This window comes from Mauremys mutica, chromosome 3, assembly GCF_020497125.1.
Source record: "Mauremys mutica isolate MM-2020 ecotype Southern chromosome 3, ASM2049712v1, whole genome shotgun sequence".
Lineage (NCBI taxonomy): Eukaryota > Metazoa > Chordata > Testudines > Geoemydidae > Mauremys > Mauremys mutica.
In genome coordinates this window covers 161431343-161575521 of record NC_059074.1, presented here as the reverse complement: position 1 = coordinate 161575521, position 144179 = coordinate 161431343, and the positions used below count along the sequence as shown (strand labels likewise).

Here is a 144179-nt window from a genome sequence, read left to right as displayed (position 1 = left end):
ACAGATGAAACATTCTGGGACACAGTAAAGCAGTCCCACCCCCATGCTGACAGTCTCTATGCTATTGAAGAGGATGAAAGTCTCAGGAAAGAAGAACATAAAACTGGAGAGGAGAGAAATGATCCTATAGTTGGGATCCTCCTTCCAAATGATGTCATGGTATCCTCTCATACTGAGGATACCCTCTCCAAGGGATTCAATCATTAGAAATATAGATAGCTGGGTTTGTGATGACCGGGAGAACTGCACAGCGAATTGGGGCAAAGACTGCAGCTCTCTCGAGACATCTGCACAGATCTATGTGCAGTGCTGGGGAGGAGCTGGTGGTCATGGTACACATAGGTACCAATGGCATAAGGAAAGGTAGGAGAGGTCCTGTAGGACACATTTGGGCTGCTAGGTAAGACATTAAAGTCCAGAACCTCCAAGGTAGCATTCTCTGAAATGCTCCACATGCAGGGCCAGTTAGACAGGCAGAACTGCAGGGTCTCATTGTGTGGAGGGAGGCAGGTTTTAGATTTATTAGGAACTGGAGAACCTTTTGGGAAAGGAGGAGCATGTACAGGAAGGATGCGCTCCACCTAAACCAAAATGGAACCAGAGTGCTGGCATGTAAAATTAAAAAGGTCATAGAGGAGTTTTTAAATGAAGGGCTAGAGAATACCAACAGGTATAGAGGAGCATGCTATTTGGACAGAGACATCCCATAGGGAAGTAGCTATTAACAGAGATTCTCTGTGTCCTAGTAAAGAGGAGAGGATAGAAGTAGATAAAGCACAGGTAGAAACTGAAGATAACCAGTCAAATGAAAAAAAAGCATCTCAATTACATCACATGAAGGCAGACAACTAAAAAGTGATTAATTTTATAAATGCTCATATACAAATGCTAGGAGTCTTAATATTAAGATGGGTGAACTTGAGTGCCTGATATTAAGTGAGGATATTGATATAATAGGCATCACAGAAACTCAGTGGAATGATGACAGACCATTGGGACACTACAATACCAGGGTACAAAATATATAGGAATGACAGAATAGGTCGTACTGGTGGGGGAGTGGCACTATATGTGAAAGAAAGCATAGAGCTGATATATTAAAAATCTTAAATTAATCAAATTGTACCATAGAATCTCTATGGCTAGAAATTCCATGCTTGAATAATAAGACTATAACAGTAAGAATATACTACTGACCACCTGACCAAGATTGTGATGGTGAAATGCTCCAGGAGATTAGAGAGACTATAAAAATAGAAAACAATAATAATGGGGGATTTCCCCTTTCCGCATATTGACTGAGTACATGTCATCTCAGGATGAGATGCTGAGATAAAGTTTCTAGATACCATTAATGACTGCTTCTTGGAGCAGCTAGTCCTGGAACCCATAAGGGGAGAGGCAATTCTTAATTTAATCTTAAATGGAGCACAGGATCTGGTCCAAAATGTGACTATAGCTGAATCGCTTGGTAGTAGCAACTATAATATAATTAAATTTAACATCCTTGTGGGAAGGGGAATACCAAAAGAAACCTACCACAGTAGCATTTAACTTCAGAAAGGGGAAGTACACAAAAATGAGGAAGCTAGTTAAATGGAAATCAAAAGGAACAGTCACAAAAGTGAAATGCCTGCAAGCTGCATGAAAACTTTTAAAAACACCATAATTGAGGCTCAAATTAAAAAGAATAGGAAGAAAACCAAAAAAATAAGCCACCATGATTAAACACAGTAAAAGAAGCAGCTAGAGGCACAAAGCCATCCTTTAAAAATTGGAAGGCAATATAAATTGTCAGTTAGGAAATTTAGGCTTGAAATTAGACGAAGGTTTCTAACTATCAGGGGAGTGCAATACTGGAACAGCCTACCGAGGGAAACAGTGGGGGCAAAGGACCTCCATGACTTCAAGACTAAGCTAGATAAGTTTATGGAGGAGATGGTATGATAGGATACCGGGCTTACTCAATAGGTTAATTAAGTGCCACACTGGTAAATAGTACAATGGGTCAATGATATGATATTCTTAACCTTTTTCCAGAGGGTATGGCTGGAGAGTCTTGCCCGCATCCTCGGGGTTCAGCTGACCGCCATATTTGGGGTCGGGAAGGAATTTTCCTCCAGGGTAGATTGGCTGTGGCCCTGGAGGTTTTTCGCCTTCCTCCGAAGCATGGGGCAGGGGTCGCTTGCTAAAGGAGTCGGGGGATCGGCTAATGTGGCCTGCATCTTGCAGGAGGTCAGACTAGATGATCATATTGGTCCCTTCTGATCTTGGATTCTATGATTCTATTGAGGAAAATAGAAAGGAGCATAAACTCTGGCAAGTCAAGTGTAAATGGTGATGTGGCAAACTTTGCAGGCTAATAAAGAATTTGAAGAGCAATTAGCAAAAAACTCAAAAACTAATAGGAAAAAATAAAATTAAAGGACATCAGAAGCAGGAAGCCTGTCAAACAATCTGTGGGGCCACTGGAAGATCAAGGTGCTAAAGGAGCACTCAAGGAGGACAAGACCTTTGTGGAGAAGCTAAATGAATTCTCTGCATCGGTCTTCACTGCAGAGAATGTGAAGTAGATTCCCACACCTGATCCATTCCCTTCAGGTGACAAATCTGAGGAACTGTCCCAGATTGAGCTTGTCAATAGAACAAATTGATAAATTAAGCAGTAATAAGTCACCAGTAGCAGATGGTATTCACCCAAGAGTTCGGAAGGGACTGAAATATGAAGTTGCAGAACTGTGGTATGTAACCTCTCTCTTAAACCAGCTTCAGCTATCCTCTAGTCATCTGGTGCTAACATGACAGCATTTTTTTAAAAAGGCTCCAGAGGTGATCCTGGCAATTACAGGCCAGTAAGCCTAACTTCAGTGCCAGTTGAAACTATAGTAAAGAACAGAATTATCAGCACATATATGAACACGATTTGTTGGGGAAGAGTCAATGCAGCTTTTGTAAAGGGAAATCATGCCTGACTAGTCTATTGGAACTCTTTGAGAGGGTCAAACATGTGGAGAAAGGTGATTGAGTGCATATACTGTACTTAGACTTTCAGAAACCCTTTGACAAGGTTCCCCCAACAAAAGGCTCTTAAGCAAACTAAGCAGTCATGAGATAAGAGGGAAGGTTCTCTCATGGATCAGTAATGGGTTAAAAGCCAGGAAACAAAGGGTAGGAATAAATGGTCAGTTTTCAGAATGGAGAGGGGTAAAACAGTGGTGTCCCCCAGAAATCTGTAATGGACCGGTGCTGTTCAACATATTCATAAATGATCGGGGGAAAGGGGAAACGGTGAGGTGGCAAAGTTTGCAGACAATACAAAACTACTCAAGACAGTTAAGTCCAAAGTGGACCACAAACAGTTACAAAGGAATCTCACAAACCAGGCAACAAAATGTCAGATGAAATTCAGTGTTGATAAATGCAAAGTAATGCATATTGGAAAATGCAATCCCAACTATACGTACAAAATGATGGGATCTAAATTAGCTGTTACCACTCAAGAAAGAGATCTTGGAGTCGTCATGGTAGGTCTTTGAAAAAATCTGTTCAATGTGCAGCAGCAGTCAGAAAAGCTAACAGAAGATTAGAAAACCTTAGGAAAGGGATAGAGAATAAAGACAGTAAATATAATGCCACTATCTAAACCCATGGTGCACCCACACCTTGAATACTGTGTGAAGTTCTGGTCACCTCATCTAAAAAAAAAGATATATTAGATATGGAAAAAGAACAGAGAGGGGCAACACAAATGATTAAGTGTATGGAACAGCTTCCATATGAGGAGAAACTAAAAAGTCGGACTATTCAGCTTGGAAAAGAGACAACTAAGGGGGGATATGAGAGAGAGGTTTATAAAAACATGAATGGTGTGGAAAAAGTGAATAAGGGAGTGTTATTTACCCCTTCACATAACACACAAACCAGGGGTCACCCAATGAAATTACTAGGCAGCAGGTCTAAAACCAACAAAAGGAAGTACTTCATCACACAACACACAGACAACTTATTGAACTCATTGCCAGGGGATGTTGTGAAGGCCAAAACTATAACTGGATTTAAAAAAAAAATTCAATAAGTTCATGGAGGACAGGTCCATCAATGGCTACTAGCTAAGATAGTCAGGGATGCATTCCTATGCTCTTTGTGTCCCTAAGCCTCTGACTGCCAGATGCCGGGACTGGGAGATAAGGGATGAATCACTGGATTGTCCTGTTCTGTTCATTCCCTTTGAAGAACCTGACATTGGCCACTGCCCGAAGATAAGATGCTGGGCTAGATGGCCTGTTGGTCTGACTCACTACGGCCATTCTTCTATTTTTAGCCAAATACTCTGGAGAACAAGTCAAAATGTGCCTTTGTCCTTCAGAGCTTTTAGACCTCTGTTCTCTGCACGGCTGCATCTAAATTGAAGCCTTGAGACATTCACTTTCATTCTTGCCATCACCAGAAAAATCAGCTGGTTAGCCCTGCAGTCTTAGCAAGTCAGGCAGAACCTGTTACACAACTAGAGATGAGTGAACAGCAGAAAGCATTTTCCATTAATATATACTCGGATTCAAAAGATCATTTCAATTCAGCTATGTTTGTGACCTTTCCTACTTACTGTCACATTTGAGCTCTCAATCTAGTGCAAACTTTAACAAAAAGCAAATATTCAGTTTGACTGCATAAATATTCACCAAAAGCAAATTTTAAATTGTATATTTCATTATACTATTCCAATTTTATGCCACATTCGTGTTGCTTAGTTACATGAGTCACTCAATCAAGACTTCACCTAAAGCTTGTTAAAATCAGTGAAAGTCTTTCCATTTGCTTCAGTGTCATTGGATCAGGCCCATAAAGAATATCATGTGATTTATGTAGCTAAGCTACATAGCTTGAACTGTGAATTCAAAACAATCTAGAAACTAGGAAGTATTTGCTAAAAATACCTGACCAATAAGTCAATGCGAGAATTTTGCAATCTGTTTTTGGATAACTTGACCCATTGCAGGATTTGAAGGTGCCGGCTAGACTGGCTTATGAAGGATATCATTTATCACAGCAGCAGCTTCAAAATCTTCCAGACTATTACAAAACAACTTCATGTTATTATGTCATTTCCCTCTCTTCTTGATTTCTACTACAAGAACAGAATGTCTAAATATTCACCAACTGCTTTAGATCAAAATATGACTGATGAATTAGCTTGATTTCTGCATGTACTTTGTTCATAGTCTGCATCAGACTGTGCTACAGGATGAAATTTTACCAGCCAGGTGGGCAGCTGCAGTTTCATACTCCACTATGACATTCATGACTGCAAAATATTCAAAGCATTCACAGTGTAGGAATGCCACTGCGCCACATTCTCACCCTAACCGTCAGGTATAACTGTCACTAGCACAGCGAGGTCCTGTTCCCTCACTGGGGACTCTTGGTACAACTGCAGAACCAAAACCTAACACAAATACAAAGCAAAATAAAAATACATGATCAGGTCAGACACCTGTGAGGGCCGGGCTCCAGCCCAACTCCACATGTCTACACTACAATTGCACAGCCCCTTAGCCTGAGTCAGCTGGCACAAGTCAGCTGTGGGCATCTAATTGCAATGTAGACGTACCCTTAGCGTATGCCTACACAGCAAAAAGAGACCGGGTCAACTGACTCGGGTTCACATTCCAGGGCTAAAAATAGCACTGTAGATATTCAAGCTCAGGCTGGCACCCAGGCTCTGAAACCCAGTGAAGGGGGAGGGTCTCAGAGCTTGGGCCTCCATCAGACCCTACAAACCAGAGTCAGCCAACCCAGGCTCAGAGACTCACTGCTGTGGGTTGTTTTTTCGGTGCTCTGTAGACACATTCTTAGGGTGTTCCTACTGAAGTCAATGGTAAAAGTTCCACAGTGAGGACTTTTGAAAATCTCCCCCTTAATCAGCGCACCCCACCTCAAAAATAGTGGAAAATAATACTGTTTTACTCCCATCCACTTTGTCATAATCTTTGTGACAGAGACTGTCGCTTACTATGTAAGTGTAAGATGCCTGGTACAACAAGGTCTGATCTTAGGTGGGGACTCTGGGCACTACTGTAATATAAGTGAAATAAATATTAGCATGGTGATTTCTTTTCAGTTTATATCAGTATCTTCAGTGGTGCCGCCAGCAGCATTCACCCACAGCCAACAATTCCTCTGACCTCCCAAGATCTATTTAGTTGTATCTCAAATTGGTTTCTTTGGAAGTGGACCGACACTGGCTGTTTTCCTTTATTTCCTTTTATCTGACACAGTCCAGAAAAACGTAGGTTTCATCTGCAAGAACCTCCTGCTGTGGGAAACGTGGGTGTTTCAACAAGAACACACCAGCTGCCGCTCAGCAAAACAATTCTTGTTTAGCAAGTGCGGCCGGGGGGGGTGTCTAATTTTTTGCTTGTTTGTTGTTTGACAGAGGCAGATTTGAAATGGCTGCTGCCATCCCATAATATTAAAGGTAGACAACGTTCATTCTGCACAAAGCCACAGAGGATATCACTCTGATTCTGCAGTCACAGAGTGCACAATTCCAACTGGCTTTGTTGGGAGTAATATGTGCAAAAAGGCTGCAGGGTTGAGCTGCCCGTGTAAAATAAGTATTGAGTCAGGACTGTGCAGAGGCTATGATCTCTCCCTCTCTCTAGACTAGGCAACTGCATTATTCATTCAGAGTTACACATGGAAGTGCCATTTTCTTGAAGAGAGAAATTACATGTTCTTACTTATAAAGCTCTCTAGCTTGGTTTTGGGGTGTCTGTTTTTCCCCCAATCCCCTCACTCTTCTCGCTGCGGTCATTACTCTCTGCCTCTGCGGCACTAGGCTGAACTGGCAATTCTGAGCAGCCATTCTTGACAATAGGCAGAGGAAAGAAAGGAAAGCCAAGACTTGAGGAGAAGGATGTAGCAGAATGAAAGATGATCAGGGAAGGGAAAGGGAGAGTCTGTTCCGTTAATACTATTCTGGCCACCTCTCATGTCTTCCTCTTGAATTTTTTAAGTTCTTCAGCTGCATGTATTTAGCTTTTTGGCTGCTTTTGTTTTTTGGCTACCCGGCCTCTTTATGCATACACACATTTTTTAAAAGAAACTTTCTTAAACTTTTCCAGCCACGTCTCTCTCACATTGTGTGGCCACTTCTTTGAGATTCCTTGCCAGTCACTCAGCAGCTGCTGCTGGTCTTAGGTCTCCCCCTACTGCCAGATGCCAAATATGAAGCATCAAAAAACTCCAACATAATATGGGCATGAAGCATCAACCTTCAAAATAGACATTTAGTTTAAAAGATGGACTGGTTCATATTTGAAAACACACTGAGTGGTAAAAAATGTATCAGCCCAATCCCCTCTTAACCTAACAGATTGTTAAATACTAGATTAATTCCACTGCCTGGCACTTCTACCCCTCATTAGAGCTGGGCAAAAGTTGGAATTTCTGTTTTGTAGGAAATGTAGATATTTGTTAGAACAAAAAAAAATATTTTCAAAATTTTCCAAGAAATGAACATTCTGAAAAAAAAATCATTTCAGGTTTTTTGGTGGGATATTTGGTCAAAAATTAATGCAGTTTCACCAAAAAAAAAGATAAAAAATTTCTAACCACTTCTATGCCTCACACCGTGGAGAAGGGATTAGTGTGCAACCGGGGAATGAGCAACCCATGGCAATATGGCTCCTAAAACACCAAGTGGCAGGGGTAGGAACCTCAAGAGTGCAGTGCAAAGTTTAAGATTTTAAGCTGGGAATGCTCTGCTATTGAATCCTCAGGCTCCAGAGCTTATAGGCTGTGCTCCCCCAAGGAGGGCACAGCTTCTTCAGTCTGAAGGGAGAGTGCAGTGCAATGAACCTTACACGGTTGCCTGTTTGGGGAGGGGTGGGAGTGAAGGACTTTTCCATTATGGGAGTGTGTATATTTACACAAAGTACCTATAGAAAATTATAGAGGTAAATATGTGTACTGGAATACACACACGTCTTAGAAAGAGAGCATGTGGGGATTGCAAAGTAAAGTTTATTAAGTTTCCTGGGGAGCTGCCTCCTAATTCAGAAGGAATGAAATTCACCACTGTAATTAAACAGAACCTTAATCTTAAACGTACTTTGGTGTGAGAGTGGCACTGTTTATTTCACTTGAAACATTCACACTGAAAGGCGAACACCAGTTCTGCTCCAATGAGGGCAGCATAAAAGTGATCCATCCATCAATGGGGAAGAACGAACACAGTTCAGGATAACAAACCAGTTTATGCCTCAGCAACACATATTCAAATACATATCACAAATAGCCCACATACAAAAGGGAAAAAATAGCCCACATACAAAAGGGAAAAAATTGTAATGGCCATTTTTAAAATAGGGTCAGCCTGCTGGTTTGCTTAACCGTTACCGCATATTTACAGAAAAGTTAGAGGCATTAGTTGCTTGTGAAGTCAGTATAGAGCCAATGTACAATAAGATTGCTATGCTTCAAAGAGCTTCATTGCCCACTGTGGCCCAGTTCATAAATCCAAAGAGCTAGCTCAAACATTCAGTATCTGTTGCAGATAGTTAAGCCTTGACAATCTTGTGCATTTATTGATACAAAGTACTGTTTAGGGCACCTGGGGTAAATATGCCACATACAAGAAATTCTAAAGTCCCTACAAGCTGCTTTTTTAAGCAAGTTATGGCAAACAATGAAAAAGCAAAAAACTCTGGCAGGAGTCCATTCCTATATTATTCTGGCATCTCGGTTGCTTTAATACACGGTTCCAAGTGTTGTGTAGCTTTTGATCAGGGTGTTCTTGCTGTAAATTGATACAATACAACTGAAGAACTGTATACTGGAAAAATAAGAAAAAATGTCAAATTGTCAGATTATTTTTTCAGCATCTCAGAACAACAGTATGATTTAGGAGTATTGTTTTGTACTTGGGCTTCATTTTGAGAAATATGTAAAGCTCGGTCCTGCTCCCATTGAAGTCAAAGGGAGTTTGCCATTTACTTTGATGAATGAGCCTTCAATTAATAGTTATTACATTTTTAAAGCACTGTTCATTTTGAAGGGTTTCAAAGAACTTTATGTGCCATGTACTGTAAACAAATGAATCACTTCATATACTATTTAACATGCAGCCAGTTCTGGAAAGGAACTTGGCAGATATTTAACAGCACACAGCAATGCTGTGTACTTTTGGAGAGGAAATGAAGAGGAATAGCAGCTCCAACTGAATTTATAGTACTGCAGGGGGTATCTTCATAGCTGGAATGTAATTACCTATATTGGAATTTTCCCAGGATACCATGGTGAATATCCTACTCTTGAAAGAGGGTCATGGAATTTTGGGGGGATGATCAGGATCTCAGTTTTCCTAAAGAAGCCCAAAATATTGCAAATATTTCATTTTTAGCAGCTCATTGCCCCTTGGTGCCAAGCGTTGTTCTTGTACTGAAGCAAGCAGGAAGAGTGTCACCTACATGATCGAGCAATACAACTTAACTGTACGACTTCTTATGGTTCTTTTCTATCTGACAACTAATCCCAGTTGCCACTAATAGGTGATCTCATACTCATTGTCTAGAATACGGGTTTGAGGCACTGATGTTTCTAGGAGATTTTGTGATGGGATCACAGAACAGAATACCAGTGTAGGAGGTAAAACCTGAGAATCGAGATGGGAGACGATTGCAGAAGAAGTGTTGACTCTCAGATGCAAAGCGATGTGCTGGGAAACAGCTCTGCCGGACCAAAGTAAAGGAGAAAACAGAGGCAACTCTCATTTCATATCCTGCAATAAACAGACCACTAGAATAAAATACAAAAGGATAAAAAATCCTTTATTCACACTCTGTAGGAAACAGGAACATAGGAACTGCCATACTTGATCAAACCTATGGTCCATCTGGTTCAATAACCTGTCTTCAACAGTAGCTTGCACCAGATGGTTCAGAGGAAGATACAAGAAACCCTGTAGAAGGCAGATATGGGATAATCTGCCCACCTGGGGAGTCTCCTCCCTAACTGCTAATACTAAGAGATTGGTATGAGCACGGAACCATAAGGTTTTATATCCCTTCCAAAACTTTTTTTTTTAGTATTTACAGTTATAACTCTGAGTATTCTTGCTATTCTTATAAATGACCAACCCCTCACTGAATCTTACAAAGTATTTCCCTTTATCACATTTGAATTTGTCACCTTACCATTTTATTTCATGCAGGACACATTTAACTAGCTACAAATTTGTTACTTCTGTAACTGTGCAAGAAATACATGTGTGTGAAACATTAAATGCACTAGGTCCCCAATTTTAGCAAATATCGTTTTATTTCTTAGCTATAATGGGAAAGTCAAGTGTGATAAACTTGTAAATATATTAGGAGTGTATAGAGTTAGAGACCTTCTCTGAATACTACAAAGTAAGAGCACACTTTATGTATTGGAAGGGCTCAGATGTATCACATCCTTATCCTTATTTTTATTTACATAGCACCAAAAGCATGCTAGGTGCTTTCCAGAAAAGGTCTGTCCCCAGACAACTTGCAATCTAAATGGACAAGATACAGACAAGGGATGGAACATCTCAAGGAGCAAGTGAAAGGTCAGTAAGTTCAGTATTTCTTATTTAGAAATTTGTTTTATTTCCATTTTCTTTCCTCTTGTTAACATTTCTTTGCGGGGGAGCACTAGGGTTTATTAAGGTTCCAAGAGGTAAGTTTTAAGGGAGGAACTTTAAATTCAAATATATTCTGGATAAGCTGACTAACATTGTCAAATTGTTTAAAATGATAGACTTTGTTCTTCTCAGGGCAATGTGCTCTTATGTAAAACTCCACCATTTCAGCCAGGTTTAAAAATAGAAATATTTGGAAAGGCATAACATTTTCAGTCAGTTATTTTACCCAAGCTTTTTTACCCATTTCCTCTTTATATATTGAAAAGCTGAACATTAAGTAGGGCCTGATCCTGAAAACCCTTACTTACACAGATACTCTCACTGGCAATGAATATAAGGAAGTCAATGGGACTATTCACATGAGTAATCCTCCCTAGCCATGCAAGTTAGGGTTTGCAGAATCAGACCCAAAGACGGCAACAGATTCAAAGAGTAGATGCAGGTTAGAAAGAGAAAAGTACAGGTAAAGCTATCAACCTTTCAAGAGCCAGATGTTCTCAATGGAGAGAGACAAGGTTTAAAACAAAACAAAAATCCAATAACGCAGGCAAATTAATGTGAGGAGAGATTTGTTCCTTGACCATACTGTTTTCAATAAAGCTGCTGTTTGTGCTTTTAATAATTGACAGAGATAAAAGTGAGATGGTTGGACATGTGCAGGAGTGAGGTCGATGACAATAGGATAGAAGGGCTTGTAGCATAAACAGATTTTACTCTCTTGCTGAAAAACCCTTGCGATAGATGAGTAATGATGGAAACAGTCATCTCCTGTTCATTTGGTATGTAAGTACTTAAATGAGACACTGGTACAAAGATTATTCTATTGGATATGTTAAGCTACATTTTTTTTAAAAAGCACAACTACACTTCTAACGTGCATATATACCAAATCAAACACGTCCATTAAATTCTTAGTAAGATATACAGACATTAGCCTTGCTTACCCTCCGTTTACAGAAACCTTTCAGAGGCTTTGTACAATTAAAAAAATACCATCCAAATATCCACCCTCTTTATTCAGATTCCTCCTTGAAACACACACCTTTCATGCCCCTGATTTACCACTAATCAACCAACAAACTGCAGTTAAATAAATAGATACATAAAAATCTATTTATTTAAAACCAGGCTGCTTTGTAATAAACCATCTTCTGGTAACTTGGAGCCCAGTCCAACTCCCACTGAAGTCAGTAGAAAGCCTCTGATTTCCATGGATGTAGATTGGGCTGCTCATGCATTACATGGCTAAATTCTCCCCTGAGACCAGCAAAAAATTAGGAAACCAGAATTCCACTGGTGTAAATGAGATGTGAATCAGGCCCATAGCTGTCAGTGGAAGTACTCCCCAAAGTAAGGACCAGGATCCATATCTGCCTGTTTTGTAAAGCACCAATAAATAATTAAAACGTTAACAAATCATTTCCCCCTCTGTTTTCTATACTATAATGGTATTATTATAGGAGATATCACAGACAGTAAAACCATTACCTAGCAGCTTTTATACTTATATTCTTAGTCAGGGACTTTCATTTGAGGCAAAATTTTCCATCTGAAGTCTGAAATCCTATTCAGCTGTTCAGATGTTTCTCACACTTATTCTTAATGTGATTTCTAATTACCTTAATAATGTGCGTTACATAATTGTTTGCTCTCTCAGCTCATATTTTCTTACCACTTGATGGCACAATGAAGCCCTCGTGCCAGATTTATGTCATTCCATTTAATTCCCACAGGAACAAATTTATATCATTATAAGCAAAGGATACTGCAGACTAAAGGAGGAGGAGCCTGGCTGTGAGAGCGAGAAGGAGCCAAAAGCTTTTGCAGAGAATATAGGGCAAAAACGCTTTGTGGTTGGACAGTACCTTTCCTCCAGTGAAGACAAAGTACTTTACAAAACACTGAATTCCCACAGAACTTCTAGGGGCTAGAGAAGTAACAACATTTTATAGCTGAGGGAAGGAAAGCACAGAGAGGTTACATGATTTGCTCAATGTCATGCAACCAGTCAGTGACAGTGAAGAAAGCTAGGAATGAAACCTGGTCCTGACTTCCTGTCCACTAGCCACTGAAACACATTTGTCTGTCGTCCATCTAGGTATGTGTACGTAGTGTCTAAAGACCGGCATGTTAGTTTTAATGGAGGCATGATACAAAACTAAGTACTAGATCACCTTGATCACACACACAGACAAATTCATAGTTTCCTCCCTTCCCCAGCATAGTAAAGGACAGCAGCAGTGATGTGCCTTAGAATGATCTGTTCTTTAAACAGCAGCCATGCAAACACATGATTCCTGACTGGAAGCAAAATCAGTATTCCCCACCCCCATAACAGCTTCTCGTCATGTTACATGATTAACTTTAAGAGATGGCTGAATGGGACTTCTGGTGGTTATCATGGGATGGCTGCTGGATGATCCAAGTGCAATGTGTGTGGAGGGCGGGGGTTGGGGGGGTCTCATCTCCTGTTCAGTGGGCAACTGTATAAACAGAACAAAATCACCACAGCTGGCAGTAATTAGCTTCTTTGTTGGCAGTCTCAGTAGAGAGGCTAATGAGGATTCAATAGACATGGGGACTGAACTGTTCTGTCCCCTCCAGCAATGTCCCCTGCAGGTTAGGACTGCAGCGTGTCTGCAGGGCAGCGAGGGGGAACAGGCACTGCCACTGACTGCTGGGTGGTAAAGCAGAGTATTTCAGTCTTCAGGACAGTCATTCATGTACCTTTTACCACCATGGAATTCACCCAAACATTTAATTTTTAAAAAAATGTCTAATAAGGCTATTTTAAAAACAAAGTGCCGGTCACATAAAAGAGGTTGTACAGACTCTGTAGAAGAGTCGTGGCCCATTCAAATAGCCAGTCAATGACTTTTCCCACCCCACTGAGCACAGTATCCTTAGATGCACAATATTTCTTGTCCTCTAAAATATCAAACACATTCAGAGAATATTTAGGATTCAGGTGAGTAAGCCCCATCGGGCAGGCATTTGTTTGTGGTCCCCGCCAGTCACTCCCTGCAGAGTTGCCAAAGGAACTTACATAAATAGACTTGCAATAGTGACTCCAGAATAAAACTGCCTTCTGATTAGTGCACTGATTTGGGCTCCAAAATGTAGCCAATGCAGGCTGGGAGCATCACCAGAGACCTTTGAACAGATCAAAAGCTGTGGATCTTTCCCCAAGAGGCAAGGGAGTAAAAAACTGAAGCACTGAGATTTGGGCGAATATGGGAATAAAGACTTATACAGAGTCTTCATCTTATCTGCAAGCTACAGCCCTAGTTTCTGTGTGCACCCTGTGAGCATTTGGGGTGAACACCAGCCCAAAAGAGATCTTTATCAGGAAACAGAAATTGCCTCAAAAGCCCCTGCGTAACTACCTCCAGACAGAAGAATAGCAAGTATGCATAGCTCTAGGTAATTTAGAATACACACCACAACTTCAAACCTACAGAGACTGTTTCAGAAAGATCTCACCTCCTTGCTAATACACCCTTTATCCCATTTCATCAATGGAGTCCCTTACCCATGCCTGAAAAGTGTCAACATTTGTGAACTTAAGACAGAGGGGCTTTGTAGCTGAATTCCTAATAGCCCTAGCTAATCCATACTGTGTATTGGGAGTTAGTCTTTGCATAAGGGGATCCATTCAACAGTGATTTGGTAGCGGGGTGGAAAATTTGGACTGTGAGGTTAGACAGTTAATTTGCAATACAGTTGTCCATCCAGACTTTGGAGTTTCTTGCTCCTTTTTAATTTAAATAAAGCCATCCAGGGCAGACTACCCACCTTGCATGTGTTCACTGTCCAGGTTTGTGCATTTCCTGTGTGGGAGGGGGAAGAGTGGATGTGTTTCCTCAGGTGAAGACATTGCTCAACCTTTCATCTGGTCCTGGATTTATCCTCCTGGAGAGGCCAAAGAGATTCTAATAGACCTGCTTAAGGACTACTGTCCAGAAGTACCTGACTGGAGTACCCACAAGGGAAGTATTACATTAGAGACTTTTCTGGAAAGTGCTGTGAATATGTGACACTAATAATGAACAATAAAACACAGTTGTAAGGAGTACTTGGCTATTACAAATGGTTAATAATACCATAAAGTAGTGAAACTCAGTGGTGTAATCCTGCAGCCATACCCCTTGATATTTATTTGCAGGACTACATGTAACTAACCTGCCATGAAATGCAATTTCAGTCTGTCATAACAGATTCGCATCAGAATAGTTATGGGTGAGGGCAGGAAGGTGAAGATTTAATAGGTATTTGACAAGGATCAGCTTGTCCGATTTTACCCACCAGTTACATAGATGAATTTTTAAAATTCGATTCATACTGTTAATGAATATTCCAGGACTGTGCAGTTCCATGTAGGGCTAACCCCTTGGAGTGACATACTAATGCAGGTACCTGTCCAGAACGGTGCTGAGTACCACTTAGACCAAAGCATTGGTGCCTTAGTTATACAGAATAGAACACAAACCATAGGAAGACAAAGGAAGAGGTAAACAGACAATATGCAAACAATTTTGCTTAAAAGACCGGAAATTCCCTAGAGCTGTGTTTATACAGGTGGAAGAGGGACAACATTAGTTAAACAAAAAAGTGCAGATTTTAATTAAAGGCTCAGTATAGGGCAGTCACAAGAGAAGGAGAAAATTACACTGTGTATAGTTAAGTGAGGATTTAATAGACAAAGAACAAACCGGTCTCTAATAAAGCATTAGGGAAATAAAATCCATCGGAGATAATGAAAAGGTGCCCGTGGGGGCATGATTCTGCACTCAGCGAAGTCAGCAGACATTTCAGTTGGAACAGGAGCAAGCTCCAAAAGTGAAAGGCCCTATAGCAAGAAGGGCTCTCTGTGAACATACGGACATGTCACTTTGATGCTCTCTCTTTCAGTCTTGTGTCTTTAACACCATGGACAAAGGGGCCAATTCTCCATTCCACCCCAGCCTTTTGCACTGGTTTGGTGGCCAAAAGGGAATCGTAAAGTCCCTTACTTGTGCTTGGATATTTGGCCCCCAGCACGGGAACAGAGAATTGGATCCAGAGGCAACTTCTAGAATACCCTGAATTGGGTTCTTTCTCTGTTCAATCTCAGGTGTTTCCTGGGCAATATTTTTTAAAGGGAATGACTTCAAAGGCAGAGTGAAGCGAAATGAGTGGTCTGCATACTGGATTAAAGACACGTAGAATAACTGTCCCAGGGTGCAGTGCCACACAGGGGAGGCTGAACAATTTAAGGGACTCAAGGCCTGCATTGTAGTGCTAATGCCATTTTTCTTCTATGTAGCCAGAATCATAACTGGCTAATTTCACAGGTGAGATAAGTTTGACTAGTCCTTGACACACTAAGGCCTGGTCTACACTAGGACTTTAATTCGAATTTAGCAGCGTTAATTCGAACTAACCGCTCAACCGTCCACACCAGGAAGCCATTTAATTCGAACTAGAGGGCTCTTTAGTTCGAATTTGGTACTCCACCCCGGCAGGTGGAGTAACGCTAAATTCGACATGGCTAGTTCGAATTAGGCTAGGTGTGGATGGAAATCGAACTTAGTAGCTCCGGGAGCTATCCCACACTGCACCACTCTGTTGACGCTCTGGACAGCAGCCCGAGCTTGGATTCTCTGCCCAGCCACACAGGAAATGACCCGCGAAAATTTGAATTCATTTTCCTGTCTGGGCGGTTTGAATCTGACGTTCTGGTTGCACATCGGGGCGAGCTCCGCAGCACCGGCAGCAATGCAGAGCTCTCCAGCAGAGGAGTTCATGTAATCTCTGAATAGAAAGAGGGACCCGGCATAGACAGACCGGGAACTCTTGGATCTGATCGGTGTGTGGGGCGAGGAGTCTGTGCTTTCGGAGCTGCGCTCCAACGAACGGAATGCAAAGACCTACGAGAAGGTCTCCAAAGCCATGATACAGACTGAGGATACAGCCGTCATGCAACGCAGCGCCGCGTGAAAATCAAGGACCCCAGACAAGGCTACCAAAAAATCAAAGCGGCCAACGGACGCTACGGAGCCTGCCACCACTGCCCCACCAGTGACCATGGACTCTGATGATGGGACAGTGTCGACGGACAGTTCCTCGACGATGTTCACGGACGGGGAAGATGAGGAAGGGTTTGTGGAGGACGAGGCAGGCGACAGCGCTTACAACGCTGGTTTCCCCGACAGCCAGGATCTATTCATCACCCTCACGGAGATCCCCTACCAACCCTCCCCGGCCAGGAACCCGGATCCTGAATCAGGGGTAGGAGCAGTCGGTAAGTGCTTTAACCATGTTAACTTTTATTCTTAATATAACAGGAATCTGAAGTGTGTGAAAAGGAGGTCTCTGTATATATGGTGATAGAACAGAAATCCTCCTGGGAGAACGCCACGAAGCTCTCCTGCCGTTAATCGATAAGCATCAGCAGGAGGTTCCTGGGGAGAGCTGCCTTATTGGGTGCTCCGTGATAGCACACTTTTCCGCGCGAGGCTTTCATGCGGTATTCAGGGAGCACTGCCTCCCAGAGCACGGCTGCATAGGTCCGTGGTTCGTGCTAGATTTCACGCAGCATGCGCTCTCTATCTCCTTCAGTGCCTGTCCTCACGGTGATCTCGCTCTTAGACTCCTGCATCTAAGTAGGGGAAGAAATGTTACGTTACGCCTGGTCCAAAGTATTTTTAATAAATAAACGGACAGACGGCATAGCACAGACTCAGCACGCAGCTGCGTGACGAGCGTAACGGAAAGCCAAAGAATCAAATGGACGCTCATGGAGGGAGGGGGGAACGAGGACGCAAGGTATCCCACAGTTCCTGCTGTCTCCGAAAAGCATTTGCATTCTTGGCTGATCTCCAAATGCTTCTAGGGTCAAACACAGTGTCCGCGGTGGGACGGGGCATAGCTCGGCAATTTACGCACCCCCCCGACCCCAGAAGTAAAAGGGAAAACAATCCTCTGTTGACTCTTTTACATGTCACCGTATCTGTACTGAATGCTGCAGATAGACGCGATGGTGCAGCACTCAACACCAACATCCTTGCTCCCCCCACGCTATGGATGGCTGATGGTATAAAACGATGGAAATCCATCCTCATCATCAGCCTATTGGCACATGGGGCAGTGCAAAAGGGCTGGTAACCATGACAACCGTACCAACTTGCTTGGGACCGGTCGGTCAAGGCCGCCTGTTGCTAATTTTTCATGGTAGATGGTGCAGTATGGCTGGTAACCGTCCTCATCATTGCAACAGGGGGCTGAGATCCATCAGCCCCCACCCTTCATTGTAAAGAAAAGATTCAATTGCCCCTGGACTAGCAGAGGGATGAGTGGCTCCCTCCTCCACACCCCTTAATGTCATCTCTGGACTATCATTGCAGCTGGAGGCTTCCTTCCACTCATTTCTCACAAACGACTACCTGTGTCTTATTCATGCATTCTATATTACTTCATCACACAAGTGGGGGGACAATGGTATTGGAACCCAGGAAGGCTGGGGGAAGAACGGAATGAACAGCTGGGGTTGTTTCAGGAGCACACCCTGTGAATAGCGTTCAGCTCAAAATTTATGCAGGATTGGACAGAGAGCAGCTGTGGTCTCTGATTGTATGATACAGTGGTTCTCTAGTACACTTGCACATAATCTAGGCAGGACTGATTCTATTTTTAGATACCCAAAAAGGAGGGATTGACTCGGGGAGTCATTCCCAAATTTTGCTTTTGCGCCCCTGGCTGATCGACCAGGGGCACTTATGACAGCACCAAATGGCGCAGTGCAAAAGGACAGGTAACCATGACCATCTTATTACCGTCTTCTTACCAGTTCATGGTATGGTAGACGGTGCAGTATGCCTGGTAACCATCGCTGCTGTCATGCAAAAGCATAAGCATGCTGCTGTGTAGCGCTGCTGGTCCGCCTCTATCAGCGGCATACAGTACACATACGGTGACATACACAAAAGGCAAAATAGGGTCCATTGTTGCCACGCTATGGCGTGTGCCAGGGCATTTCATGGAAAACGTGATCGAAATGATTGTCTGCCCTTGCTTTCCCGGAGGAAGGAATGACTGGCGACATTTACCCAGAATCCACCGCGCAAATGATTTGTGCAACAGCAGGCACAGGGGTCTCAACAAAAAATTCACAGAGACAGCCTAGATTCAGTTAATTGTTCGCAAAAAAGTATCATTGCAAGGAATTAACTAACTGTTTCCCATCTCACAGCTTCCACTGTCTCCAGACCTTCCACAGCATCCACCTCGCAGAGGCTGGCGAAGATTAGGCGGCGAAAGAAAAAGACAAGGGACACGATTTTCGATGAATGTGTGGGCTGCTACCTAGCCGAGGCGGACTAGCAGAGGCAGTGGAGGGAGAAAGTCTCTCTGTACCAGTGCTCACACAGCGAATGGGAGGAGAGGTGGCGTGAGGAACACAAGCAGGCGACTCAAGCAATGCTTGTACTACTGAGGGAGCAAACGGACATGCTCCGGCGACTTGTGTATGTTCTGCAGGTCCGCTGCAGGACAGAGCCCCCGGCAGTATCTCTGCAACCGCCCTCCCCCGCCACAAAGTCACATACCCCCCTCACCCTAAATAACCAGGAGGATGCCCGCCCTGGGCCGTGAATACTGTCACTGCACCCTCAAGTAACCAAAAGCTCTCATACCCTACGTTTGCATAAGTCCTTCCCTTCCGGACTCAAACAAGTCCCAATCCCAGTCCCATCCCATAACTGTGTACTTAAGTAATAAAAATACTTTGCTGTTAAGTACTGTTTCCGTCATGTTTCCTCACTGAAGACTGTGTTTGAATGGGGTGCGTGGGGAAGTGCGTTGCTAATTGCATAGGACAGGCACCTTTCGCAGGGTACAGACACGGGGGCCGGATCAGCAGCGGGTAACACACACAGTGCAGTCAGCAGGCACCGTGGTCGGTATGGGAGGTGGTTTCCAGGTTCTGTGTGGGCGGTGGGGATGTGACTTTTTAGCGGGGGAGGTCGGGTACAGATCTTATACAGCGGTCCTTGTTGTGGACCGCTGAGTCACGCAGCAGAGGAATCTGTATCCGTCCTCCTCCGCCACAAGGCCACATAGCCGCCCGCACACAGAATCCCAAAAAGGAGGGATGGCAGGCTCCGTTGAAACAAGCAGTCCGGCAATGCGGACCGCTGTACGATCAGGAGCCTGTCATTCCTTAAGTTTAGAGGCGGTCTTTACATCAGCGCACACCCTACCCACCGCAGTCTGCGTTCCAATTTCGACCCTTTAACGAAAAGTCATGAATAAAGAAACCTCTCCTCAGTAACAGTGTGACATGTATTTTATTTTTACACGTGTCTTGGAAGTGGAGGAAACGGGGAGAACGGGGTATTTAACCGAAGAGGAGAGTCAACAGTAACTGGGTAAAGAAACAGGGGCAGGTTCAGCTTCTCTGTAAAGAAACTGAACAGTCACAGGTCACGCTGCTCGCTGCTCGCTGGTATTTGAAGAGTTCCTTGTCGCTGTCCCAGGCGCCTGTATAGGGCTTCATGAGCAAGTGCATTAGCGGGCAGGCTGGGTCACCGAGGATCACTATAGGCAAATGCACATCCACAACAGTTATTTCGTGGTACGGGAAGAAACTACCTTCCAGCAGGCGTCTGAGCAGCCCACAGTTCCTGAGAACACATGCATCAGGAACCTTGCCCGGCCATCCGACGTTCATGTTGGTAAAACGTCCCCTATGGTCCCCCAGTGCTTGCAGAACCATTGAAAAGTAGCCCAATTTCTCAGCAGCTGAATGTGGAAGAGGTGGACGATAAAGTGCGAGGAGGAGAAAACGGCGAGGATCGCAGCGGGCTCCATGCTTGCAGTGCTGTGGCGTCCACGCTGTCACTGACCAGAAAAGTGCACGAACAGATTGCCCGCAGGCGCTTTCAGGGAGGGAGGGAGGGCGTGATTGACGGTTCAATGACGACAGTTACCCAAAACCACCCTCGACACATTTTTTCCCCCAGCATGCATTGGGGGGAAATCCCAGAATTCAAATGGGCAGCGGGGACTGCGGGAACTGTGGGATAGCTTCCCACAGTGCACCGCTTCGAAAGTCGACGCCGGCCCCGTTAATGTGGACTCAGAAGTTCGAATTAGTGTATTTAGTATGGATACACAAATTCGACTTCATAAGGTCGAATCCACAAATTCGAATTAAGTAGATTCGAAATAGTCCTGTAGTGTAGACAAGGCCTGAGTAGGAAAGGACGTTCCATACTTCCTACAATACACAGTGGATGCCCACTTATGTAGGCGTTTGCATAGGGATGAAGGGGTGGGCTTTACGTAGTAATTAAACATTCCGTGACTTCTTGTCACATTCAGTGGCTAAAAGCTTCCCCCTTTTAGGTCACCACTATCTCTGCCCTTTTTTTTCTGCTCTTTCTTAATTTTTGTGGTTTTGTCCTTTCTTGGTTTTGTGAGTCTCCTCCATTCTTTTCTCTGCATTTTCTTACCTACAACAATTCCCAGTTCCCACGCCAGTGAGCTTCATTTCCACCCTCTATTCATATTCCTCCATTATGATGGTCAGAAATTAAATTCATGTTGACATTAAGTGTCATCACTGGACTTCAGAGCAGATACTCCAATCAGATTAATGAGGGACAGGGAGTTCATCCCTCTGAGTCATTGTTTCCGGCTGTCTGCATATTCAGGCAGTCATCACTGAACTGGTCACTCTCAGTTCACATTTGGAAGGTTATTTCTGCAGCCACAAGGGCTAGAAGCATGCTTTCCTTTATGTTTAAATTAAAGCTTACATTCTGAAGAATCTGAATATGTTTCATGGGCCATATTACAACATCATAGGAGCCAGATCCAGCCCACAGACCATATGTTTGACACCCTCGGGGTAACTTTTCCTGCCAGATACTGCATTGTAGTTAAGCACCCCACTATTGACTGTCTCAAATATAGCTCGGCCATCCCTGTATCACAAAGTCTTTCAATGCTAGGCAGGCAGGCTCTGCTCCACAGATGCTTAGGACTGGAGTAGGAGAGCAGGTGGCACTTGCAGGAGCTGGAGGGGCAGCTTGTAGGAGTTGGGAGAATGGGATCCACCCTCCACTGGAACACAGCCCAGCCCTATTGTCCTTGTGCAACTGCTTTTCCAGGTCCTGAGCTAGAATAGGACCCATGACCTCTTGGTACTCACTTTTCAGGGAGTCATAGCCACTGGATCTACATACTCATGGACCACTAAGCTCTCCCTTTTCCCTCTCCTGTGGTGGCCTATGCACAGCAGGCAAAGAACCAATCTCCACTGCTCAAAAGATATACCAAATCCTCTGAGCTCCCACTCTGCGGTTACCCATCCTATGTAGTGGAACTGCAGAGGTTCTGCTGCATCGAGAGGCGTCATGGCACCTCTGATGCTGAGTGAATGTCATTCACAGACCTTCAAGAGCCTCTTAATATGTCTATGCAATGTTATCATCTTCTTGCTCTTTAATTTCATCCATGGCCAAGGCTATCAATTGTTACTGTAAGTTCAAAAAAGTCACCGGATTCAAATTAGAAATAGTTTGCTAAAGGCCTCTGTAGAATTGGTTAGCTAAACCAGAACAGTTTTCCACCATTCCTTCTGAAAGCCACTGTATGTGTGTGTGTGTTACAGGTCCCACTGTGTGCACAATCCACAGAAACATAAGCATGTTACAGCAGCAGCTAGGCAACCTTGGGTCTTCAGCTTAAACTGTAGCAGCTCATTTTAGCTCTAGAGGTCTCCTGTTCCATTCCTGGTGTGTCAGCCAAGATGGCGGCTGTCACACTTTCATGGGACTAGTTTCGTACACTATTTTAAATTTCATTTGTATTTTAGTTTTCATACCAAAAAAATGACCCTGTAGTTTGTTTTATTTGATGTCAAACTTAACACTGCTTTTCCCTTGGATCTAGTGGAAAATGGTCTTCAGAGATAATCCATCGTGATAAACAAAACAAATGAACCTCCTTTACTGCTGATTTCATTATGAAAGGCTGAAATCAGAGCTGAAAACACCTTTTGCTATGACATTTCATCAAGCCCTGGGTATTTTTCATGTTCATATTTACATGATGGAAACAATTAACAATATTTTTAAGACGCAACGCCCAGAATTTCAGCCCAGGCCATAAAATTCTGCTTTAGTTTCCAGATGGTCTCACTTTCAATTTTGTCCCTTTGGCACCCTGCAAGCCTTCCACATCAGACAAGATTCAAATTTCTCCCAAGCTTCAGGAAAAAAAAATCATCACAGGTTTAGCCACTTTGGGGATATGCAGGGAAGGAAGCATGAAAACAGTTAAGCTCACAGGGCTGGCTGGAAGATGGTGATTATTTCCTGTGAAATTTTTCAAAAGAAAAAAATTTGAAACCTTGCACTGGAATTTTCCATTTCAGTAAAAAAGGCTGCTATATCCCTGCTCAGAGATGGCTACATTTCAGTGCTGGGTGGCATGAACTGATCTGTATGTACAGTTTGTAAGCACACCTTGAGGTCTGCAAAAAAGAACTAAGTCAATCAATAAAAAAGCTTTGTCAGACTCTGGAAATTTTATTTGAAAAATACAGAATCATTTTATAAATGATAAATTGGTGCCTGCTTATGAATTTTATCTTATTGGAAGCAAAAGAAACCACACTGTCCACATAGAAATGTAGGGCTCAAAGGAACCTCAAGAAGTCACCAAGTCAAGGACTCTGCACTGAAGCAGAACCAAGTAAACCTAAATCATTGCTAACAGGTGTTTGTCCAACCTGTTCTTAAAACCCTTCAGCAGTAGGGATTCCACAATCTCCCACAGAAGCCGATTCCAGTGCTTAACTAACTTTACAATCAGAAAGGAATTCCTATTATCCAAGCAATACCTCCCTTGCTGAAGATTAAGCACATTTCTTAATATCCTCTCTACACAGGACATGGGAAACAGTTGGTCACAGTCACCTTTAGAACAGCCCTTAATATATTTGAAGACTGTTACCAGGTCCCCCCTCAGTAGCGTGACTGTATTTCCCTATGCTAAATATGGGACACCTGGTAAAATTACTTGTATTCAAGCAAGTTTAACAGCAATGAATCAGAGCTATGCAGTAAAAAGGTTCAAATAAATATCAAGTTGACTGAACCTCCATTAAAAGGAAATACTGTGTAGTTGGATTCTTTTTATTTACCTTCTTATCTTTAAAGCTTTAGGGTTCACATGGGAAGGGGTGACACACACACACCTTTACTCCCCCCATACAAAGGGAGAGCTGATACACACACACACACCCATATAACTCTCCCACACAGGGGGGGTGACCAACCAACCAGCACCTCCTTGCCCAGTGCTCTCTGCCCTCCATGTCAGGCTGGACCTGCCTCTCCTGGTACCTGGGCACTGTCTTCCCAAGACAACACGTGGTGGGGCACACAGGGCACATGCCCCCCCCCAGATTTCTGCCAGGGTTCACTCCAGAATGTGGCCAGCAGCAGCCTGTCTGCACTATGCAGGAGGGAAGAGACGAGAGCTGCTTCCAGTCACAGGGGAGGAAGTGGGGGGGAAGGGATGACCTGGACCATGTCTTTGCAGAGCTCATCTCTTCTCCCGCTTCCCTCCCTCCTTCTCCCCCTTCCCTCCCCCTGAAAGCAGCTTCTTCCTTCTGGCCTGCACACTGTCGAAAGGCAGCTAACACCTCCAAGGCTCCTGCTGGCCACCGACATAACCCAGCTGCCCAGGATATAGCGCGAGCAGGAAGGGGTTAAGCCCTAAGGATGCACTGTGTACCAGAGCCCAGGGAACCTGACTGCAGGGACTTCACCCAGCCAGAAAGATGGCTCATCAGGGGAGGATGGGGACAGAGCAGCTCCGCAGTCCCTGGAGATAGGACCCAGGGTGGGGTGGGGTAGGGACAGGTGAAGGGGATGCTAAGCCCCTGCCTGGGGGGCTGCTGTGGAGCCTGCAGGCTCAGGGCGCAAACAGGCTGGAAATTGCTTCCCCTCCACCACTCCAGAGCTTAGCTGAGGGGCAGAGAGGCTTCCCCGTGCCAGTGCTGTGTGGAGCTTCGGCACCTGCAGGGCTCGGCTCCTCCTGGCCAGTGCCCCTGGCCAGAGGGTCTTGGCTTTCCTTAGGTGCCAGCCCAGCCAGAGGAAGTGGGGGAAGGAAGGAGCCTGCCAGTCAGGATGTTGGTGAGCTGAGCGCTCCCACCAGGGGCTGGTTCTCTGCACAGCGCTGGGAGCAGGACCCCTGGGGAGGGGGGCATGGGGATATGGAGGAGCAGCAGGGCTGGGTGGGGGCAAAGGGACAGAGCAGGGAGAAGACATCAAGAGGGGGAGCATGTAAAGGGCCAATGAGTGAGCATAAGAGAACATAAGAATGGCCACACTGAGTCAGACCAAAGGTCCATCTAGCTCAGTATCCTGTCTACCGACAGTGGCCAATGCCAGGTGCCCCAGAGGGAATGAATGGAACAAGTAATCATCAAGTGATCCATCCAATGTCGCCCATTCCCAGCTTCTGGCGAACAGAGGCTAGGGACACCATCCCTGCCCATCCTGGCTAATAGCCATTGATGGATCTATCCTCCATGAACTTATCTAGTTCTTTTTTGAACCAGGTTATAGTCTTGGCCATCAAAACATCCTCTGGCAAAGAGTTCACACTGTCAACCTGTGGTTGTGTGAAAAAAACACTTCCTTTTGTTTGTTTTAAACCTGCTGACTATTAATTTCATTTGGTGACCCCTAGTTTTTGTGTTATGAGAAGGAGTAAATAACACTTCCTTATTTACTTTCTCCACACCAGTCACAATTTTATAGACCTCTATCATATCCCCCCTTAGTCGTCTCTTTTCCAAGCTGAAAAGTTCCAGTTTTATTAATCTCTCTTCATATGGAAGCTGTTCCATACCCCTAATCATTTTTGTTGCCCTTTTCTGAACCTTTTCCAATTCCAATACATCTTTTTTGAGATGGGGAGACCACATCTGCAGGCAGTATTCAAGATGTGGGCGTACCATGAATTTATATAGAGGTAATATGATATTTTCTGTCTTATTATCTATCCCTTTCTTAATGATTCCCTACATTCTGTTCGCTTTCTTGACTGCCGCTGCACAATGACTCCAAGATCTCTTTCTTGAGTGGTAACAGCCAGTTTAGATGCCATCATTTTATATGAATTTTCATCCCTTGGAAACCTGGACTTCGCAGATGATCTCACTCTCCTATCACATACCCAACACCATATACAAGAAAAAACAACTCAATTCAATGCATTCAGCCAGCAAATTGGAATGAAAATCAACCACAATAAAACAGATATCATGACCTTTAATATTGCCTCACTGTCACCAGTACGGATAGAGGATTATGTTCTCATCAATGTAGAAACATTTACATACTTGGGAAGCACCATCAGCCAGAACGGTGGAACAAGCAAAGACATCCACGACAAAATCAGTAAACACCTTCAGGAGCTTAAATACAGTTTGGAAATCATTAAAATACAACACCAAAATCAAACTCAAGATTTATCAGAGCTGCGTACTTTCAACATTACTTTATAGTGCAGAATGCTGGGGAATGAGAAAGTATGACATGTCCAAACTGTTTTCATTCCATACCACCAGCCTCAGAAAAATCCTCCATATCTTTTGGCCCAGAACAGTCTCAAACCAAGATCTATTCACACCGTACAGCCAAGAAGATATGAGCACCATCATTGCCAGGACATGTTGGAGATGGAATCAGTTTCCATCCAAAGCACATGGCTAATCCATCACCAGAGTAGCAATAAGATGGACACCTGAAGGCAAGCAAAAATGAGGCTGCCTGAAAACAACATGGCAAAGAGCTGTGGAAGCCGAACTGAAAAACCTGGGGCACAGCTGGGGAACCATTGAAAGACTTGCCAGAAACAGACAGGAGCTTCGTTGCTGCCCTAAATGCCAGAGGCATAATGGGAATATGATGATGATGTTTTCCAATGTGCATTACTTTGCATTTATCAGCACTGAATTTCATCTGCCATTTTGTTCCCCAGTCACTCAGTTTTGTGAGATCCTTTTGTAGCTCTTTGCAGTCTGCTTGGGACTTAACTATCTTGAGTAGTTTTGTATCATTTGCAAAGTGCTCATTTCTAATCTATCATTTTAGCTATCAATGCACAACATGCCCAATGAGAACACAGGTAAGAAATTGCCATGAATATATATTGGAAAAGAGTGGCTCAATCTATTATGGAGGAAGAGTATGAAGGGCTCAAGCTATATTCGGTGGATGCACGACCCCTTGATTACTTTGGCTGCTACAGGGCAGGGTTTGAGAATTAGAAAGTTGTAACTTAGCGTATGTCTACACTACAAGAGTAGTTTGATTTAACTTAGGTCAAATTTGTGGATTCGACCTTATGAAGTCGAATTTGTGTATCCACACTAAGGACACTAATTCGACTTTGTGAGTCCACACTAACGGGGCAAGCGTCGACATTGGAAGCGGTGCATTCTGGGCAGCTATCCCACAGTTCCCGCAGTCCCCGCTTCCCATTGGAATGCTGGGTAGAGCCCCCAATGCCTGCTGGGGGAAAAATGTGTCGAGGGTGGTTTTGAGTAACTGTCGTCATTCAACCGTCACTCCCGCCCTCCCTCCCTGAAAGCACCGGCGGGAAATCTGTTTGCGCACTTTTCTGGTCAGTGACAGCGCGGATGCCACAGCACTGCGAGCATGGAGCCCGCTGCGATCATCGCTGCACTTATGGCCGTTGTCAACTCCTCGCACCTTATCGTCCACCTCTTCCACAGTCAGTTGCTGAGAAATCGGGCGAGGAGGCTCCGGCAGCGCGGTGAGGACATGAAGTGTCAGAGTGGCACAGACCTCTCACAAAGCACGGGACCCCGCACCGCAGAGATCATGGTGGCAATGGGTCACGTTCATGCTATGGGACGGCGATTCTGGGCCCGGGAAACAAGCACGGACTGGTGGGACCGCATAGTGCTGCAGGTCTGGGATGAATCACAGTGGCTGCGAAACTTCAGGATGCGTAAGGGCACTTTCCTTGAACTGTGTGACTTGCTGTCCCCTGCCCTGAAGCGCCAGGACACCTGGATGCGAGCAGCCCTGAGTGTGCAGAAGCGAGTGGCCATAGCCCTCTGGAAACTTGCAACGCCAGACAGCTACCGGTCAGTAGCGAACCACTTTGGCGTGGGCAAATCTACCGTGGGGGTTGCTGTGATGCAAGTAGCCCACGCAATCGTTGACCTACTGCTCTCAAAGGTAGTGACCCTGGGAAACGTCCAGGTCGTCATAGATGGCTTCGCCGCGATGGGATTCCCAAACTGCGGTGGGGCTATAGATGGGACTCACATCCCTATCCTGGGACCGGCCCACCAGGCCAGCCAGTATATTAACCGAAAGGGCTACTTCTCAATGGTGCTGCAAGCACTGGTGGACCATAGGGGACGTTTTACCAACATCTACGTCGGGTGGCCAGGCAAGGTTCATGACGCGCGTGTTTTCAGGAACTCTTGTCTGTTTAGACGCCTGCAGGAAGGTAGTTTCTTCCCGGACCACAAAATAACTGTTGGGGATGTGGAGATGCCTACAGTGATCCTCGGGGACCCAGCCTACCCACTAATGCCCTGGCTCATGAAGCCCTATACAGGCGCCCTGGACAGTGACAAAGAACTCTTCAACTACCGGCTGAGCAAGTGCAGAATGGTGGTGGAGTGTGATTTCGGACGTCTCAAGGGGAGATGGAGGAGCTTACTGACTCGCTCAGATCTCAGCGAAACCAATATCCCCATTGTTATTGCAGCTTGCTGTGTGCTCCACAATCTCTGAGAGAGCAAGGGGGAGACCTTTATGGCGGGATGGGAGGTTGAGGCAAATCGCCTGGCTGCTGATTATGCTCAGCCAGACAGCCGTGCGATTAGAAGATCCCAGCGGGAAGCGCTGTGCATCCGGGAGGCTTTGAAAGCTAGGTTCCTCAGAGAGCAGGGTAACCTATGACTGTCCAGTCTCTTTACAGAGAAGCTGAACCTGCCCGTTTCAGTTACTATTGACTTTTTTCAGCGGTTACATACCCCGTTCACCAGGTTTCCCCCCTTCCAACAGACGTTTAAAAATAAAGTTATTGGAACATTTTTAATTAACAAAGTTTTCTGTACTAACGAATTCGCGTTAAAGGGTTCAAACAGGGACGCAGACTGTGGTGGGTACGGTGTGCAGTGATGTACAGACCGCTTCTACACTCGAGGAATGACAGGCTCCTGCTCCTACAGCGGTCTCTGGGGGGAGGACGGTTACAGGAGGGTGTGCAGGAAGGGGTGGGTTTGCAGGAAGGGGTGAGGGGTGTGTGGGAAGGGTGAGTAGGTGTAGGGGGATGATGGCTCTGGCTGGGGCTCAGGGCATCGGAGAGGCTCATGGCTAGGGTGGAAGGGCATGGTAAGGGCAGCCTGCCTTGCCATTTGTGGATGCCAGGCGCTCGGACCCTGGGGCAGCAGACACCTCCCAGAGTGACCCGGGTGCCTAGAGACTGCACTCTGTGTGTGACCTGCTGTTGATCCTGCCCCCATGTTTGTACCCTGGTAATGGTGGCTGTCCTATGCAATTAACAAACCCCTATCTCCCCTTCACACAAAGTCTTCTGCAAAGAAACATGATGGAAACAGTAATTAACAGCAAACTATTTTTAATACTCAACTACACAGTTGGGGGATGAAACTGGGATTTGGGATTGGGTGAGCCAGGAAGGGAAGCAATTCTCATACTTTAGGGAATGAGAGCTGTTTGTTACATGAGCGCTCTGCTGGGGTGGAGTGACAGTTTTCACGGCCCCTAGCACCCCTCCTTCTTGTTATTTTGGGTGAGGGGGGGACAGGACTTTGTGGCGGGGGAGGGCGGTTGCAGATACAGTTCAGGGGGGCTCTCTCCTCCTGCCTGCGGTCCTGCAGAACATCCACAAGGCGCTGGAGAGTGTCCGTTTGCTCCCTCATTAGGCCAAGCAGCGTTTGAGTCGCCTGCTGGTCTTCCTGCCGCCACCTGTCCTCCCGTTTGCTGTGTGAGCGCTGCTGCTGAGAGAGGGTCTCCCTCCACTGGCTCTGCTGGGCCGCCTCGGCTCTGGAGCAGGCCATCAGTTCAGCGAACATCTCGTCCCGAGTCTTTTTCTTTCGCCGCCTAATCTGCGCCAGCCTCTGTGAGGGGGATGCCGGGGCAGGTCAGGAAACAGCCGCAGCTGTGTGATGGGAAAAAGGAAGTGATTTCCTTGCAAAGATACATGTTTGCGAACACTGAACACAGTCTAGTCTGTTTCTGTGAACAAGACCATACACGGCACCTATCTCATGCGCTCTCAGGACAAGTTCGAATTTTCGGCATTCGCTTTCATTGCCTGGGGTCTTGCACTGGAGATCAGACAAGCGGGGCAGGACAGCAGAATCCATGTAGCAGCCAGGCCTGGTAAGCCGTAAACTTTAGGCTGCTTAAAAGTTAATGGATAGCAGTGCCCTCCTGCTGCAGGCAATCTGGAAAGCATAAAGTCTGACCCTGTTCCAGCCCCTCGCGGCTGTCCCCGGGAAAGATCCCTGTATGCTTTCCCTCTGCAGCCTCCACCATGTGGCTGTTAAACGACGCTTATTGTTATGCAAAGGAAAAGTGAAGCATTCCCAATAGTAACATTACACTAATTCCCCTAATTAGATGCAGCAGTCGCCGAGCGAGATCACCCTGAGGCGGGTCACTAAGAGAGACAGAGAGCACATGCTGCGTGAAACCCTGCACAGACCAGGGCCCTATGCTGCCATGCTCGTCGAGGCAATGCTCCCACTGTACCTGAGGATAGCCTGGCACGGAAGAGTGTGCTTCCACAGAGCACCCAATAAGGCACCTCTCCCCAGGAACCTCCTGCGGAGGCTTTTCGAGTACCTCTACGAGAGCTTCGTGGAACTCTCCCAAGAGGATTTCTGTTCTATCCCCATATGCATTGACCTTCTTTTCATATAGTTTTTATTCCTGTTTTTTAAAAAATAAATGTTTACGTGTTTATAGCACTTACCGACTGATCCTTCCCCTGATTCAGAGTCCGGGTTAACGGCCGGGGAGGATTGGTAGGGGATCTCTGTGAGGCTGATGAAGAGATCCTGGCTGTCGGAGAAAGCAGTATTGTAAGCACTGTCGCCTGCCTCATCCTCCACAAACCCTTCCTCATCTTCCCCATCCGCAAACATCTCCGAGAAACTGCCCGTCGACACTATCCCATCCTCAGAGTCCACGGTCACTGGTGGGGCAGTGGTGGCAGACCCACCGAGAATGGCATGCAGTGCCTCGTAGAAGCGGCATGTCTGGGGCTGGGCTCCGGAGCGTCCGTTTGCCGCTTTGATTTTTTGGTAGCCTTGTCTCAGGTCCTTGATTTTCACGCGGCACTGCGATGCATCCCGGCTGTATCCTCTGAGTGCCATGGCTTTGGAGACCTTCTCGTAGGTCTTTGCATTCCGTTTTTTGGAGCGCAGCTCCGAAAGCACAGACTCATCGCCCCACACAGCGATCAGATCCAAGACTTCCCGGTCAGTCCATGCTGGGGCCCTCTTTCTACTCTGAGATTGCATGGACCCCTCTGCTGGAGAGCTCTGCATCGTTGCCGGTGCTGCTGAGCTCGCCCCGATGTCCAACCAGGAATTGAGATTCAAACTGGCCAGACAGGAAAAGGAATTCAAATTTTCCCGGGGCTTTTCCTGTATGGCTGATCAGAACATCTGAGCTCGGACTGCTGTCCAGAGCGTCAACACAGTGGTGCACTGTGGGATAGCTCCCGGAGCTACTAAGGTCGATTTCCATCCACACATAGGCTAACTCGACATAGCCATGTCGAATTTAGCGCTACTCCCCTTGTCGGGGTGGAGTACTGAATTCGAACTAAAGAGCCCTCTAGGTCGAACTAATTAGCTTCCTGGTGTGGACGGTTGCACGGTTAAATCGAATTAACGCTGCTAAATTCGACATAAACTCCTAGTGTAGACCAGGCCTTAGTGTTAGTTCTCAGCTTCTCTCATTTCCCATCCTCTCTTTTGCTTCTCCAGATGGCTGAGTGAGAGAGGGGAACCATCCTTTGCTAGGTGCTCTAAACTAGGGTAGTGCCTATCAAATTCCTACCCTGCTCTTTCCTAAAGTGTAGAGCCCAGAATTGGACTGGAGCTGAGGCCTTACCAGTTCTGAGTAGAGTGGGACAGTTACCTCCCATTGCTTACATCTGACACTCCAGTTAATACACTGCAGAATGATATCAGCCTTTTTCACAGCTGCATCACATTGAATACTCATTCAATTTGTGATGCACTATGACACACACACACACCCAGATCCTTTCCAGCAATATTACCACCTAGCCAGTTAGTCCCCATTTTGTAGCTGTGCATTTGATTTTCCTTCCTTAGTATAGTACTTTTCACTTTTCTTTATGGAACTTAATTCTGCTGAATTCAGACCAATTCTCCAATGTGTTAAGGCCCTTTTGAATTCTAATCCTGTTATCCAAAGTGCTTGCAAACCCCGCCCCAACTTGGTATCATCTACAAATTTTATAAGCATACTCTGTACTCCATTATCAAAATCATTAATGAAGTACTGGACCCAACTGACACCTGTGGGACCCACCTAGATATGCCCTCCATGTTTGAACCATTGATAACTACTCTCAATATGGTCTTTCAACCAGTTGTGCACCCACCTTATAATAATTTAATCTAAACCACATTTCCCTAATTTGCTTATGAAAATGTCATGTGAGACTGTCAAAATCAAGGCACATCAAATGTCTTCCTCCCCTTTCTGCACTCCTCCACAAGGCCAGTAACTGTCAAAGAAGAAAATTAGGTTGGTTTGGCATGATGTGTTCTTGACAAATCTATGGTGGCTATACCTTATAATTCTGTTATTCTCTAGCTGCTTTCAAATTCATTGTGTAATAGTTTGTTCCAGTATCCTTCCAGATATCAAAATTAGTCTGAATGGTCTATAATTCCCCTGGTCTCCTTGTTCCCCTTTTTTGAAGATAGGTACTATGAGCTAAGATGTGAAAAAAATTATCTAAGTTATATTTGGCCTTCTCCAGTCCTCTGAGACCTCACCCATCTTCCATGACTTCTCAAAGATAATTGCTAACAGTTCAGAGATTGCTTCAGCTAGTTTCTTAAGTACCGAAGAGTGAATTTCTTCAGGCCTTGCCAACTCGAATACATCTAACATATATAAATATTCTTTAATCTGCTCTTTCCCTATTTTGGCTTGTGTTCCGTCCCCCTTGTTGCTAATATTAATTGTCTTAAGTTTCTGGTCACTATTAGCTTTTTTAATGAAGACTGAAGCAAAACAGGCATTAAGCACCTCAGCCTGCTTGATGTCACCAGTTATTATTACCTCTCCTTCCCCACTAAGTAGAAGCCCTACACTTTCCTTCATCTTTCTCCTAATGCATTTCAAGAACTTCCTCTTATTCCCTTTTTATGTCTCTTGCTAGGTGTAACTCATTTGTGCTTTAGCCTTTCTGATTGTGTCCCACATGTTTCCGCTATTCTTTTGTATCCTTCTTAGCAACTTGTCCACATTTCCCCTTTTCGGTAGGATTCTTTTCTGATTTTCAGGTCATTAAAGGGGTCCTGATAGGAAGAGGCCAACCTGGCTCTATCTTTCCATCACATTGTGGTTGTGCCTTTAATATCTGTCTCCTTGAGAAACTGCCAGCTGTTCTGAACTCCTTTTTCCCTTCAATTTTCTTCCCATAGGACCTTACTGACCAGTTCTTTGGTAATGTTTAGATAAATACATCAGTTAAAATAAGCAAAAATGTGGTCACTTACTGCCAATTACAGGTTTACAAAATTCAACAAGCCAGGATGATATTATAGCCAAAACAGCCTTCCCAAGAGTCCTCCAGAATCTTATTGATCACTGAAGAAAATTTTGATTTTATACCACAAGAACGACAGCCAATATTGTTAGGTTTTTGGTAGCTTTATTAGCAGCTTTTTTCATATTCGAGATACTTCTCAGAAATCTGCAAGTGTATGTTACATCCTCAAGGAAAATATCAATGAACTGGAAGAAACAGGAATAGTATTTGTGAACAAAAAGGAAAAAAAGGGAGGCTCAAGGTCATTCTAGATGTCAGATATAGCTGTAAAATTTGGTTGAAAGTATTCAAAGCAAATTGCTGGCTTTCTACTCCCTGTGTTCCAGGAAAAGAGCATTCTTTGGCAGACACTTCATTCAGAGGTTTCAATTTATGGGAAAGAGGCTCGCCTCAAAGAGGTTTATTTTTCTTATTTGACCAAAGTTTGGTGTTTTCCATCATTAGACTTTTTTCCTCTCAGAAAAAAAAATTATAAAAGGTTATAAGAGGTTTGTTTCCATCCAGATAACAGAGTTCCGAGGCTTTCCTACAAACGCACTCTTTCCAAAGCAAGGATCATAAAGGTGTCAAAAGATAAAATAAACCCCTAACAGATGTTTGTGTGATCTATTAGATATTATAGAGATATCATCACTGTAGAACCTAAGCTCCTCACATACATTAATGAATGTTTTATCTCAACATCCCTTTGAGGCAGGACAGAATTATTATCCCCATTTGACAGATGAGGAACTGAGGCACAATGAAATTTAGTTGCACACGGTCCAAGGCTGTAGCAGAACCAGAAACTGAATCCAGATCTCCTAAGTCCCAATCCAGTGCTTTTACTTTTGTCAGTGTTAAAGATGGTGAGCCAGATCCTCAGCTGAAGTAAACTGAGGTACATCAGTTTACATTAGCTGGGGATCTGGTTTGGTAAATTAAAAATAGGTTTCATTATATATTTGCACTGAGATTTAGTAGAAATTGATTAGCTGCAAAGTCCATCTCTGAATACAGACTTTGACAAAAGTTGGGTATGTTGGATTCTCCATCTTTGATTATCACCTCTATAAGTATTACATTTTGAAAGAAAATTGTCACTAGAAGAGACAGCATGGATTTTCCAGAGTTAGCGTGCAGTAATGCCATGCATTTAGTGATAGAACATAATTTGCTTTCATGAGTTACACAAGGTAATACCATCTGCATTATATCCCTTCTACTATGAGAAAAACATTAAAATGTAATATAAGGTCAAGATTTCAGGGATTACGATTTCTGCTCCTCTCTGAAGTAAGCCATAAAGCTAGAAACTTTAAATTGGCTTGTAAAGGGGAAGGATCATGTCAGGCAATATTTTCTCCATGTTGCCTATTATTGCCTGGAATAGTATTTAAAAAGGAAGCAAATAACCTCCCTACTGTCCCTTGACATATGTACCACATATTCTCTTTTTCTGCTTGTAGATTCAGAAATCTCTATTAGTAATCTTACTGTATATGTATGTTATATGACAAACACCACCTCTAGAGTCACACAGACTTACACACCCATATTGCCCCATCTACCAAACAGACTTCAGTAAAGGACAGGTCTTTAGAGAGGGTCCTTTCAATGATGGAAGGGAAATAAGCGATGTGCATGTAATAAATTACCTTAGAGACAGATGCTGCAAGGGGCTGAGCATACTCAACTCTCAGGGAGCATTCAGCATTTCACAGGATTGGGCCTTTAATGCGTGGTCCCACATCTCCTTCTAATAGTTGCTGCGGTCAGACAACAGTCTACTGCTTTCACAGTTAAAGGAAATTTCCTTTATCAAGTGATTGAGGCCTATGTCTTTGGTGCTGAAGGCCCTGGGTCTGGCCCTGCTGACAGCTGTGGCATTTGTATGTATGTGGCCATGGTTTGCTATGGATTTAGGATATTCCTCATCTATTTTATTCACTGTGTGCATATGAATTCTGTCCTCCTTGAACAGATTTGGACAAAGCTTCATGGAGGCAATTGCATCATCAGAATTCCAACTGAAATACACCTGTGTTCATCATTTTATCAGCAGGTTCCTTGTCTCCATGTCCTGCTCCTAAGAATCCAACAGTGTCCTTCCTCACCCCTCTACACCATACAGACACTAAAAAAAAATTCTTTGGTATCTCTCCTGATGCTTAAGAATCACTATTCCCCATGACCTTCAGCCATGTTGGGATATCTAATTGGGATATCTAATTTGAGATGGATGACTGGCAAGAAACTACAAGGTCTTCCTGCCTCTCTAGCCTGCCCCTTCTCAGGTGCTTCTCTGTGGGAAAGGATCATGTCAACATACGCAAAACAATGAAATCTCTGTAGTCAATATTTGTGTGACTGTTCATTCATTAAAAGTGTGCTTAAAAATAGTTGCAGGTTCCCTCTGAACAACCAAGAGGATGTGGACAGCACCAAGTACTGTGTTCATTAGGACTGTGTATTTATGAAGTGTTTTTATAAAGTTGGAGACGCTCCCCAGGTGACATGTTGAGAGGCAGGTTTCTAGACTTTCACCTCACTGGTCCATAAACTTTACATTTGGCAAAGAAGCAGAAACATCTGCTGAAATCATGAGATTCTTATTCACTGAGTTCAGGGCAGAGAAGCCTGCAGTTAATCAAATGACACTACTATCACCACCACCCATAGTTGTCAAGGCAGCCAGGAAGAGGCAGGGGTCCCTGAAATCCTGACCTTATGACAACACAGCTGAAAATGAGGAACAGAAGAGATTCAAAATGTTTGTGTTCTGTCAGAGACAGATTGATAAGTAGAGACTGAGCAAGGGGAAATTTCTAACTGTAAGGGCCTGATTCTCCACTGCTTCACCCCTCAGCCACTTACACCTGTGCAAAAGCAGCATAGCACAAGGCCAAGTCTCCAGTCACTTACAAAGGTGGCAATAGTACTTTACATCCTCCTTGTACCGGTGTTAAAATGATTGTGCAAAGTAGTGGACAAACAGGCCCTGACACATATAGATTCAGGAATAAGGACCATAGTTAGATGCTGACAAAACCCATCAGTGGCTTTCGTATTTGTTATTATTCTCAATTAAGTACAAACATCTGTTTGTAATCTCTAAAGCATAAAGAGATGAGGTCAGGTAGCTTAGCCCCCCCTCCCTTTTTTTTTAAATATAAAACCTAATTGATTTTTTTTTTAATTTTCACTGAAATGTCTCTTCACAAATTAAATTGCTCCCTGGTGTACTTGACACCAAATTACGCAACGTTTGGTTCTTGGACACCTGCACAGACGTAAAATGCACAATAAGCCAGTATTGGTGTAAGTGTAAATCATGAGTAACTCTTGCAGCTAATGGTGATACACCATAGTAAACTGGTACGAGATCAAAATCAGGCCTTTTTTTAATAGAAAATATTTAATTTGATCCAGTTTAAGTTTAGAATTTCATCACTCAGTTTCAGGACAGCCTTGTCTTGTAATGCTCTTCCATTGCCAGTAAGAACTGTTTACAGGTACTTAGGATACAAATATTTATTGTCTGAATAATAAAAAAACTGTATAGGAATGTTAATATATTTCTCTTGGATTGCTTTTCATGAGACATGTATTGCTTAGCCTCTCTTTCTGCCCTAGGAGATAGATGGGAAACTTTTTGTTAAACATCATTTGTTATTACTATACATATTTCTAAAGGCCTGTCATATTTAGATTATCCAATCTACTCCCAGACTTCTGGGTCTCATTCTGAACAGCATTAGTCACTAATATGTCATCAAGTGGCAAATCTGGGGGTGGAAGGAGGGGAAGACTAGTGCCATGGAACTAGCTACTATGTAGTGGGGGAGCTCCCTACAACAGGAAGTTCCTGCAGGGTGGGGGGGGGGGTGGAGGGGAACCCTTATGGAGATTTTGTAACCTGTGGGAAACCATGAGCTGCTTGTCCCTTGCCCAGGCCCTCCCTCTGTTCAGAATACTCTGTTTACAAATAAATAGCAACACTAAAATACCTTTTAGCCCTCTTCTAATGATGCATGATTCCATGCCTGGCAACATTCACCCCATGCATATGGAGGGAGTGAAATGTGTACTTTTTTTTTTCCTGTTGTGCTCATTACAACATTGGGATTCTCAGCTGATCGAAAGGCTTGGGTTCAAAAGAAATCCAGGTGGTTCCAACTATTTCTGTAGATGATAATAAGAACATGTAAATAGATGCAGCATTTTCATAACCAACAAACTGGTCTCATTAAAGGTCTTCTACCAGAGTGTGGAGATAGAGAGAGACACACACAAAATAAAGTAGATGTCGCAATATAAAAATGCGGTCACTCAGCTATTGTGTTTCAGTTCACATGGCAATAGCTGGTTAAACACATCCTTTAGTAGCATAATACAAGGAAAGTGCCACATAATTGGGAAGAGTGAATAATGTAACTAGAAAGAATACATGGTGTATATGCAATTCTGAGTTTGTGCACTCTGTTTACCAGGCCATCAGGAAGGCTGTATTTTTGGAAAGCCATTTTCCCATTGCTTCAATATAACTGATTGTGTAGGAAAAGATTACTAAGTTTTCACTGCCACCAGCTGTCTGAAGTACAGCAGACTTCTTAATTAGTATATTTATTCCCAGTCAGGCCTGTGCTAATTACAAGATAGTGATTATAGGAAACTAGTTGGAATACAATGCACTGGGAGTGATTCAATTGCTCTAAAAAGACGAAAGGTTAAAAACAAAAAGCAAATTGAAGGAAGATTATTTAGTTAGCCTCTGTAGCAGAACAATGAAGAAAGATGAGTTAAATCAAAGGCCACTGGGCAAGGAATTTAATCTAGTAAAGCGTCAGTTCATACCTTTAAGACAACACTATATGTCTATGTCTTTGACAAAAAACAGATGCAATGCACCCCAAAGTGGAAATGGACACTCATTTGAATTATGCAGGCATTTGGTCACGGAGCTGAATAAATTGATTGTACCGCAAAGCCCCCATTCCAGCAGCCAGCGCCAACTACTAACACCCCTCCATTCAGTCTAGGACCCCAGCAAGAGGCCTGCCAGCACCCACAATCTTGGCAAAATGTTATTTTCGGTGTGTTTGCAACCAAGTCAACACACCACTGTGCACCACCTCATGGCCAAATGTGGCATTGCAGCTGTCTCACCAGGCTAAGTGCCCCCTGCCCACGGTCACTCCAGCACAGTGGTAGTTTCATGGTCAGTAAGTCAGCCCTCCAGGAAGATCACCGTCTTTAGTCTACCCCTTCAAGGGTCCCAGATGTCCAAACTAAAAGTCTAAAAATGTCTTAATACAAAAACAGAAACTTCTGTCCTCCCTGGGGCTATTCCTCAGCCCCTTCACTGTTCAAGCAGCATCTCTCCCAGGCTTCCCTTCTGTGACTCAGGGCCCTGCAGGCACCTTTTTCCTCCTGACAGTCTCTACAGATATAGGGGTAGTTTCCTGGGCTTCCCCTCTCCCTTCCATTGGTGCTTCCTGCCTTCATAGGAACGTCCCTCCTGCTTTTCTTCCCTGGGTGGGCTTTATCTACGGTGACCAGATGTCCCGATAAAATCAGGACTGTCCCAATTTTGAGGAGTTTGTCCCACGTCCCCACCAGAGTATGGTTGGGACGCCATTTATCTCAATATTTTGTTTCCTGGTCTTCGGCGGCAATTCGGCGGAGAGTCCTTCAGTCATGGACAGTCTTCGGCGGTATTTCGGCAGCGGGTGCTTCTGTCTTTGGCGGCAAGGTTTATTACCCCCCACCGAAATACTGCCAAAGACCATCCGCAACTGAAGGGCTCTCCGCCGAATTGCTGCTGAAGTCCTGGACGGGTGAGTGGGGGAAAAATGCCCCCCCTGCAGTGGTCCCGAAATTTTCCCCTTAACATGTGGTCACCCTAGCTTTATCACTACTTAAGCCTGACGTCTGCTTCCTCTCAGGTGGGGCCCATTCTGTAATCAGGCTGTCTTAGCCCCAGGCTCTCTATACCACAGGACAAGCCATCCTGTTACAGTAACATTGACCCAAATCCCACAATCCTTTGCAAGCACAAGAAATGTGTGTTAAGTTAGATCTTGGAATGATTTTTCTCATAACGTTTCTCAGGCTGTTGACCCAAAAGGCTCAAGAACCACTGCTGCTGAGTGTATTTAACATTTTATAAATATTTTTATAATTTCTTCTATCCAAGGATCTCAGAACACTTTACAAAGACTAACAGGAACATTGGAATTGCCAAAAATGGATCAGACCTGAGGTCCCTCTAGTCCAGTATCCTATCTCTGACAGTGGCCAATAACAAATTCTTCAAAGTTAGGTGCAAGAACCCCACAGTAGGCATGTCTGGGGTAGTCTGCCCCCCACATTGGCTCTCATACTGATCTCAAGAAGTTAGAGATGGGGTTTAAACCCCAATGCATGAGGCTTAATATCTCTTCCAATATTTTTGTTAAGTGTTTTCAATGAGCAAATATTTGTGCCTCACAGTGGTATTGTGAGGTTTGTCTTACCAACTTTTAACAGATGCATAAACTGAAGCACAGAAAGACATGTATTTGCCCAAGGCAACAAAGCAAGCCTGTCGAAGAGCAGCAAAAAGAACCTTGCAATAGTCCTAAGTTGGAGTCCTCTGCTTGAACCGTTCAGTTGCATCCCATTTCGCTCTCTTCATTTTTACTGTCAAAGAAGCTTCACTAATTTACAATAGCGGAGGCACTCACTCAGCATATTTTAGTGTTTTTAAAGAGACAAGCCAACAATACTGGCTTTGAAAAACAAGGCAGATATTTAGCCATTTAGTTTTCTAAGTGGAATTCCCCTAGGTGAAAATTGCTTTGATGTCAGATATTTAATTTGGGGCTATATTTGGCTATAATATTAAGTTTGTAAATCCTCGGCATACAATATGTTCATTGTATAAGAGACCACATATGCAAGTCTGGATATACTGTTAGAGTCCAATTCTGCAGGTACTTCACAAACAACTCCCATTCATTGCAATAGGTGTTTTGCAAGTGGAGTGCAAATGTGCCTCAGATGGCTATTGGCAAAGCACAAATATTTTTAATTGTCATGATGGATTATCCTAATTAAAATAATAAATAAAACCAATCTGAACAGGTATGTTTAATGAACAGAGTCTTATATTTCAGACTAAACTTTTAAAAATACATACAATGTAGCTGAGCTAACTAACTTACACATCTGTATAACCTTTTACATTTTGACTATGCAATGTTAGCATTGCATGGAAGTAGAATAATTTTTTTTTTTACACTTAAACATATTAAAAACCTCATGTCACTCAACTGCAATATTGCAGCTGACACATTATGCCATGTGTCTTCCTCTTCCATCTTTATTCCAAACCTGCTCTGGACACACTCTTTCCATCACCTTTCATGCCTACTAAACGAAAGCAACTGAGAAGCCAGGATGATTACAGTATGCATTTGCTTATTATATCTATATTTTTAAAAGGCAATAAAATAAACAGGAAAAACCCCAGAGAGATCTAGCTCTATTCCCAGGAAATTCCAGACCAGGTTTATGATTGACCTTCTCAGTCCCCATAGGATACAAACAGTCAGGCTGCACCCTTCCTAATCATGTGATGCTGACAGACTCCAAAGAAGCTGGAACTTTATTAGGAAGTCTCTACTATTATCTGACAAAGCCTTAAAGGATCTTCAGACAATAGAAGAATGTCTCCTGGAAATACAGAAGACAAGCTGTACACTGATAGCTGTTTTCAATAGACTTATAATATTTACACTTATGACCTATTGTTTATAGGACTTCATGAACTAGGTATCATACATATATTTATATGACTTTGAATCCTAGGTTTGAAAATCTGGCCCTATTCTGTATTCCTGGAGAACTCAAGACCCTTACTTTGGGATTCATTGAAGACCCTTATTAAATCAATGGGGGTGCTGGATGCACAAGGAATGAAGGCTCTATTTAGATAGGCTCAAAAGTAACATTTGCAAAATAAACATCCTGGCATGCAAAGCAAGCATTCACTTAGTGGTGTTTTGCATGGACAAATTAGTGCTTTGCATGTACATATTTCATGGGTTGTAACTAAGATGATTGGGCTGAAAAGTCTGAGGCCTGATCCTGTCAGGTACCAAGTACCCTCAAGTCCTATTGAATTTAATGAGAATTGAAGATGCTAAGGATCTTGCAGAATTGGATCCTTACTCTGTGTGGCTGAGATTTGCAAAGATACTTAAAGGATTTGAACCCCACCTATTAATTTTAAGGTGGCTGAAAATCGCCTAAATGCTTATTGGAAGCAATTGCATTCCATGAACTATTTACCCTCTCTTAAAGTGATTTAAAAAGCAAGCAAAAAAACCTCATCTTTTATAATGTTTTGTTTGTTTTTTAAAACCTTGGCTCAGAACATTAGGCCAGTTTCCCAGCTCACGTTAACTGGCAACACTCCCCAATTTTTGCCAGCTGGGGTTCTGTCCCATGAACTACAAGGGCCATATCCCAGTTCTGGCTTCACTGCACTGAGCCCAGGACAAGAAGGGTCCGGGGAAGAAGAAAGGGGAAGGCAAAGGTAACTGTTTGCTGTCAATCCTGTGGGCTTCCCTCAGGTTCTTCCTCAGCTATGTCCCCTCTCAACCATGCATGCCTCTTATTCCAGGAGCTGGGAGATGGGGGAGTGATAAAGGAGACACTATTCCACTCTACAGGAAGAATCTTCAGGGAGCCGAACCCACCAGCTTTACTACAGCTTTGTACCACCAGAGAGCCACAAAGCAGTCAGAGCTCGGCCCACGTTCTTGGCCTAAGTATTCAGAGACAAAGTCAAACACATAGCTGCTAAGGTACTAATCCCAGATTTATAGAAGTAAATCTGTGTTAAAAAAAAAGTTTCCACTCTTAAAATTCTGCTTCTACTAACCAAGCTAAATATGACATAAATATCCTGGACAAATGTGTAGCTCTGGAAATACTGAAATTCTGGCCCGGTGACTTAGTTGCTGGGATTCCTGCCATTCTCTAAAAAGTTAAGCCGGGAAACACTTTGTCCAATTATTGAAAACAAAGAAGATATAAAGGAAATATAACCTACAATCAGAGGTGTTGAAAGAAAGAAAACAGACCCATAGAATAAACAAATGTTGTTTTAATTAAAGCAGCAGAGAAAACATTTGGATGTCCCTCGTTCGCGTGTGTGTGTTTGTTTCCTTTGGGAGTGGCTTCCTCCCAAGTCCAAACACAGGTGTGAGAGACATGAGGGACATAAACATTCACTTTTTTCCTCAAAGGCGGCTCCAGAGATGAGAGTGTAATTGAATCTTTAAACATGTTCATGTCCTAGGCCCCTCTGAGTAAAAGTTGTTGATAGTATCTACTATAATGAACTGAGAGATGGGATTTTGTGCTGTGAACTTTTGAACTCTGTAGTGTATGAGCTCAGACACCCACACTTAGTTTGTTTTCTGAAGAGAGTCGTTTATTGAGCTCTCTGGTTGAATGAAACCACAAGCCATTTTAAAGGCCTAATGTCAAGAGCAAAACAGACTAAAAATATTCCTACAAGTAGAGAGAAAGGTTTCAAGATTTAGATAGATATATGTTACCAAGGAACAACAGCATGTTCCCTAATAACCAGAAAATAGTATTACTTTGTTCTCATTAGTTAGAACAAACATACATTCTCTTCCCATAGCGCAATGTACAAATGACCTTAGGAAAATTCCCAGGTGCTCTTTTTCCTGGTGACAAGTGGGAGTAGTAACATACTTCCTACTTATTATGCTACTGAAGGATGCTCCAGAAAAGCTTCGGATAGAGGTTTGCTACATCAATGAACAACCTATCACACACCAGCTATATGTTGGATTCATATGGAGAGAGGGAGATGGGGAACTTTTAACAAAAAAAACCAAAACCCAACCCCTATTATTCATTACACTTTCACCACAATACTCCAGGCACTCTCTAAACAAAAAAGAAGGCACAGCCTCTGTCCCAAGAAGTTCACAATCTAAAGACAGACAAAAAATTGTGAAAAGATGAAGGCATGTTAATATCATATCTGTTGTCGAGGTGTCACTTGGCCATAACTTGATAATAAAAGGTTAACTTAACAGCATTTCCCTCCCCACCACTATCTATCACAATACAATTCATGAATTATCCCCAAAGAATCCTCAAGCAAGTCAAGACAAGACAGTTTGTGAGAAGTGGATCTTCAAGAGGAACATGAACAGAGACAAAGAGCAGTAGCCTCGCAGAAGAGGTCCAGAAGGGAATTCTACACACAGGTAGGGTGGCACAGGAGACCAAGCACATGAAGATGGTGCCATCCATGGAGAGGGTTGGCACAGGTGATGAAGAATGAGACAAGGGCAGATAAGTAGGGAAGGAAGAGGCAAAGTTATGCAGGTATTTGAAGGTGGTAACAAGAAGTTGGAACTTGATGCCACAGAAGAGAAGAAGCCAATGGAAGGATTCAAATAGAGGACAAGGGAAATGATTTTTGTGGCTGTAATTTGTATGGACTAGTGCGAGTGTCTGGGAAGCCAGAAAGGAGCAGTGTGAAGTGGACAAATGAGAAGTGACAAGGGCATGAACAAAAGCTCATTCTTTGGGGTAAAAGGACAGATATTAGATCTGCAGTGAGGAAGAGGAGAAGAGGCTTGGAAATCATGCAAGACAAGGAAGAGGAAGAAGTCCAACAACCTCCAAGTCACAGGTGTGAGTGATGGCAGAGGGGAGGTGCGAATGTGACAGAAGAATGGGGAGAGCTAAGAAGGTTTGTGAAGAAGATAAAGAACTGAGCTTTGGCTAAATTAAGTTTTAGAATAATCAATACTGCCAATCCCAAGCATTCAAAAGTCAAGAGACAAGCCCCCAAAATCATGACCATCCTAAAAAAAGCATAAGATTACAAAAAAAAAAAGCATTGAGTTTTTGCCTTTGGGTTTCTGAGCCTTTCAGGTGCACTTGGGTCCTATTTTGAAGCTTTTCTCTGCAGTCATGAGGGCTAGAAAATTCCTTCTTAAAAAAAATTAACACACGAAAGCTAGAATTCTCACATCATCTCATAATCTAATTCTAGAGAAAAGCACCACATCACAAGACTCATAGGGGAAAGGAGGATGACAAGAGTTGGTAACACTACAATGGAGTGACCTAACTGCAGAGTAGGGGCTGGAATGAGAACAACTCTTAGGTTATTTAAGTCACTAAGATGCCAGAAGTAAAGCCAAATTAATACCCCAGATCCATTCATCCCCATATTTTGGGAGAAGGTTTGACCAAACTCTGAAGCTTAGACTCATCTTTAGGCAACTACTTCAAAATTATGTAGGAAACCACAGTAATAGCCTGTGAGCCCTGAGAAATCTAGAGTCCTAGGTACTTCAAAACTCCTGATGTCCTTTTTCAATGTCTATTTATGGGACTTCAGACCCAGACCTGCATAGCAACTTAAGAGTTGCGTCCCTTAGCATTGCCATTTTTGGGTGCCTAGAAAAAAATCACAGGAACAATGCAGTCCAGAACACCTGAGCTAGATGTCTAGGCTCCCTCTATGACAAACAGGGAGAGAGAGGTAACAAAGAAGGTGATCTGCTAAAGCCAGTACTATATGCTTTTTTAAAAAATATATAAAGATGAGCCTAAGCTAGTCAATGGCAGATGCTAACAAGAGGGGTGCATCCAAAGCCCCACTTCTTTCACACAGAGATTCATCCCTGCATCTGAGCTGCATGGATGCTAGCAATCCACAACCCAGAGAATCCCTCATGGATACAGGTAGCTCAGTCATTCCTTATGAGAATAAGTTAGGTGCCTGCCTCACTCCACATAGAAAAGGTCTAAGGAGGAGCAACAAGTGGCGGTGCCCACCTTCTAACTTTTAGCCCAGTGGCTAGAGAATTCATTTGGGATGTGGGAGCACAGGTTCAATTCCCCCCTCTGTTTGATGGGTAGAAAAGAATTGAACAGGGGTCTCCCTTTTCTCCAGAGAGTGCTCTAACCATTGAGCTATTCTGAAGCAGGGCTCCCTTAGTCTCTCCTGTTGAAGCGATTCCACTGTCTAAATATAATTTAAGAGTCATTAGAGAAGGGGAACTGGGCCCTGGGTGTCCCACCTGGCAGATGGGTACCCTAAACACCAGGTTACAGAGCCATTCTCGCTCCCTCTGGCCCAATGACCTTTTAAGTAGTGATCCAAAGTGGAACAGCTTCAACACAAGAAACTGAGGGAAGGCCCTCATCAGAATATCCCTTAGCTCAATACTCAGGGCACTCTCCTGACGGGTAGGAGAGACATGTTCAAACCCTTTCTCCCCATCAAGCTGAGGGGGAATTGAATGTGGGTCTCCAAAATGGCAAGTGAGTGCTCTAACTACTGGGCTAAAAGTTAGCAGCTAGGCAGCAGCACTTCCTCCTCCAGCCACATTTTGAATGAGACTCAAATCTCATAGGTGGCCTGTGACCTCTCATACCAAACTGGTCCCTAGAGATGAGAGAGGCATTTTCATGCCTATCTTCCCCAATTTGTGGGATGTATGCGGGTGATAGGTGCCCAGATGCCTAGAGTGAGGCAGCAGGATGCATGCCTAGAGACAAACGTAGGTACTGAGGCAACTTTTACAGCAAAAATGTAGGTGCTGAGTGAGTTTAGTCACCTACAGGGTTAGGCAGCAGCCAAGCAGGGGTTTTGTGGATCTCAGTGGAGCCTAAAACTAGGACTTAGGCGCTTAAGTCCTTTTGTGGATCTGGAACTCAATATTTACCAGATTTCACCCTGCAGGAGAAGGTGGAACTGTGAACACCACCGAAAACAGATTGGAAAGATGGGCAAGAATTACAATGAAATTCAATTCTGAATACTACAGGCAAATATATTTGAGGGGAAATCTTTGATCACCCCATCTCAAAGGCAATGACATTAATTTGATGTGTGAAGATACTTCCATTTGTGGAGAGTTAGAAGCAGATCTTCTGCTGGTGTAAATTTGTCACAGCTCCATTGAAGCCAATGGATCTATAACAATTGACACCATCTGAGGATCTGCCCCTAGAAGATTAGGGCCAGTTTGGAGAGGAGATTGAAGAGGATACTTAGACTTAAACTCTCCATAAATATTCACACCAGGAAAATACATGGTAGTGATATGTTGCTAAGCCACCAGATTCTCCAGTCCAACATAAGTGATTCATTTAAAATAAAATGGAGGGAGTTGGGGGCTTGCACCAGCTTCTTCTGCTGCAGAAAAGGTAAAGCCCAGATTTTTGTGCTGTTGCCTGAGCATATTTCATAACATTTGGCTTTTTTGCCCCAAGAGATAGTTCTTTGAATAAGCCATGGGCTTGGGAAACAATAGGGACAGATTTTCAGAACAGGTCAGCTCCTATTTAGTCACTTAAATGAAATTGTCAGATGGCTGTGCACTTTTGAACATCTGGCCATTTAATTTAGGTGCCCAAAGGGGAGCTGAGCTCCTTTGAAAACGTGGCCCTTGGCTGGGTGCTGACTGCCTTTGAAGTCTGTTTGCTGAGTCCTAGCCCAAGGAAGGACTGATTTCTTTGTTTCCTTGTTTGTTAGTCCACACTAGATTCTAGTCCGTCATTCTCTATTTACTTAACTACAGAACACAGGAGAGCCAATGATATTATATAAATACCCAAACTAGCCATCTCATCCCTTTCATCCAAACTTAGACAAGGGATAAGAACAAAAGAACGGCCATATTGAGTCAGACCAAAGCTCCATCTAGCCCAGTATCCTGTCTACCAACAGTGACCAATGCCAGGTGTCCCAGAGGGAGTGAACCTAACAGGTAATCATCAAGTGATCTCTCTCCTGCCCTCTATCTCCACTCTCTGACAAACAGAGGCTAGAGACACCATTCCTTATCCATCCTGGCTAATAGCCATTAATGGACTTAACCTCCATGAATTTATCTAGTTCTCTTTTAAACGTTGTTATAGTCCTAGCCTTCACAACCTCCTCAGGCAAGGAGTTCCACAGGTTGACTGTGCGCTGTGTGAAGAAGAACTTCCTTTTATTTGTTTTAAACCTGCTGCCCATTAATTTCATTTGGTGGCCCCTAATTCTTATATTATGGGAACAAGTAAATAACTTTTCCTTATTTACTTTCTCTTCATCACTCATGATTTTATATACCTCTATCATATCCCCCCTTCGTCTCCTCTTTTCCAAGCTGAAAAGTCCTAGCCTCTTTAATCTCTCCTCATATGGGACCTGTTCCAAACCCCTAATCATTTTAGTTGCCCTTCTCTGAACCTTTTCTAATCCCAGTATATCTTTTTTGAGATGAGGAGACCACATCTGTACACAGTATTCAAGATGTGGGCGTACTATGGATTTATGTAAAGTCAATAAGATATTCTCCTTCTTATTCTCTATCCCCTTTTTAATGATTCCTAACATCCTGTTTGCTTTTTTGACTGCCGCTGCACACTGTGTGGACGTCTTCAGAGAACTATCCACGATGACTCCAAGATCTCTTTCCTGATTAGTTGTAGCTAAATTAGCCCTCATCATATTGTATGTATAGTTGGGGTCATTTTTTCCAATTTGCATTACTTTACATTTATCCACATTAAATTTCATTTGCCATTTTGTTGCCCAATCACTTAGTTTTGTGAGATCTTTTTGAAGTTCTTCACAGTCTGCTTTGGTCTTAACTATCTTGAGCAGTTTAGTATATTCTGCAAACTTTGCCACCTCACTGTTTACCCCTTTCTCCAGATCATTTATGAATAAGTTGAATAGGATTGGTCCTAGGACTGACCCTTGGAGAACCAGTAGTAACCCCCCTCCACTCTGAAAATTTACCATTTATTCCTACCCTTTGTTCCCTATCTTTTAACCAGTTCTCAATCCATGAAAGGATCTTCCTTCTTATCCCATGACAACTTAATTTACGTAAGAGCCTTTGGTGAAGGACCTTGTTGAAGGCTTTCTGGAAATCTAGATGTCCGCTAGGACAGTACAAAATAAAATGTATGAACCTCACTTGGGGCAGGACAATGTTTTATTCAATGTCTGTGCAGTGGCTAACAAAATGAGACCCAACATGGCAAGGCTTCTAGCCCCAGCATGATTGTTTTTATTTAGTGCATATAAATAAATCTACTAACCTATAAATTGTGTCTTGCCTTATTTCCCTGGCCTTACCCCTTCTTTTGTCCTTCTTCCCATCTGACTCATTCTTTTTACTCATTTCTGTTAGTCTCACTCTCTTTCAGAAGCAGGGTCCAGTTGCCTCCAATTCTCTCTGTCCCCAATGCTACTTCTTCCTCATCCTTACTGTGTTCATGTAGCATCAACTCTTCACCCTTGTTCACCTTCTCCTGTTCAGTCACCTTCTCCCCTTTACATTCTCATCTCCCTGGACCCCAACCTCCCATGCCATTTTCTGTATCTAGCCATCCCAATGTGTAATTTTTGTGACTGGGCTGAGGAGGAGCTAAGTTGTGTGTAGTAATAAGTACTGTCTCTCTTTAGTCACTCTATTCAACTCATCTCCACTTTCAAGGCTTCCCTCTTTATCAAAGAGATACTGTACATTTGAATCTTAAGCAAGGTGGAATTGGGTATACTTGGGAAAAGTCTGTATGGCATGTGAGCAGCCCTTCCTTTAAGAAAAGGAATTTTCCATGTTCACCATGATCATGTGCCAAACACAAGTGGCATAAAACGCAGAGAGAATTTTAAAGTGAGGGGGGAAATGAAGGCAGCCAGGCAAAATACAGCTACTTAATTTTGCTATAAATTATTCTTTAATGTTCTCTCCTCCCAAACCACCTTAGATCAAACAATCAGCATGAGGCTTGCTCTGCACATGGATCAGCACTGGCACGCATCCAGCTGTGTCTGGCATACAGGTGTTTAATTTTTGTGTTGCTAGGTGCAGGTGGCCCAACTGGTGGTGGGTTTTTTCCTTTCGGGGGGCTCGGTGGGACACATATTACATGGAAGAAACTTATACTCCACTGTCACCACAAACCTTCCTAACAGAGCTAGCTTTCTAGTAAGAGCCTCTATTCGCATTCCCTTTCCAAACTTTAATTCCCTGTTGGATTTTCTAATAATCTTCCACAACTTGGAAACTACATTGGTGGAGGAGATTGCTTTGGATGGAATTAAAAGCACACAAGAGATTGCACTTGTTGCTGCAAATGCTTTAGAAACATGCTTTCCTTTATTCAGCTCTTCTTGGCCATGGAGCAGTTTGGGCAGGAGAGGAAGGGGAAGAATAGAGCAGGTCACCATGGGTAGGGTCTCAGTCCTGCTTTCAACACAAGTGGGTATTGTCTAAAACTCACTTTATGCCTCCTGGGGGTTTCCTTTAAGTTTAGAAACATATATTAACCTTAGCCTGTGTTTCCTGCTGTCCCACCCTCTAGCTCTTCAACACATTAGATAGTGAGCATGGTTGAGAGTTTCAAAGCATTGGAATTAATGGGAATTCTGGGAGTCACCTTCCTCATCAGCTTTGAATATTTCAACCTTAAACTTTTATATGCCTGACTAGAAGCTAATGAAGCTTGCCTCATCCAGCTGTTAATGTGAGTCAGCAGAATAGCTCTGCACCTCCCCTTTGACATCTTTTACAAATGTTTCTGGAATAATGAGGCATTTTATCACTCCACTAGCCTACAGATTCCCTATTCTTGCTTCCAAGGAACAATGCAGTCAGCTTGTAACTGCATGACTGTGTTGAGCTACAGGGCTTAATTATGCCTCTTAGAAGATTGAGCACAACCTACCCTTTCCGGTACAGATCAATCTGTATTGTGGGAGATAAAGCATTATGTCTGTGGCACTTGAGGGCAAGGTGGGAGGGTGAGGGAAAGAGTAAATTAAAAACACATTGATTTCCAAATCAAACACCACACTTTTGTGGTGACATTTTAGGATCATGGAATAGCCACACCATTTTTTTTTAAGTGCTACAGTCAGCTTCTGATTCAACAATGATGTTTTTCTTGGAATGGAGGATTTTCTAGTAACTTAGCATTTCTAATGAGTGTCATGAAATACTGAATATGGATCATTAACTTCCACTATGTGCTATAATAGTGTCTACACATGACTTTTCTCAACTCCAAACACTGCTCATAACCCTGGACACTCATTCCACTGGATTATTTGTTCCTGACAAACACAGAACAAATTCTACTGGGTATAGCAATACATCTTGAATAAACATTTGTAATTATGAAATTGAGACAAATATTTTGACCAATGAGATGAAAAACAGGGACATTTCAGGTGTCCCAAAGAAATTCCCAGAAGTCTAGAAAAATCTGACAACCAAGACTGTCCCAGTAAAACTAGCGCATATGGACCCTTTGCACTGGCTACACCTGTTCAACCAATGTAGCCAGTGCTTCTCTTCACATAGATGTAGCCAGCTGTACTGACGTGCAAACCACAGTGTTGGAACATAACTGCCCAGAGGGCTGGCAGCATTAGTCACTTCTCACCCTTCCTTGTGGCCCCACTGGGGTGGTATTGGCCTAGCTCCTTATGCCCTCTCCCTTACCCATCACACTTGCAGAAGGGGCAGTGATAATGAAATATTTAAATTTTAATGTACAATTGGTGAAGTGGAAAACCCTAGGTAAGGAAAGAGTTTAAGGACCAAGTCTATTTGCACTCCTCACCACCAGCACTTTTTATGTCAATTAATGCTTTCTGAAGTCAAGTGCTTTTCATTAACAAGAACAGAGAGATTCCAGGTGAAGATTTTATAAATGTGTTGAGAAGTGCCAACATTCTTTGGTTCAAGTTATGATTGAAATGATTGTAACCTCCTAGGGAAAATGCTAGGAATGCCATTGATGTGGTTAGGAGGAGGAGGGGGAAGAACAGTTAAGAATGCCAGAATGGACTCTTTGATTCTCCAGAATAACTGGACAACCAGCCAGAAAATAGTTCATACGTACATGGAGCATATGCAGCATGGGACAATATACTGTATATACAGTATTAGAAGTGAACCATGGCAGTGCCACTCACATCAGGATTACATTTAAACTAGGGTTGGAGCTCAAAGCCAAACCTAGATTAGAGTTTCATGCTAAAGATTATTCACTTCCACATAGTTTCTTATACAGTGCTCTTCGCTCTAGTATCTGAGTGACTTCCAACAGTGCTTTAAGCAATGTGACTAATATCTGTCACGTTAGTTGTCTAATTCTCTCCCCGCGTTGCTATGTGTTTATGTTAGAGAAAGCCAGGTCAAAGAAACGCACCTTGCACTTATGGCTGAAAGTGGTGAGGTTTATGATGGTCTTTAGTCCCTGTGGGAGTTCATTCCACAGTCTAGCTCCCAAGAGAGATCCTTCTCCTGCAAAGACAAGCTTCATCCTTATTGTAGAAAGTTCCATTGTGCCAAAGGAGTGAAGGTGTCAACCACAGTCTTCATCTTGGAGCTTTAGTTGATCTTTTGGATATCCTAGGCCCATGTCATTAAGTGCCTTTCAAGATAAGAACCAAGACCTTGAACCTGATTTGATATTCAATGGGAAGCAAGTGTAGAGAGTAGGGTGACCAGATGTCCAGATTTTATAGGGACAGTCCCAATTTTTGGGTCTTTTTCTTATATAGGCTCCTATTATCCCCCACCCCCTGTCCCGATTTTTCACACTTGCTGTCTGGTAACCCGAGTATGGAGCTGACCACAGGAATGATGTGCTTGCAATAGCCAGTGTTGATTAGGGAGATGTCTCAAAATGTTGCACACTAGTTGGAGTTTTCTAAGTGCTGACGGCTTGATGCCCAGGTATATCACATTGCCATAGTCCAGCCAAGATACGAAGGCATGAATAACTGAGGCCAGGTCATCATCTGCCAGACTGAGATGGACAAACTGTTCTAGCATGATTTCTGCCCAAAATAGAAAAGTCTCTCAAGATCAACTCTTCCCATGATATTTTCACCATTTTAGGCCTCATCCCAAAAGGACTGGGAAAATAATCCCCTTATAGTTTTGCAACAAAACTGTAGGGTCAGGTTTGAGTACAGGGATTTAAAATCCATAGAAGTCCCAATTTAAGGTTCCAGTCCAGAGCCATTTCTAGTATTTGAAATGTAATATCAAGAGGGGCTGTTACCATACACAACAAGCACACTCAGAGAAAATAAATTGCTTTAATTGAGAATCAAGGCTATTCCCAGAACTGACTCTTAATGGGAGGATCTAACAGTATTGAATGATTTACTGCCTCAGGGCAGGCATAGAAATGGCACAATGACTCCTGATCTACTTCCCTTACATAGTGGAGTGGTGGCATCAGCGTCTCAAAAACAGCATAACAACTCATTTGATAGTTGTTTTGAGAACTCCAATGCTTTTTTAAAAATAGCAGGGTAAGAAGCTGCATGCAAGTGATCAGCTATACGTGACTTTTGTCCTGGACTGTATTACATCATGAGCCCTCTTTTTTCCTTCTCCCCTCCCACCCTCATCATATTTACATGCAACTTATTATAGACATTCCAGCTAAGCTTGCTAGAGTTTAACGAGTCAATGTTTACATAGTTAACTCTATTTATAAAGCTTTATAACTCAGCCATCAATAATAATTAACTCTTGTATTGGGGTTTTAATCTGAAAATCTCAATGCACTTTACAGTATTATCACCTCCATTTTGGTGCTGGAGGAACTAGAGCACAGAGACCTGAAGTGACTTGCCCAAAGTGAGACCGGATGACAATGGCATAGCTGTGATTATTACCAACTTGTCCTATTAGTCCAGTCCAGTAGCCACTGCACCATGCTATCACTTCTTTTAAAACTGCCTCTCGGCAGAAACATGCCATATAAGACCTCTCCATCATAGCAACATTTATTCTAATTAATTTTTAGAGATGCAGTGAAGTGATTTACCTTAAAAATATTGTAATCCAGCAGCTTTAAGAATCTTAGTTATGTTCATTTTTTCAAACCCTCACCTCTCTGCTCAAAAGTGACTATTGTTTTCCTATGTAGGAGCAAATCTAAAGAGAAATGTTTTGTGTTTCCTCTGCTGTGTCTGAAGCCAAGTTAGCTTGATGCAGCTGTTGCATGTGTTTCCCCTGTGGAATCTCACACCCCCCCCAACGTCAGTGGGAATTTCACAGGAGCAATAGTAATGTTCTGGCTTTGTGACCTCAAGTGAGTGATTTTATCCTCTAGTGGCTGGGCCACAGAGGAGATATGAGACTTTCTATTACAGTAACTTTTTGCCTTAAGTGGCCTTATGTTTGGGGGATTAACTAGTCCACTGTTCTAATCCCTACTGGGTGTGAGATTTATACAGTAATCATGTCTGTTGTCTGCATCATGCAGCTGTGTTACAGAACAGCTGTAGGATCAGGCCCATTATTCCTAGAGCTGTGGTGAAACCAGTAAGGACGCTGCTGCCTAAAACAAGGAAATAAATAAACAAAATTAAAATCCATGTTCATTTCAAGCGCCATTGAAAACACAGTGGGGAAGTTAGTAAAGTATTTGTCAGGAGAAGCAGAAAGAGTAAAATCGTTATGGAAAGAATTTTTACTTTCAAAAGCAGACAGAGGCTCTATTGTGGTTTTAAAGAGGTGAGGAAATGTTGGTTTGGCCCATTCTGATCTCTAAAGGCTTGTAAATCAGTGATAATAAGGTTTCCTAGACTAGCCTGGGAGAGGTTGGCCTAAGTGATTCACATTTCAGAGACCTCAGAATTAACTGAGTTCAGCTCTCCAACGTGTGTGTGTGAAGCACACAGAACCGTACAACTGGAAGAAGACTACCACAATTCATGAAGAACCAAAGCTTTCTTAAGGTCCAAAAAGCAGCAGAGCCAGCGCAGTGGGGCTCGTCTACTTACTTTACAATAGCCAGTATAACAATGTGCACGGAATGGCTGTTTTCTGTGCTTGCCACTGGGATGCGTCAGAGAATCTGATTCATAGATTCGCAGGCCTGAAAAAACCATTGAAATCTAGTCTGACCTCATGCAGAACAGGCCATAGAACTTCCCCAAAATAATTCCTTTTGAAATTATTTTTTTTTAAATATTCCAATCTTCATTTAAAAATTGCCAGTGATGAAGACTACACCATGACCCTTGGCAAATTACTCCAGTGATTAATTACCTTCACTGAAAAATTTACAACTTACTTACAGTCTGAATTTATCTAGCTTCAACTTCCAGACTTTGGATCTTGTTATGCCTTTGCACTTTTGTCTGCTAGATTGAAGAGTCCATTATCAAATATTTATTCCCCATTTAGGTACTTATAGACTGATCAAGTCACCCCTTAACCTTCTCTTTCTTAAGCTAAACAGATGGAGCTCCTTGAGGCTATCCCTGTAAGGAATGTACCTTAATCCTTTAATCATTCTCTGGGCTCTTCTCTGAACTCTCCCCCATTTATCAGAATCCTTCTTGCATTGTTAACACCAGAACTGGACTTAGGGTATGTCTATACTACCTGCCGGATCGATGGGCAGCGATCAATCCAGCAGGGGTCGATTTATCGTGTCTAGTCTAGACACGATAAATTGACCCCCAAATGCTCTCCCATCGACTCCTGTACTCCACCGCCGCGAGATGCGCAGGCAGAGTTGACAGGTGAGCAGCAGCAGTTGACTCACTGCAGTGAAGACACCGCAATGAGTAGGTCTAAGTACGTCAACTTCAGCTACGCTATTCACGTAGCTGAAGTTGCATAACTTAGATCGATCCCCCTCCCCCTCAATGTAGACCAGGCCACAGTAATCCGCAGTCACACCAATGCCAAATACAGTGGTAAGATGAGCTCTAGTCCTACTTGCATAAACAGGAGAGTCTCATTAGCCCTTTTGGCTGAGTGGCACTGGAAACTCCTGTTCAGCTGATTATCTACCATGACCCACATATATCTTTTACAGTCACTGCTTCCCAGGATAGATTTCTCCCATCTTCTAATTATGGCCTACATTCTTAGATGTAAATACACTTCAAAGACCTGTCCTCTTCACTATCTATCATTCCCCCAGTCTTTTGGTCATCTGCAGTCTTTGTGATGATTTTTGTTCTCTTGAACATTATTGATTAAAATGTTAGTGTAGAGCCAAGAACCAATCCCTGCAGGATCCCACCAGAAATACAGCCATAGAATGATCATTCCCTGTTTACAATTTCATTCTGAGACCTATCAGTTAGCCAGTTTTTAATCCACTTCATGTGTGCCATATTAATTTTGCATAACTAGGTTTTTTTAATCAAAATGTGATGAGGAGCCAAGTCAAATGCCTTACAGAAGTTTAATATACTTAAACTATAACCTAATAACAAATGTTTGGTTGATAAAGTTAGTTTGACAGGATCTATTTTCTGTAAACCCATGTTTATTGATATTAAAATTTTACTCTCTTTAATTCTTTATTAATAGAGTCCTGTATCAGCTGCTCCATTATCTTGCCTGGGATCAATGTCAGACTGACAGACCTATAGTTACTCAGGTCATCTCAATTACCCTTTTTAAACAGTGCTACAAAATTAACTTTCTTCCAGACTTCTGGAACTTCCCCAGTGTTTCAAGACTTATTGTAAATTAACATTAATGGTTGAGCAAGCGTTTCAGCCACCTGTTTAAAAACTCTCATACACGTTACCTGGACCTGCTCATTAAAAAATGTCTGACTTTAGTAGCTGTTGTTTTACATCCTCATGAGTTACCATTAGAATCAAATAGTGTCCTCATTAAATGATTGGAGGGGGAAAAAAACAGATTATGTAGTCAAATATAGAGCAGAAATGTTTCATCACTTCTGCCAATGCTGCATTGACAGTTCTACTATTTTCATCTAGTAATGGACCAATACCATTGCTAGCAAATAAAAAAAGCAAGTTAAAAAAAACCAATGCTTTAAGCATAACTCCGGTGAAAGGTTGTCAGATCTCAGAGTGATTAATAAACTCGTGCATACCGTCGGCATTACACATGCTTTGCCTAAGATTTTTGCAGCAGCTAAACTGCACATGAGAGTGAAGCAGAAACTATCTATTGCCATCTCTCCTCTCTTCCTATGTGCATTCATTTTATCTCATGAAGCAGGATTAGACTTCTATTGTGTGGTAATATTTATGTGCTAACCTTTTTGCTAGCGCAACCAGAGCTACCCTGAGGGAAATCTAGTTAATAACTCTAATTAGGAAGAAACATACAGTAGGGACATCTAACACAGGGGTTCTCAAACTGGGGCTCAGGATCCCTCAGGGGATCACGAGGTTATGACATGGGGGGTCACGAGCTGTCAGCCTCCACTCCAAACTCCGCTTTGCCTCCAGCATTTATAATGGTGTTAAATATATTAAAAAGTGTTTTTCACTTATAAGGGGGGTCAGGGCCACCTGGAGGGGGCAAGTGGGGCAATTTGCCCCAGGCCCCACAGGGGCCCCATGAGAGTTTTTTGGGGCCCCTGGAGCGGGGTCCTTCACTTATTCCGGGGGTCCCGGAAAACTCTTGTGGGGCCCAGGCCCCCGGAGCTTCTTTCACTCCAGGTCTTCGGCGGGAATTCGACGGCGGAGGGGTCCTTCCACTCCGGGACCCACCGCCAAAGTGCCTCGAAGACCCACAGTGGGGGTCCTTCCACCCCGGGACCCACCGCCGAAGTGCCGGGTCTTCAGCGGCAATTCGGGGGCCTGCTGCTGCCAAACACCCCAGGCCCCCTGAATCCTCTGGGCGGCCCTGAGGGGGGTCGCACTCAGAGGCTTGGTATGTGAAAGGGGTCACCAGTACAAAAGTCTAAGAACCACTGACCTAACAGATCAAACCACTGATCAGTCTAATCCACCATACTGTCTGCACCACTGACCAAGCTTTCAGAGGAAAGTGAGTGGGAGAAACAATTGTGAAATGCTGTACATGGTGGAGAATTTCCTTCTTTAACCCCCACAGGCAATCACCTTATGCTCTAGAACATGAGCTTTTCATATCCTAACTTGCATAACAACAGATGTTTGTGGTCATGACATTAGCCAGCCCTTCATAAAAGTCCAACCATTGTCTGACTGGGTGACTTCCTTTGGCTGTGATTCCACAAAATGACTCTGGTATATGCCACATAAAATAGTTGATCCAAAATTTACTGCCCTTTAAATACAAGTGCGTTCTTATTGTTATATCCTGTAACAAATTAAAGAGGGATGATTAATCAGATCTCTCCACACACTCTTTGAATCCCTAAATCAAGTTCCTTCCGATTCCTCTGTCTTCCAAACAAAATAAATCCCAAGGGACAGGTTTTATCTCTTGCTCCAGTCCTAACACACCCTTCCAGCATATTCATTAATGTGTTGCAATTGGCTGGGGAAAAATAACCCTGGTGCAGGAGCAGTGTACAGCTGCTGTAAGTGGCCCTGAGATGCCCCTCTCATAAGCTCTGATGTAAAAACCATGATGGGGATGACAAAGGGCGTATGAGGAAGTAGGAGCATATGTAACTGTTCTGGGTTCAGTTAAATCCCATTGAAACTAAGGGTGAGAGGGAGGGGTGTTCATCATTTAATGGCTTCTTGTAACTATCTTAAAGAAGCCACAACTTATGCTCACATTCTGCCAATATATCAGGCTTACGCAGATTGTTCATGGTAGAACATAGCTTATAAAAAGAGCAAGTTATAACAGACAAACGTTGTTGTCGGTAGAGGTGATGAAAAAGGAAACCGTTTTCAGATCTGAAGGAACCCATCCAGCAGAACATTCCAAAGAATGGTTTCTTCCTCTTGGAAAGTACTTTAGTGACCTTAAGCTGCTCAGTTGGCAGCAGATACTGTACCAGCTCAGCAGATGCATGTCTGCACTGTATGGTTCTACTGTGGGGATGGAAAACCTTGAAAAATAGTTTTAATTAAAGAAAGCTATCCAGCAGCTGCATTGATATACTAGAAAGAAATGAATTAGAACAAATATCTAGGCAGCTAAATTATACCCATTTATATTGACATGTAACCCTCACTATTTTATGGAATTGGGCCAGATGAAGCAAGTGGTCTTTTCTAGCTCTGTCCTCTCTAAATTTAGTGGCAGGTCAGTGATTTTTTTAAATGAAGAGCAGCTCTGTATGAGTTCAAAAGCTTGTCTCTTTCACAAACAGAAGTTGTTCCAATAAAAGATACTACCACCCACTTTGTGTCTCTCATTTTTTAAAAGTCCATCTTTAAAGGACCCTAGATACCCTACAGACTTAAACAGCTAAATAAGTATTTTTCCAAAAAAAATTAGAAGATTTTTTACCTTTGAAAAAAAGCATTTATATTTCTTCAGTTTTTATTTTTATATATTTTTTAAAAGATGAAGAAAGTCAGAGTGAAAGCTGATGCTTGGAAATTGACATGTTGTAGGGAAACATGTGATTGCAAACTAGTCAATAGAAATCCACAAGTACAAGAAAAGAGTTTTGCCTTGAGGATAGAAGATCAACCAGATTTTTTTTTGTTGAGTTGGTATCAACTAATTTCAGTTAAGCCAATTTTTGACACACTGAATTTGATCCAACACTAGATTTGTCCAGATCTAAATTAGGTCTATATAAATAGGGGGAAAATCCACAGTTGCATCATATAGATAAAAATAGAAGGGAACTAAACCTATATGTTCCACAGCATAAATCAACCTTGAACTGACAGGGGTTAGGAAGAAGCTACCCCTATCGGCTGGTTATTCCATAATTGCCCAGTATGGAGTTTCTTGCACCTTCCTTTGAAGCACCTCATATGCCATTGTCAAAGAGGGGAGCGGAGAGGGGTTCAGATGAGATGCAAAATAGACATCCCTGTAGCCATTAAAATATACTAGAGTTTTTCCATAAAGGTGATGGAGTATTAATTCTAATATCTAGAAATGCCAACCCAGATAATTCTGCCTTCCAATGAATCCTCAGTTGGACATGTTATTCCGCTTCACTTTCTCTCCTAAAAGGTTAGGAAACATTGCTCTTCACGGTGAAGCTGCTGTTTCGATTTACCACAGAAATGGCTAGATTTCAGGATTTGGGGGAAGTGATGACTGTATAGAAGTTCCTGCCTCTTAGGGGTGTTTAAAAGCTTAATTAGTTATTTATTACTATGCTGTATACAAAGATCACGATGGTGAGATCGAACCTATGCCATTTCATCGTGTCAGCAAATATTGCTGCAGCAGTCCTTCCGACTAAGCAATTTTTAGAACACTTTCCAGGAATAAAACAATCATCTATATTCTAGAATCTACTTACCTAGGTTATTGTATCATGCACATCACCATAGCATCTGAATACCTTAGAGTATGTGGTTTTTGGAAGCAGAAGCTATTAAGCAATTAGCAAGACATTCTAGTTTCTTTAATGGATTTTTCTTTCATTTTGTATGGTATTTCTGTTCATTGAAATAACAGAGACACAACTTGATCAAAAAGAGATCAAAACTTATGTCAGGACACCAAAATATTTGTACTTTGAAACTCAACTCCAACCCAAAACTATTCAAGGAAATATTAGGACTTGAATGATTCTTGTTTTGCACCAATCCTATTTAACACAAAATTGTAGTAACTATCCTGAGAGACAAGGGCATGAAAGTATTTTTGAGCATGTGATTGTACATCTTATGTGAGGCATTTGAGTAAGTGCTATTGTAATAGGAAATGTTGTTCTTTCCAGGAAGTCCATCCTTATGGTGAAGAAACCAGCTGCTGCTTTTGAAAGGAAATGTGAAGTTTAAATGACCTAGTTCACCTTTACTTTGTACTAAAATGTAGCCTTCTTACCCAATCAATTCTTGCTGTCAAAATGTTTCCAGGAATTGTATAGGTTCAGCTGTTTAGGTTTTCAAAACAAGTAAGAAGGCATAGGGCAGGTCTATGCTGAAAACTCACATCAGCATAGCTACAACTCTGAGGGTATGTCTACACTACCCACCGGATCGGCGGGTAGCAATCGGTTTATCGGGGATCGATATATCATGTCTCATCTAGACACAATATATCAATCCCCGAACGCGCTCCTGTTGACTCCGGAACTCCACCAGGGCAAGCGGCGGTAGTGGAGTTGACGGGGGAGCCGCGGCCATCGATCCCACGCTGTGAGGATGGGAGGTAAGTCAAAATAAGATACTTCAACTTCAGCTACGCTATTCCCATAGCTGAAGTTGCGTATCTTACATTGACCCCGCCCCCTAGTGTAGACCAGGCCTGAGAGACCTAGCTATGCCAACCTAACCCCTGGTGTAGACAGTGCTAGGCTGGGGGAAGAATTCTCGGAGAGGTGGATTAACTACAGCAATAGGAAAACCCTTCCCATTGATGTAGCGAGTGTCTACACCAAAGTGCTACAGTGGCACCCCTGTAGCATATTAAGAGTTGACATTCCTTTAGTTCTCAAGGGTATAGCTTTCCCACAAGACCACCTAGTTCTACTGGTGGTTCACTTCATCAGTAAATATCCAATATAGCATTTGGCTATACACAAGGCTACACAAAGAAGAAAACTGTATGGAATAAAGGGCTTTAATTTCTATTTCTAAGCAAAAATGGAAAGGCTACATCCTTCAGATCACCATTATTCCTCATTAAGATTATCAGCTTATCAATTTGGTATGGTCCAGGCTAATTCAACAAGCAGTTCAGGGTAGAATTTTAAATTCCTAACTCATTATCACAAGCAATCTATTCTAATTTTTCAGCTGTAGGAGGTTTAGACAGCTCAGACAAGGTTGCAGACAGTCATCCTTACTTGAGAGGGTTATTATCCAAACTCCAAATCTTTTTGTGGCTGTCCCATTTCTAATAAACCCAGAGCCCAATCCTATAGCTGATGATACAAAACCCCATTCAGTTAATAATGGTTATAGGGGTATGACGAGAGCAGGGGTGGATCTTAAGTGTCTTTTACATCCTCCCTCTCAGAAGTATTCAAATTACTTTCGAGACCAGGTCTCTGGATTGATAGTAAATGCAATACTGCATTTTATCATACAATCACATCCATTTTATCTGTCCTTGGATGAGTGTTGCCATTCTGCTCTTCATCTTTGCAGTGATGGTTGTTACTTCCACTTGGTATTGGAACTGTATCAGTTCCCTTTCCTATCATAGACCATAATTCTTACCCTAATATTTAGCCCTTACAGAGCATTTTATAACCATCTCCCTAGAGGTAAATTCTGCCTTTCTGAAGTCCATGGCAAAACTCTTCAGTCGGGCCAGGATTTCACCCTGCAGGGGTGCTGGAACACTTTTTTTTAGTGGGGGTGCTGAGAGCTATTGAACCAAACTGCAAACCCTGTATATCATGGAAACCACTTCAAGCCAGGGTGTGTGACAGCACCCTCCTCATCCCTAGTTCCAGGGGGTGTCAGAAACTAGGCCTAATTGGTGGACAAAATAATGAGAGGATGAAGTGTTCCACTCATCACTCCCTTTTGGGGTCCTTAAAGAAACTCCTCATGGAAAGAAACTCCAATAATGTCAACTGTAAGTGGCCTGATTTTCAAAGGTATTAACAATATAGGTGTCATGCGGTCCACGCACCACTTCCAGTGCCTCCTGCTGACTATCCTAGGGATTAGCTCTACCAGCTTGTGCTCTCTCTTCAGTGGTGTCTTCAGCCATCTTGTCACACTCTGCTGCTCCCTCACTCCTGGGTCTCCAGCTTCCTCTCTGTGGCTTGGCCCTCCAGCCGGATCACTAAAACCCTCCCCTTCTGGGGAATTCGCAATCTTTCCAGATCTGCTGGCTGGCTGGTACATCCAGTGCTCTTACCACTTCCCAGTGGCTAATAGGGAAAACACAGGCCCACCCTCTATGCTGGGTTCCAGCCCAGAGACCCTATAATAAAGTGACCATACGTACTGGTTTTACCAGTACAGTACTGGTTTTTTGAACATTGGTCTGGTTAGTCGTGAGATGTAACCAGTACAGTTTAGGACTACAAAATCAAAAATTATTAATTTATCAAAAGATTGAGTACATCAAATCAATCCTTGATAAACCAGCCTAAATCAATTTTATTAATTTATCCTAGTTTTAGTTTTATTTTACACAACGGTTCTCGTCGTTGGATCTCGGCAATACTCGGCATTCAGCACACGCACTCTCACTATATTCTTTGCTGCTTCTCACTATATTGTGGCCACGGCGACTCTTCAATAATACTCCCGCGCATTACATACAGCCCGACCGTGGGAACTCGATGATGACGTCATCACACAGAGCCCGCCAAAATCGACCAATTTTAAATGTCCTGGTTTTAAATTTGAAAAAAATGGTCACCTTACCCTATAAACAAGCAGCCACAGTCACTTACAGTCCTACCTCTTGCTGCTGTTTCCCCGGGCTTTTTCCTACATATCTAGCTTCCCCTTTCCCTGGGTTTACTGGCCTCCAACTCCCTCCACTTAAGGACTGGACTGAAGCCTGCAACCTTACCCAGAAGCTCCTCCCCCTGCAACCAGCTACCTTGCTTTATACAGGCCAGGGGTAGGCAACCTATGGCATGCGTGCCAAAGGCAGCATGCAAGCTGATTTTCAGTGGCACTCAAACTGCCCGGATCCTGGCCACCAGTCTGGGGGGCTCTGCATTTTAATTTAATTTTAAATGAAGCTTCTTAAACATTTTAAAAACCTTATTTACTTTACATACAACAATAGTTTAGTTATATATTATAGACTTAAAGAAAGAGACCTTCTAAAAACGTTAAAATGTATTACTGGCACATGAAACCTTAAATTAGAGTGAAGAAATGAAGACTTGGCACACCACTTCTGAAAGGATGCCGACCCCAGATACAGGCCATGCCTGTTCTTGCACAGGTAAGCCTGTCCTTAATTAGCTGCCTCCAGCCATCGCTTGCAGCCTAATTAGCTGATTGAGTCCACCTGGCCCAATTCAGCTCTTGCAGGGCTAGTGTAGGGAGTACACCCCATCATTAGGTGATTAAATATGGATTTTAGGTGCCTAACTTTAGGCACTCAAGTTTGAAAATTTTGACCTAAATAATTTGCTCAAAACTACAGAACTAGTAAGAGGGAAAAGCAAGACTCAGCTCGGGAGCTGCTGAATCCAAGTTCCATGCTCACTACTCGGAAAGGAAGAGGCTACATTGACTATTTCTATATTTCAATGGCTAATGGAAGTGTTCTGATTTATTCTCTTAAGGGCTGTTTGTGTCTGAGTCCTGCATCATCAGAAAAATGCACAGGGCGGACACCCTGGGCCAGATCCTCAGACAGAAATCAATGGAGTTACACTCACCAGTGTAAAAACAGAAGTATCAGAATCAGTTTTCCTGATGCTTTACAACTGGGTTTTTAGATATCTTGATGGAATAGATGTTTTTTAAAACTAAAAACGTATGCATGTGGTAATATCAGTTTTATTCCAAATGACTGTTGATTGTAGGCATGGTTTTACAAAGGAAGGAAGTAGGTGGCTATTGGGTCTTATAAATGATCTGGCTTTATAACAAACCTTTTTCCTAGCCTGGTGTCTGAATGGGACTCTTGAAAAAATGCTGCGAAGAGCTCTAGAGAGAGACTGCTTTATTCTGTCATTTCTGTATATTTAAAGAAAAGGTCTTTTGACTCTCCTTGTGAAAGCATCAGGTGAAAGTCTTATTTGTAACCTTTTGCTTACATGTGGATGCCAGAAAGTTCTTACAAGAGAGTGTTTCTCTCTGACTTAAAGAGTCTATATGCTTAACACATACCATTGCTAGTGACAGCTAATGTTTGCCTATCCTCCAAGAGCTCATGAAGATGGTCTATTGTTGAAAGTCTTTTTACAAAATCTGACTATGTAAATGGAGCTATGTTGTGAATGAAACTCCACCATGTTCACAAAGGGGTAGTTAAATGCCAATGGTGGGCTTTGTTACAAGTTGCATTCATGCCACATATTTGCTTATTTTCTATACATCTGAACTATTTATAGATATCTTAGCTTACACCATCTACAAGTCTAAATTGTCATGCAGGCCTCAGAGATACCTGCCTGCCGCAACAGATTCTGTTCCCAGGATTCCCAAGTCATCCCCTACAGCATCCTGTTCTACTTCCTGTTTTTAAACCAGAGACCGTCTGCTCGAGAATGACTGAAAGGATGGGTGAATCAGGGTGGAGGAAACAGGACTCAAGTTTAAACTCACCCACACATCTGAACTGAACCTGAGCCATAGTGGTTCTGGATATCATTTACACCCTCCCCCACCTTTGCCCTAATTATTATTTTGCATATTTCTTCCTCCACAAAGTTCTTGGCTTTGGCTCAAACTGGAAGTAAAGAGAAGATACCATGAAAGAGGCTGTTTATACAATATTTCCAGTCTGACCAAAAGCATGAAGTACAGGTGAAATCCTGGCCTCACTGAAATCAATGGCAAAACTCCTATTGACTTCAGTGGGTACAGGCTTTCACCCTGTATTTTTAAATTCTGTTCTCATTTCATACTAACTTTCTCTTACTCCCTTTACTCAGCCTTAGCCTCCCTTCTATCCGCCCCTTTTGTATTCTTCTCTCACTCATGTCTCTTTGCATGGCATACCCTACACTGGAACAGTTGCTCCTCTCTTGTACATCAATTGTCCTTTCCTTCTCAGATCACCCACAAAACACACCTTTTCTGCTAAGCATTACAAAAACGACCCCTGCTAGCTTCTCACATAACCTGCAGTTCACACTGCCATCCCATTTCCTCTGAACTAGAGCTAGGGGAAAGTTTCCAAAATTTCAACAAAAATTGTTTGCAAAAAAATATTTCCTAATTTAAAAAAAAGTTACCTTTTTTGGCCAATTTATAGAATGGTGAAGATTTTTCTAAAATGCTAGTGAAAAAAATGTCACAAATAACAACATTCCTCAACTTTTGACTGGCTCCTTGAAGCAGGGACTGTTTTTATGTGCTAAAACAGGGCCAAGTATTCTCAATTAATAATTACTGGAGAACTGGAGAACTCATTACCAAGCTTATTCTTGATCTTCAGCCAGTTTTGCAGACTCAGCAGTTTCAGATAGTTGTGATAAGTATTAAAAGATAAGGGAACCATCTCTAGGTGTTACCAGTTCAAACCCAGACTGATAGGAACTGAAAACTGTTTCCTTCTGGTGATTGCTGGCCTACCTACAGTATGTGAAATGGGTTTGGAAATCTCAGCAAGTATCACTGGACAGGGTTTCACAAAAAGCTACCACCACAACTGGCATTCATCAGAACACTTATTAGCAGGCACAGAAGAGATTCCAAAACTTGAAGGCCCTAAGGACCCAACTGCCCTCTTACCCCTAAATTTCCTCTGAATTAAGAAGCCTGCAGGCTAAATCCTGATCCTATTGAAGTCAATGGCACAACTGACTTCAATGGGAGTTAGGCACTAAACCTGCGTAGGCACTATTGTAAATCTCACTAGGCACCTATCTGCACTTTTAGGCATCTGAATACCTGGGTAAATCTGGTTCCAAATCCACATAGACTATTTTAGTTAGTTATTTTTTAGCCAAACCATTTTTTTAATTCCATAAAATATCACTTCCTGCCACTTTCCATTCAAGTTTCAGCCCAGAACAAACATGGCAGAAATAGGAAAAAACAACACACATCAGTGGTAGCACCCAATGGTAGACGTTACCTCCATGTAAGATAAGGCACAGAGTCAATTTGTTCATCGGCAAAACAAGTCAGGAAGTTTTGTCCTTACATTCACTTTGACACATATGAGACCCAAGCCTGAGCCTATTATAGTCAATGCCAAAACTTCTGTTCATTTTGATAAGGTCAGGATTGGGCCCTTGTATTTTTTAATCCACACTCTCTTATTAAATCTGAATCTAAATATAATACTCCTTGTTAATGATGTAAGCAATGAAATAAGCAGTTGCCTGGAACAACATCAACTTACAGAATTTTCTAATTTCTAGTCACTGGTCTCAACTTTAACTTTGCATTAACCCTACTTTTTTAAATGGTTAGATTAAGATTAAACCGACTTTGTTCAAACTTTCCTAGACATCAAGAGGCTGAGGGGAGGGGACTAGAAGTTACAAATAACTAAGAAGGCAGGGGGAATTTAACCTTAACTATAGTACCAATGCTATTCAGTGCATGCGTGTGGCTCTGTGTAATCAGTAGGTAGATATTAGAACACCGCATCATCATCAGTTTATCACAGAGAACTGCATTTACTGAATACTTCTCTTTGAATAACCCACCACATACACAGAGAGAGCTTTTCAAGAGATTAGAAAGGAAGTCAAGGATCTTTGAACTAGTCATCTAGAATATCCATCTTTGATCAGTGGCAGGCATTGCTAACTAGACTCTTACAGCTCTAGAATACCTTGCTACTATCAGTAACTAATACTAAAGACAATTTCAAACCAGGAAGTCCAATTTGAGGAATGGAAGAGAAAGATACCTCACCATATGAAAGAGATTGTGAAAGCATCCCCACTCGATTGTTTCTTATGCATTAAAATATATATATTTGGCCCTGCAGCAGCAGCATTATACACATTCAGCATAGGGATATCAAGTAGAGTGTTTAATTTGAAAGGTCTAATTGTGAACCTTTACTCAAATTGGTGACCAGTTACACAAGTAGTCCCATTGATTTCAAGTGTGAGTGACTGCTAGTGAGTGTGAGTAAGGGGTTCATAGTCTGGCCATAAGTGAATAGTTCTAGTATTCGTTCCCAAACCCATTTCTAATACCATTACTTTGTGTGGCAATCAAACACAGGATTTTGTCATAACCTTTGGGATACACCACATGCCACCTCCTTCTTCCAGAATGGTGGTATTAATCCCCTTGGCCTTTGTTTGGAGGCAGCATTTTTTTTTTAATGAAGCTTTGAAGCTTCAAACAGGGCTGCAGAGGGCTCTTGCTCTGGAGAGGAGCAAGTCCAAAATTGTAGACACCAGTGAGGAGATAGGATTTTTCCAGTCTCAGGATTTAAATTACTACAGGATTCATGAAAGTCACCCTTTCAAAAGACTTAAGTAATTAATAGATAATAACCCACATGTATCTCAGTTAAGTGTAGGCTTTGCAAAGAAACTAAAGCTGTTTGTTAACTTTGACACTAGTTTTATAGTACTTTTTTAACAAATAAATAGTTATAAAGGCATTTTTCTTCTTTCTGGCATATTCATTTGTGTGTCCGACCCAAAAAAATATACTGTATCTTGTCCACTCAGTGTTCTCTTAATAGTTATGCTTTTGCTGAAGGCTAAATGGAAAAGAACCAGCAAGAAAGAAAAATTAATAGGCTACCCCTGTCCATATGATTAAAATACAATAACCAGTCTTCCCTCCCTCTTTATGGCAGTGGGATTCCTCCCCTTTGAAAAATGTTTCCATCAGTAGAGTCCTGAATATCTTTTTGCTCAACCTCAGGGGAGGAATGTTATGATAAATTTGAAACCTGGCCTTAGATGAATCCGTTCCATAGACACAATCGTTTATTCAATTACATGAGCTCTACTTATTTGGATGAGTTTCTGAGAATAGGAGAGCGTGGATTTGGAAGAAATTTTGTTTCTGAGAAGCTCAAATCCTTAGGGATCAGAAATTCATGAGATCGAAAGCTCACCACAATAAACAGAATGGGCATTGCCTGCCACTGATGGAATGTGATGGTGGCTCATTTTTATCAATATAAAACTGTCAACAATATTTATGAACTTTCAAATAAAAACCATGAATTCACTATGAAAGGATTCAGAAACCATTTTATTAGTTTTCTATGACCATAAATAAGTGATTTTGGATTCACTAGATTTTCACTTTCTAAAAACGGTCTTGTGAATATTCATGTGGATGTGTCTTTACAAAGGGTTTTGCACTGGAAGTGTTAAGGCCGTCATCTTGAAATCTTTTAGAATTCCTTTCCTCCATTCATTAACATTCCAGTCAGTAAATCGGGGAACAGGAACATACAGCATGAACATAAGCAACCAATCACATTCCACAGAGCTGAACGCACAGAGTTCATGAATAACACAATATGAAATAAACAACTACAACAATAACTGAAAATAATGAAGTGTATATTCCCAAGTAATTTAGGGACAGGTTAAAAAAGGGTAATGCTTGCAAAGTTATTTTCTACAAAGAGTCAGCCCTGATCTAATCATTGCCCTAATAGAATTGATTTTAAAAAAATCAAAACAAACCTTAAAAATAAACAAACAATTATTTAAAAAGATGAGTCTTGAGGTTATGTTTGAAACACCAGCATTGGATCCAAATGACTATTCCTTGGTAGAACTATCCACCAAAAGAGAGGCAAGGTGGGCTAATGTATGGTATTTGGAAAATACCTGAGGAAGGTGAGGGAGAACCAGCACCAACCTGATAGTAGAATGCAAAGATTTAATCAGGGTGTAAAGTAAAGAAGTTGCTCTAGGGGTCCAAGCACAGGACTGGGAGCTAGGAACTCCTGAGTTCACATTCTAGCTCTTAGTTCTTTTGGGGGACTTGACAAGTCACTTCACCTTTCTATTCTACTCTGTATAGGTTCTTACACTGTCCTTGTCACCACCGTACCTGAATACCTTCCCATCTGCACATTAAGCCATGTGGCTAACATCTGTCACATGTGATTCATTCTATCATCCTCTCCCAAGGGCAAGAATTCTGCGTGCAGTGGAGTGGTTTTGGTTTTATTTATCATTCATGCTGTGCACCGGCTTTTGTTGAGTAAGTGTGTCATCTTACTGCTGTTACCCTGTCCTGTCACTGCTGTTTCATTACCACAACACCTCTTTCATATCGTGCCTTGAAACTAGGTGGCAATCCCCCAAGGATATTAATAAATAATGATCCAATAACCATCACCTACTTCACAGGAGTTGCTAGGATTTACTACAGAATGTTTGCAAGACACTTTGAAGCTGTAGAACGTTATGCACGATCACTGAGTGTTTGTGTGTTCATGTGTGGGTGTGGAAAGAGAATGTATGCACCTAATCTGGAGAGTAAATGGGAGAGATAGTAGTGGATTGTAAGGGCCATCTGTCTCACTAGAAATACAGCTGTGATCCGTGAAGCAAATAATTCTGCCTGCCACATATTACTGCTCCCAGAGCAAGGAGAAATAAACATATCCAGAAGCACTGTCATCTTTGGATTTCTTTTAATCAAGGAACTCAGAATTTTTTGAGCCTCAGGTGCCATTTTCAGACTTGCATAAAGAAGATTTTTTTTAAATATATAATTTCCTCCCACTTGGGGTCTGTCCCTGTTTTTGAGAAGCAGTAACAGGAAAACAAAGCAGGCAGCAGGGTACTTAAAGAAGCTAAGCAAAGTTTTATATTAAAGCACACCCAGAGGTAGGATTGACAACCTTCCAGGATTGGCCTGTCGTCTCCCAAATCGGCATTGATCTCCCGGTGTCCATTGAAAGCAATCCGGGAGATTTTAATAAGATATTTTAAGAAAAAGACATTATGTCATGTTGGAAAAAAAATCTCCCAGAATAGCTTCAGTCAGACTTGGCAACCCTACCCACAGGTATTTTCATCACGCTCATTTCATAAGTTAATCAATATATCCTAAGTCCCAGGAAATACTGGCAGAATGACACTGGTGAGTGAATGCAGTGTTGTATATGCAGGAGTGAGGGTCACCAATCTCAATTTAGGCCTCTGTGTATATCAACTGTATCATCTGTTTTGTATTTTGAAAATGTAAAGTTACATAGACTCTACTGCTGCTGCATAGTACTGTATTTGGATCTAAGCTACTAGGATCTTGAACAGTTACCTATGGCCTCTTGGGATATAAGTGGAATTGGTGTTTGACAGTAATGATTTTTGCTCACATGCACAGGGCTGAACTGACTGTGACCATGGCTTACTGGCAGGAAGCAGAGGCAACGCATGGGGTGTAGGTGGGGTCACATGCACACACACCCCCGATTGCTCAATCATATGGTGTGGTCAGGCACCCTCCCTGCAGAGTAACTGAGCCCACGAGCTGCACCAGGCACAGAGAGGCAGAGCTGTAGGAGTGGCCAGTGCTTTAGCAGAGGAATAGCTGAGACCTGCATGGAGGGGCTATTGCTTTCCAGAAGAAGAGGAGCTGCCAGGGGGGAGGGGATCAGGACTGGAGTTGTTCCAGGGTTGTGCCCCTCACACTGTCAGAAGGAATGGGGGAACCTTGGGAGATTTTCATTGTCACTGTAGCATCATCTAAGAGCAGGTTAAATACCTCTCATGCTCTATTTCTTGTAGTTATCAGAGGGTTGGTTACTGGCTGGATGTAATCCTGCCTATCTTCTTCTGTGGTTCTGTATCACACAGAGTGAGAAGATATACACCTTTATCCCAATATAACGCGGTCCTCGGGAGCCAAAAAATCCCACCGCCTTATAGGTGAGACCGCATTATATCGGGTTTGGTCCGGTATGCAGTGCCGGACTGGACCGGCTTTCCCGGTGGTGATTTAAAGGGCCTGGTTCTCCAGCTGCTGCGGGGAGCCCTGGGCCCTTCAAATCACCGCCGGAGCTCGGACAGCGGGGCTCGGGCGGGGATTTAAAGGGCCCGGGGATCCCCGCAGTGGCCAGAGCCCCGGGCCCTTTAAATCACTGCCCGAGCCAGGCTGCCAGAGCCCCGGTGGGGATTTAAAGGGCCCGGTGCTCCAGCTGCTGCGGGGAGCCCTGGTCCCTTTAAATCACTGCCGGAGCTCTGGCAACAAGGCTCGGGCAGGGATTTAAAGGGCCCAGGGCTCCCCGCAGCAGCCAGAGCCCCGAGCCCTTTAAATCACCACTGGAGCTCTGGCAGCAGGGCTTGGGCAGTGATTTAAAGGGCCCGGGGCTCCACACGAATTCGGATATAACGTGGTAAAGCAGGAGGGCTTGGGTGGCGCTTTAAAGGGCCCTGGGCTCCCCACTGCTTTACCGTGTTATATCCAAATTTGTGTTATATCAGGTCACGTTCTATCGGGGTAGAGGTGTATTATATCCATACAGATATCACTGAGCCCTTGCAACACATTATGGTAACTGAACTATATTGTCTCCTCAGAAAGGACAACTCAGTGGCCTGGAGAATTCAAATTCAGATAGGAACATGACACTATCTACTCTTTTTGTGATGACAACAAGATTGATGAGCAGCCCCACTGTCTACTCAGAGCTCTGTGTACATTAGCTATATGGCATATTAGCTGTTTTGTATTTTTGATGCTCAGGGTCTAACTTGTAGGGATATTAAAGAAGGTTTATATTAAACATGATTTATATGAGAAATGATTTATTCATTTATTGTTAATTGATACTTTATAACTTAAGGTTTATGTTAGAAGTAAATTTGTGATTCCCAACATTTAGCCTCTAACCTGCAAGCCACCAGCTGTGTCTGTGTGAAGCCTGCTCAAAGAGATACTTGGTATAAAACTTGTTAAGCTCAAAGAAATACTTTGTATAAAACTTGCTAAACATTAATTAACTCTTAAGTAAGCCAAAACAGTAGCTGTTATAGTCATAGAATCATAGAATCATAGAATCTCAGGGTTGGAAGGGACCTCAGGAGGTCATCTAGTCCAACCCCCTGCTCAAAGCAGGACCAAACCCAACTAAATCATCCCAGCCAGGGCTTTGTCAAGCCTGACCTTAAAAACCTCTAAGGAAGGAGATTCCACTACCTCCCTAGGTAACCCATTCCAGTTCTACACCACCCTACTAGTGAAAAAGTTTTTCCTAATATCCAACCTAAACCTCCCCCTCTGCAACTTGAGACCATTACTCCTTGTTCTGTCATCTTCTACCACTGAGAACAGTCTAGATCCATCCTCTTTGGAACCCCCTTTCAGGTAGTTGAAAGCAGCTATCAAATCCCCCCTCATTCTTCTCTTCTGCAGACTAAACAATCCCAGTTCCCTCAGCCTCTCCTCATAAGTCATGTGCTCCAGCCCCCTAATCATTTTTGTTGCCCTCCGCTGGACTCTCTCCAATTTATCCACATCCTTCTTGTAGTGTGGGGCCCAAAACTGGACACAGTACTCCAGATGAGGCCTCACCAGTGCTGAGTAGAGGGGAATGATCACATCCCTTGATCTGCTGGAAATGCCCCTACTTATACAACCCAAAATGCCATTAGCCTTCTTGGCAACAAGGGCACACTGTTGACTCATACTCAGCTTTTCATCCACCGTAACCCCTAGGTCCTTTTCTGCAGAACTGCTGCCCAGCCATTCGGTCCCTAGTCTGTAGCAGTGCATGGGATTCTTCCGTCCTAAGTGCAGGACTCTGCACTTGTCCTTGTTGAACCTCATCATATTTCTTTTGGCCCAATCCTCTAATTTGTCTAGGTCCCTCTGTATCCTAGCCCTACCCTCCAGCGTATCAACCACTCCTCCCAGTTTAGTGTCATCTGCAAACTTGCTAAGGGTGCAGTCCACAACATCCTCCAGATTGTTAATGAAGATATTGAATAAAACCAGCCCCAGCACCGACCCTTGGGGCACTCCACTTGATACCGGCTGCCAACTAGACATGGAACCATTGATCACTACCCGTTGAGCCCGACCATCTAGCCAGTTTTCTATCCACCTTACCGTCCATTCATCCAGCCCATACTTCTTTAACTATCTAGTGTATAGATAGAGACCCCCACCCTCTGTAAGTTTTCATCTCACTTTATCTTTGCTTGTTAAAAGACAGGGAGTCTCACATAAATTGGTAACACCCCAAAAGGTAAAGAGACAGTGAAATAGATGTGATTAAGATACAGAATGTATGTGAATGAATGGTTAGGGAGGTACCAGCCTGAAGAATTCAGTGTCGGCTGAAGAAGGTGTCAAGTGGAATCAACCAGATGACCCCCGGAGGGCAAACTGGAATCCACCCACCACACCTCAAAGGAAGGAAAAACAAAGCATCTGACAACATGGAGCCAGCCACCTGCTGATTGATTTAGCAACAGCAAAATGAAGCAACTCTCATGAACTGACATAGGAATTAATTCCTATAAAACTGGACTCTAAAGACTGAGGACTTTGAGTCTATGGTTCTGCTGCCAGCCTCCAGGAGCATCAGATGCATCTGACACAGACTCGGCTCCATCCTCATGACCAAGATACCTGGCCAGTAACTTGGCATGAGCAACATCTAGGCTGGTAACTATAACATCTATACAGAACCTGAATGAATGATTGTGTGGATGAGTGAGTGAGTGAGTGAGTGAGTGAGTGAGTGAGTGAGTGAGTGAGTGAGTGAGTGAGTGAGTGAGTGAGTGAGTGTGTGTGTATAAAAAATAAGTAGCAATAGAAACAAGTAGGAAAACATTGTCTTTTGTTTTGTTATGGTATTTACAATAAATGTGGCATCTTTGCCTTATCCCTCTTAATAAGATCCTGCTGGTTTTTATTATATTGGTATAACAAACTGACTGACATATTGGGGATTGGGAAGGAATTTTCCCCCAGGTCAGATTAGCAAGGAGCCTAGGGATTTTTTGCCTTCCTCTGCAGCATGGGACACTTGCAGATTTAAATTAGTGTAAATGGTGAATTCTCTGTAACTTGAAGTCTTTAAACCATGATTTGAGGATTTCAGTAACTCAGCCAGAGGTTAGGGGTCTATTACAGGAGTGGCTGGGTGGGGTTCTGTGGCTTGCGATGTACAGGAGGTCAAACTAGATGATCACAATATAGTCCCTTCTGACCTTGAAGTCTATGAGACATTCTATAGACCCAGCTCTGCCATACCCTTCACTTTGGTTCAACCCTGCAGTATCATTGCCAATTTCCTGCCCTTCACCCATGCAGAACTATAGGGTTTGCAGAGTCTCCCACAACAGAGGAAAGACCGGCCTCAGTTGTGAATGCAAAGGGGATTCTGTGTGTAGGATGCTGGAAATATACAGAGATTGTAGCTCTCCCTAACTCACAGACTGAAGAATACAGACTGAGTTGCAGAGAGTGTCAATACACAGGTTTAGCTTAAATCCTTACCTGGCCTGATCGAATACCAGGCTACTCTGGTTTCATTTTAAATCACTAAATAAGGTTTTTAAAACTTGAACTAACTTCATTGTATGCTTTAGATCGAGCATCTTCTAGTGGGATTCAACCATCAGGGCTAAAGCCTCTAGTTTGATTTAGTGATCTCCCCTATGCTGAGAGATACTGGATTGCAACATCTAAACCCCACTTACCATCAAGGCTACTTCTGAAGTTACCAAGACTGAGTCTCAGCAGACTATGCATTTTAAGTTTAACGTAAGTGGCACTTGCAGATTTGTGCAATAGACACTATATAAAATAGGGGGAGGGAGAGAACCACAAACAAGTCTAGCTCTCTTCTTCAAGCTACAGGGGAGCCAAGTAGAGAGTTGAACCATGGAGAAAGGCCTGCTCTCACAGAGAAATTTCATGTGCCAGGGCCTCTAGATGATGACACAGCACAAGTTGTATTCCTTGCCATGCCAACTGTACATACTAATCAGAACCTTATCATAAAGGGTCTGATTTGTTCAGTCTAATAGGAAACTGCAAAGGGTGGGAAGGAAACTAAGGTGAAAGAAGGGCAGTAAATGCTTCCCTGAATTGTTCTGCACACCCCAAAACGAACATTAGAGCAAAATGGATTTTTGGCAACACGTGTAGCTGGGCTATTATTTTAAACTCTGCTTTCTAAATCAAATAACCTATGCTTTCAAAGCAAATTTGTTCTTTAACCTGAAGATTAGCTGAAGCATTAACAAAATAGGCCATTTAGGGCTGTGACAGAGGCGGTGTGTGGGCAGCACTTTTGCTAATTTGACCTCTTTTCACAGAAATGAGAGGAAACTGTGATCTGAAGCTGACATTTCCTCAGACTGGGACCACAATTCACTGATAACAGGGCTTTGAAGTCACTGGAGCAGGGCCAGGAAACATTGGAAGTATTCTTCAGAGAATATCTGTTTCAGATTACCCCAATTTATAGTAAACCACACATGCTAACTTTAGCATTTCTTCTGCCTTTAAAGCTTTTCGTTTTCTGACTGATTGATCTTGAGCCTTTTCCCTTGGCTCAGTACAGCAACATTTCTTGTCCAAACACATTCCTACTTTGCATCCAATTCCCTTCCCCACCATGTGCCAATAGGTTCACTTCTCTCTCTCATCCTATGACCCACATTAACTGTTGCAATTTTTTTTTTTTTGCAGGCAGTGGAGCAGAACTGGTAACTAATGCACTGACTTAACAGAAGAAAATGCATCTGATGTCTTGTTTTCTTTAGTTCAGTCGCTCACACCATAGTTGGTCTTTGAGTTCTGTCAACAATTGGAGACTGTGTATGTATGTTTAAGATAGTATTTTCAAAGAAGTTAGGCTCTCAAATCCCATTGAAGGACAATGGGAGTTGGGCACCTAATTGTCCTAGACTCCTTGGTGTCGGATTGATAGCCCTGCAGAGTGAAATCCTTCCTGTAACCAAATAAATGCTGTTACAACAGGGGCAGTGCAATCTTCCCCAACTTGCCCAGCTAACGCTTCCTGACCAGGACTTTGAGGGAACACCTGTAAGGCAGAACACAGTTCATTGTCCATGGTCTGTCTACAGTATTGCTAACAAGCGTGATCATTAATGCCAAATGCGGAGGTGATTTCAATGACTTAAACATTTGGAAGCAAAAAGAGGCCATCAAACTCATTTTACAAAGGACACTGAACAGTCATTATATGGTATCAGCTTTCAGTCACTACCAACTTAGTTTAATTTCTAATCAATGATTTAGAGTGAAAGGCTTTGCATCTCACTACAGATCCCCTGAGCTACCCTGTTGCCTTTTCCCCCAATCCCCTCAGCTACCCTGTTGCCTTCTCCAAAAAACAGCAAACCATAACTACATAAACAATAGAAGAGAATCCTAATCCATTCCATTTGGCCACAAGAGCACTCCCGGTGAGTGAATTCACAATACACCTCTACTCCAATACAACGCGACCCGATATAACACAAATTCGGATATAACACGGTAAAGCAGCGCTCCGGGGGGGCAGGGCTGTGCACTCTGCTGGATCAAAGCAAGTTCGATATAATGCGGTTTCACCTATAATGCGGTAAGATTTTTTGGCTCCCGAGGACACCGTTATATCGGGGTAGAGTGTATATCCAAATCTTATTTGAATACCTTTGGTTTGTGACTTATGATCTGAAAAAAAAAGATAGCATTCATTTGTATAAAAAGGCTCCTTCTTTATTAATTCAAAGTGAAAAATAGAATGTATATCTTCTGTAGGTGGGTGCAGGCTCTTCTATCAATGTTAGAAAGAGGTCCAACATTTGTCATCTTTCTTTATAACCAATCAAAACACAAATGAGGAGATGCCCTCAACAGAGAGCTGATCTGAAAAAAAATTAATAGCTACCTTGCTATTCTCTTCTTTGAGTGCAAGGTTCTCCCACTCTCACTCGTGCAGAAAAGCACTTTGGTCAGCAAGTAGTTCCACTGATTTCAGTAGGGCTACCTATGGATTAAGTTGCTACTCGGCGTGAGAAGTGTATACATCAAGTATATTGGCTTCAGGATAAAAGAGGCTTCAGAAAAGAGCAGTTTTCCTGCCATCATCTTGCATTTCTGCTCTTTTCCCTCCTTGGGAAATGATAGGAAAGTTTCTCAAGAGGCCGTCTTGTAAAATTTCTTATGCCTCCTTACCTCAGCCAGATCAGGAATACCATGAGTGTAAATTTCTACATGGCATTTCCACTTCAGCCACAGACAGGAAAGTGCAGAGGAACGTGAATATTTATAAATTTTTTTCGTTTTTAAAGAAATCTTACTGAATTTAACATCATAAGTAAGGTCCTGCTCAGGGTGGCCTTGAGTTTCAGTTGATTGTTATGCTGGAGTGAGTTGACATGAAGTAAGAGTTTCAAGCGTGCCAAAGTGACCTAGAAGCCTGCATCCCATTTTCAGAAGCTGAAAGTCAATGAGGCTTGGCGCTTTAGAAAAATCTTATCTTTTGTCTTTAGTTTTGCCTTCAAGAAAGAAACAAAGGGGAAAAAACTAATGCACTGAGCTCGTGGACATTTTTCAAATTTTGACACATACACACCGACCCCACTGTTAAAGGGTTTGTTTTGTTTTGTTTTTAAGATCTGTTTTACCATGTGGAAAAATGAAACCCACATCACTAGGCAGGTTCTCTTCTTTAAAAAAAGAAAAAACCCACAAGTATTGTTGGTGTGTCTAGAACGCTGCAGTCAACTGATCAGCAGCAAAGTCCCAGCTACTGAGAGACATGCCACTGAGACAACAGTTATTTCTAAAAGATGAAATAAAGTAGGAGCCACACTCCTTATTGTGACCTGAGAGATTCAGAAAAGGCACAAACTATCCTTGTTCATCACTTTGGTTATTGTAATCAACCCATCTCTCCTCCCCACCCCATAGGCCATTATATGGTAATTGGTTAAGAACATAAGAATGGCCATACTGGGTCAGACCAAAGGTCCATCCAGCCCAATATCCTGTCTGCCAACAGTGGCCAATGCCAGGTGCCCCAGAGGGAGTGAACCTAACAGGCAATGATCAAGTGATCTCTCTCCTGCCATCCATCTCCACCCTCTGACAAACAGAGGCTAGGTACATCAATCCTTACCCATCCTGGCTAATAGCCATTAGTGGACTTAACCTCCATGAATTTATCTAGTTCTCTTTTAAACCCTGTTATAGTCCTGGTCTTCACAACCTTTGACTTGTAATGGCATGAAAAATGCAGTTACGGCCACCAGAGGTTGGTATTAAATAAAAAAAGTGACAGGTTTTCAATCTTCCTTTTAGATTTAAAATGGAGCAACTGAGAACTTCACTTTTACAACAACCAGGGCCGGCTCCAGGCACCAGCGCAGCAAGCAGGTGCTTGGGGTGGCCAACGGAAAGGGGCGGCACGTCCAGCTCTTCAGCAGCAATTCAGCGGCGGGTCCCTCGGTCCCTCTTGGAGGGAAGGACCTGCCGCCGAACTGCCGCCGAAGAATGAAGAGCTGCTGTCGATCGCGACTTTTTTTTTTTTTTTTGGCCACTTGGGGCGGCAAAAACACTGGAGCCAGCCCTGACAACAACAACAAGAGAACTTCACTTTTACAAGTTTCACTTTGAATTGCCTAAATGAAAGCGACTTTAGCATTAGAAAAAAGAAATTGAAGGCTTCATTAAACTGTTTATAATCTACCTTTTTGGTTGGTCTTTCTTCTATTCAATGCAGAATAAATAAGCATGCAGCTTCCTTAAAGCTTCAGTCACCTTGCATTTCATCTGGGGTGAAATCTTACCTATGTATAGGACCTAAAATAAAACTATGGTCTAAACTCCAAAACAACAAAGGCTAACTACTATCAGTTCCCTGTACAGTATTACAATCTGGGTTTGTTTGTTTGTTTAAGAGATATCCCATCCAAAGGATGGGTATATGAAGAATTCCCTAAGTACCAGGATATCAAGGAGTCATGCACAATCCAATGCGTTGTTGCAAATCTAGAAAAATTACTTTTCAAATGTCTCATAATCCAAATTGTTCTGCTTTGCTTCCCCCACCTGTAAAATGCAAGTGATACTTGCTCACCTGTCTCAAAGGAGTGTTTAGGATTTACCATATGGTGGAAAATGAAGAGCTGCTTAACGTTGTTAAGGAATATGACATGACATACAAATCAGCATATTCTACAGAATGCAGTATTCTACTAGACACTGAACATAAACCTAGTAAGACAATCTCTGCCCCAAAGAACTTACAATCTAAAGAGGCAAACAGACAATGGTTGGGAGAGGAAAAAAAGTGTATTATTCCCATTTAAAATGTGGAGAACTCAGAGGTTAAAGCCCATATTTTTAAAAGGCATTTAGGTATTACTGCACTCGGCATTGCAACACCTAACTGATTTAGAAGCCCAGCTCCCCTTTGAAAATGCAATTTAGGCTCCTAAATCAGTTAGGTGTTGCAATGCTGAGTGCCGCAATACTTGAATATGTTAAAAATCTGGGGCTAAGTGACTTCCACAAAGTGTCACAGAAATTGTGTGGCAGAGCTGAACACTGAATCTAGATCTCCTGAATCCCAGCCCAATGCCTTAGCCACCTGACCAGCCTTACTCTCTGCTAGATGCCTCTCCAGTAAATGTCTCCTTTGTGTAGGTACCTCCAGTTTGGGATCATTAGCAGATTTGGAATTGATATAAAGTTTAGAATTTTAGCAGGTTTTGATTTTAATTGCTCGTGAAGCTATCTTGGCAACAACAACAAAAATCCCTACACCTACATAAAAGCTGCTTAGATTGGCTAAGCTTCATAAAATGATTCAGAACAACAAAGCAGCACCCTCTTTTTTCATATGTGCACTGTTGTCAGAGCTCAATGATCTGTGCTGCACTGTTTTAATGAGACTGGATTGCACAATACCTGCAAAAGTATAAAGCAATTGAAACGCACCTGGGGGGGGGCGGGGGGAACTAAATGTATCACCCACCCTTTCAATACATTTTGAATCACTATGGACTGGGTGATCATACATCCTGTTTTGGTCCCAGCCATCACAACTTTTTTTGGCAAAGTGGGCATTTGTCTCGTTTGCGCTTGTCAAAAAAGTGGGGCTCAGAGGAATGTGCAAAGGGGGGAAGTGGCAATGCCAGCCCTGCGCAGAGGGGGAGCAGGTCTCCAGCGGGGACAGGCAGGGCTCGAGTAAGCAATGATGCCAGCCTCAGCCTTGTGAGCGCGGGGAGAGGGAGGGAAGGCAGGCAGGGCTCAGGGGAGCAGCCAGCCCCAGCCTTTTGGAAATATGGTCACCTTATCTAATATGTGCGTTGCTGCCAGCCCCAGGCATGGGGGCGAGGGGTGCCTCGGGCCAGCGCCAAGTGGAGTCCCGTCTTCCCTTTGGGAAATATGGTCACCCTATGGAAATGAATAAGCTGCTGAGGAGGAGACAAGTTGAGAAGTTAAGAAGCATCATTACAGAAGTGGGTGCTACTGGGTCATGTTATTCACCCTGTGTAAGAGATCATCATTATAAAATTTACTCTGTTATTCCTCCTTATCTGTCTTTGAATAGACGGCTTGGTAGTTCCTAAAGCGAACGGTCTCCAGGCCATGCCTGTGAGTATTCAAGGCATGTTCCTGAGGTTAAGAAAAACATATCAAACCCTGACCTACAATGCATCTGCGATGATTCCCCTTTTCTAGTAACCACTGTTCCTGTTAAATCATCCCACTCACAATAATTAGTGTTTACTGACAGAAATTCCCACATACATGGGAAAGCCTGCAAAAAACCCATCACCATCCTGTTTGTTATGTGCACACATGCAGGCATTCCACAGATTCTGAATGCTTTCATTTCCAGTACATATGTTGCCCACACTGTAGGCTACTCACAGCTAGGCACCCCCAAGGTGCATGGTGTAGCATCTCTCACTTTTCCAGCCCTGCCCTGCCCTGCCAACAAGCACTGTGGTGGCTTCTCTTCCACTGACTCAGCCCTCTGGCCAGGTCACCATTTTAAGTCCAAAACTGTCAAAACTAGGAGTCCCAAAATGTCTTTAACACAAACAAAATCCTCTTGCCCTCTCTGGGGCTATTCTTCAACCTATCTTCAGGGCGTATGTAAGGGGACTGTTGCCCCCTTACTTACATTCAGTGGGGGTGTTTTGGTTGGATAGTTCCCAGTATTAAAAGATTGGGGAGAGGCCAATGCTCCAGGTCAGCCTCAGCCTCTGAGCCTGATTGACAGGGCAGGCAGGCTAATCAGGGAGTCAGGAGGCCAGGGGGGTCACGGCCTCCGTGTGAGCTGGAATTGCCTGGGTCAGACAGAGCAGGGCCGAGCTAAGGAGAAAGCAGGGGCCCGAGCTGAGCTGGGGAGCAGAGCTGTGCCAGAAAATCAGCCACAGAGCCAGAGACAGCCCAGGAAAAGAACAGATCCTATGCTGGGAGCAGAGCTGCAACCACAGAGCCAGGTGTGGTGAGCACCTGGGGCCAGCCAAGGGGGAACCTTGGGCAAAGAACCCAGCTCAAAAAGATACCCCCAGCCAAGGGTCCTTGCAGGTCAGACTGGGAGTGGGGTCTTAACCCGACGGGGCAAAGCCCAGAGGTGTGTGGCCACCCCCATTACCAGTGTCCAACCCGCAGCATCCCTGCAGCACAGCCAGGGCCTAAGAAGGAGACCTAGGACCTACAAGGAACAGACTGTGAAGTGCCCTGATGTCCAGAGACACTGTAATGTTCCCTGCCACAAAGCAGGGTGATGTGTTTTCCTTTAATTAACAATTAATTGAAAAAAAAGAATAAGGAAAAATGGGAAAGGTTAAACAACTTGTATTTGCTTTAAATTGTATAAAATGATCAGTGGGTCAGGGAGGTGCCCAGTGCAGAGACAGTACCCTGGAGTGGGGACACCCTAGCCCCTGTCCCAGGCGACCACAGCAGGGTTGGGAATCGAGCCCCCCAGGAATCCTGGGCCCAGCCTTGTCTGAATTACGAGCACTCTGCCAAACAGGAGAGTGGAAGGGGAGTCCTCAGATCCTTTCGCTACCCATTTCACAGGGGTAGCGCAGAAGCCAGGAAAGTTCCCCACAATAGTGGGGCCATTCTCCTGCTTACACTTAGCCTGCAGCCCTCCTGCTAGGCTCATTAACCCTTGTAATGGGCAGGGATGGCTCTAGCCATTTCGCTGCCCCAAGCACGGCGGCACGCCGCAGGGGGTGCTCTGCTGATCGCCGGTCCCGCGGCTCCGGTGGACCTCCAGCAGACGTGCCTGCGGAGGGTCCGCTGGTCCCACGGCTCCGGTGGACCTCCTGCAGGCATGCCTGCAGAGGGTCCGCTGGTCCCACGGCTCCGGTGGACCTCCTGCAGGCATGCCTGCGGATGCTCCACCGAAGCCGCAGGACCAGCGGACCCTGCGCAAGCATGCCTGCGGGAGGTCGACCAGAGCCGCCTGCCGCCCTCCCGGCGACCGGCAGAGCACCCCCCGTGGCATGCCCCCCCAAGCATGTGCTTGGCGTGCTGGGGCCTGGAGCCGCCCCTGGTAATGGGCTTGTAAGCCCCCTTCCTTGGGGCCGGTAGGGAACTCAGTCCCAACCTCCAGTCCAGGACCCCATACTGAACAACTAGGTCAGCTCCTTTACTTGTGCTAAGGTTTTCCCTGGGCCACTTCCTACCCAGCTTCTTCAGCTCCCCCTCTCCCTTCCCTGCTTTAGCCAGGGTCTTTCCCAGGCCTTCCTGCCTGAAGAGCTTTCCGTGCCGTGCTGTGCTGTGCTTCCTGCCTCACTCTCACTCTAGCTGGGCATTATCACCATTTAAGCCTGCCTATCCCTTGCACTGCAGCCATATTCTGCTCTTTATGGGGAACTGCCTGATTCCCCTCAGGTGGGGCTCATTTTGTAATCAGGTGAGCTGAGCTGTAGGCTCCAGCCGGGGCGAGCCACCCTGTTACAGCTACAATGAATTGAATTCTACAGAACTGGAAATAGGGTTGCCAACTTTTTAATTGCACAAAACCAAACACCTTTGCCCGACCCCCTGCCCTGCCCCTTCTCTAGGGCCCTGCCCCCACTCACCCCATCCCCCCACCCGCTTTCGCTCACTCTCTCCCACTCTCACTCACTTTCACTGGGCTGGCGCAGGGGATTGGGGTGCGGGAGTGAGTGAGTGAGGGCTCTGGGATGGAGCCAGAAATGAGGGGTTCAGGGTGCAGGAGGGGGTTCGGGCTCTGGGATGGGGCACAGAGCTGGGGGAGGACGTTGGAGTGCAGACTATGGCAGGGAGTTAAGGTATGGAAGGGGGTTCGAGTGCAGGAGGTGGTTCTGATCTGGGACAGGAGGTTTTGGTGCGGGGGGGTCGGGCTTCAGCAGGGTGGCACTTACCTCAGGCAACTCCCGGTCGGTGGCACCGCGGGGCTAAGGCAGGCTCCCTGCCTGCCCTGGCTCCGCGCTGCTCCCAGAAGCAGCCAGCATGTCCTGTTCCTAGGTGGGGGCACAGCCAGACACCTCTGCACAGTGCCCGTGCCTGCAGGCACCACCCCCAGAGCTCCCATTGGCCATGGTTCCCAGCCAATGGGAGCTGCGGAGCCGGCGCTCGGGGTGGGGGCAGCACGCGGCACTTCCCTGATTGCCTCTGTGTCTAGGGGCTGCAGGGACATGCCGCTGCTTCCTGGAGATGCATGGAGCCTGCCATGCACCACCAACCAGACTTTTAACAGCCTCGTCAGCAGTGCTGACCGAAGTCACCACGGTCCCTTTTTGATCAGGCATTCTGGTAAAAAAACAGATGCCTGGAAACCATAACTGTATTATACAATTACTAGTTCTCCTCACCCCAGTGGTATATGCTTCATACACAGACAGCAGCATTTGCTCCTTACCATCACCAGATTTGCTCAATAATGGTCCAATCCTGCTCCCACTGAAGTGCGAGCTTTTCCACTGACTTCAATGGGAGCGGGAGCAGGGTTTAATTACATGGCAAACATTTCCCTGTGAAGCTAAATCCTCTACACTACACATCTAATGCACTGGATATATCAGGCCAGATCCTTAACATGTGTAAATCAGCAAAGCTTGATAGTCAATGAAGCTCCCTGGATTTACATCAGTTGAGGATCTGGCCCATCATAACCAATGGGCTAAGCAGGTCTCCTTCAGCAGTCGACAATAATATTAATTGATTGATAAGAATCAAAAGCCAGTTGCTTCCCACCACCAATCACTTTTGTCTATTTTTAGAGAGGGCTAAGAAAGCAGATCTGTTCTTAATCACCCCTCTGACTTTGTAAAACAACTTCTGTTTATCTTTTCATCCTACCACTACCATCAGTCGATTGTAATTCGCACTCTCCCCCTAAAATGGCAACTAGATTTTTTTCTCCCTAACTGCAAACCACATATACCTATGTGGAATGCAGGAGAAATGTTTTTCTTTTGATATTAAAAAGTTCTCCCACAAATTAAGTAAACATTGGCTGAACCACAGTGTTGGTATATTATTTAGGAATGCAGCCTCACACAAAACCAGAGGCTTTTCATGGTGTCAAAAGAAACCTCAGGCATTGGAGTCATCCCCAGGAAACATATGAAAACGATGTGTACACGTGTCAAGATGCCAACTGCAACTGTGTGAATATATTGCTGTGGTTTGAGCGGATAGGAGGGTGAGGGCTGTATGGAACAGTAGGAACTACTTTTAAAAAGTCTCTTGTGAGATTGATTTAAATACACATAGAAAAATGCTCAGGCAGCAATTAAGACTGAGAATCTACTACCCTGTAAAACAAAATTAATAGTTATAGCTGCTAATATTCTAAATGCTGGAAACTCTGAAAATTTGCAGTTAATTCTTTCTCCATTGCATATCCCTTCACTGTTTCCCCCTACCGGTTATAGAGACCCTTACCAACTGTTCAGAGCTGATCCTAAGTGTGACAGCAGGAAGAAGGGTAAGCCTTGCCTATACAGCACGACACAAGTGGTTCTCAACCTTTCCAGACTACTGTACCCCTTTCAGTAGTCAGATTTGTCTTGCATACCCCCAAGTTTCACCTCACTTAAAAACTACTTGCTTACAAAAGTCAGACATAAAAATACAGAAGTGTCACAGCACACTGTTACTGAAAAATTGCTTACTTTCTCATTTTGTCTGTATGAAATTTTAGTTTGTACTGATTTTGCTGGTGCTTTTTATGTAGCCTGTTGTAAAACTAGGCAAATATATAGATGAGTTGATTTACCCCCTGGAAGACCTCTGTGTCTCCCAGGGGTATACATATTCCTGGCTGAGAACCATTGTTCTAAGTCCGTCATCCACTGTATAACAGGGTAGCTGGCCCCTTAAATTAAATTGGGCCCCGGTGCTCCTGTTCCAGTCCAGGTATGCCCTAGTTTGGTGTAAGAAGGAGGGTGAGGCTGTCTCTGGGCATTACAAATGTGAGTTCAGAAGTCTAAGAGGAGGAGTCCAGAATCTGGACAAGGAGCTCAGAAGCAGAGCGGATGTTTCAGGGAGGGGATGGCCCTGAAGGGGACAGCAGTGAAAGTTCCCTTGTGAGCAATGGAGCCAGAGTAGGCAGCTGAAGGCAGGAAGATAGTTTGATCATCTCCAGATCAGACAACTATGGCTGGAGAGAACTGAAGACTGAAAGCAGCAGGGGGAGCTATCTACTGTCTCGCTGAGCCAAATTGCTGAAGCAGGAGGGGCAAAGAAGTCAGAAGCCTGGGGAAAAATGGAGGGGTTGAGCCCACTGATGTGTCTGGGCAATAGCAGGAACCATACCTGGGAAGGAAGCGGGGCAGAAAAGACTTCTGGCTAGGGTGAAGCGTGACGAGATATGGCAGAGCCATATGTGAGAGCTGAGGCGTGGTGAGAGATGCCAGAGCTTTACTTGGTGTTGGGATGAATCTACTGTTTGACTGACTGCTGGTATCCCAGAGTTCACTGTCCAGCTTAGAGTGGTTTAGGTCGTGGTCTAGGGCAGGGTTTCTCAAACAGGGGTCGCCACTTGTGTAGGGAAAGCCCCTGGCGGGCCGGGCTGGTTTGTTTACCTGCCCCATCCGCAGGTCTGGCTGATTGCAGCTCCCACTGGCTGCGGATCGCTACTCCGGGCCAATGAGAGCTGCTGGAAGTGGCAGCCAGTAAGTCCCTTGGCCTGCGCTGCTTCCAGCAGCTCCCATTGGCCTGGAGCGGTGAACCACGGCCAGTGGGAGCCGCGATCGGCCAGACCTGCGGACGGGGCAGGTAAACAAACCGGCCTGGCCGCCAGAGGATTTCCCTACACAAGTGGCGACCCCTGTTTGAGAAACCCTGGTCTAGGGCTATCTCTGCCCCTACCATTTTCTTGCATTTCCCTGTAGCCCTCACCCATGGGAGTGAAGGAGGTGCCATATGTAACCATGTGTTAGTCACTCCTAGAACCAGCTCTCAAGTAACTTAAGGTTCTCTGTGGTCCTAGGACAGCACCAGAGCAGAATAATGATGAAGTCTTATAGTGCTGCAGTTCAGTGTGTGCACTGGAAAAGAGAATTATCCTTACATTTTTCAGCAGGCACTGTACAGCTGACTGCTGGTGGTGTGCTTCCATCTGCCAGTCAAGATCTAGACAGCGAGCTGAGAAACTGGAGATACACTGGATATGTCTCCATGCCCGAGGTTACCTCACCTGACTGGCCTAAGGTGTGAAGCTTGCAGTTGTATACAGATGGAGATACTAGGAGGCTACCATGTAAGGCCTATATGCTGGTTCCCCTCCATGGTGAGAGGGTCAGAAGCAGAGCTGCTCAGAAACTGGGGTGGGAGGGGCAGGTTTCCCATGGAAAATTTCAAAATTTTTGGCAAAGATTCAAATACTGAAATATGTTAACCCAAACCCAAAATATTTCAACTTGGAAATGCTGCCTGGTACTTCAGAGTAGTGGTAGTTTGGGAATCTCATTCTTCCCTCTTCTGTAGGCCAGGCTCCCTGATTGGACTACAGCTGCTATGGTTCACCATGGTGTCTCTTCTTGGAGAGGAGGTGGTGCTTCTTAGGAGTCCCTGGCCATGGTTCATCATAGAAGACATAGCCTGGTTGGGGAACCCAACCCATAGAGGAGAATGTGGAGATGAGGAAAATGAATTACAACTCTCAGGAGGCACTTTAGGAGCATATCCAAATTGAAATATATTGGGAGTGTTTATGAAAAATTGAAAATACAGTAGAACTTCAGAGTTATGAACACCTTGGGAAAGGAGGTTGTTGGTAACTCTGAAATGTTCATAACTCTGAACAAAATGTTATGGTTGCTCTTTCAAAAGTTTACAACTGAACATTGACTTCATACAGCCTTGAAACTTTACTAAGCAGAAGAAAAATGCTGCTTTCCCTTTATTTTTTTTAGTAATTTACTTTTAACAGTACTGTATGTGCTTTTTTGGTTTGTTTCTGCTCCTGCCTGATTGTGTACTTCTGGTTCCAAATGAGGTGCGTGGTTGACTGGTCAGTTTGTAACTCTGGTGTTCATAACTCTGGGGTTCTACTGCATCCACAAAAAGCAGATTTTTAAAAAATATTGTTTAATTGAAAAACCCATTTTCCATCGAAAAAACAGTTTTGACAGAAAAATGTTGAGCTAGTCAGAAGTATAACCCTCTCTTAGGTGGATGCAGTCCCTGGTACCTGTTGTCAGTTTGGGTAGCAATAGTGAGGTAAAGATGAATCTCTGGACTGTATCTGGAAAGCATAATCTGACTTCAGAGTGTGAACGCGGTAGATATGATAGTGTTTCCAGGGTAATGTAGGAAGGAACATAACATAAGAACAGCCATACTGGGTCAGACCAAAGGTCCATCCAACCCAGTATCCTGTCTACCGACAGTGGCCAATGCCAGGTGTCCCAGAGGGAGTGAACCTAACAGGTAATCATCAAGTGATCTCTCTCCTGCCCTCCATCTCCACCCTCTGACAAACAGAGGCTAGGGACACCATTCCTTACCCATCCTGGCTAATAGCCATTAATGGACTTAACCTCCATGAATTTATCTAGTTCTCTTTTAAACCCTGTTATAGTCCTAGCCTTCACAGCTGCCTCAGGCAAGGAGTTCCACAGGTTGACTGTGCGCTGTGTGAAGAAGAACTTCCTTTTATTTGTTTTAAACCTGCTGCCCATTAATTTCATTTGGTGGCCCCTAGTTCTTATATTATGGGAACAAGGGAAAACTTTTCCTTATTCACTTTCTCCAAACCACGCATGGTTTTATATACCTCTATCATATCCCCCCTTTGTCTCCTCTTTTCCAAGATGAAAAGTCCTAGCCTCTTTAATCTCTTTAAGGAGGGCCAGGTTGACTATAATCTCAGGTGCATAATGGTATGATGAAAGAAAAGGGAGATTTGTCTGTGGGCTAGATGTGAAGTGTGAGATGCAAGATGTTATTGTCTCTGGTTTATGGTGGGAAAGTGGAATGGAAAGGGGCTGAGACGCTGACCCACTTGTGGTAAATGGATACTTCAGTCAATAAGTTAAAGTACACCTGGGGATATGATGGTCTATGGTTCATGTAGGAAATTTAAATAGGGTCAGAAAAGAGAGACTGGCTTGGGCAATGGTTTGCTAACTAGTGGGATTCCACTGGGGTCTGTCCTGGGTCTGGAACTAGTCAATATTTGTTATATGACTTGGATAATAAAGTAGAAAGTGTGCATATAAAATTTTATCTCATGCCAAGCTGGCAAGGGTTGCTAGCACTTTGGAGAACAGAATTACCATCAAAAGGACCTTGACAAATTGAAGAATTGTCTAAAGTTAACAAGATGAAATTTAATAAAGACAAGTGCAAAGTACTACACTTAGGAAGGAAAAATCAAATGCACAATTACAAAATGGGGAATAGTGGCTAGGCAGTACTGTAAAAATGATCTGAGGATTATAATGGATCACAAATTGAATATAAATCAATGTAATGCAATTGTGAAAGGCTAATATTCTGGACTGTATTAACAGGAGGTAAAACGTGGGAGGTAATTATCTCACTCTGCTCAGCACTGGTGAAGCCTCAGCTGGAGTACTGTGTCCAATCGTGGGCACCTCAGTTTAAGAAAGATGTGGCCAAATTGGAGACAGTCCAGAGGAAAGCAACAACGATAAAAAAAAGTTTAGAAAAACCTCACCTATAAGTATCAGAGGTGTATCCGTGTTAGTCTGGATCTGTAAAAAGTGACAAAGAGTCTTGTGGCACCTTATAGACTAACAGAAGTATTGGAGCATAAGATTTCATGGGTGAGTACCCACTTCGTAAGACGCATGTGGTGGAAATTTTCCAGAGGCAGGTATAAATATGCAGGCAAGAATCAGTCTAGAGATAACGAGGTTAGTTCGATCAGGGAGGATGAGGCCCTGTTCTAGCAGTTGAGGTGTGAACACCTAGGGAGGAGAAACTGCTTTTGTAGTTGGCTAGCCAGTCACAGTCTTTGTTTAATCCTGAGCTGATGGTGTCAAATTTGCAAATGAACTGAAGTTCAGGAGTTTCTCTTTGGAGTCTGGTCCTGAAGTTTTTTTGCTGTAGGATGGCCACCTTTAAGTCTGCTATTGTGTGTCCAGGGCGGTTGAAGTGTTCTCCTACAGGTTTTTGTATATATTGTATATCACCTATAAGGAAAGGTTAAAACTGGGCATGTTTAGTACTGAGAAAAGAAGACTGAGGGGGGACCTGGTAACAGTCTTCAAATATAGTAAAGGCTCATATCAAGAGGAAGATGATCAGTGGAGAACATGGAGAATGACTGAAGATAAGATAAAAGTAATGGGCTTAATCTGCAGCAAGGGAGATTTAGATTAGATATTAGGAAAAGCTTTCTAACTATAAGGACAGCTCTTCTATTCTAACTAGAATAGGTTTTCAAGAGAAGTTGTGGAATCCCCATCATTGGAGGTTTTTAAGAACAGGTTGAACGGCTGTCAGAGATAGTCTAGGTATACTTTGTCCTGCCTCAGTGCAGAGGGCTGGCCTAGACATCTCTAAGTCCCTTCCCGCCCTACATTTGTGATTCTATAACCAAAAAAAAGCCTTAACTATAGAACTGACCAAAATTCAGAATTTCTGTTCTGCAGGAAATTCCCACATTTCAAAGGTTTTTTTCCTCCAAATCAGAACAAAATGTCAAAATGTAGATTTCCTCCTCCCCCAACAATGTTTTGGGTTATCCATTTACCACTGAAACACTTCATTTTAATGTCACTGAATTTTGATTGACTATAATATAAGTTTTGAAATGAAAAATCAAAAAAATGTTCCATTCGAATAAAGTCCAGACCTTCTGATCTTTTCAAAATGCTTTATTTCAATTGATTTCTTCAAAATGAAATTTCATTGAAAAAAATCACATATTCCTGTGAAACATTTCAATTAATTGGCAATTTCTGGTGGAAAAAAAATGTTCTACTGAAAAATTGTTGGCCAGGTCTACTTGTGGAGCTCCACAAGAGAATCTGGAGAAAATAAAATGGTCTTCACTGAAGAGCACTCTTAGAAATCTAGGGTGCAGCAAGTTACTGTAGCTATTTTATGCAGCCTGCTGTTCCTTGGAATGTCTTTAACAAGGGTCGGCATGAAGGCAAGTTGCCACCTTTTTCGCATCTAACTATTCTGTGCAGCATGTTTGTTTTTCTTCGCTGCCAAGGAGACAATGTGCTTTTCATTTCCTCTGAAGAAGAGCAGGATACTATGAGCAAAATATCAGATAAAATTAAAGAAAATGGTTGAGTGTATCCTGAAACAGGCGTGCATCACTGAACTGAAGAATGGAACTCTCCCAGATATGAAAAATAACCATACTCCTGAGGAGAGAGAAGTCTGTGGTGAGTTATCCTTCCCTCATACTGAAGGGATGTTTTCTAAGGTTCTTGCAAACCAATTATGTGTCTTCTCATGGCATCTGAAACGGAAGAAATTTGCCAATCCTGCTACTTTTCCACATAGATGGGTAAAACACACCTCAGGATGGAAAACCTAGTTCTTGCTTTTGGTGAGGATGTGAGTGATCCCAAACCCTCTCCTGGATACAGTCAGCAGCATGTCATAAGCCATATACTGCTAAAAGATCAAGGAGATTGCCCTATAGGCCAAGTGGAAGGTGTCTATGCTTTTGGTGCAAGTGAAGTACAGTTTGCACCTCCTACATTAACAGGGTGAATCAGGCCTGTACACTAGCTATAGATACACATGCATATGTGTACACAGACACCCACAGGAGAGACGGACAGCATTTCATACAAGCACAAATATATACAGTTCAGAAACCCAAAATATTAAATATTTGTGGGTTCCCCCCCTCCTCCCCACACACACACTTCATCCTTTTTTATTTAGTTCATCAACGTCACAGCTGCAGCCAAACTTCCGCTCATGGGGTGTAACTGAATGGCTCATTAACAAGAAATGCTGGCAAAAATCAGACGGGCTTGTGACTTCAGCAGCTGGACTAAAAGGAAACAAACTACAAGTCTCCAGCTAGGAGTCATCTGAGACTGGTTGTCCCAGAGCAGCAGCTAAGCCAGCCAGGAGGCACATCTCAGCACACTAGGGTCTAGCAAATCAGAACTCCAAGTGAATTCTTTTCTGTGTCAGGTGAGTTCACATACACCACAATGTGTTTCAGACTCCAGGGCCCCATAGTTGCTGCATGCATTAAGAGCGTATGAAATACTGTATGAATATGCTTAGGGTTGTGTGCATGTTTTTAGCTGTAGCTAGAGAGAGAGACATAGCTTAGCAATGTTAGTTTATTGAACATATTTATTATCATAGCTGGCAATGCTTGGAGGAAGTGTACAATGGTTCCGCAGTTTGGCTTTAACCATTATAGTCAGGGTGGTGACTAAAGAACTGGCAGCTGGTAACAGAAGTGGAACAAAACCAAAATATCTGTCCTTTACTCATTCATCTTGGAATGCCCGTATGTATTTATGGCTCCTTAGTTTTATATTCTTTAAGACAGGGATTAAATCATCTTCAGAGAGGGTAGCAAAAGTATTCATTTACCAACCACTTTCCCACTCTTGCTTCAAATCACTCCTACACAGACTGGTGATAGGCAAAACCTGAATGATTTAGCTCAAGATGGGTTATTTATAATAGGACACACACCTACCACCGCCAGATCTGAATAGCGGAGTATTTGAAATCTGGGTTGAAATCTGAAGTTGGCAGCTTGAGTCCATCTCTGCATTAACCCAAACTCTTTTCCTCTGACCAACTCTGGATATTTTGATAAAATAGGACCTGGATTCTGATCCACCCAGGGTTTTGGCTACCAAAATCAAGACCAGTAAAGTGTTACAAAAGCCAAACTACCCCTAATTTGCCCATATCTTCTGAAACTTTGAGTTGTGTGAACACACACACACACACACACCATGCTCAGTTCAGAATGGGAGCAAATATTTTTTGTCAGAGAAAGTTCACTGGCCCTGAAGTTGGAAACTGTCCCAGGCTCATTTGAACCTGGTTTTCCCTTAGTCAGCACTCGTGTTAGCTCAGACCCAACATAATTCCACTAGCAATTTGGACATATGTACATCCAGTGTGTGAATCAAGCCCATATATTAGAGCAGGTATGTACACACATACACACAGAGTTCACAATGTAGGAAGGAAACTACTAGCATTTCATATAAGAGATGAAGATACTAATTTCAGAATCCCCAAACTTAATTAAAGAAGTATCATGGATTCACTGGTTTGCTAAGGCCAAAATTAGGGCTTGTGGCCAGAACTGAAAGATACCATATGACTTTACCACTAGGGTACATTCTAAATGCAGCAGCCTCAAATAATTCATGGGAATCCAGAAAGAGCAAAGAAGCCCTCAAAACCCTTCAAGGGTCAGTCTACGGCCACGAATAAAACTGAGGGCTCACCGTATTGCATGAAGATGGATTTCAAGTCTCGCTGTGGCTAAAGTTTAACATTTCTCACAGCTCTACTCAAAAGAGACAAATGGACTGTAACCACACTGTCCAGATCCAGCTCCAAAAACTTCCTCAGAATCCTGGGGGAGTTCATAGCTGGAGTTCTCTTTGGTCCCACTATAGAGATAGATAGTAGTAGTGAAATTTGCACCTGGATCTGAATTTTCCCAGGCTAGATCCAGGGTTAAGATTCAGCCTATTATACAGATGGAGGGGCACTTGGAACATTTAAAACACAGATGTGAACCTTCCCAGAATTAGAGATTGATCACATGCTCAGTTTTGGTTTCACCCAATCTGTACTAAGCCCCACTTATTCTGCAGAGCCTTGGTGTGCTAATAGCCGTAGGAAATGTTCCTGGCTGCTACTAATATTATTTGCCCAGTATCTGTGTCTTCAGGACATCAGCCTTTCAGAGCTGAGACATGGTTTTATATTTTTAATCTGTAAATGATGCTAATGACCGGGTTAACTCATGCTGATAAAAAAAGTTTTAAAAAAACAACCCAAATAATTGAACTAACAGCATAGAACAAACTGAAATAGCACATCTAAATCCCTTGTAGTTGCTTTCCTCACCCTCCACCCCTCCTCCTTTCTGATCTGAAACTCTTAACTAGAGAGCGAATGGGGAGATGACATACTGCTGACAGTTGTCTTTGGGTGTTTTTGCTGGAGCTGGAAGATGGTTTGTTGCATCGCAAGAGCAGGAACGAAGTCCAAGCAGAGAGAGAGTGTGTGTGTATGCAGCCATCTTTATTCATTCCCAGCATGCTCTTATATACAACATGATAAGCAATCACAATTGCTAATTAGTTAATTAAACCCACACAGCCGCAGCTGTAACTCATAGGGTAATTATCATTCTACACACCTGTCTACCTATTCACAATTAGCTGGCCAATGAGAACAAGCCCAAAGCCAGCCCTTCACTCACAATTCTCAATCCAGAAGCCTTCAGCATCTCACATTCAATCCCACATCTCCCCCCTTTATTTACAATCAAAAGAAAAGGGAAAAGGAAAACAAGATAAAAACATTCACCAAACATTTTTAACTTATAACAACATAACACCACAATCTATCTTAATCAAATATTATGTTATTCATAAAACATTTGCAACTCATAACAGCATAACATTATAACCTATCATAAACAAAACTTTATAAGATCAACCTATATGACCATTCAATCCTTAACATATAATTTCAAAAACATCAAACGAACAAAACAAAACACAATAAACAAATGTAACCTCTGAAGGACCCCCCCCCTTTTTTTTTTTTTTTTTTTTTTTTTTGAATCATCCCTCAGATGTCAGGTGATCAAACTGACACTGAGGGTGGTGGGGGGTCTTAAGGGAAAAACATCAAACCACATGACAATACAACAACAATTCTGGCCAGAAAACAGACAACACAAAACATAACAAGGAACATAAAACATAAATCTTAGTTCTAAATAATAATTGCATGGTACCACACAGATTTTCTTTCAAACACAAAAAATCATCTCAAATGAGTAATTCATTCATGGAGGATCAGACAGAAAAAGTCCTGGCAGAGCTAACAAACAGTTCTCCTCCATGGGCTCTGATTCCACGGCACCTGGGCGCGTCTTGTAAGGCTCCTCCACATCTGCCTACCGTCGCTCCGGAGGACGCAGCCAAGGCCGGACCCACCTTGCTGGCATCCATCTGGGACCCGCATCAGTGGCAATACACGCATAACCCCTGCCCCACGTTAGCAAGTCAGCTGGTCCTTTCCATATTTGCTGTTGATAATCAAACCATGTGACCGAGGGTCGGGGGGCCACACCCTGCTCTTCCCCAGTCATCCCGCTGACATGTTTAATCGCAGGGGGCACCTGGCTATTTTTTCCAAGCACGTAAAGAGCTTTCAACAACTGAGCGGCAGGCGTCTTATCCAAGGCGTCTGCCCGTTCACTGCAAATCCCCCCTTTCTGTCTTAAGAGGAGCGCCTTCAGAGAGGCGTGAGCATGTTCAATAAGAGCTTGTAGTTTGTCTACTTCAGCCTGAAGGGTTTGGACAAGCAGTTCTTTGGCTTGTAGCTCCTTCTTAATTTCACTCAGCTCAAGAACAGCAGCTCTATAATGACGACGGTCATGTGCTGCATCTACTTTGGCTGTCGCAACCTGCTTTTCAAGGTTATTAACTTTTAACTTTTCTCTTTCTAAGGCAGTCTGTAAAGCTTGAATATTTAGGACTGCTTGAACCCGGAGATTCAGCTGCACCAGGTCTGCCCCTCTTTTTGCTAGTAATGTTTCGGGGGTGTTGCTGTACTCTCGCAAAACAGTGTTAGACTGACCAAGACCAGTGAGCTTCCCCCGTTCATGTTCCAGTTCGAGGGCCAACTTCTTGTTTATTTCTTCCAAACTTTTTATCTTCCTCCTGAAACCTCTAGATTCTTGAAGCTCCTGGCTGGTGAGTGAAATTACTTCTTGCAGCTCTTTCTCCGACATCATCTTACTGTGGCAAACAGCCTGCAGCTCTAGCTCCAAAGCTTGAATCCTTTCATGGAAAGCCTGGTTATTTCCTCCATCAGCGATTTGTGTTTTTAGTTTGCTCAGCTCTAATTCAGAAGATTCCTTTGCAGTGAGGGCTTCCTGCAGCCGGCGGCTAAGAATGCCAACTGCATTCTCATAGGCTTTATGTTTTGCCTTCATTTCTTTCTGTGCACTGGTCAGATCTAACCCCAGACGCTTCATTTTTTGTTTCTGTTCAGTAATGGCCTTTTTGGCTTCCTCTTGCATTTGTTTTACCTGTAGTTTTAATACCTCATTCACCTCAGCAAGAGATGTCATTTGTTCTTTATCAATCTGCAAAGACTGTAGCTGTATCTCCATATCATCTCGTTCTTTTTGCACTGACTGGAGGTGACTTTCTAACTCCACCATCTGCTGGTGAACCTGGGATACTTCCTTCTGAAGTCTTAAGCGTTCAACATCAATGGACTGCTTTTCACCTTGAAGTTCCAGTAGCCCCTGTTTTAATTCTTTCAACTCCAAATCCAGCTGCTTCTTTGTAGATTTCAATTCACTAATCAGCTGGTCCTGTGAACTTGCATCTCTTTGATAAGCTTCCACCATTACTTTTTGCTGTAGGAACTGCTCCTTTACTTTTTGGGTTTGTTTCTTCAGGCTGACACTTTCCTGTTGCAGATTTTCCACCTGGCTCAATTGTGCCAAGATTTCTGATGCTGCCTCAGTACTTTCACCTAAGAAGTTTGCTCCTTCATCAAGTTCTTCTTTGCTTGCTTTTGCTGCCTGCAGAGCTACCTCTAGGACAATCTTCTCATTCTGCAAATATTGGATCGTGTCATCCTTGGAAATAACATCACCCTGGAATTCCTCTAACCTGGCCACCAGCTCATCATATTGAGTCTGTAGGTCATTTAGGGACTGCTCTTTGGTGTGCAATGATTCTTGGGTTAAGGTGAGCTGCTTCATGAGCACTAAATGCTCTTGTTGTAAAGATTCAAACTGCAGATCTCGCTGATGCAGAATCAATTTAATCTGTTCCAGTGTTACTGCAAAATCAGCCATTTTCTGCAGTTGTTTTCTCTCATCCTCAAACTCCTCCAATCGTCTCTGCGCGGTGAGCCATACTGGACTCAGGGAGAAAACCTCCTTATCGCCCTGAGCCACCAATTTCCAGAGCTCACAGCCCAACCGCTCCCAAACAGTTTTATTACTTGATTGAATGGAAAGTCCCCCTCTTCGTCCCCACCGCAACAGGCGGGATAACGCATCAGAGGGGAACTTTTCTCCCCACCGCTCCGTGATGCGTATCAAATCTGCTGACGCAGCAGTTCCCATATTAGCTGCTCACTTCTTGGTTCGAGTGTGCCTCCCTTGTCAGATGCCCTGCGGCTCCCAGCCGCTTACTCGAACACCCTGCGGCTCCCAGCCACTTGTCAGGTACGCCTCCTTTCTTCGGACGCCCCGCGGCTTCCCAGCCGCTCACTTGGACACCCTGCGGCTCCCAGCTGCTTGTCAGGCACGCCTCCTCTCTCGGACGCCCTGCAGCTCTCAGCTGCTCGCTCGGACGCCGTGCGTTTTTTTTTTTTTTTTTTTTTTTTTTTTTTTTTTCCTTCTTCCTTTCTCTCTCTCTCTCTCTCCTCCGGCCGCTCAACGCTGGGACTTCAGGCGCGTCCTTCTTTTTCTTTTTATCAATTCAGGCCACCAACACTATCTTCATTCAAGATTGGCAACAGTGGTACTAGTACTTATCTTGTTTTAGTTCTGTTTGCCTTCTTGATAGTTCACGATTTGTCTTCTAGTGACTTCAGTTATGGGTTTAGTTCTTTTTGCATTTCATTCATTTCCTTTGCCTCAGCCTTCTCATACTTTCCTCTCCTTCTCCTAGTGATAACCAGTACAATAATTCCAGCAACAATTGCTAGTACCACCACTACAATGACTGCAATAATACCAGCAGTCAGACGTTTCATGGAAAACTCTGGGGGCTTTTCATCAACATAGTAGATTAGAGCTTGATCAAATTTTAGAGGTTCTTCACTGATGTTTATCTGTAGTGTGAGTCACCTTTGACATCTTTTTCAAAGTAGTAAGCCACGTCAGATATATCCACACTCTTGGCAGACTTCTGGGAAACATTTTGTTTCAGTTCAATAGTGATATAAGGTTTTTCATACACAACATCAGTTATATACTCTGGATTCAGCGAGTAACGCTCCTTAAATTCATTTTTGATGATTACCTTCAAAAGAGAAGCATCCACAGCTGTACTTCTCTCACTGTGTTTTGTTTCAATGATGATCCAGCTTGTTCTGACTAGTTCACTGCAGTGTAAGTCTGTATCACATCGGGGTCACCATTTGTTGCATCGCAAGAGCAGGAACGAAGTCCAAGCAGAGAGAGAGTGTGTGTGTATGCAGCCATCTTTATTCATTCCCAGCATGCTCTTATATACAACATGATAAGCAATCACAATTGCTAATTAGTTAATTAAACCCACACAGCCGCAGCTGTAACTCATAGGGTAATTATCATTCTACACACCTGTCTACCTATTCACAATTAGCTGGCCAATGAGAACAAGCCCAAAGCCAGCCCTTCACTCACAATTCTCAATCCAGAAGCCTTCAGCATCTCACATTCAATCCCACAATGGTTTATCAAAAGGGGTTTTGAAAGATGACACTTTCTTTTAGAGCTGAAGGAATGGCCAGCAAGTTTCCCTCCCACACACACACACCATACAGAAGAGCAGTGAGGTGTTTATGATGATCTATTTCATACATTCTTTAGCATCTGACGCTCTGGCTTCATGGCTTCATAACTGACTGATAAGTTCTCTTTTGTGGGATAAGAATGACTGACCTTTTCCTCCTTGATTCCCAGCATCTCCTTTCTTGGCCTAGAGCCATGGGAAAGACACAGTGTGCAAAGAGAGCTCAAAGCCTGATGCAGGCATTTAAAAAAAATTGAAAAATGCTTTGAAAATCACGATGCATTATTATGTGCATACTAAGTATATGTGAGGCATTTTATCACATTGGGAATCTCTCTCATGTCTGCCCTGGCCCTGTACATCAGGATGAGTCTTGCTTTAAATAGATTTCCCCAAACATGTGTGGTCTCTAGGAACTTTTTCAAAAGAATTATCCACTAGGGTCAATTTCCAAAGAAAATCCATCACAATCACAGCATAGATTTCCACCTTCACAACCCATTAGTTAAGCTGAAAGAACAAATTACAGCAACTATTGTGGGTTTCCCCCAGCTCTTAAGTTTACTATCCTGTCACAGTATCAGAGGTCAGTGAGACTACTATGCCTGAAATTGCTGCTGGGAGACTGATAGAAAGGAACAGCCAGCTACTTAGGTTGTGGAAAAGCCATTTAGACACACATATCCCCACCCCAATTAAACTTCTTGGATTCCAAATGACTTGGTGAGATGCTCTTCAGTCACAGTTTACTGAAAAGATATAACTTGTCAGTTGAACCGTGTAAGATATATAGTAGCCTATAGAGTTGGATTAGTTGGTTAGAACAAACATCATACTTCATCCAAAACTGAACGTAAACCAAACAAACAGAAACCCTTTTCTGAGGTTCAAGAAAGGCCAGTTGACTTCTTTTTTTTTTCTGCTGAGACTAGAAGTAGAGAAGCTAAACCACCATCAGAAAGAAATGCTGCTAGAGTAAACTGACCCAAATACTAGAGTTGAGTGAATAACTGATTTTTTTCAGTTCAGAGGCAGTTGTGAAAAATCAAAAATAAATTTGGGTTGGGTCAAACCAAATCTGAAATTCTTTGACCAAAAATTCCAATAAAAAAGTCCATTTCTAATATGCTCCAGAGCAGGTATTTGAAACTGGGTCTCTACATCCCAGGAAAGAGTGCCCTAACCACTGGTGATAAAAACAGGGGTGGAGAAAAACAATAATACCACCTCTTCTTCCTCTCCCCCCCCCCCCCCCCGGACACTTTGTGACTAGCCACAACTATTAGCATCAAATTCACGAACAATTTTGGGTCAGCCAAAACTGCACTTCTCATCAGATAAACTATTTGTCCAAAAAAAAAATTCACTCAGTTCTAAATACTACTATCTACACCAGAAATTATAGAAGAAAGCCTGATCTTGCAAGTTTCAGTCTAAAGTAGTATCTGAACTTTTTAGATGCTTATCCAAAGCTAATCTTTTGAGGCTGGACCAGCAATCGTAACAAGTTGGTCTTAGATAGTGACCCAGTCATTAAACATTCCACAACAACAACTTTCCCTTCCATATTGCCTTAAATCTGAGGACATCAAAAGCACTTTACAAAGCTATAGAATTAAGAGTTGAGATAGGTGTGCAGATGTTAAATCCATGTTTGTGTATTTTTGCCACTGAGAGTCAATGCATAAGTTTCCTCTGTTTTATTAAGATATACTTTATTAGTTATCATATATACATGCATTAAATACAGGAAACTAGATCCTTAGCTCTTCCCAGATGACACATTGGACAGCTAAAGAGAGTTGGGAGTTTAATGAGAATTGAGCCTGCTCTTCATCTTGCTGGATCTGTCTTTGTCAGAGAATATTCTGCCAAGAATTCATTCCACACAAATCACACTTTTTGAAAAAGCTGGAGGGGGCAGGAAGCCCTATTTGCACACACATTATTAACCATAAACTAGTACAATGCTGCATATATTAGATATTGTCTCTGTTGAATTGCCAGCAGCCATCGTCTTTCTTTTTCAGTGTCCAAGTTTAAGGAGGAGCTTTTCAGGAAAGTCTACACTAAAAAATGTCAGAATGGGAGTTCTAAATCTAGAAATACTAATCCATACTATGGTAGTGTCTGAGGTTAACTATGCACAGATGCCAGGTCAACTAAATACAGATGTATCTATTGAACATTTACACTGATGTACTCTCGCTATCTTGTCTCAGCACTTAAGAATTTGGGGTACTGAAAAGAGAAACCACTAGAAGTAACAAGATGTTAGAATGGGATTTTAAAGTATGGCATATGGGAGCAAGTGAAGATACAGTATATTAGCCTGATATCAGAGAGAACTTGACACATTTAAACAGAGCACCTTGGGAAGGCAGAAATAGAAAGTTCTACACTTAGCAATGAAGTCTAATAACCAGTGACAATTTTAAGGACCTTCTTGGAAAAATACTATAAAATCCAATCCACCTCCTACTGAAGTCCCACCTTGACCTCAATGGCAGCAGATTTAGGCCTTTTTTAGAGACAATACAGTGACCCAAAATCTGACCTGTCCACTCAAAGTTTTGGTGAAAATGGGCTGGTTTTCAGGTGCATTTTGGGGTTCTGACCATGATTTTTTGTTTTGACCTGAAATCAGGGAAAACTCAGTTGTTTCAGCTGAGCTGTTTTAAGATGTTGGGATCTTTTGACACAGAAAATGAAATCTATACCAAGACAAAGTGTTTATGAAATGGCCGCAAACCCATTGACTTTCTTAGCGCTCTACTCTCAGTTAAACCAGTTTCTTCACTTCCTGCCTTCAGATCCCAGCTCTCAAGGATTTAAAAGACAATGTGTCCTCGGTTTCCTGGGACAAACCCAGTTTTCATTTGCTATCCTGAGAAATTCTTTTGGGAATTCTCAAATGTATTAGCTTTTTTTTAATCTGTCAAAATATTTTGGGTGTTGGGTTATTTTTTTAATAGCTACAGGAGAAAGCAGAATTTTCTCAGTTGTTTACCAGCCACAAAAAGACCAGTGGAATGAGCATTCAGTGTGATGGACAGTGTTTGGAGTAAGAGAAAAGTCAGCCAAGTACAGCCTCTAGCCAAGAGGTTTTTACTCAAAGTGAACATGAACGTCTCCTGTTCTGTGTTTCATGGTGAATTCATTCAGAACACAATAGACTAGATTGCACCACAAGACCTCAGCCCATAATGAATGATGGGACATTGCTGTACCACTCCAGCAGCACCCCAGGGAAAGCACTGTGGGTCAAGGATTCACACCACCCTCCTTGTTTTCTTCTTGCACAAGGGGTGTAGTGATTTGTTGCTGGTCTGTATCAGCAGCAAACCACCACACACACACTGCACTCTGCCCCTCTCCAGCCATGTGCTCCTGCTGAGGTAAGAGATGTGCAGCACATGCTTACCCTTCTGCACCCAGGCCTTGGTCTGACTAGCCCATGGAGGGGTAGGTTCTTACATTCCTGTACCCCTGTTGGGGGTTCACGCGGGGAGATTGTCTAGCCCTGGAAAAAAGTTCTCCACTCCAAGAAAAATGCATGTGATCATGTTGAATCGGAAGCTGGCACTAATGGCATGACACTTTAAAAAAAAAATTTTTTACCACCCTAAAAGTGTTGCCACAAGTGATTTTTTTAAGTTTGAAAATATGGTCACCTTAACTATAGTTCCTTCTCCCTTATTACCTAAGCACGTCTCCACTTTAGCTGCTTACATGTCATCCTACCATTTGTACAGATTAAGTGCTCTCTCCTTCACATTTGTCTCTGTGGGCTGGGCAGTTGTTTGCCAGCAAAAAGTTGGTCATTCACCAAACCTGAGGCTCAGAGATTCAATAGCATTGCTGCCTACAACTAGCTGGTGCTGGCTTCAATTAGTCAATTCCCTTTAGAATCAGAGATTTGCCCAGGGCTTTGACTAGAAATGGATTTAACTCTCAGAAGTTCAGTATTTGAACTGCCCCACAGTTTGGAGGTTGGTTGGGGTTTTGCCCACTAGACCAGAGGTCTCCAAAGTGGGGTGCGCGCAAGGCGATGCATTGGAGAGAGCGGCAGGAGGAGCACCACCGGAGCGGGGAGAAATAAAAGGGCGGCCGGAGGAGGAAGGGAACAAGCGAGTGGGGAAGCTGCCCTGCCTCCCACCGCAGGCAGGACCACCTGGAACGCAGAGGCTAAGGGGGCCCCGGGGCCCTGGCCTGCAGCTCTAAAGCCCCTTTCGGAATGCGGCCCTGAGTCCTCCGGCCCGTGGAGGAGCAGGAGCAGCCGCACAGCCAGTGGCTGGAAAGAAGCAGCGCTTTCCCCTTCAAAGCCGACTGGAGAGAAGCGGCACTTTGAAGGGGAAAGCACCACTTCTCTCTGGCTGCTGGCTGCGTGGCTGCCCCTGCTCCTCCTGAGTCCTCCGGCCCGTGCTCCGAAAGGGGCTTTAGAGCTGCAGGCCAGGGCCCCGGGGCCCCCTTAGCCCAGGGCCCTGCAGCCCCTAAAGTCCCTGCGTTCTGGGTGGCCCTGCCTGCCATGGGGGTGGGAAACTCCCAGAATTGTGGCTCCCAGAATTGCGGCCATGGGGGCGGTGCCGCGCTGTGCAGAGCTACCTGCACACCCCCTGCACCAAACAGGAGCTGCCCCAGGTAAATGCTCTGCACCTCCTGCCTGCCCGAGCCCTGAGCCTCCTCCCGCACCCCCACCCTGAGCGCTTTCCCACACCCTAACTCCCTCCCAGACCCTGCACCCCCACCCTGAGTGCCCCCTCACACCGAAACTCCCTCCTAGACCCTGCACCCCCACTCTGAGCCCCTTCCCTAAGCCTAATCCAGACCTTCGAATCGCTGAGTCACAAAATGTTAAACCAAGATTTTTAGAAATAATGAAGCATATTCAATCACATTGCTCTCACTAAAAAATATTATTAATAATAAAAAAAATTGAGAGCAAAAAGGTTTTTTGTACCGTTAATAAATAAAATACAATAAAAATTATTTTAAAAATATTGTTTATTTCATCTTTATCTCAACCTTTTTTAATTTCTATTTTTGTACGTTTTATAATGTACATAATATATTAGTAGTAGTAGTACATGTATATAATTTATACATAAATATACATATATTAGGGGTGCATGCTCAAAAATTTTTTACTGATAGGGGTGCGTGATCAAAAAAGTTTGGAGACCACTGCACTAGACAACTGAGGGCAGGTCAGAGAAGTTGGCCTCTAGAGCTGGTTCTGAACCTCCCTACAGTGTGAGCCTCTCTCTGTTTAAAATCCAGCTCAACTACTTCAGTTGGTAGAGCACAAAACTCAGTCTTGGGGCTATGGGTTGAGCCTGTGCTAGTTCAGTGTAATTTACTACAGAGAGTGTTATAATTTTGGGGCAGGTGTGGTCTGGTGGATTGAGCATGGTGCTACCAGTCAGGAAGCTTTGGACCTAGCCCATTCTCTTACCATCAGCCAGATTCACAGAGAAGTTAAATAGCTTGTTCAGGGTCACACAGGGCCAGATTCTCAGACCCTTCCTTACTTGTCTTGGGCAGCACCTTTCTCAATACGTAGATCCAGTAGGACTATTCCTGGAGTAAAGTGTTTTTCAATGAGTTACATCAGAATCTGGATAAGTAGCCCTTAGCACATTTATAACCTCTGGGTGGGATTCACAAGGGGGATGTAGGCACCTAAATCCAACACTTCAGCACCACTGGACATCACAAAACCCACACTCACCTGACACTTAACGCTGTAGACCCCTGAAGTCCTAGTGTGCTTAAGTGTCTGCTGTTAGAGTCTGCCAGGCACCTACATTTCAAGCAGCTGGGTGTGCATATGGACGTCTCAGCCCTGACACCTCCCAGCAGGTTGGCACCTAAACTCATGCCTAAACCTGAGCAAGATTCACAAACTAGCTGTTTCCCCACCTATCTTGCCTTTGAGCCAGGCCAATAAGCAGGCTCAAAGCACAGTTAAACCCACACAAAACGGCTACCAGTGGAGAAGCACCTCTCCTTCCTCCCACCCAGTAACCTTTAGGCCACTGATTAGCACACTCACCTCTGCCTGATCTGGAGCAGGAATTTGAAGTTGGGTTTCTCACCTCTGCTAGCCACAGAGTGCCCTAACTGCTGGGCTATGGGATATCCTGACCTGACCTCCCAATCTCTGCTGTTGAGACTGTTCCACTGCATATAAATACTTGCATATTAATTGGAGCAGTGAGACCAAAACCTAGGTCTCCTGCATTGGAGGTGAATGCCTTAATCATTAGGCTAAAAGTTTTGGGGGGAGGAAATGGCAGGGGAGTGCCACCACCAGGTCCTCAGCTTTGCTTGAGAAAGGACTGACCTGGTTTAGGTGGCTGATCCCAAGAGAAGGTTCATGGCTGTCAATCCTGAGCAGAGACAGGTGCCTCTCTCCAGCCCACATTCAGACACTTCACTCCCTTTTGAGGAGCAGGGTTTAGGCCAGCATTTATTATTGGTTAACTTAGGCAGCTCCCTGCTTAGCTGTGAATCCCATTTTTAGATGGCTAACTCTGTGTATGCACTATATGGAGAGGCTGGGTGCTTAACTTAGGGTATTGAATTCCATGTAGCAGCAGGGTGCTTGAAAGTTAAAGGCTATAACGGTGAGTATTACAACATCTAAGTCCCCTTGTGAGTCCCACCCTCTGGACCTTAGTTTCCCGAACTGTAAAATAGAAAGATATTTACTTTCTTTTGTAAAGCTCTTTGAGATTGACAGCTGGAAAAGTGCTAATTTGATACCATTTACCTAGCCCAATAGTTCCATTTGAGCTTCCCAGGTGGAGAGTTTGTGCAGAGGAAGCTCTGCTGAACAAACAAGAACCAAACAGGGAGAGACAGAAAACCCAAGTTTTCAGTCCAGTTTTATCCTTTTCAGCAATGGTTCTTTGAACTGGGACTCTGCCTCATCTGACTGGAATAGGAACAGATCCCATTTTGCTTTTTTAATAGGACTAAAAGTCTGACTGCAAACAGGGAGACAGCACAGTCTCAAGCCTTTAAACAGAAGGAAATAAAGCTGTTAAAAGTCCCTCTTGATAGTGGCAGAAAGCCACTGCCTATTGGTAAAGGGCCCAGGTATACCCAAATAGAAAAGGTGCATTCCTCTGACATCAAAGGCAACGGCACAGCCTCTATTTCAAATGGCTGAAAAAGTGTAACAGCTATAAATTAAAGTAAGCTGTCAGTCTGCTAAAAAAGATTTTTTTGTAATTCAAAATAAATCGGACTAACAATTTGCAGATGTTTGGAAAGAAAAGGTTTGGGTTACTTGCTCTTAAAGCCTGAGCTCTCCCTACCTTTGCATTTTGTTCCACTTGCATTTTAATGGTCGAAGTGGCTTTTTGCCACTGCCCGCTGCCTCCCTAACAGGAGCGCAGCATCATGAGTTGACAAATCTTGCACTCACTCTTGACTTTGAAGTCACATGACTTCTGTCATCCCGAGTTAGACATACAGAGGTGGGAAAGAAATCCATCATAGTCTATTTTCCCCTGAAATAAAGAATTTAACCAAAGTGTGACACCAAAAAATTATATCTATAAAAACCATGTTGTAGTTGGCAAGTAGCAGATCAGATCCTTAGAAAATGGGGGGGGGGGGTAGAGGAGACAGATCTTTAAGGATTTAAGAAAGCTGTTCCTAAAACACAAGCATCCAATCCAGAGTATTTCTCAACCAAAAATGGGCTGCAGGATACTGAAAATTTAAACTTTACAGGATACTTAAACTTAAACAGCAGCTGAATTCTCTTGTCACATGGATAAGCAACAGGCAAAGTGAGCACATGATTACCAGAGCTGAGCCCCTGCTCTTCTCACCCTCATTCCCCAGCAATGACAGTATCAGCCCTTCTCCAGAATATCAAACATAATTTCCCACTTCACTTAGAAGATAAAAAAAAGGCTCTAAAGAATGAATGGCAGCCAGAGAAAACTAAAATGTGCAGACAGAGAAAGAACATGAATCTGATCAATGGTGCTTCTTCCTATCTCACCTTAGAAGCCTCTAAGCTTTGCTCTCTGGCTCAGATCTGCTCCGCAGCCCATAAGAAGTGTGATTTTCCCCTCCATCTCCAGTACCTAGCTGTGCTGCTCACCCCTGTACTGCAGCAGTACAAAGATTCCCAGCTTTCCTGCCCTCCCTTGTGCTGTATTCCCCAGAGCAGCCTTCAGCTAAAGAATTAAAGGACTTCTCCCTGTTTCCCCCATGCCTTTTTTCTATTGTCCTGCTCGGATCTCCCCTGCAGCATTGGAGACGTTTTCCTCACTTTTTTCCCTTCTCACTAGAGCTGGTTGAAGTTTTTCAAGCAAAATATTCTTCCAATCCAAAAATGGTCTTTTTCTAATTGGAACTTTGCACAAAACAAATTTGGCTTTCTGATATATTCTGTTTTTATAGCAAAACTGGAAAAAATGAAAGATTACTTTTTGGGTTTTCAATTTATCATTTTCCCTCTCCTCCCTTTTTCCTTGGCAAAATAAAAAAGGGAGGAGGATGGTAGTGGGAAAAGAGAAAAAAAGAGTAAAATGAAAAATTTTCACAAGAAAATTGAACACATGAAATGTTCGTTCCTTTTCCTGTGGAATGAAGATTACTAAAATTTTTCATGAAAAGTTTTCCATTTTTCAACCATCTCTACTTCTCTGACTTTAATGGGGAAAGTAACTCCTAACAACTGAATACCTGGGCAAACAGGGTGTACTTAGTTTGTTACTTTATTTAAAAAACTAACTTGGGTGGGAACATAGGGGCTCAGATCAGATTTAACCTAAAATCATTTCCAAATACCTTGCTTGCCTAGCTAACAGATCTGTGCATTACCTGCACAGTGCTAATATTGGTCTGTTGATACAGAAAGCTTTCCCCTGCCTGGACACTTGGGACAATAACAATTAAGAATAGTGAGACAAACCACTGATGAGACTGCAGCAAGAGGCATGTATGGCTGCTGCAGAGCACCAGGTTAATGGGACAAGAACTTGGGCCTGGGCAGTGGAAGCTCAGGATGGTGGCTGGTCTACAGATGAGAGTGAATAACACAGCCAACTTGGGCCTTGCTTCAAAAATGGGCTTTGGAGCTCTGATCATGCTGAAATGCATTCAGAATTATCCTAGGCACAATTACTGTATCAATGGTAAAGACTGCAGAGAAAGCCATCCCAAATCAGTTCCTTATGCATTTCTGCCACCTAGTGAACGAACACAGAATGAAATATCATTCTGGCATAGGGAGGGGAAAAAACTCTTTGCCTCCTAAAACATGGTTGAAAATGCAGGCTTTTGAGAGTGGTTGGGTGGCATGCTGGGTTATGATTCTTGTCTGTCATTGCTGCAGAACCAGGTTCTCATCCTGGTGTGATGGACAATGAATGTGACAAGCCTGATTTGGTTCCAATGGAAGTCATTCTAAAACTGTGCATTGGATTGGGTCCGTAAAGGAGAACCACTGTCAAAACAAATACTGTCGGATGCTTATGAAGGCCACAAAAAGCAAAATATAAAGACAGTAGAATTGATTGTTTTAGTATGCATATGTAGTGCTGGGGGAAAGGTGCACGAGTAACATCTTCATTCTCCAGTGCTCTCTATTTAGCCACAGAAAAAATAATGCAGCACAGACAATAGCAGTGCAAGCTACCCCACTCCATCCTGCCGATGAACCTTCACACCAACCTGGAGGGACGTCTTCTAGGGATGAGAGACTAGTTCATGTTCTGCACCCTTTCAGCCTTGCCCATGTATGCATGCCACTTATAGTCATTTTTGTAGTGTGGATACTTGGCCACGGTGAACTGCATTGAGACCACCACATGGGACATCTAACCACCCCCACTAGATGATAACCTGAAGTTTTTACCAAACAGGGCTGGATTTGGATGGTGACAGAGCCTAATATTCAAACTTGGGCGACTAACAAAGCACCTGGATAAAAGTGGCCTGCTTTTCAGAGTGGCTAAGCATTTGCCCCTCCCGTTGACTTCAGTGGAAGTTATGTCTGCTCAACGACTCTGAAAATCAGCTCACTTTTGCTTAGGTGCATAAATATGGATTTAAGTGCCTAGCTTTAAACACCCACATTTGAAAACAGTTCGCCATAGAGCCAACAGGTTCTGTTGCCTGTGGTTGGTGGGGTTGCAGTGAATTAATGACTCAATTCACTGGGTGTGTCCTATACATTACTGCAGCTGGGAATCACAAAACTGATCAAGTGACCATTTGTACTGTACTGCAGTTTATCTTGTAGTACAGCTTTTGCATGCAAGAGGTGGTTATTGTTACAACCACAGTGGATGCTATGACTGAGAAAGGTTGGAGAATCCCAATTGACATTTACATTCTTTATTCCTCACGGTACAGTTTTACTCCCATCTTATGATGCTAATGTTAAATACTATTCACAATAGCTTCATAGTCTCATAATTGGCCCCTCATTATGAACAGGTATTTTTATTGTTGCAAAAGTAACAGATAGGAGCAGGTAAGAGACAGTTCCTGACAGAAGAGTTTACAGTCTAATTAGATGAGAAAAAGGAAGGATTATCATCCTCATTTTATGGATGGGGATTGTGAAACCACCAAGTCAGACAGAAAACTTCCCTTTTGGAGGATTTTGCGTTAGTTGGTCTGGGTTTAGGCCTGATTCAGAGTTTGGATCTAGACCCAGAGCCAAAATCCCCAACTGAGGGTTGAAATTCAGTGTTTTGCTTTGAGTCGGTCTCCACATTAGATGACAGATCCTGTGTAAGGTACGGATTGTGTTATCCAGTATTTTAAACATAGCAACTATTTGAGTGCCAAGTTCCCTCCTGTACAGCAAGCTCAACTCCAATGCAAACCACAGTGTATGAGCAGTAAAACGCTGCCATCTAGTGGATGCTGGGTATTAGACTACACACGTGCCTATATAAAAGGTCATTATATTATATGACTATGGGTACAGCTACACTGCAATAAAACACCCACGGCTGACCTGTGTCGGCTGACTACATCTCATGAGACTCAGGCTGCGGGGATACAAAACTGAAGTGTAAACGTTAAGGCTCAGGCTGGAGCCCAGGCTCTGTGACCCTGCAACCTACAATAAAGTCACTAATTGGGTCTCCAACAGTTAAAGCTTCCCAATAGCATCAGAGGGTCACTAGGCAACTCACCCCGCAGCAGGGGCAAGGCTGGCTTGAACAGGTGCAGGTCAATGCCAGTGCAAGGTCAGCTGGTCAGATCAAGCTGGAAGCCTGTGGCAGGAACTGGAGCAGGCTGGGTGTCAGGCAGTCTAACACCATGAAGCAGGGGAAAGAGTTCCCAGCTCACTGGGGACATTGCACAGACTGGCTTGCTGCTCTTCCTGTCTGATTAAATAGCTGTCCCTGGAGGTCATCTGACCCAGTCCTTGCTAGTGGATTGGCTGCTGCAGTACACCTGAGAAATGAGTCATAGGCTCTGGCTGAAGGCTTACCTCACATTCCCAACAGGAGGGGCTTTCAAGGGGGGTGTAAAAGTTCAATGGAACTCATGAAGCAGGTTGGGAATGTGGATATTACTAATTGGTACCCATGAGCGTTCCTCTGAGCTATGCCATTCCCAGTCAGTAAAGTATAGGTGCTTTCACCAAAAGGATCTTGGAATTGAGGATTTGCCTGATGAGGTGGTACTCCTCATTTTGTGGAGCATTGAGTGCACACAGAGGTTCAGTGAGTTCAGATAAGCATCCAGAATTTTGGTTTCTTACCCAAGCTGAATTTCCAGATCTCTTGAGGATAATCAGACACTAGATTTAATAGAAATTGTTTTAAGGGGTGTGTGCTGTACTTTACTTTTTTGCATTTTCAGAAAATATATTAATTTAAAATATTGCTCCCACAACCAAAACAATTTTTTTTAAATTTTGTAAACACCGTATTTGTGAGATGAGCCCTCAGTCACAGCCTCTGACTCTTCCTCCCTCAGGTGTGGTACGGCACCCAATCCACAAACAAGGATTGTTCAGATGACCTGCAGGATAGCTATTTAATCCCACAGGAGAGCAGCAACCTGGTCTGTGCAACATTACCACTAGGCTGGGAACTCGCTCTCTGCCTTGTCGTGTTAGACAGTCCAAGCACCCAGTCTGCTCTTGTCCCTGCCACAGACTTCCAGCCTGCTGACCTTGCACCGCTATCCACCTGCATCTGCCCAAGCTGGCTACACCCCAGTGCAGTGAGTTGTCCATCAACCCCCTGACGGTTTGCATAGACTGTTACACTGAGTTCTGGGTCCTAGATGGAGCTCCTGAGCACTACAGCGCCAGAGATGGTGACCTCCAGAATCAAGTTGTCCAACTGCAGCTGGAAAATGCCTCCCTTTTAAGCACAGCTTTCGGCCATTTCAGGCACTCTAGGACCATCTGCAGCAACAGCTCTGGGGTATGGTCTGAAAGTCCTGTTGCCAGAGCAATTTGTGAGTGGCAGACGAGCTCCCTCCCATCTGCTCTTCAAGCCATTCAGTAGAGCATGGGTCCACTGCTCTGTCTCCTCATTTACCTTTCCGCCACGCATCCTTCTCCACCGGAGCATAGGCGTCGACTTCCCTGCTTTCCCATGGGTGCTCGACACCCCCCCGGACCCACCCCCACTTCACCCCTTCCATTGACCCCACCCCTGCCCTATCTCTTCCCACCCCTGCCCTTCCCCCATTCCAACCCTTTCCCCAAATCCCTGACCCTGCCTCCTCCCTTGAGCATGCTCCTCCCTCTCCCTCCCAGCACACCTCCAAACAGCTGTTTGGTGGCGGCTGAGGGGAAGCGCTGGGAGGTAGGTGGAGGAGTGGGGACGCGGTGCGCTTGAGTGGGGGGGAAGACGTGGAGCATGGCTGGGGAATAGCTGCCGGTGGGTGCAGAGCACCCACTAATTTTTCCCTGTCGGTGCCTATGCGCCAGAGAACTGGCAGGTTTTGGAGGGGAGGGTGGCTGAGCAGCTGTGGAGATGGACAGGACTGCTCCAGTGCCTCTCCCTGCAAGGGAGGGCATTGGTGATTAACCAGCTGGTCCTGTCCATGCGCTGGCACCAGCTCAACAGCCTCAGCCCAGCCCCGGGGATCCTGGCCCGGCTCCAGAGGGTAGCTCTGGAGTTGTCTGGCCAGAACTGCACTGGGCCTCTGCGGGGGTTCTGGCTGTTGCAGCCAGGTCCATGTCCTCCACCTCCAGGCCTTGCAGAGACTCCTTTATGGTGCAAATAGTCCAGCATGGAGCATGTTGGCGCACACCTTCCTCTGCTGCCTCTGAGGGCTCCAATATACTCCGCAGCGCTTTTTTTTCTCTTCATCTGGGGGGTCTTCCGCAAAACCTCTCCAAGCTGCCGGTCTTCTACCAGGACCTCCTCCGGACCTGGAAGCTGCTATCGGTGACCAGCTCTATGGGACTGCTGAGGGGAGAGACCTCCTTGCGGAGCCCCTGCTACACAACCCCCATGTACATGTGCAGATGGCAGAGTCCCCCTCGGTGCACTGGAGGATGGTCCTGGCAGAAACCACCAGGATCGGAGTCCTCCTGGACTATGACGGGGGGGACTGGGTGGATTGCCAAGCACTCGGTTAGTGCATGGGGCTCTCCACCCTTCAGACCACCCTGGCATGTACTTAAGGAGGTGGGGGCAGCCTTATTGCCCACCTCTTGGGTTTTCCTTGAGCAGGTCCTGTGAGAGGGTGCTCCCTGCCCACCCCTCATCCCAGGCCTCCAGACCTTTTCATTGGGACCCTGTCCTGTGAGTCTTGGACCCCTCCCTTCCACAATCTGAGCTGGGTGCGTGCCCTGCAGCCGGTTCGCTTCTGAACTGCGCCAAGGGAACAACTTCACATGTTTGTGCTCCACACCTTTCACTTCCTCACCCTCGTACCCTTGTACCAAGTGGTGGGACTTTCTGCCACCTGTAGAGGGTGAGGAATCCCAGTGGGCCAGCCTGTACTCCACCCTGGTGTCACAGCCCACCAGGGTTATTGGTTGGCAGCTTTTTCATGGAGCTGTGAGCACAGGCGTGTACCTGGTGCGGTTCACCCCCATCGCTGACGCCTGCCCCTTTTGCGGTGTGAGGAAGACCCTGGTGCATGTCTATCTAGAATGTGCCAGGTTGCAGCCCCTATTCCAGCTCCTCCAGAACCTCTTGTTCAGGTTCTGGCTTCATTTTCCCCACACCTTTTCACATACTCACACCCTGTCTCGTGACTTCATGGCCTGGGGGCTGCAACCACAAGCCTGATGTGCTCTCCCACAAAGGAGTGTGTCTTGACAGCAGGGAAAGGCTATTAGAACTCTCCATTATTCTGAAGCCCTGCCATTTTGCTAATGTGCTTGTGAACACAGATGTCTTAGCTCTTGTAAGATCCTTACTACCTAATGACACGCTTGCAGTAGAATGGATGTTGCTCAGTGCCTACCCCAATCTGACCTTCTCTATTTCTAAATGGGATACTTTTTTGTTCAAAGGCCATTTTTATATCCTAGAACAGTGGTTCTCAACCTGCAGCCCAATCAGCACAGAGCTGCGGCCTATATGACATCCTCAGGGCCATACAGGTAGTATGGGATGTGGCCCACAGTGGTAAGTAGGTTGAGAACCACTGTTCTAGAAGGTCCACCTCACCTTATGACTCTCCAATTCTACCATGACTCTCCTCTTGCTGGACACTTTTGGGCAGTGAAAGACAATAAAACTGATTTTGTGATATTTCTGATGGTCAAAAGACTACATGCCTCATTAAGTTCTACACTGACTCTCTCATGAGGTATGTTGCCAGACAAACGTCCCCCACACTAAACCTCTGGGCACCTCTATCCCACTATGGACCTTGGGAGTTCATATTGATATACTTCACTGTAGACCTTCTCAGTTCCTAGGGCCATGCTGCCATACATCTTAGACAGGAGATCCACAACTACTGGTCTCACTTTGTGCTCTGTCAAGGAGAGGAGTACCACCACCATAAAGGAAGACGTGGTTCCAGCCCCAGCACGTTTGTAGGATTATTCTGTTTGTAAAACTAGATCATATCTAACCTAGATTATGGCCCAAATCCTGGATCATGGTGCAAGTGCATTGTAATGTATCTCGGGGGCATTCTGGATCTAAAGGTAGCATAGCCAACCACAGGAGGATCACCCACCCCAATGTAAGCAGAACTTCTGACTGCCTAGAGCTGCAACCTCCTACTACTACCCACTCAGGGGGCTGTATGCCCCACTGATCCTGGATGCTGTATCAGCCCCTTGAGACCATTGGTAGCCAGTGGAATTTCCTAAAAAGATAGGACGGGCACACAACCTACCCATAACGAGGAAACAAAGGTCACCCTGGCACATCCCTCCTGAGCCCTGCTGCGTGTTCCTTGGCCCTATCCACAAAGCCAAGTTCATTATCTGCTGCCCTACCCCTAAAGCTGTGATTTCAGTAGGTTGCAGCTGAGCAATATCAGGTCCTGTAAGCACTTGGATGGGAGACCTTCAAGTATATACTAGAGACTGCAAGCAATAAGGTCAGTGAGTCAGTAGGTGGCATTCTTCATCTGGGTCAGTAATGAACCAGTTACCCACCATAGCATTAGGAGAACTTGTACTGCTGGAGGTGCCTTCTATTGGATGAGATGGACAACTGAGATTTTGATCACTTGGACTTCATTAATATAGCATTTTTAACAAGAATGGGAGTGTAAATGCAGGTGTCTTGACTACGTTTCCTGCCTCCCTTTCCCTTTTGGTTTTAGTTGGACAAGCTATTCTTCACCTTCTGTCTTAAGTTGTGCTTTGTTGCTCTGCACTGTTAAAAAGCTTCCATGTTCCACCCCAAACGTAGCTGCATTTAAGTGATAAATAATGTGTTCTTTAGTCCTGTTCCAAACTGTATACATATACATTTCATTGAATGTTTTAGGATTTTTGCTATCTAAAATAGTAGTTTGTTATCTTCATCATCCTCACAGTCACTCTCTATAGAAGTATAGAGAATATGGGCCACAGCACACCGGGGGTTAAAAGCCACAATGGGCCCAGACTAGTATTTGGTTACAGTCTAATTGCTATAATGTTTTGGGAGGAGGCTGGGAGGGAAATGGCCTCTTCAGAATTAAGGAAAAAATAATCCACTTACCTCATAGAATGCTGGAAGCACATCAAAGCTCCATGAAAGCTCAAAAATTGGCAGTTTGAAATCCACTAAGAATTGAAATGAATTTATACCTTCTTTAATAGAGCTGGAGCAATGATTCAAACAGCTTAATCCCTTAGCAGTTTCACAACCTTTGTTACTTTTCAGAAATCCCTCTTGTCATTATGTCTCAATCATTCACTTAAAAGCTTTTGCATAGTTAGGACCAAATTCTGTTCTCAGTTACACATCTGATCCCGTTGAGTTCAAGAAAGTTGTACACGTCAGAGGGAGCAGAGTTTGGCCTTTATATATAAGATGCACATTAATTTCTCTTAGTTGTCTAGAATGGGGGTAATATAGTCTAGTGGATACAGCATTGACATGGGAGCCAGGAGACCTGCGTTCTAACTCTGGTTCAGATCAGCTGTGAGACTTTGGGAAAGTCAATCCACCCTTGCTTTTTAATGGGAATACCACCACCCTACCTCACAGGGGTGGTTGTGAAGCTAAAGCATCCTATTTATTCATATATATTTGAGGGTGGGCAGGAAGATGAAGATCGTTTGTGTGAATTCACAACAAATGGCTGAATGGGCCTTTGTAATCAAGCCCTTTTCGACCCCATTTCATAAGTAGAACGGGCTGTAAACACAAGATGACTGGTGATATCTGGCATCTATAAGATTAACCACTAGGTTTCTGCAGAAATTAATATGAAAATGCCTTCTGCTAAGGCACTTATGCTCTTTGAAAGTATTGCTGCTTGCACTGTCAGACCCTGAAATCCATCCAGTGCAGTATCTGCCATTCTCTGACACTGAGAGGAGGACTGAGGACACAATGAGACAAAGACAATTGTGTGCATTTTTGCACGTCTTTCTAAGGTACAAAATGGTTGTAGAATATTTTCAAACTTGATGTTGCAAACTAGCTCAGCATCCTGCTAAACACAATGTTTTGTATCCTGTTTTCTATCAACTATTATGCAATCACACTATAATGTCTTGGATGGTAAACTGTGTGCTGTAGTGATGCAAACTAATATGATCACACCACAAAATATAGAACCTGGAATTCACTTTAGTACTTGTGCAACTTTTCTAGTAGTTGGAGCCAGAGTCCACAGTCAAGACAGGAGTCAAGAGTCAGCTGGGTCAGGATACTGCGAGGGAGACAAACTAGAGATCAAAACCACGAGTCAGGATACCAGGGGGTCAGAGGCTGGAGACAAACTGAAGGTGAGGAAATACAAGCCAGGAAATCAAGGCAGGGAGCAGGAAGCACAAAGCTCACAGTTCAGAGCCCAGTGGAGCCCAGTTGTTCAGACAGCTTCCTGTTCCTGCTGCTGGCTTATGCAGGGCCAGTGCATCAGACAGCCACTCTGAAACGCCACCAATTAGAACTCAGGTGCAGAGTCTCACACTGGGACTGGGCTTCGTGAGTCCCTGATGAGCCATTGTCAGCAGGTTGCAAGGTGGAAGGCTGGCGTGTGGCAGGTCCCATGAACCCTAACGGCCTTGGTTTGAAATCCATGGGTCATCATGACATCATTGATTTTTAAGTGCTGAAATTTCTTGGCCTCTAAAATAGGGTTGATAATAATATGCACTTGCTCACATAAGTGTTTTTAATTGATATAAGTGACTTAGTTAATTGATATAAGAGGTCACAGAACTCCAAAGTGTTATTTAGTTATTAATCATAGAACTATAGAACTGGAAGGGACCTCAAGAAGTCATCAAGTCCAGGCCCCTACACTCATGGCAGGACTAAGTATTATCTAGACCATTCCTGACAGGTGTTTGTCTAATCTGCTCTTAAAAATTTCCAATGATGGAGATTCCACAAGCTCCCTAATCAATTTATTCCAGTGCTTAACCACCCTGACAGTTGGGAAGTTTTTCCTAATGTCCAACCTAAATCTCCCTTGCTGCAATTTAAGCCTATTGCTTCTTGTCCTATCCTCAGAGGTTAAGAACAATAATTTTTCTCCCTCCTCCTTGTAACAATCTTTTACATACTTGAAAACTGTTATATCCCCTCTCAGGCTTTTCCAGACTAAACAAACCCAGTTTTTTCAGTGTTCCTTCACAGATCAAGTTTTCTAGACCTTTAATCATTTTTGTTGCTCTTCTCTTGACTTTCTCCAATTTGTCCACAACTTTTCTTAAATGTGGCGCCCAGTACTGGACACAATACTCCAGCTGAGGTCTAATCAGCACAGAGTAGAATGGAAAAATTACTTCTCGTGTCTTGTTTACAACACTCCTGCTAATACATCCCAGAATGATGTTTGCTTTTTTTGCAACAGTGTTACACTGTTGACTCATATTTAGCTTATGGTCCACTATGGCCCCCAGATCCCTTTCCACAGTACTCCTTCCTAGGCAGTCACTTCCCATTTTGTATGTGTGCAACTGACTGTTCCTTCCTAAATGGAGTACTTTGCATTTGTCCTTGCTGAATTTCATCCTATTTACTTTGGACCATTTCTCCAGTTTGTCCAGATCATTCTGAATTTTAATCCTATCCTCCAAAGCACTTGCAACCCCTCCCAGCTTGGTATCATCCGCAAACTTTATAAATGTACTCTCTTTAGATGATGTACTTACCATCATCTAAATCAGTGATGAAGATATTGAACAGAACTGGACCCAGAACTGATCCCTGCAGGACCCCACTCATTATGCCCTTCCAGCATGACTGTGAACCACTGATAACTACGCTCTGGGAATGGTTTTCCAATCAGTTTTGCACCTGCCTTATAGTAGTTCCATCTAGGTTGCATTTCCCTAGTTTGTTTATGAGAAGGTCATGCAAGACATTATCAAAAGCTTTACTAAAGTCAAGATATACCACGTCTACTGCTTACCCCCTATCCGCAAGGCTTGTTACCCTGTCAAAGAAAGCTATCTGGTTGGTTCGACACAATTTGTTCTTGACAAATCCATGCTGACTGTTACTTATCACCTTATCATCTTCTAGATGTTTGCAAACTGATTTCTTAATTATTTGCTCCATTATGTTTCCGGGTACAGAAGTTAAGCTAACTGGTCTGTAATTCCCTGGGTTGTCCTTATTTCCCTTTTTATAGATGGTCACTATATTTGTCCTTTTCCAGTCTTCTGGAATCTCTCCCATCTTCCTTGACTTTTCAAAGAAAATTGCTAATGATTCAGATATCTCCTCAGTCAGCTCCTTGAGTATTCAAGGATGCATTTCATCACGTCCTGGTGACTTGAAGACACCTAAATATTAAGACATCATTAAGTATTTATTCTTTTTTTCTAAATCTCAGGCTAGGAAAGCCTACATGTAGGACACAGTTTAGAGCAAAGACCACAAATGAAGTATGTGGGGGAAGTTAAAAGAAGCTTTAAATGATATTGGAATAATTTCTTTAGCCTCCACAGCCTTTTCTAGAACCACACAACCAGCATTGGTAAAGTCAGTCATTTTCACAAATGACATTCTAGGCAGGGATCAGTGTAACATACAGCGAATCTTATCTGTTAAACAACTTTGATAGGAAAATGATGCTTAGTAGGTCTGCATCTTGGCTGGCTCAGCTGAAGCACTCTAGCTGTGGTGGTTATGTAACCCACTAGCAAAACTGCAGCTTGCATACTCACAATTTGACATTATCCCCCACTTCCCTGCAAGCCCATGGAAACCCCTCCCCACGAGCACTGTATAGCTGGGGTTGAACAGGTGTAGGGGGCCTTGCTAGGCAAATGGAAAATTATACACCCAGATAAGGAGGTAAGATCCCATAGGCGCGTTAACTCCTTCAGGGCCCTGTTCTGAAGGCAAGGCATGGAGTCTATGACCTTCTCGTTCCAAAGGGAACTTGTCTGTACATCTAATGGCTGCCTTCTTCATTCAAATTCCCCTTTAATATACTCTTCTTCTATAATGTCTAGCAGCGATTAACCTCCTGCAGTAAGTTTAATCCTCTCTAGGAAAGCATGGGTCTATTGGCTGGTCAACGTAAGACGTGACTGCATCTGCTATGGCTACCAGCCCTGGAACTTAGCCCTTTAGCTCGAGCTGTTAAGGCATTGCTACCAGAGCGAGTGAAGTCAAACACATATCAGTGGGGAATACAGCCATAGACAGAAATGACATCCCTACTGCTTTGAAATTTGATCATGCACAATGGATGTTTGGGGCCCATTGACATCAATAGGAGTTTTATCTTGGAGTACAAATGGGAGCAGGACTGAGCCCCTAGATTGTAACCACGCCTTTTCTTTGGGTTTCAAATAGAATCAAGTACCTTGATGACTCTCAAACAATGGTAAAACAGTATAAAAATGCAAGAACAAAACTAAAGCTTTAAAATCAAATTTCCTTTTCAACTATTCATGCTGCTTGTATTTCATACAAACCTGGGCGATGAAAATACACGGGGTCGCTTTCACTTTTCCTTGTATTTCCAGCCATGCCATGTACATAGCCCTGTGCTCTTTAGATCCGTAACACTGCAGGGAACTATTTAAATTATAAAGCCCTGTTTTCATATCAATTTTTTTTAAAGGTGCGGGTGGGCGGGGGTTAACCCACATTTTATATTTTGGGTCTAAATCCAGTTGACAGTGTCTCTTTAAAATGCGAAGTATGATTGCAATTACCCAGGAGCAATGTCGAATGATACTGTTTTACGGGCACATTAATTACTGTTAATTATTTACACAGTGTCATAGGTGTGCATGGCAATACATTGTTTAGACAGGTTCCCTACCCCAAGGGCCTTACAATCTAATCTGGATGGACACAATACAAACAATTACAGAATGACCCATGAAAGTGACCGCAGAGATAGTGGTAGTTAACTCCATCTAGTATTTATGGCTGTGGGACATGTTTGTTCCTTTCAGCACCCAATGTTATTCCCTGACCCCCTTTTAATATGCATGGAGTGCAACTGGTTTTCACAATGAGTCTTTAGAGAAGACAGCAGCATATCCTCGTTCTTAATGTCATAGTGCCCTCATGTGGCCATTTCGTTTTACCCATTTGAAGTTGAAAACTTTTATATCAAGATCTACTCAATATTGTTATTTAAAATTTTGTATTATGGTAGCACCTAGGGGCCCCAATCAGAATGATGCTAGGTGCAGTTCAAACACAGAGGTAGGCCCAGTCCCTTGTGTCTCTAACTTACTAGATAATGAAACATTTTCTCCCCAGAAAATATAATTCATTGCTCTTTGCATGGTCCATGTCTTCCCTCACCTCTCTTACCCGGAGTGATCACTGAGAAAATTGCAAAAAGGAGCAGAGGGTATACTGGTGCTGCAGTGTCCCTGGTACCATAATGACTCAGTGCATACTGATACGTGTGAGCAGTACTGTACATTTCTGGAGATGTTAATTACACTACAGTGTAGTCTCACATTAACCATTTAAAATGGAATGAAAAAGCAAACAATATTCTCACTCTGGGAGGAGAAGGATGATTTGTTTGGAAACTAAATAGGGAAATTCCCAAGTGCCTGGAAGTGTTCCTAAACTGATTTATTTTTAGAGGTTTTTCCTCTCCCCTCCTTCCTCCCCATTTACTGGCACCTTTCACATTTCCAGTTTCAACCTGGAACTATAAACAGAAGCACCAACATGCAACAAAGGCCAGTATTACTAAACTTCTAGCCTGATTCCCAAGTAGGAAGGCACAGAAACCATGCAAACACCTGTCCTTGAAAGACTACCCACACATTTTGCAGATACATGAAGTTCCATTTAATTGCAGTAAACTTTGGATAATAAATTATATAAATAAACTTTGGATAATAAAGAACATATCCACTGACATCTGTTTACTGAGGACCCCTCCATGAGCCCTTTGTTCAGGAAAAGGGGTTTGAGTGCCTATTTATGCCATCATCTCTGGGCGCTGAGTGGGGATCTGAGCTTGATCCAGTGAGTAGGCACGGGATATAGTGTTGAGCTGGAATGGCCCAGGGCAGGAGGCAGCTGGCCAGAAATGGGACCAGGTGGTGATAACTTCAGGGTGGATATGTAATATAGCTATATATAGGCTGCATTAATTTTCCAGATTTCCCTCATGGGAAGCCAGGGAGAACTGCCTCTGGGCAGAACCAATGCAGGATACTGAGCCTCTATGCAGATGGATCTCCAGAAGCTGGAGCTACCAAGTTTAGGTGGGCTTTTGGGTACGGTGACCAGATGTCCCGATAAAATTGGGACTGTCCCGATATTTAACCCTTTGTCCCACGTCCTGATCAATGTATGATCGGGATACCATTTGTCCTGACATTCAGGTAAAGAGGTGAGTGGGAGGGAGGCGCCAACTCCATGGGTGCTCCGGGGATGGAGAACCCACGGGGAAAAATTGCAGCCAAGCTCCCCCTCCTCATCACCTTCCACCCCTCTCCCACCAGCGTGCTCTGTCCCCACTCCCAGCGCTTCCCGCCACCTAACAGCTGTTTGGCGGCACTTTAGTCCTTTCCGGAAGGGAGGAGGGAGGAGCAGGGACGCAGCATGCTCAGGGGAGGAGGTGGAGAAGAGGCAGGGCAGGGGCGGGGACTTGGGGGAAGGGGGTGGAATGGGGGCCGAGTGAGGGCGGTGCAGGGGCGGGAAGAGGCGGGGGGTGAGCAAGCACCCACCCGGCAGAGGGGAAGTCGGCGCCGTAGGTGTGAGTGGCGGGTGGGGGGGTGAAGAGGCGAGCGGCGAGAGATTGAGCAGCGGGTGGGGACTGAGAAGGGACGCAGCAAGTCAGCGGCGGGCCAGGGGATGAGGAAGGGTGCAGTGGGGGCGCTGAAGGGGAGGGGGTGGCACCTGGGGCAGAATGGGGGAGGAGCCTGGGAGGAGCTGGGGTGGACTGTGGGTGGGGCTGATGGCACCCCAATGTGTCCCAGTATTTTAGTGTTGTGATTTGGTCACCCTACTTTTGGGGATAAGTCATTTTATAATGATACCCCTGTGATGACAACAGCAGGGCTGTTGATGTCTGTTTTTAAGGCCCCGATTAATGATCTGGTGGTCCAAGATCCCAGCTGTAAAGAAAAATTAGTGATTCTAAAGACTGAGTCATGCTACCAACTGGTCTAGAAAAAACAAGTGAGAGAGACAGAGCTGCAGAGCCATACAGCTTTGCTGGGGCAGAAAGAGAGAACTGCAGTTTAAATTGGCTGTTCTAGAAAACAGAGAAAGGGAAAACATCTGAAGGAAGAGGACTGCATGAAAATGCTGAAGAAAGAAACCCAATCTGGTAAGTAAAAACCTTGTTTGAAGGTTTGCAAATCTGAGCTCTCTGGAAGAGCTGAAAGTGGACTGAGCGCATAGGGCATTTTTCCCTGCACCTGGGCATCATAACTGATCCAGACAACTGATTGTGAAATTTCATTAGCAGCAGCAGGAAGATTTAATTATGAATAAGCCAGAGAGCACCCAGGGCTTATACTCAAAGGCCACAATCTGCAATTTTTCCCAAGACCTTTCTGTCTTAACTTAAAAAATTAAACAGGGGGCAGGGGGAAATTACAGCAGCACTCTGATGGGCAGTAATCCACAACAGTCAGGGATTCCAACTGAAACTCTCATTCAGCTTCCAGAATCAGTCTTATGCAGTGGGAGACTTTTAAGAAGAAAAGTACACTTTTGGGATGGAGATCCATATCCCAGACACACAGGAAGATACTCCAGATGCAGAAACTAATGATAAACTACTGATAAAACCATGAGAATGTGAAACCCATGAAAAGGTGGTTAGGAAGAAAAAGAGAGGACAGATACTAAACGTGTACTGGCAATGCCAGAAGTGAAGTAGAAAAAGGGGACTCAAACACCTCACAAGTGGCCTGAAGAATAACTAGCAGGGACTTGTTGGGAGTCATCAAGAAGAAACAGTTGAACAGTAATTATGTTAACATTGTAAAGGAAATAGTATGAAGTCTGATCTGTGGTATCTGTGTTCTGTACTTAAAATCAGATAAATTAAAGCAGAGGTCCCCAAACTGTGGGGTGTGACCCCCTCGGGGAGCATGGCAGGCCCAGGCCAGCCCCAAGGGGAACGGGGAGGGAGTGTCACTCAGCCCCACCCCCACCCGCAGCCTTGGCTCCCAGCCCTGCACCTGCCCCATCCACAGCCTCAGTGCAGCTCCGCACCTGGCCACAGGCCCGGCTGCCAGCCCCCACCGTGGCCTGGCTGCAGCTCTCCTCCACCGCCATACTGTCCATGTCCCCCACACCTCTGCACCCAAGCCAATGGCCCTGTTCCCAGCTGCAGCGGGGAGTGCGGACAGAGCTAAAGGGGCTGGGGCATGACCTTTCAAAGTTTGGGGACCACAAAATTAAAGGTTATTAAGGGGTGAAAGAGTCCTCAGGGATGGAGGAGATTTGGAGAAAATCGAGAGGGGATGAGCAGAAGCCCTTAGGGGTTCTGTGTAAATCCTCCCCAGGCAGCTCAAATGAACAGATGTTACTCTGTCCCAAAGGGTGAGGGCTGAGATCCCACAGGCAAAGAATGTACCTCCCTTGGATTCCAAGAGAAGCAGTCCAAGTGTCCATTGGGTGAGTATAGGGTTCAGCAAGGCACAATCATTTATGCGCTATTTGGAATGAAAGGAAGTAGAATGTAGGAGTGGGAAATTGAAGGCAATTGCTCTGGAAACTAACAAACAGAAATCAAGCCATATCCAGCCACACAACTGCATACAAAATATTATTATAATTAATAATAGTAACAATTAGAAATAAGGTCCATTTGCGACACATAGTTCAGGTCAGGCAGACTCTCCAAAGCAATCCTTGCACATTAAAGTAGAGGAAAAGGTTAGCTTGGCTGATGTCTTTGATGAAAAGGGTGAAGAAAACAAAAAACAACAAAACACCACATAACTATTTAGCTTATCAAAGAACTTAAAAGTTATCAAACGCTCCTTCCCTTTAAAGTAACATCTTTGAATTTCAAAGTACTAAATAGTGTCATTAAGAAGAAAGAAAAAGTCCCGGAAAAACTAAACAAATCTCACTCACCAATCACTCTACTTCAATACACTCATTTTCAGGAGGAGCAAATTATGAGTACGAAAGATCACGGTTTCAGCAGATATTTTTGCTTCAGCAGAAAAGAAAAAATGAGTGGACATAATGTTTGCTAACCAGGTACCCGTTCAGATTAAGGAAAAGAAGGGATAGATAATTTTGTTAAACATGACAATTGCATTATTACTAACAATAATCAAAAAAATGGTTTTTTTGAATAATGCAACACTTTGGGGTGTGGTGTTAACCTTCCTATACCATCAGTTCTGGAGAGAACTGCACCCAAAGGAATGAAAATATACATTTTATTCACTACCCTCCTCCTCTATAATTCAGTATTAATCTAACTCCTTAATGAAGTGGGAAAGATCAGCAGAAATTGGCATTATTACACATGGTCAGATTGTGCCCCATTGCAAATACAGGCAGTCCTCAACTTTACGACGTTTGACTTACAACGAACAGCACTTACGACGTTTCTGAATTGACATCCTGATTCGACTTACAATCATTGGTTTCGACTTTTCGACTCTCAGTCCCGCAATGGAATGGTTTGTGATTCCGAGTTACGATGTTTCAATTTACGACGCAATTTTCACATACCATATCCCACAAGCCTGTAACCCTGAGGGGTATGGATGCCTCCTGCCTTGCATTTGCCTAAGCTAGGCAAGACATCCCTTTCCTGCTTCAAGTCTCCCACCATGAGTCCATCCTGCTCCTCCCTGGCATTCCTGAACTTTTGCCTCTGGAACTGCATGTCTTCTGCAGCTTCTTGCAAGGCCTCCTCTACAGCTACTAATTTCTCCTGTAGCTCCTTTACTTGTCCCACAGGATCACCCAGTACCCTTTCATTCAGGGTCTGAGCCCCCATAGTAGCCTGCTCTGCCTCTGTGTTTCTCCCTATGTCTGTCTGGGCCCTCTCTGTCCCAATCATTTTATCTGATAGCTCCTTACTACACACTACTGGGTGCACGGGTTGGCCACCTGCCAGGCCATTGTCATCACCACCATCTCTATCCTGCCCGTCCCCAGCATATTCCAGTCCCCAGACATCGTCTCCTTTTTTCCTATTCCCCTGGGTTCCAGGCCTTCCCTTTTGCTATCCCAGACCTTCTTGAGAGGGAGTGCCTTTTTATATACCGCAGCACCCAAAACAAGTCCTTGTCCATGACAGAAACCAAGTGGAAGCCCCAAAATAAAATTTCTCCTTAGCATACATGACAACTCATAACTGCATCTGTAAAAAATATTCCTTGGTACCACACATATTACTTAAGATACTTTGAAGATTACTTTAAAGTCATTATCTTTCTTCAAAATCTTCTCTATCAACTGCTGTGCTGTCAAATTGTCTAAATTCCTACACCGTGTACTTCTTAAAGTGTGGTAAGTTACTACTATCTAAGGAATGAAGCTCGCTTTCCCATACCAAGCTAAACAGATACTGGATGTTTCAACAAAATCTAATCTCCCAAGAATTAATTCTTTACTTTCTGTGTTCAAGCTTTGAAATCTCGAATTCACAAAAGTCCTGCAAACCCCCACATCCAAAAGTGAAGAGATCAGGGAAACATGGAGACTCTAAAGTTTGCCCCCACATATACACCAAGTGAGAGATTCTCCAGTTAGTGTTTTATATAATTGAATATTTCCCCCCCAACTGCAGGGGCGGCTCCAGGCCCCAGCACGCCAAGCGCGTGCTTGGGGCGGCATGCCACGGGGGGCGCTCTGCCAGTCGCCGGGAGGGCGGCAGGCGGCGCCGGTGGACAAGCCGTGGGACCAGCAGACCCTCCGCAGGCACGCCTGCGGGAGGTCCACCGGAGCCGCCTGCCGCCCTCCCGGCGACCAGCAGAGCGCCCCCCGTGACATGCCGCCCTGCTTGGGGCGGCGAAATATCTAGAGCCGCTCCTGCCCAACTGAATCCTTGCTACACTGAGAACACATAATATTCAGCTCATGGATATTCTCCACATCTGTAGGCAATATAGGTTCTAACATGCTCCTTTCCCATACATTTCTCTCCCTTCCTATGGAATCAAGTGTTGTATACCCACATCAAGCTCAGCATACAAATTATTATTTTCCTTCAAAAATATCTTTTCCAACATCAACTAATTGCTGTCAAATGATCTACATGTTGGCACCCCATTAACTAGAAAGACCATTTTTTCTCCATCATAGTCATCAAAGAAGAGGCAAAGGAAGACACCATTTTACACCGTGTCATGTACTAAGTTATTTAAAAGTAACTTATCCCTTATTGTTTGCAAACGGACAAATGTCTGAAATGGTTTTATTGTTTGAATCAGCCTCTTTTCATGCATGTTCAAATCTCTAAGTACAACAGTAACTTTATCCACTAACATTCCATTCATCACACTTCTAGGAGGCAAGTATCAGGGGGTAACCATGTTAGTCTGTATCCACAAAAACAACAAGGAGTCCGGAGGCACCTTAAAGACTAACAGATTTATTTGGGCATAAGTTTTCGTGGGGAAAAAACCTCACTTCTTCTTGACTCCATGCATCTGAAGATATGTGAGGTTTTTAACCCACAAAAGCTTATGCCCAAATAAATCTGTTAGTCTTTAAGGTGCCTCCGGACTCCTTGTTGTTTTTACTTCTAGGAGGAATCTTCTTTACTAGAAAAAAGCATAATAATAAACTCTGAATTCCATTCATTCTCTGAACATACAATATAATATGCCAAAAATTGACACAATGCCATATTTCCTTCGACAACCCCAACGTCTGCCATAATTTTCACTTGTTTAATATAAAATAATCTCTCACAGCAAACACAAAATTTCTCACATTTGGCATCTTCAAACTGAGCCTGCTCTAAACCAAACTTCTTCACATTAAGCACATTGCAGCAATACTGGTCAGTCACCACTTCAGAAACCTCCACATCCAAATCTATACTTCCCTAAAGTGCTTCTCTACAATATAGTCCAGCAATCTGAAATCTTAGTGTGATTTCCATCTATCGAATATGAATCGAAATCTCCAAATCCTTAGCTGGAATTTGAGCTCTCTAAAAATGTCTAACCAGTTTATGCACACAGGTGTGATATACAGACATAATAGACCAAGAATGATCTTACACTGCCCTCCACTTACACATGCCAAAGAATGGTCTTTCAGCATACTATTTTTCTTCACATTTCATCTGTCTGCCATTTGCAATAGCTCTACTTTTTGCAAAGAAAAAGCCACTAATTCTTTTACATCTTAGCAAATCCTTGAAGGATGTTTTCCATCTAATTTTTTTAGGCCACTCTTGTGCTGTATGAACACTCCTGACCTAGTCTAAACCCTACCACCACACTGTCCATCTCTAACATTTGAATTAATATGATTTATACCTTTACCTACTTCTCTCCCCAAATAAGAACCACCACATTTATCTACTGAAAAATGAGAGACGGAGCTTACACAAAAATCTCATCCAAAAGAATGCCTCTTTGATTGCATTATAAATTCATTTTCCACTAAAAATGTCACAAAAGTTACTATCAAGGAATTTACGTGCACTAATTTCTCAAAGAAAGGATAAAGAAATTTACAATATCACTGTACCTCCCGTTTCACCAAATGAAACAAGCATCTGTTCAAATGTCTGTTCACTTGCTGTTAAGAAACTGGCTAATTTCCTATTTCGTATAACTCCTATTTATCTCTTATTCTTCTTCAAAATCTTCCTCACCACTGACAATTCTATTCATGCTTTCCTCTATATGTCTGTAAAAAAAAGGGTATTTTTTTTCATGTTACCCTATGAGTAATTAATATTACACTTACACCTTGAGAAACATGACTCCAATTCTCTTAGCAATCTGCAGCATTTCTTCTATTACATTCAATTATTACTATACCAGTATTAACACTCCAATGGAAACGTCTCTTTTCTGCATGTCTTTGTTTTGCACTATTCAATATGACACTAATATATCTCTGATAATTTCTGTTTGATTTTTTTTTCCCCTGCACCTTAACTTACCACCATCTCTTGCTTGTTGCAGTCTCATATTCCATCTTCCTCTGTTCTTTCCCCTTCCTCATAGACGGAACCATTTTCATTGGCCATCTTTAAATTTTCTTCAAAGTAAATGACGTTTTCAAACACAATAAGAATTATCAACTGTCAAAAAAAGAAATAAAAAATTTAGAAACAAAACTTCCAGAAAATTCATCTTAGAATTTCTATCCACCTCAAACATGTTACACCAGTAGTGATAACCAAGATTCTACAACAAAAATACAATTCACTTTTCTGTATGTAAATCTACTTTTTCATGCCAAACATATCCAAATGTATACAAAGAATAGTGCAATCAAATAACAGTGTTGCCATCTCACATGATTTTATTGTATCATAATATTTAGAGAAATTTTTTTTAGAGTTCCAACTTTTGGAGACATTTGACTACATAAGTATCACAGTTTTCCTTTCTTTAATAGAATTCTAATTTCAGTGGTTGTGGAGAAAAGCTTGAAAACATTAACTGAATATACCACAAAAGCTCAAAACTAGAAAGAAAAGAAAGAGATCCCAGTACATATTGGGATTAGTTCAATCTCGTGATTTTTAAGACAATGTCATGATTTAGGTTGGGGCTGACTGATTTAACATTTGGTTTTAGCAAAACTGCATAGTAAATGAAGTGTTGCCCATTTTTCACAATGTCTCTTGCTAATCAAAAGATTCTAAACTTCCTCTACCTTAATGAACACAAAGGCCCAGGTCCTGGTGTGCACTGTGCTCACCATATGCCTTTTACTAGGTACAATGTGGTCACAGTGCAAGAACTAAACTTTCCCACTGACCCAAGGTGTAAGAGATCTTCCTTTTGGTGTGTCTGAGCAGGAGAGTAGGCAGCATTGCTATAGTTTGAGTGTGGGTAGGCAGTGCATGCCCGGACTTGGAGGAAAAATATAGATGAGTATTTTCAATTCTTGCTGTCCACATGCTATGACACCTTCAGGAAATGGGATTGCACCATGTATACCAAAATACACTACAGCCCTTTTAATTTTGTACCCGGCAAACAGCTATTCATTAAAAGCAAAGTTTCCCAATTCCCCAAAAGAATAAACACAATGGAGTACAGATCTGGACTGGCTTTGTGTGCCAAAAACCAAAAGCAGCAAAGAGTCCTGTGGTACCTTATAGACTAACAGACGTATTGGAGCATGAGCTTTCGCGGGTGAATATGCATCCGACGAAGTGGGTATTCACCCACGAAAGCTCATGCTACAATACGTCTGTTAGTCTATAAGGTGCCACAAGACTCTTTGCTGCTTTTACAGATCCAGACTAACATGGCTACCCCTCTGATACTTAAAACCAAAAGATATGCCACAAATCAATGGAGTCCTCATGCAAGTAAACAAAGATTTCCACTGAGAAAGAATTGATGCTCACACCAGAAAGGGCCATTGGAAAAGTCAACTTGAAGAAATGGGGTACTTCATATATACTTCAAGCAGACTCACTTTATAATAACCTTCATATCGTGTGATGACTAGAAATTTGACATGCCTTTAGAATGCTGGACACAGATATAGCTTTGCGATTGGCTGCCAGTGATGTCATACCTGTTTTGAATTCCCAGTTTATTTCAAAGGGATAACCTATAATTTCACAATAGCAATAAGACCCTGTGGGTGGTCCATTTTTGGGGATTATTGGACTGCTCGGGCTGCTGAAGTCAACCTCCTGCCTAAGACCACACTTGAGGCATGTGATAATGCTCCCCCTGAAACCCACTGCCTGTCAGGTCTGATTGTTTAAAATATCTACATAATTGCATAAATTGCTTTCACCTTCTATAGAATGTACAGAAGGCAAATGTTGAAAGAACACAGTGATCGGGCATTGTTCGCCAATTCACTGTATTCCTCGGTGCAACCATGTAATTAGAGTAATAAACATATTAATGTTGTCTACTTAGAATTGTATAACTCAATGGGGCAATTAATATCACTACATGAGCTTTCAAAAATAGATTCAAGAGGAGGAAGGGAGATGGGCAGAAGTCACCTTTTGAATTCTGAGCCCTTTGTCTGCAATGGCCCAAAACAAAACTTTGGATCTGAATAATCCCAAAATTTGGGAAAGTTTTGGTAAGGATCCAAATACTGCATCTTGAGCTTATCTCTAGTGAATAAGGTAGAGCCAGCCACAGGCAGCTTCAGCATTAATGTCAAGCTTTTATTCAGTAAGGACCTGATCCAATTACCAATGAAGAGAATGGAAAGGCTCCCATTAATGTAACACATTAAAAACAACATTTAAAATCAGAGACACTGTGTAATGTCAAATACAAACATAAAGCTATAGGCTCTATGGTCCTCTTCATACACAGAGGGGATTGCCTGTTCAGACAAAGAATAGGATCTTCCACTTTTGTGCCATGTTCTCCTAATCATCTGGAAGCCCTTCTGCAGGATCTCCATGAGGCTGGAATTCCATGGAGCTGGAGGGGAAGGGAAAACCCAGCTTGGGACTTGAGAATCTGGAGGACCCAGGGCTGCAATCAGCCTGCATTGCTGTGGTCTCCATGCTGTGGATTGTCCTTTAATGGAGTTTCTGAGAGCAGCTCAGTTAGGCAGAAACTCCAGAACTATGGCTCCTACAGAACATAGTGGGGCCAGACAGCATTGTAAAACATTTGTGTGAATGTCCCTTGCTTTATGTGGATCTTGGGGGGCATCCACACATTAAGGGGGTGGAACCCCAACTTATTTTATCGGGGGTGGGGGGAGGTGCAAGCCGCCCACTTCAAGGGAAAAATGAGCTGGAAACTCCACCAGCTAATACTCAGAGAACTTCCTCTCCTGAGATTTAAAGATATTAAGAAATCAAATTTGATAGCATATTTTTACCGTATCTTCCGGCGTATAAGGCGACTGGGCGTATAAGACGACCCCCTAATTTTCCAGTTAAAACATAGGTTTTGGCCTATACTCGCCGTATAAGACTACCCCCCCTTCCGAGGCAACACCATTTAATAACATCAGATTTGATTTAAATAATTTTAATTAAAATGGTTTTGACTTACCGGTACTTAAAATCCTTCAAAACCCTCATCATGTTCATCCTCTGACATCATAAGTTCATCAAAGACTTACTTTGCCGTCGAGATCTGCAGGTAATTTTTGTGCAATTCTGGTCTTTTGCCTCAGTACCAGATTATGCCTTTCCAAGAACCTAGTACACCAGGATACAGTGGCCTTAAATCCTTTGCTGTGATCTGGGTTAGATTTGGCCCACTGAAGTGCAAACATACGTATTTTGTTTCGTGTCACTACATAACCATTTTGACGATGCTCATGCACCACGTCTGCTACGTGCTTTTCAAGTTCTGACCAATGTGGGGTGCCTCTTCTTAATGCACACTTACTCCTTGGCATACTCTTTAATGCATCTTCATTTGCTTTCCAGTCTCGGACCATCTTTTCTGTTACTCCATATTGACTTGCAGCAGCACAGTTATTATGTTCCTTGGCAAAGTTTACAACTTTCAGCTTGAAACTGGCTTCAAATTTCCTTCTTCTTGCTGGAGCCATGATGGGGTCTTTTCTACCAGCCATTTGTTGTACACCCACTTACAGAACGTCCCTAATCTTTTAGGCCGCTGGATGTGCGGTAATACAGTACTGTAGCTTCGGCTACATACAGAACGTCCCTGTGCTGATACTGTATGTACCGCGCTGAGCCAATCCCGGCAAGCGGTGTATTCTATTAATGCATACAAAGCCTGCTCAGATTGGCAAAGGTTGTAATAGCCCGCCTCTCTGACTCAGCCAATCCGAGCAGGCTTTGTATGCATTAATAGAATACACCGCTTGCCGGGATTGGCTCAGCGCGGTACATACAGTATCAGCACAGGGACGTTCTGTATGTAGCCGAAGCTACAGTACTGTATTAGGGCACATCCAGCGGGCTAAAAGGTAATAATAGGGACATTCTGTATGTAGCCAAAGCTACAGTATGTTTATACCCGGCGTATAAGACAACCCCTGATTTTTGGGGGTTGTTTTTTAGTATAAAAAGTCGTCTTATATGCCGGAAAATACGGTAATTGCTCTTTGCAACAACAAAGTTGCCACAGGCTCTTTGATGTTATAAAAAGTGTCATGAATAAATGACCTAACAGCTGTTCTGTAGGGAGAGCCCAGAATGAGCTAATTCCTTATGTTTCAGTGGTTTAATATTTTTATCAAATAAAATGTGAATATGACAAACAAACTCTTTCAGTTCAATGATGATTTAGTTCCAAACTAAGATGCCAAAAGATGACAAAATGGCATTTAATTTCAAGGAGAATTACTGTTGTCAGCGCTTCAAATAACTCCATTCTCTGTCTTTATTACATTGTTTTAGCCAAAATAAAACGTTGGAACTGATATGAATGAAAGTGCGAGACACATTGACACCACTGGGAAACATTGTGCCACATTCTGATTTCAGTTACAACAGTTAAAATCTGGATTAACTCCATTAAAAAGTTAAGAGCCTCTCCAGCTTCATACTCAGATCAGAAATTGGCCCACTGGATTGTCAAGAATTTTTCAATGTCTTTATTTCTTATACAGTGAAAATATAGGTCAAATTTTCAAAAGTATCCATTTGACTGGTATGTCTTTGTTTCTCTTCGGATGGTCCTTGCTACTTTCTGGTCTCTGGGAAACTTCTGACAATAAGTTGTAAAACCTAATAATGAAGAGAAATGCTCAAGGACACGTCTGTGGAGCTGGAAGCATAGAAGCAGGTCAGGGAAAGGCAGCAAAGTGCAGGGCCTGGATCTCAGCTGCTGTGTAGAGGGTCCCTGAGCTGGAACCTAGAGCAGAGGGTGGGCCTGGGTTCCCCTCTCTACACTGTGGGAGTGGCACTGAGAGACAGTGAAGCAGCAGACTGCCTGAGACTGCTTGATACACTCCCTACCCCCACCATGGAAGGGATGAGTCACAAAGAGGACACTGCGCTTCCTAGAGTAAGAGAAGGGCTGCAGAGGAGAAACTGCCTGGTGTAACTACTGGAAGGGACATTGGCCTGACCAAGCTAATCCCCAAAACCTTCAGGAGGTGGTGCTGTCCTCATGGTGAGTAGAGAGACCTGTGACATACTCCTTTTTAGCATATGATCAGCCAGAGTGAGATAAGCGATTCCTCACCCCTGCCAGCCAGGGGTATGTAGATCATCTTTTGGTGATTTGCCTTAACTCACAGGCCTCATTTTTAGTATCTGTACCTAATTCTTCACATTTTCTGTACATACATATCACAATAATTATGATGGCCTGTGTGACACAGGCTTTCATTAGAGACCTTGCATTCTTTGGTGGACTAGTAGGTAGATTCCAGATCCTTGTACCACTTCTGTACCCCTGTGCCCTCAGCCCGCTGGCATCAGGAGGTCCTTGGGTCAAGCCACCTTAAAATAGTCATTAGCAAACAATAAGGAGAGGGGTGTGTCCTAATCCCCACCCTCAGGCCGTTATGCACCTCTATTTAGCCTGGATGTAAATGCCTATCTCCAATTCACAGCTGGAAACCCTCTCCTGACCTAAGTCATTTCTTGTAAGAATGGCAGCAGTGCCTAATGCCATGCAAAATGGCCAGGGGAGTTGGGGGAGGAAGAAGAAGAACTTTCTTAGTAGTTTGGGCACTTAGTTGTGGGACACCTAGGTTCAATTTTGCACACACATCTCTTGGTAAGGAGGAGGGATGTGAGCATGGATTTCCCACTCTCAAGTGAGTACCCTATAGCCCACTAGGCTATAAAGTCATTCTTACGTGCTCTACTGCCTATTTAATTATGTATACACAGTGGAGCAGCTTCAACAGGGAAACTGAGAAAGTCTCACATGAGAACATCTCATAGTCCTATGCTAGGGCACTCATATTGCAGGTGGGAAATTTTCTCCTCAGGAAGGTGGGGTGGGGAATTGAACTGGAGTTTCTAACATCCCAGATGAGTTCCCTAACTACCGTGCTAAGGTTATAAGGGAGGCATTCCTCTCCCACCTGGCCATTCTGTGTGGCTTTAGGTGTGCTTTGAGTACTCCTGCTGGATTGGGGCCCACATGCAAGATAGGTGGGGCAGTGCTTGGCTTCACCTGGTTTAAAGATTCTGCTGGGGATTAGGCACAAGATAGGTGTCAGCCATCAGGACTAAGGCAGCACCCTTGGCTAAACATGTGTTACACTCTGCCACAAGTGCAAGGAAGGCCTATGTCTGGGCCCAAAATCTTCTCTCCTTCCACTGGTCTGCTGTGTGGGTGACTGACTCCTGCCCACCATCACAGAGAGAGAGAGAGAGGTGTGTTTCAGTGATGCAGTATGAAGATTATTTTTGAAGTTATTCTTGGAAACTATAAATAAGATTAAGTAAAGAAGACAATGGAGTTTAAAAGGGTTAAGCCTCTCTAGGGAGCTTAAGATTGCTATACATCCTGCAGGACACTTTGCAGTGCCATGCTTCCTGACAGTACAGGTAGGGACTGGTTACAGAGCCTGTGACAGGGAATACAGCTAGGCTAGATCACAAGAACAAAATAAATTATAGAAAGCCGTGGATGCACCTGAGGATGTGGGAATATAAAGAAAGAGAATTATTGGCAATGAAAAGCATATGTTGCATGTGACCCAAAGGTGTGTTGGAAGAAGAAAGTAAGCAGGAGGCATGTGGGGCATTTTATCAAACAGGTAGCCTTAATTTGTCCTTTAATATAGTTTCAAGGGCATTTTTTAAACTGTTTCTGTTTTGTAGGATTCAAAATCACTCAATTTTTCATGAATGTTCCTGTCACAGTGTGTTCATAATTGTTTGTTTGATTTCAAATATGATTTTAATTTTAAAATGTAAATAAAAATGATACAGAAACTTTTGTGAAAAATACCCCACGTATTTCAGTTAGTTTTTCACAAAAATCACTTTTTGAATAAAGCCATTTGTCATCAGAAATTTTACTTATGAAAATTTTTGACCAGCTTTATTTATTTGCCAATAATCAACATAGGACAATCCATCCAGTCCCCTCATTAAGCATTCAGATATACCGGGTACTGTGAAACAGAAGCACTGAGTGATTTTTTACTACAATCCACTAGAGGGCTCATTTCCATAATACTTTAGATCAGGGGTAGGCAACCTATGGCAGGCGTGCCGAAGGCCGCACACAAGCTGATTTTCAATGGCACTCACACTGCCCGGGTCCTGGCCACCGGTCCGGGGGGGCTCTGTATTTTAATTTAATTTTAAATGAAGCTTCTTAAACATTTTAAAAATCTTATTTGCTTTACATACAACAATAGTTTAGTTATATATTATAGACTTATAGAAAGAGACCTTCTAAGAACATTAAAATGTATTACTGGCACGCGAAACCTTACATCGGAGTGAATAAATGAAGACTCGGCACACCACTTCTGAAAGGTTGCCAACCCCTGCTTTAAATTGTTAGAACAGAAGCCAGATGTCTCTTTTATCAGCACCCAAGTCTCTGGAAATTGAATTATGCCTTCTATTACACCTTCATGGGACTGTTTACTTTTGATTACATCTAGCAACAGTTATGTGTCTGCATTACCAGATGCAACCTCCTAAGCTTTATTACTTCTGTTTTTAAGCTCTATATTACAGACTGAATTTTTCACACCATACTATATGTACATTTGAAATTTACATGCAGAAAGAGATTAGGTTATGAGATGACTCATCAGAAAACCACAGAGCCATAAGAAGCTATAGAGAGATGTACATCTGAGGGCCTTATCCAATGTCCACTGAAAACGATGGAAGGCTTTCAGTGATTTCAGTAGGTTTTGGATCAGACCTTGAGATATGAGTGGAAAACCAGTGTGAGTGGCATTAAACAGGCAGTAATTGTTTACTTTCTAAAACTCCATTTCAATAGACATGCAAGAAGTGTAATATATAGCTTCAAAATATACTCTCTGATATGAGAATCATGCAAAGATACATTATAACATAGATATTTTCAAAAGGATGAGCTTTCCTTAAAGAGTATGGCCAACCTATAGCCATAACACTTCAGGCTTTGATCAGAACCAATACCACAGCATTGTGCTGGTATAAGTCACAATGCTGGCAACTCTTGTGATTTTTTTATCGCAAGCCTGATGATATTTGCTGAATTCCTTAAATCCCCAGTGTTGCAATCATGCAATTGTATGAGAATCTTAGCTTTCACTTTCTTTACAGTTTGTTTCATGATTGTGGAGAAAAGCTGGAAAACATGAAGCAAGTGCACCCTAAAGGCTTAGAAATCAGAAGGAAAAGAGAACCCAAGTTGTTTTTTTTAATCTCATGATTTTTTTTAAACCAGTCTCATGATTTTGGAGGGTCTGTTGGGGCGGGGGGGTTTGGATGGTTGGGATTGGTAATACTGTAATCAACATAGCTTCATTGAGTCTAATTGGTCTACACCTATTCACACCAGCTGAGGATTTGTCGGCTGTGTTTTGGATCAAAGGAACAAGGTCCTGAACACCTCTGGTTGTTAGAGATTCCATAGCTCTTTTTCCCAGGCTAGGGGTGTTAATCCTTGGGGGATCCTAGCCATATTCCAGTGTGGGCAATTACATTCAGCCTGTTTATGGGCTTGCACCTGGTCTCATTGAAGTCAATTGCAAAACTTCCATTTACATCAATAGGAGCAGGCCTTCAGTTTCCATTGCATTACTTTTCCTATAGTAAACTGTTGTGTGTGTTTAGAAGAGTGATGGTCTCGTTAATAATGCACTGGCTGGGACTCAGGAGCTCTGTTTAAATCTGGGCTCTGGCACAGACTGCCCATGTGATCTTGGACAAGTTGTAGTCTCTCTGTGCCTTTTTATCCTTCTGTAAAATGGAGATAGTAAGCCTTCCTTCCTCCCACCCTTTCTCTGTTCTATTTATCTAGATTATAGGTGATTCCACCATAAGAATCATGCTCACAACACTGACATCCGCTTTCTAACCAAATATCCCCAAGCAGCCAACCCACACAAAAAACTGAAACTGGAAACAAATCAATTGAAAATACACAAACAAAAAAGAGTAAATTAACAAATCTAAAACCCAAACCCTGCCCCGAGCAGTGATTTTTACACTAAAAGGGGGAAAGTGCCACAGACACTGGGAAGTCTACTGGGGACTTCGCTTTCGCTTCCAGTTTTATGTGGGAGGTGCTCACATACTACAGTGATGGGTGGTGGTATAACACCCTTTGATAGACTGGGATTGTCTCTTAGTGTATGGATGTGCACAATGGGGTCTGATCTCAGTTGGGGCCTTTAGATACTACTGAAATATAGAGCTGGGCAAAAAAATTTTGAAAGGTTATTCACTGAAAAAGGCAGTTTGGGTTAACACAAATTATTGACCAAATTTAACCTGAATTTGGCTTAAAACTGGGGAAAAATATAAAAAGTCTAAATGTTTTATTTCAACATTTGACAATTTGATGTTTTGGTGAAAAACACTGTTTCAAAATTTAGCTATATTTAATTTTTTTTTCAGTGGTAAAGCACCTGAAAAAATAACCCAAAACAAGGGGTTTTTTTCCCCAATTTTTCATTCTGGGAAGAAGATACTAAAAATGTACATCTTGGATCAATCCAAACCCATTTTTCCCCAATGTTTCAGTTCTGCCACCTGACCAAATTATCAATTCTGTGCTCAGCTCTACTGGAATACAAATAATGGTACTATGAAGTGGCTACTGATTTCACTCAAAAGGTGGGTGCTGAAATGTATGAGAGAAGTACTTCTATACTGCTTGATGATTTAGGAGTGTAGAAGAAAAACCACTGACGCAGTTGGCCCAGATATTAATGCCCAACCCATTTTCAGGACAGGAATGGCCTAGCTTCCAAGTGCAATAAGTTCATAGAGCATGTGTAAGCACTTACGGATCATAAAGGTTAAAAAAGTCCAGAGTATAAAACTCCTCTTTACAATGTAAGAGTGCTTGATCTTTTATTACATATAAAGATTTCAGAGTGTTTAACCAGCTCGAAAGGGCTGCAAAATGTTGACCTCGAACCATAAAGTGAACCTGACAACTGCTATGAAAATCTGATAGCAGAGCAACACATAACTGCATCATCAGACTGCTCTGATAACCAGCACAAACGGGCCAGGGATTTACATCAGTGAAACCTGAAAGTTGCTGAGCAGAGAGATTGTTAGGTTATTGTGTTTTGCCCATGTACGTGTTTTCTCATGCTGCCCAGAAAGGAATACTAGGCAATAGTTTTCACTCTCCATTTCAGAGCTTTGGGGCTCTTTTTCTACATATACTGTCAATTCTGCTGTTGTATGAGAAGGGCTTTGTGATGTAAACTCAAACTGTGGACATCCAAGTCCAGTGACCTGGTAGCTATAAAATGAACCCCCATCCTTTCCAGCAACTTATAGCTAGTCAGCTATGGAATACTCCTCGAGATGTAGTGGAAACTCACTCACTTGAGTAACTGAAAACTAGACTGGGCAAAATACTAGAAAATAGGGAACAATTCTGCATTGGCAGAAAGATGGACAAAGCAATAGGACTTAGAATTGAAATACACATTTAATTAACAGTATTAAAGCACCAACTAAATAAACGATCACATGAAGCAGAGATGGTCAAAAATGGTTGGGAAGACATCAGGCTCAGTACTGATATTCAGATCAACCAAGACATGTAAATAGTCCATCACTGATTGAGTCCACACTACCTGTCCTCCCCAAACCCATACTTTATGGTTCCACAGAGCTCCCCAGCGTACAGAGTGTAGAATCCCTAGGTGCAACCTTACTGTGGCTTGCCCACTTCTTGCTCCACAGGCACTCATTGGTTCCGCTGCGTTCAGCACTGTCCCCTTGCAGAGAAGGGGGACAACGTCAAATAAGGACAACAACACTTCGGTTGGGACCCAAGAGAAATAAAAATCCTCATTACAGAGGAGAAAGTACAAGGGGAAAATCTTGTCCAACTCCCTGCAGAGGGTTATCAGGTTTAAACATCTTTAATTACCCCCTGTGATTTGGTCTTTGATTTCCAACGTGTCTCAGTTTTATTTAAATGCCCCTGAAGCTTCAAAAATCTATGTAGATGCCTCTGTCACAAACTCTGCCACCTTTGAGCTCACTCAAGCAATCATAATAGCTGTTAGCTTAACCCTTTTTTCCGAAGAAGAATAAACATCCAAGCACAATCACACACACACACTTGAAAAGAAATAATACAAGTGATTTTAAATCCAGACTAATAGGCCTCACAGACCAAGAGAAGATATTCTAAACCATGCCTCAGTAAGGTCTTGAGCACACTTACTCTAGAAAGACCATTGTGTTACAACATTTGGATCTGGCTACATCTTCCAAATGCTCCCAGGTTGGGGATGTAGGGATGGCATTGGGTCCAGGGTTTTAGATCTTCGATTTGGATCCTTTTGGGTTTGCTTACTAATGGCATGAATTACAGCAAAGAGAACTAGTCTGGATAAAATAAAAAACAGCCCAAAACTTCACCCCAAACATTAATTGTACCTGAAACTTGTTAAAGGGTTGAGAAAAGTTAGGTTAATTTTTTCCATATTTGATTCATGCCCCTTGTAATACCTTGGTTTTATCTAAATGCAGAGGTACCAAAATACAGTGTAAAAAGCTCTCTGGAAAATATCTCTGTGGTGTATTGAAAAGTGTTATATTTAATGTGATAGCTTATCATTTTATGGGGTTTCCTGATCTTCTTAGGGGGCTCTGTAAGAAAGGGTGAGATCTGGGTCTTTAACAATCACTTGCAAAAGAGCCAGTCTGGAGCAAAGTGGGTTGAGTTCTGCGCCTCTGCCTTAGGAAGCAGCCTGCATTCTGGGAAGTGCTCCTGAGCTCACCTCCTATAAGAATTCAGTGGTGAGCAGGCTCTCAGAAGGAAAATATAACTGCTAGAGAAGCAATTTACATCCCACCTTTCTACTGGCTAGCGACCTGGCTAGACAATTATCTTGAGATTTTCAGGGCTAGGTCCTGGTGCATTAGGTTCAGATACTAACAACCTTTTGTTTTCTTTTGATTTTATGTTACTCTAATAAATCTAGATGATTTTGGACATAAGCTGCTTTGTGTTTACAGTTTATTACCATGGTAGCTAACTAACTATTTTATAAACTAGTCTGTGCTTATGCTGCTAGGTAAATAGACAGTATTTAACAATACCAGAACTGTCTATAAAACAAATCCTAAAACACCATTAAAATAATTTGAGAAATGAGGGGGGTAAAAAAGATCATGATCTTGCAAGATATTTTCCCTTGAAAGATTCTATATAAATCAGAAGATTAGCATTGCTATGTCCTTCAACTATAGGCGTTCCCAAGTTCACTCGGTTTATTCTAGAATTTGTTTCACTTTTCTGTTTATTGGGGATGATGCAGTCACCTTGCTGCCAGGACTTTTATTACCTTGGAATATTTGGTTCATTGGGTTTGTTTGCATTGGATGCATTTGAGTGCTGTTACTCTTGTAACTTCTCAGATTTACATAAGACTGCATATGCTTTGAACAGGTATTTATTTGTTTTTATATGTAAATGACTGAACTGTAGAAGGAAGGAGATCACTCCAGCAACTTCTGGGAAGTTGCAGTCATAGCTCAGGACAGAATTTGTCCTGTTGTATGTAGAAAATGGAAAATTTTGTTTTTGAGAAGGAAAAGCTTTAGATCTACATGTAAGTCTGGCAATTGCAGGTCAATGTCAAGTTATCTAATGGAAATTCCCCATTACACAGGCTATTGGAATTCATTAGTAATACAACAGAGGTGAAGTAATTGATATGTAAAGCATAAGTGTATGTCACATCAGCACAAACTGCACCATCAATGTGGATATAGTAGAAATAACTCTTACATGGGAATGAGATAAGTGTAATAGGAAAAATTCTGCTCTCAGCTACAATGGTTTAAATGGGAAGTCATTCCACTGACATCACTCAAGTTGAGTACAAGAAGCTATTTAAGTCAGTGATTTACCCTAGTGTGAAATGTGACATGTTGGGTTAGATCCTTGCCCCTGGTTCTGCCTGCTTTGTGGTACGTCAGCAGTACAGAACAGGTGGAAAGCTAGCCTAATCAGCTGATTGGGTATTGCCAGTGCAGGAGAATCCTCAGATGGCACATACCACTTTATCCCTCTATAAAGGTGTGTGGTTGGAGAGAAGGTGGAATGACCAGAGCCTGTGCAACTTTAATTTGGCCACCTTTGTGTAGTAGGTAAAGTTTGTATCATAATACATACATACAAGAAGGCTGAATTAAGGTTGCCTCAGGCAACTTTAATTCTGCTATTTCCTAACTTTTGAGTGCTAGACTTTGCAACTTTAGATTGTGTGTGTGTGATTTTTATATAGGCTCAATTATAAATTTAACCAACTAATGAAAGCACTTGGGAGAGCAGACATAGCTGTAACTAGGACAATACATGGGATAGCAGTTGAGTGGAGCCCACTCTAGAACCTGTAACACAACCCAAGATTGACAGACATTAATGAGAAAAAGTTAATTTTTGCTTACCATCAAACTGCTTCAGGGTCTGATCAATCAGGAAAGTGAGTCAAATAGCAGCAGCCAAACTCTGATAGCCTGCTGCATCCCCCAGACACCAGTGCAGTCTCACCATGTGAAGTGGTTTGGCTTTTTGAATCACTGCCTTTGTGGCAGAGATGTTGGCCAACAGGAGAAGAATTCTGCTAAGCCAGGCTATCAGCTGCTGTGCACCAAGTACAGTAAACTGACTTCTTATTGAACTGAAAAGAAAAGCAAAGATGGTTTTCAATAAGTAAAAACTCTGAAATATGTAAAACATGTTTCCAGTGAGACTTGAGCTCTACCAAATAAAGGGTTGAACTATAACTTGTTCAATCAAGCTAAGTTTAAGGTCAAGCTGAGAGACATAACCAGAGAATTGTGTTCTCTTTTCCTTTTTTTTCACTCAGAGGCTATACTGTTGCTAAGGTTACACTGTTCATAGACTATCACATTTAAATTGTTTGCAAGATACTGACCTGGTTCAGGGCCTTTGAGAAGCTTTCACCTTTGGGTCACTATGATGGAGTGTACTCCCTACACAGGCCCTGCAAGAGCTGAATTAGGGCAAGTGAGCCAAATAAACTACAAATGGGGGAGATTTAGGATATGTGGAGAGAGCTAATTAAGAGTAAGCTCACCTGTGAGGGAACAAGCAGGGCTTCTATAAAGCCAGGAGGCCAACAACAGTGTGGGGAAAGCAGGGAAGAAGCCTGCAGTCTCTCTTGCTGAGGTAAGGGAGCTGGAAGGGGGTGAAGAAGCAGGATAAGGAGGAGTCTGGGATGAGTAAGGTTGGTGTAGATGCAGACATTAACTGTTCACACCAGGGCCTTGGACTAGAAACCAGAGTAGAGGATGGGCCTGGGTTTCCCCACCAACTGCTGCAGAGTGGTATTGCTAATAGGGTTGTCACCTTTCTAATTTCTGGTAACTGGACCCCTAAAGCCTTGTCCCCATTGGTCACTCTTCTCCTTCTCTCCCTCCAGCATTCACTGGATTGTCTCAAGGAGCCTGCCTAGAGATAGCAAAGAATCCTGTGGCACCTTATAGACTAACAGACGTTTTGCATCCGATGAAGTGGGTATTCACCCACGAAAGCTCATGCTGCAAAACGTCTGTTAGTCTTTGCTGCTTCTACAGAACCAGACTAACACGGCTACCCCTCTGATACTTGCCTAGAGATAGGAGGTGGCCCTGTCTGAGCAGGGGCTGGTGCAGGTTAATGACCCAGTGCCTCCCTCTACCCTGCAGTAACCAGACTTTTGATTCAGGTGCCATTTAGGATTGCCAGTTCCCCTCTTTTACTGGACTTCCTGGTTTAAAAACTGGGCACCTGGCAACCCTAAAGGACACCCAGACAGAGAATCCAAAAACTGGACTGTCTGGGTGGCAATCATAATTGCTAAAGGGCAGTGGATATGAAGACTGCTGGAGTGACATAGTCAGGTCAGTGGGGGTGAAGACTGCTGGATGCTGCTTGTGGAGAAAGATTTTGAAAGACCACCCAGGAAGGGGAAACAGCTGAGTGACCTGCTGGAGGGCTGAGTCATGGAGAGGAAGCTGCAACTCCTGGAACAAGAGAAGGGCCCAGATAAAGTTGCACAGTACAACAACAGGAAGGGGTGTTGGCCTGGTGGAGCTAATCCCCAGAACTGGCAGAGGTGAGTCACATATCTACCCAGGTACATAGTGTTCAAACATTGTTACCAGCTAAGAGCTGCTTAGCATCATCCTAGGTACAAAAACTTGATGTTTTTCAAGCCAGCTCTTAGTGGATGTGTGACCCTATCTTTATTAGTAGAAGTAATTAATAATAATATGTGCCTAGAAACCCTAGTCATGGACCAAGACTCTGTTGTGATAGGTGTTGTCCAAATACAGAACAAAAAGACTCCAGCTCCAAGGAGTTTACAATGCAAGAAGACAAGAGACAACAGATGACTACAGACTGATGAGGGGTGGGGGAAGACAAGGAACTATATCACACAGCTACCATAGCTCACTACAAAAATAGTGCACAAGGAACACTTACCAGACTTCTGGTTATACAGTGTAATAAACAGAGTGAAACAGTTTTTATTTCCATAGACTCTTACAATTTGAAGTCTGTTCTTGCACAGCACTCTAATTCAGCATGATCTCCATAAAAGAAATGGTGATTCCTGCTGATCTGAAATTTTTTTACATAAGACTGTATGAGGTATTATATCAAATGCTTTAGTCAATGTATATTGTATTGAGGAGCTGATCCAAAGTCCACTCAAGTCTTTACATTCACTTGACTAGGCTTTTGGATCAGGTCCCTGTTGCAGTCCTGTCTCCAAGTGTGGCCTGGGACCCAGCTACTGGTCTTCAAAGCTGACCCAGGAAGTTAGAGGATAGTTCTATGACCCATTCACTCTTCAGTATTTCTGTTGAGCTATCAATTAAAGGCAAGAATGACTTTTTGTTTTCATGTCCATGTCAAAACTCCCACTAAATTCGATGGGTCTAGTATTTCATTCATTTTTTGTGAGGGGGAAATTTTTATTAAACACCTGCTTGTTTGTCACTGATTCAACACCACCAATTTGTAGGCCACTGAACCATAATCAAAGGTCAAAAATTCCTTGCAACAGATGTCTATTAACTTGCAAACTGTTGCAAGCTAATAGACAGCTACATAGTGGTTTAGGAAGATTTGTCAGACCCTTTCACCATAGATAGAATGATTAAAAGTGATCCACTCCCACAAAAGCCCACCCAAATCAGTTAACAATGAAAAACCATACAACCAGCATGAAGTTTGCAGACATCATTCTGCTCATGTTGTATCCCTTCCCCTCCCTTTTGTCTGTCTTTTCTGTCTAAATTTAAGCTTTTCAGGGTAAGGACTGTCTGACTCTGTTTTTTACGGGGCCTAGCCTTATAAGATGCTTATCTTAGCTGGTCCCTAGGCAGTCCTGTAATAAACACAATTAGTAGTAGTAATTAAAATGTTAACAAATATCTACATAATCTATACTTTTACATTAAAGTGTGGAAAGTCTCACTCATTCACTCTTCGTTCAGTATTTGGATAGCAATGGAGAGAATTTCCTAAAATACTCCATTTCGCAAAACCAAATTCAGCCTTTTTCAATGCTCAAGCTCTAACATGACATAGGAAAGTATTCAATCAGGGCATACGTGCAACTCCCAATAGTGTTAATGGGAGTGACACAGTGCATGGCTATACCTCAGAGGAGAGAGAGTGGTCTTAGCACTACCCAATTTTCAAATCAGC

General features: G+C 43.3%; 1 protein-coding gene, 1 long non-coding RNA gene and 1 pseudogene across 2 annotated transcripts; all 3 read right to left on the bottom strand.

Moving 5' to 3' along the window:
* Window positions 1–80564: 80564 nt before the first annotated feature.
* On the bottom strand, window positions 80565–96966 carry LOC123366687 (golgin subfamily A member 3-like). The gene is made up of 2 exons (XM_045010333.1): window positions 94813–96966; window positions 80565–80657 (listed from the first exon to the last, which is right to left on the bottom strand). Exons 1-2 carry the CDS (start codon window positions 96802–96804, stop codon window positions 80565–80567), a joined length of 2085 nt encoding a protein of 694 aa, XP_044866268.1. The 5' UTR covers window positions 96805–96966.
* A 117-nt stretch (window positions 96967–97083) lies between these two features.
* Window positions 97084–124204, bottom strand: LOC123366686 (annotated as a pseudogene).
* Window positions 124205–127349: 3145 nt separating this feature from the next.
* LOC123367015 lies at window positions 127350–141453 on the bottom strand. The gene is made up of 3 exons (XR_006578264.1): window positions 141394–141453; window positions 140903–141135; window positions 127350–127477 (listed from the first exon to the last, which is right to left on the bottom strand). It is a non-coding gene; the product is annotated as an uncharacterized LOC123367015 (long non-coding RNA).
* Between the last annotated feature and the right edge of the window lie 2726 nt (window positions 141454–144179).

Coding starts and splice junctions, on each gene's coding strand:
- LOC123366687 (XM_045010333.1), bottom strand. CDS start 96,804: ATGGGAACTGCTGCGTCAGCAGATTTGATACGCATCACGGAGCGGTGG. Junction 80,658..94,812: donor TGCCCCCTGCGATTAAACAT/GTCAGCGGGATG, acceptor TCTTAACCTCAG/GAACATGCCTTGAATACTCA.